The sequence below is a fragment of the Amia ocellicauda genome, chromosome 23 (genome assembly GCF_036373705.1).
Source record: "Amia ocellicauda isolate fAmiCal2 chromosome 23, fAmiCal2.hap1, whole genome shotgun sequence".
NCBI classification, from domain to species: domain Eukaryota; kingdom Metazoa; phylum Chordata; class Actinopteri; order Amiiformes; family Amiidae; genus Amia; species Amia ocellicauda.
In genome coordinates, this window is record NC_089872.1 from 7,945,679 (window position 1) to 8,067,574 (window position 121,896).

General features: G+C 38.7%; 4 protein-coding genes and 1 long non-coding RNA gene across 5 annotated transcripts; 3 read left to right on the forward strand and 2 right to left on the reverse strand.

Annotated features, from left to right (window-relative positions):
- The first annotated feature begins 5,776 nt into the window (after positions 1–5,776).
- olig3 (oligodendrocyte transcription factor 3) lies at positions 5,777–7,639 on the forward strand. The gene has a single exon (XM_066696702.1). It carries the CDS (start codon positions 5,948–5,950, stop codon positions 6,734–6,736), a length of 789 nt encoding a protein of 262 aa, XP_066552799.1. The 5' UTR covers positions 5,777–5,947; the 3' UTR covers positions 6,737–7,639.
- Positions 7,640–20,324: 12,685 nt separating this feature from the next.
- LOC136719286 (uncharacterized) lies at positions 20,325–29,813 on the reverse strand. The gene is made up of 3 exons (XR_010805395.1): positions 29,694–29,813; positions 27,987–28,163; positions 20,325–20,565 (listed from the first exon to the last, which is right to left on the reverse strand). It is a non-coding gene; the product is annotated as an uncharacterized LOC136719286 (long non-coding RNA).
- Positions 29,814–73,258: 43,445 nt separating this feature from the next.
- On the reverse strand, positions 73,259–78,801 carry LOC136719140 (uncharacterized). Its single transcript, XM_066696984.1, has 2 exons — positions 78,428–78,801; positions 73,259–78,303 (listed from the first exon to the last, which is right to left on the reverse strand). The coding sequence occupies exon 2, from the start codon at positions 77,930–77,932 to the stop codon at positions 77,297–77,299; it is 636 nt and encodes a 211-aa protein (XP_066553081.1). The 5' UTR covers positions 77,933–78,303; positions 78,428–78,801; the 3' UTR covers positions 73,259–77,296.
- A 14,276-nt stretch (positions 78,802–93,077) lies between these two features.
- ifngr1l (interferon gamma receptor 1-like) lies at positions 93,078–114,694 on the forward strand. Its single transcript, XM_066696543.1, has 7 exons — positions 93,078–93,344; positions 108,390–108,516; positions 108,911–109,101; positions 110,164–110,324; positions 110,941–111,115; positions 111,499–111,623; positions 111,783–114,694. Exons 1-7 carry the CDS (start codon positions 93,272–93,274, stop codon positions 112,209–112,211), a joined length of 1,281 nt encoding a protein of 426 aa, XP_066552640.1. The 5' UTR covers positions 93,078–93,271; the 3' UTR covers positions 112,212–114,694.
- A 49-nt stretch (positions 114,695–114,743) lies between these two features.
- Positions 114,744–121,409, forward strand: il22ra2 (interleukin 22 receptor, alpha 2). The gene is made up of 6 exons (XM_066696544.1): positions 114,744–117,698; positions 118,006–118,141; positions 118,855–119,033; positions 119,406–119,575; positions 120,002–120,158; positions 120,770–121,409. Exons 1-5 carry the CDS (start codon positions 117,569–117,571, stop codon positions 120,146–120,148), a joined length of 762 nt encoding a protein of 253 aa, XP_066552641.1. The 5' UTR covers positions 114,744–117,568; the 3' UTR covers positions 120,149–120,158; positions 120,770–121,409.
- Positions 121,410–121,896: the final 487 nt, after the last annotated feature.

The window sequence follows — 121,896 nt, forward strand, 5'->3', positions numbered from 1 at the left end:
GATAAAGGACTCTCCCCCTAGTGCGTGTTCCTATGAAACAACTGCATTGTGAGATGCCTGGGAACCTGGTCTGTATGAACAGGTATGACATATGAAAAGGAAAATCGAACAAAATGAATTGTATTTCTTGTAACACATGGGTTTGTCAAAACAATATCTCTCCTTCTTCAGCAAACAGTTATTTTTAGAATAGTTATATTACACTATTATTGGGTTAATTAATTAATTAACACTAAATTGAAATTAATTATTGAACTCAATGTATCCGATAAATTCGTAAAAGCTAGAGTTTCGGTGACAAGGCAATTATCGTGTGTGTGTGTGTGTGTGTGTGTGTGTGTGTGTGTGTGTGTGTGTGTGTGTGTGTGTGTTTAAAGTTTTAATTAGGGTTTCTATGGTCTGCTTATATTTAGTTTGCACTGCTGCAGGTTGCTCCGCGATTGAAACTGCATCGTGGATTTACTATTGGTATTGGTTGCTCGTTATTTTTTAAAGGACATTTCAAATGCACCATGCAATCTAGCATGACTACATGATGGAATCCCTTTACAAATACACGATTAATCTCAGAAGATACTATTTATAAGCTTTTACATTTTATTCGTTTAATAATTTATTCTTGCTCTTGCTCACAGTTGACAAAGTCTATGATCAGTAGATATGAACATCGCAAAATACTTTTTAAATGTTAGTACTGTTCAGTGCTTTTAATTGTTGGATTCACTGTAATAGTGTAAAAATGTAGTACAACACAATAAGTGGATACGTTTAATGCAGGTGACAAAACACGCAGACCATTCAGTGAAGAAGAGCAGAGATGTGCATAATTTACTACATGTGGGAAAATTAAGCTGAATATGAATATAAAGGTCCAGACTCGTGTGACCTATAGGCAACTGACATGCTGGTCCCTGTCCCAGATACTTCTAAGTTACGCTAAAGGATATTTGCTAATTAGATGTAACTTTTAATTTAAATGGTCTGTCTGGAAGGAGAGTTATACAACACACTTTAGTTTTCTAGTCAATAAAAATGAATGACTATATCAATGTATCCCGACATCCGCACAGCGTTAAAGTGGTTTCAAATTAAATTAAGAATAGGCTTTACGTCGGAAAGGAAAACTTAAAAAGGTATAGTTATTCGTATTTTTATGTTTTTTTTCTCCTTTACCCTGCATTATTATTATTATAAATAATTATATTATATGAATACTATATTTGTGGAAGATCTTACTAGGGAATTAATGAGCAAAACGCTCAATAAACTATATAACCTATATTTTTGTATTTTATAGTTGTTTTCTTGCATTTAATTAATAATGTTATATATGTATGTATATAATCGTCTGTCAAAAATTCTGAGAAACAAGAAAGTATAAACCCTTAATTGTAAATTATCAGGCCTATTATTATTATTATTATTATTATTATTATTATACTATTAATGCATTTTTTAAGTTTTGCAGTTAGCAATTTGAAAATGTTACAAAAGCTGAAAAGATAATATTTGAAAATCCCTGCAGAATGAATTTTGGAGATTTTGATGGAGGCGCACATAAAGCCACGCTCCTCTTGACATAAGTTCTGTGGGAAGACAGAAGATGATACTGCTTCACAATATATATAAAACATGAATGCAATGAAATAATGTACTTTACTGGGTGGCATTGGACATGATTTCCACACTTAAACCCAGTGCTGGGGTGGAGTGAGGGGCGGGAGGGTTGCTGAAACTTGTCCACTTTTCCTGCGAGTGGATCGGGAGTAACATCCCAATTAGACACATTTATATAAAAGCACACATATTTTGAAATAGGGCAAACTGAGATCTAGATGGTGCAATTTTACTGAAATCCTGATTTCAGACAAAAAGTGTGTGTCGTGCATCCACTTGTGCAGATTTTAAACATAAAACAAAGCATATTTGATAAATACGTGTTATTGTTTTTTTTTTTTACATAGTTGCATTTCTTCAAAAACGGGTTGATCATTTATATAATTTATTGTAGGCGTATGAACGTTTTATGACTGTTTTTAATACACATGCAATTTCAAGAGATATAGGGGACCAGGTTTTTATTATGTAATTATTATTATTATTATTATTTATTGTGTATTATTCTGTTACTTTTATCTTTATTATTTCTTGTTTCGTGTATTGTATGTGTTCAAGAATTGCGTTGTCATTCACATATTTAAGGTTTTCTCCTCCTAGGCCTGCTCTTGTACAATATAGTAGAATATAATTTGCTTTTAATACACTCTTAGAAAAACAATACGTTGAGAACAGTTCATAACAAACGGATAATAGATTTTGGCATATGCAAAACAGTCCCGTGTTGCAATTCTGTGTGCATTTATATATTTTATTATTTTTTCTCTTACACACGCACATGTTTTAGGGACAGATATTTATTCATTCTTAGGTTTATTTTATCGTTGGGTATGTGTTTATTTAATGTCTTACTATATAGACAAACATATAACATAAAATTAGAGTCGTGGAAAATTGTGAATGAAGACATATATGTTCATGAACGCAAGCATCAGTTTATATATATATATATACGTTATTTTTTCCCTTCTTCCAAATGTTATTTCTTTTTCAGTAGGTACTTCAGTGTTTCTATAACCACTTAGGCCTATGTCTCACTTCGGGAAAAGTCCACCAGTATTATTCATTCAAATCCCATCCCATAATTATAAAAACATTTCCATAAAAAGTTATTCACGTATTAACAATGCAAACCAGTGAATAACGTTTTAATCGTTGTATTATTATTAAATAATAATAATAATAATAATAATAATAATAATAATAATAATAATAGTATATGTATAGTACAGATGCTCTAAAGACATAGTATAAATGTTAGTATGTATTTTGACTTAAACAGTTGTTTAAAATAGTCTACTTCCAAAGATACCATCCAGATGGTTACTATAGGCCATATGAAAAGATACCACAAGAGGCCCAATAGAGAATTCGCGAGGATCTTTAAGCAGCCTCTATGACTGAACTGTATAAAATAAATGGGATTAAGTTGGTGGTGAATTTTTCTCATAATAAACTGAAGGTTATTATGATGTTGTTGTTTTTTTTAAATGCCAAGGCACTGACAACAGTAATTGAGTGTGATTATTTAACCGTGCACATCAGGGCAATATTGACCCCTTAATTATATTATTGCTGGCTTCTATTTATTAGCATATGTTTATCGGTTTTACTTGATAATAACTCTCCTTTGCGCAATGTTAGAGTAATTCAAATGTCTGTAACGGCCTCGTCCCAAGTTAGCGGGGATTGATTACCGTTATGCAGAAGATGTATAGATGTTTTCTTCTCCAGCATGTTGGCTAACCTTATAGGCTACTAAATCAGTCCCTGATCTTTAGGCCTATAAGTGGGCCCCAATTAGATATCCAGCTGGTCCAACTTGTATTGTATCTTATTGTATTGTTTATTTGTTTTTGTTTTTAACCCAAACTATACTGCTAATATTACGTACTGCCAAAATGTGGGGAAAACAATTAATCTTCTCATTAAATCGTATTGCATTACTTTAAATTAAGTAATAATTTTCGGATTTATTACATTTTCATTTATAATCTGCGTTTATAAGGATGTATTTGATTTGATTGTATTACCATTTTCCACTTAGCACTACATTTAATTTAACCAATTAGGTGGTTCTGTAATGGTTATACATTTGGTGTGCTCTTTGTGCGCTAAATTATATACATTGATACTTGCACACATGGCGATATCAGTGGATATATCTTTTTGACATATACCAATTCCTCTCACTTTAGATCTGTGTTAAGTGTTAGCTGCAAAACACTAATGCCATAAAAACGAACCTGGTGAAACCGAGGTGCACTGAAATCGGTGGGAAACTGAACTGTAGCAGAATTCAGAAGGAGACGTCCAAGGCGTTGGATATTGACCCCTAACAAGATGACCATCCAGAATAATCTGAAATGCAAAACCTGTCAGCTAATGTAAATACATTGCATGGATTTAACCAAAGTACTAATCGGCAGCAAATGCAGGTGTCTATTGGAGCGCCATCAATTCAATTAAATCAAAACACTTGCAAATAACAAACCTACCAACCCGGTTCAATTTAACAGTAGAATAAATCAGCATCTTACAAATAATGTATTGGTATTGAGTGATGTTTACTGGCACCGCTATTGCCCTGTATTGAACTGTAACATCTGACCAAGGATGGATTTTGCTGTTGGAGACATTATTGGCGTCCCACGCCAATTTTCACCAGCTCCATACAGCCCTTGTAAAGATAAAGGCGTCCACCAAATAAATTAATGTATAAATAAATAAATACATAATCTGCCGCATTTATGTCCGACGGTAGTATGTATTGTAGCATTATAAACAGTGAAGTATTCATGGACTTGCTTCAGTGCAGTCACTGCGCGTATTGCCTATCTAGTAAAGTAAAAAAACTGTAATGCAGTTATCGGCGATATAACTTCAAATGCTTATAGCAATATGTGTGTGTGAATACAACAATAAACAAATTAAACTACTGCTTTAGGTAAAGTTATTTTTTTAGTAACGAATAACTCCTTCAATACATCTTGATTAAAATCACGTGGCACAATTGCATAGGCCAATTGATCATAAACGAATAAACGATCATAAACTTGTTTGTAATGCAATTTGTAATTTCCTTGTGCATAAAATGTGTGCAATGTACTCATATCTATCCAGTAGTTAGGAAAATATGTTACTCAAATATGTACACAATTAAACAATATACCAACATAGAGTTTGACATGATGCAAATGCATTTTACATTCAATATAAATACATACACAGATCACGACTTATATTTTGATAATGATATAATCTAGTGACTTATTCCCACAGTCAGTATACACTGTATGTGCGATGGGATGCCCAAGACTATAGGCCCTCTAGTATAAGTACTGCGTAAAAGCGAAGGTGTCTATAATAATACGACAGTTTTACGCATTTCACATGTAAGTACAAATACGTTAATTGAAGTTGACAAATAATTCAAATAAACCAATTATTCCAAATAACAGACATTAATGTTACTGGTGGTACAACGCAACGTAAATTGTTAACAGTGATATGCAGTGACCCATTTGGTATATCATGTATAATGTTTGTTTTATTATAATACTTCATGTACCATTAAAATATATATTTGTATGAATTTGCCGCCGTTTTTCAACTCAAATACATTGTTACAGTAAAAAGACAATATACGACAGTATATTTTCCATTATAATAATGCAATTACATTAAAAACAACTGTTAAATGTTACCAGTAAACCGCCCCAAACGTACACCAAATCTTAGTCTATGTAAAATATGTCCAGAAATCCACGAGGTAGATGCAATAGTCCACGTTTTAATTGGCATTACTGGTGACCAAATACAGACAAATAAATAACACGATTTAAACGCTTTTCCAAGGTGAGTCGGTGGTTAGCATGGTTTTAAACTAAACCGCTCGGTTTCTAGAAGAGTATAGAAGTGTTTTCAAGTTGCCTTGGTTTCAGATGGTCCACGGCTGAAGTGTCCCCCCACGGTGGCATGACAATGAATATGAATAGGGCTTCCTTGGTAAATGGGACAGTCAAAGCGCACCGCCCTGTATGATGGGGACGTCATCCTAACAAGACCATTATGAATAGGAGGGCTCCTTTTGTTTCCCTACTCTCAAGCAGCTCTATAAATACCCAGATCCTTGTGTTACCTCGGCACAGAGCAAGAGGTGCACCCTCAAGATAAAAGTAAAGACAGCAACGAGAGCATTGACTTAAGTTGGGGAAACTAAAGAAGGAAACTCCAACGACAGCATCAGGTGATCAAGTCATAGTGACTTAAAAAAAATAGAGGCAGAGACAGTGAGGAAAGCGACCTCCTACCCAGCAGAAGTGATAAAATGAATTCTGACTCCAGCTCTGTCTCCAGCAGAGCTTCCTCACCAGACATGGATGGGATGTACCTTCGAGATCATCACCTACAAGACGGGCTGCTCAACTCGGTGTCCTCCACCCAGAACGAGCTGCTGCAGAAGATGGCGAACGAGCACCTGGGCAGAAATGGCGACAAGTCTTCGGGATCGAGCAAGTATAAACTCAAGAAGCAGGCCTCGGAGCAAGAGATGCAGCAGCTCAGGCTTAAGATCAACGGGCGGGAACGGAAGCGGATGCACGACTTGAACCTGGCCATGGACGGGCTGCGAGAGGTGATGCCCTACGCGCACGGCCCCTCGGTGAGGAAGCTCTCCAAAATCGCCACCTTGCTGCTGGCCAGAAACTACATCTTGATGCTGACCAGCTCGCTGGACGAGATGAAGAGGCTGGTGGGCGAGATTTACGGTGGACACCACTCTGCCTTCCACTGTGGGTCAGTCGGTCACGGCGGCTCCCACACGGGACACGGCGGGAACCCTGCCCACCAGGTGCACCCGCTCCTGGGAAGCGCGCTGTCCTCCACCACGTCCACCTCCCTGTCCTCCGCTCTGCCCGGACTGACCTCCATCAGAACCCCCCATTCCTTGCTGAAGACTCCCGCTACACCTCCACTCCAGCTGGGCAGCGGTTTCCAGCACTGGGCAGGTTTACCTTGTCCGTGCACCATATGCCAGGTACCTCCTCCACACCTTTCTGCCATCACGTCCAGTGGTTTGTCAAGACTTTCAACCGAAAACAAGGAAGTACTGAAATAAACCTCTCACATATATACAAAAAGACTATAATAGACAAAAAATGTAATTATATATGATGTTCCTCAAGAGGATTTGAAACAGGACTGGAATAAGTCCTGTCTGCATGCATGATTTTGAAAACCACCACTGTTTTTTTGTTTTTTGTTTTATTTTTCGTACCAAACCTACACGCGTTTCCTTGTAACAAGGATTTGGTCAAAAACTTATTTTTTCCAAGGTAACTGTTTTGCTGATTATTAAGTGTCTCAGCTTCTAACCTTTTAAAATGTATTGTCGTTTATTAAAATGCATCATAGGATGTAAATACCTTCACTATATTTAAAAAAAACAGGCCTTCACGGGCTTTGTACACTGTCTGGTTATTGAAGATAAGAAAGTAAAAGAAAATCTATTCTTATTAAATTCCAAAATTGTTGTCTGAAAAGTTGATAGCATAAACACAACTTGAACTGTAAGAAAAAAAGAAAAAGTTTGCATGCAGGTTTAACACTACATCTTTTTGTATCAGGCATCCTCTGCCAGAATTACGAATGCAATGTGTTCCTTGTAACAAGGATTTTGAAATAGCATTCATGAAGAAGAAATGTTTTATTTCCGTGGTTGTAAATAGTTCGAGATAAAAACAAAGATAGGGAAAATATATGATTTCTTCAGTGTTATTGTCTAATGCTGAGAATAGTTTTATTTTAGTTCTGTGATGTAATTGTGTCCATTTTATATTAATTTGACTTTCAGCATGGCTTCTGTGCTTCGAAGCGTTACAAAGCATGTTTGTTTTGCTGGAAATATTTTGTTATGCCCAGAGACAACCTTGTGTCTTTATTTTTGTACATTCTTGATGATTATTGATATATTTATTATTGCCCAGTGTTTCTGGATGAGATTTCAATAAAAACGTTTATAATAAAACTAAACAAAAAACAACTAAAAGTGTTATTTGCTGTTTTGTCCTTTTGATTCTAGGCAATATTCTATGCATTTCTCAGAGATCACATCACTGCTCTCAGCGGTTAAAATCATTTAAATGACTTGGAAAACAAATCGTCTGTTTACATTTTTACAATGTAACATATTAAAAACCTTGTTTTCAGAGATGCATGAAATCAATCGCTAGGAAGCTACCCTTTTACCTGATATCTAATAAGGAAAATTACAACAGAGTCACAACAACAATTTTGCATATGAGTCTTGTTTTATCCAAATAAACGAAAAGATATGGCAAGACAAACGTGCTTTAGGAAGATACTGTGATTCGGCGCAGAAGCAGTTAATGCAATATGCAGTGTAACAGAAAGATACCACTCATTGATGCGACTTGTTCATTCCACGTTTTAACACGTTTGTCAACGCTCAAGTCCATCATGATGTAAAGCCCCTTTTACATACTAAAACAAAACAAACTAACCACTTAATACACACCGACTATGAAAATGTACATTGCGTGATGCGATTAATTGCTATTACTGCCTGATATAAAATCGCCTTGGGTTTCAGAAAGCTCCAGCAACCAATTAGTTGTTATAACTAGAGATCTATCTATCTGTGCATCTGTGCACCTGTTTGTTTGACAAAATCTGTGCATGTAATTTAATATATTAATTACAACTCCCCTCTTTCTTTTTAAAACTACATTATCGATTTTTATATACAAAATAAATAAATAAATGATATAAACGTACGTGATTCGGAATATATGAAAAATACATTACTCAATGTATTCAAATACAAATATTCAAATGCTCTTCCTTTAATTAAGTAAATTAAACTTTGTCAGAAATGGTTCAAGGTATGCAAAGAGCATCAATGCTAAACACCCATAAACAGTGTTTCACTTTCAAGAAATATAGCCTACTATTTTGTGAGTAGTAACATTTTGAGAACAAAAAGTAACGGGAAAATTGTACACATACAAGCAACCACTTGAAAGGAAGTAAAATCTAAGAAATGCATTAAACTGAACCCTTATATCCTTGTAAATAACAACTATTGTATTAAACAGTGATTTACTTTCTGAACGTTTTCGTTGATGTAAGAATTCACAGAGACAATCGCTCAGCTCACAAGTCAGAGAGCGGAGCTCAGTAAGTTTGAAGAGTTGTTCCTTCTTTACCACACTTTATTTTACACATGAACACGATAAAAGATGGATCGATCTATACAAATTAAGTTTAAAAAGAGACAGAGTTATATCCATCAAATCAGTCTATTTGAAATCGTAACAAAAAATCTTTGACAGACATTTATTCTGTAAACATGAATACATTTTGACATATTTCATAAAATACCTTGATATCCCTGACTCTACAATATAAGTAAGCTACCGTTCCAAGGATAACATTCAGATAGTCCACTACAATAAAGTTATGTTATATTATAGCTATTATATTATATATAGCTATTATACACCTGTTATACTCAGTGTCAGGGTCAGCCCAATGTTACCCTACATTTTATGGAAAATTTAAATTACATTTATGAGATTTATAATAGTAATATACCACGTCTCATAGTATCACGCAAAGCACAATAACTACAACAATTACAACTACTACTAATAATAATGTTAATAACCATATTTGACAAATTATAATTAATAATATTATTCGAAATGCTTTCGTTCTACAACGGTTAGTGTTTGTGATATTTTAACCTGGGAAAACATAATGCCTATACACATAAAGTGACAATAAAGTGACCGCAGTGCTCTTCATTTCTCCAGCGGATCAGATGAGGGAGCAGAATGTATGTTTGTGAAGATTACAAGTTAATTGTTCATGGTGGAACAGGGAGAGAGGAGCACATCAGAGAGAAAGTGAGGATTACAGGGCCCTAAATGCAAAAGATTATGCATTCCGTCCTCATTCTTAAAACATGTAAATGAGCCAGTGGATTAAAAGCCTTTTGTAACTTTCTCGTTGTGAAGCTCAAGTTCTTTTCCTCAAAGTAACTGTTTCAGGTTGGACGAATGAAAGGGGGGAGTTAGTATAACACTTTGTGTTTTAGGATACAAACAGTTACAGAGAGACTGCACACGGACAGAAAGGATGTGCCAGATGGGCTGAAAGGGGAAACACACCATCAAGGGGGGGGGGGGGGGGGGGGCGGGTTGGTATGGGGGCACTTCAGTTTTAGTTGGCTAGAGAGAATGCAGAACAGATACAGTAGACTAATAATTACTTGATCAAGTACAGAGAACGAGACGTACTATTTAAAACTTTATACAATAAAGAATAAGTGCGTAAAAAGGGTTTCACGACATTTTGTGTTAGATAACATGTTTTTTTGACAACATGACGTTGTTCTTGTTGGTTTCAATACATAAGATCTTTCTATATAGACAGATATACGTTATAGACAGACAGAGAGATGGATAGATGGAAAGATTGGCTCAATACACCACATATTGTGAGGACATGTTTAAACTGAGTATCAATAACAGCTTCAGATATTGCGCAAAAGACTGCCCTCCTCGGAGTTGGAGCATACACCCAAAGGTCCGGATTGGTGAAAAACATAGAAATAATTAAGCAATCCGGCAATTTATAAAAGTTCACAACTTACTACCCGTTTTATTTCATGTTGCTTTGCTAACATTAGACTGGATATTTATTTGGCATGTTGGAAGATCGACTTGACATGGAAAGTTGGGTTTGTAACGAAATTCATTACTTTCTTATCTATGTGGTATTGGATTTACTGACTAAAGTCGCCATGCATTTCTCGACTGAATTCCTTTAACAACTTGTTTGTATTCAGTAGGATGTTAAGTATGCTCTAGCAAGTGGCAAGACAAAGTTAATCAGATAAGCATCAATAGCGTTGAATTTGCCAAATTAACTAAACTAAGCAAGTAACTAATTAAATAACATAAAAGTATTAAAGTATAATATAGTATGTTACTCAACTCTGTGGCTTGATAATCAATAAAGCATTCATATTAACGACAAAGACACGGTCGTTGTGAAGGATAAAGCATCAACAGTGAAACAAAATCATTCTATTAATTTACTCTCACGTCCATCTCTTCTACTGCTTTCTTTGGCATTGTTAATGTACTCACCCGTTTCTACGTGAAAAATATAAACATATATATTGAATTATGAATTTATACATTAGATTTAAAATAATAATTAAATATGATCATTATTGTATAATAGCCCGACATGAAAAAAAACAAAACGCCAATGATAGTGAAATATGTAGTGTTTGTATATTTTATGCGAAATTATTTGTCCCTGAAATCTCCACATTCATGTGTAAATATACAATCACTGATTAAGTTGTTTTCTTCAAATTACAATGAAAACGAATGTGTGAGCAATAGGTTATACTATTAATATTAAGCTTGATCCTAAATAGTAGTGCATTGCTATAATTTGTATTATCCATGCTGTCAACACTACAAACTACTTAGGCCTACTAATATTACAAAAGTTGTTTTAGAATGGAAACTTGATTGAGTTTCATATTTGCTTGAAGAACCTTATTTAACATCTGTTTTCAAAATTGGTTTCATAATCGCTTTGTTTCAATTGCTTTTTTGTTTGTTTGTTTGTTTGTTTTGACTTTATGTTGCGTTCCCATTATAATCTCGTCGAAATGGTTTTGTTCAACTAAATATAAGATAAACTTAATTGCACAGCCAAGCCTATTTCGGTGCCTGTTCACAGTAAATGACAAGTGTTTTTCTCACCACGGCGTTTCTTTTGTTTCCTTTAATTATAGTTTGTAGTTAATAAAACCACTCTCTGTAGGAGATTCATTAGAAATGCTGATTGCTATTACACCTCTGTGAACAAAATATTTGTTTTTTTAGAAGATGTTTGCTTTTGTTAATTTAATATGAAATTCCTGATTGTTAAAATGTTTTTTCTTGGAACATAATTACCGAAACAAATAAAGGGTTTGATCCTCAGATATGACAGAAACAGTAACGAGAGGGTTTGCGCTTTCCACGATTACTGTACACTCAGTAATTATTACCAGAACAGAAATATGATATAGATAGACATATTGTCTTCTTCAGTTTAATGCACCAAAATGTGGGTTAACATTCACAAGACGTAACAGTTCAAATTAAGCTATATTAAACAAACAAATAATCATCTCACTGGAATTAAGCAAAATGGTTATTAATTGCAACAAACCATACACATAGCTTTAAAATCTGGAATTGTAACATACTCAATTATCCTCTAACGATACTACATAATACAATTGTCTTAAGTAGAACTTTGAATATGTTATTGATCGTGGAGGCTTTTAATTAAGTTAATTGTATATTAGGTAGCCAGCCTGTTGCCTGAAGCTGGGAATTTTCGATTACTTACTAACTTAGGCCCTTACTTATTTCAAAGTTTATAAAAATAAATAATCAAGTACAACAGTAACACCATAAACCATTATTTTGGGTAACAAATATTTTAAATAAGAAACGTTTCTTCTAAACTGGTGTTAGTAATGAAGTAATTGTCTTATTGAGAATATTATTTAATTTACTCAATTAGATAGGTCATTTTTATGATTGACTATACTCTCTATAGATTAACAGCAATTTAAGAGAAAGTATTTAGCACACATAACATTACTACTACTAACACTACAATACAATACAATAACAACAGAACAATGATATTCATAATAATAATACAAATAATACCATGAATAATAACAAAGACATTATTAATATTGTTGGTGTACTGAAGGAAGTTAAAATGATACAGAAACTTTACATAGTGGGATTTGTCTCAACTGTATGCATGACATCCATAATCTTCTACAACATTTTCTGTTGTCCATATGTATTTAATTTAAAAAAAAATGGTAGCACCCCCTAAGTTCACAAGCTATTGCTTGGAAATAGGCCTTGCAGAAGAAGTGGGCATAAGTATTTTTAACATTTCAGAGTTGCAGCTCAAATCGTGCCTGCCTCCAGGGGTTTTCCTGAAAGATCAAGCACATGGCTCACACAATCAGTGCATGTATAGAATTCACCATGTAGCACATGCTTCATTTCTTTCGAGTTCAGGAATTCGTCACATAGGCATACAATAAACATATATCTAGTGCCTTCCATTAGTTTAATGCTCCCCACTTTAAACTAATATTCCATACACATAGGGAACATTCTGACCTCAGAACTTTACCGAATGTCATTTTCCCTGAGACCATTACCCTTACATTCATTATTTTCTAAAACAAACCCAATGTTTAAACTTAAAGGTAATGCAATATTCATCAACTTGTGACTTACTATTGCATACCAATGTTTTGTTGAAAGTGGTGCAGCTTGACCAGACCTTCTCCCTCTGGATCAGAAAACCCAAAGCCCTGCCCCAGTATGGTGCCAAGGAACTTCATGTGACTTACAACCAAGCAACTAAATGCTGTTGGCCATAAAAGCTCTCTCAATGCATTATTTATTAAACACTTAAATAAGCATACATTCCCATTCACTACCCAGCCTTATCTGCAGTGAAGCCAAACTGTTGGTGTTTGCAGTTTCACTGTTGGATGAAGCGATTCCTACCTGTGAAATGTTTTGGGATCCTTTCGAATGAAAAGCACCTACAAAGGTGCAAGGTTCTATTGTTATTTTTTCTTCTACAAGGGCTGAGGCTATCTATTGTGTACATGAGTCACACGTGTTTACATGCTTCCAAAGATTAAATGCTACTCAATTTATCCGCTTGGCCCAACTAAACACATTGTTCTTTTCTGTTGACAGGCTCCTCAACCCAAGATAACAGGCTTATTTTAAATGTTATCTGCCTGGCCTCAACAGGCTGCTGCTCAGTAGGGGATGCAGTGATGGGATGAGGTCAATCAATCCTTTCCAAGTGTCCCTCCACCACCCATGGCAACACGAACGAAGAACGGCAATGTGTGGCAGCCCCAGTGTCAAATACTCAGCAGACAGCTCAACTACGTGGATTGCAAAGAAGAATTATTATTGTTACCGATATTATTAATATAACATGAAATGTAGATTGGAGAACACTGCAGCCATCCAAAGGTTGGTTGGTAGAGCAAACATGTGACAACGGTGGCTTTTAGAAGTTCCAGAGGGCTGTTTCGTCAGCCTATGCGGTTGGTGGTCAGAGTGAATTGTGACATTATGATAGGAAGCCCTAGAAGTTGATGAGGAGAAATAAACCAATAAATTCTCCATCTCTGTCTGAGATCAGTTCCCCTCAGGTTCCCATTTTTACAGTGCTAACATACAGTGGGGGACCGTTTGGCTGGAGAACAGTGCTCTCGACGTCTCTCTCCGAATTTTTGAGGGGATTAAGAGACTTTAGGGGTCTTTTAAAGGCATGCCACTCTCCTCGTGTTCAACAGATGAGGCTAATTAGAAGTAATATAGCAGAGTGGTGCACAATTGCAGAACAAGGGCTCGTGAATATTTGTGTCATCGCTGTAAAAAAGAAGAAAAGACTTTGCCATGCACCCCCTATCTGGTTTCTAAGCTCTTTGACAAATGGCCAGACATTGTCAGAGGACACACCTGTTATTGGAAACACTTCAGATTTCCTTTTAAACGCAGCTTGTTAAGCTCCTAAGTCAGATCAAAAGGTCCACACAATAGACATGAACTTCAACAATAGTTTAGCCCTGAGCAAAAGCCTTGTGTCACAGCCAGGCTTGTGCCGGCCAGCACTGGGAGCTGCAATTGAAAATAAATTTTAGTTGAATAAGTACCTCCGCTGGATCAGAGTAGCTGCTGCCCAGAGGAACAAAGGCAGTTGCAGGGATAAGTTATTGACTCTTCTGACAGCCTGAATGCAGTTCATTATGCCTGCCAGCTCCTGCTCAATGTGTCAGGGTTTTTTTTTAGTTTTTTTGCCGTCGCTGAATTAGGCGGCAGGTGCACAAGCCATTTTGCCATCCCCCTCGGGAATGCCAAGGGCCAGTCGTCAGCTGATTTCATAGACAAATGTTTGCATCATACAGCCAAAACAGAAAGCATATTTCCATCATAAGAGCGTTTTGCTACAGCCATTAATTGTTGAAGCTAATTTGCATGTTAATTGTCCTGTTAAAGTGACGGCGTCCTTCTTTTTTTTTCCTCCCAGTACCCGTTCACAAAAGCAGGGATGTGTTCATTTTTTTCAGCTTTTCAAAGTGTTTCGTGCTTTGATTTATTTCATGTTATTTCATAAAATTTTTGTCCACTTGCTTGTACATACTATCATCAAAACCACTCAGGAATTTGTTCATTGTTTACACGTGTATGCAGAAAGTGATTGTAGTGTTTTAAGAATAAAATGAATGAATGTGTGTGAATGAATACATGTTACATATATACATAAATACACACATACATACATATACACAGCAGTTTCATTCTTTCAGGAAAACAAGTTATTGCATACAAACATTTAATAAGAACTATTTTAATTACACCTCATTTATCTCCCTTCACGCTGTCAGTCCAAAAAGGGGTAGGCCTTGCCTGTTGAGAATGTATGGCAGCAGTCTTCAAATCTGGTCCTCAAAGACTACTGGATTTTCCATCTCTTAATTAGTTAACTTATAATTTAACTTAACTAAACCTTTCAACAGGTGTAAAACAGGCAATGACTCAAAGAGACCTGTACAACTTGTGCCCTCCAGAGGTACACATATAAGACAACACTAAACAACACTGTCCTCTAAAAGGTAAATACAACAGCAAACAACTAGGTCAGTCAGTATGTGCTGTTTGAGGGCCTATTTGCTTCTCCTTAGCAAAGTGATTAATCTACTACTAGCCCAACTATTGCTACTGCATTGATTATCAGCTACCACAAAACAAATCTCCTCTGCCCAGTCTCCAGTGAATATATATACTACATACACTAGTTTAAGTATACATCTCACAATATAATGGTGATCAAGCCCACAAATGCTAAATAAAAGGAAGAGAGACCTCAGGCCCTGGATGGCTACCAAGAATAATATTTCTACCAATATAAAGAAGAATTGAAGCCAAGACAATCAGCGAGTGAATTATTTGGCCCTGAATGCAGGGTCAATCCAGTACCATGAAGGTTCCTAGTGCAGGTCCAGGTGATGGCATTTGCAGCCCATGACCAGAAGTGTGCAGTTGTCTGGGGAACCCACAGCGCACCAGGGACCCCTGCCACCAGTCTGTGTGGAGGAGAGATCTCAGTCCTTGCTTTGTGTCCTTCTGCTTTACTCATGGAGTAGACGTGGATGAAGGCAGCAGGGTTTAAATCTTGTGTTTGTAAAGACCAGGCACTTAAGCATGGAGTTTTGATTAATGAAGTACCGTAGGAAAATTCTGATCACCATGATCTCCTCAACTACAGCTGCCCCCTCTTGATATTAACAGAACCCATCATGTGAAAAATTGGTCCGTGTGTCCTGCATAAAATGGACAAATGGCAGAGGCTTGTGTGGGGGTAGCAAGTCCTCAGCAATGCTGATCTTGACCAAAAGTTTCTAAACAGAGCAATAGAGATATCTGTTTACCTTTTCAGAGATGGTTGCTGGTGTACGTCCCCTCATTCACAGACTTTAATATCTCTTGTATGGGCAGGAATGACAATATCTTTGTTCAAATTTCCTCCAAGTTCAATAATAATATAGATAATTATAATAATATTCTAATGTATATACCATAGCTTCAGTCCTTTCTGAACTATTCATTTGAAATAAACATTAGAGAATAAAAGTAAAAGACTTTTCTCTGACAGTCCATTTCGTTATGTGTGAGGATCGTTATTCCTAAGGTTGTCATTGGTTTTGGTTGTCCATTTTTCTAAGGGGCTGTATAATGTGACTGGTTGCATCTGTGCTGGGGGTCACGAGGTCACATACTATGAAGTATTTAGTACTTTCACGAAGTTCAAGTGTTGATAGCCTCTGAAATGACAGGGACATGATTGCATTTATACATCATTTAAAACTGCTCTCCGTAATGCAGTTTTTGGAAAATGACTCAATCACAGGGGGATCCTGACATGTAAGTAAAGGTATTTTATATTATATAGGTATGTTTATATGGACCCTTTAACAAAATAAACAAATAACCAATATTAAATTAGTAGATTTAACAACCTGGTAGAGTATCTGTCAAGTTTCGTCTGAATGTGAAGAAAAAAGAAATCAAGCTATCATTTATGGGAGCATTAATTTCCTTCCACAATGTCTGACAGATGGTGTTCAGTAGTTGGCCATAAATGGCTGTCACTGAGTGTTTGTCTGTCTGCCAGTAGCTTGTGGTTAAGAGACTCCCTTGGAGGATGTTACTGTCCTGACTCTGCTGAAAATGAACTGTCCTTGCTCGTCAACCACAATTTGAGCCTTCTCTCAATCTCAAACTTTTGGCAACGGATGAGCTGGGGGAGTTTGGTTGGAGAAAAAAAGCCTATAAAAGCCCAGGTGCTGTGTATCTGTTATGAAATATAGTGCTCCTCGTGCGCTCCTGCTTTAAAACACAAAAGAGGATCATGTTAGATATTAATGTGCCTGATATATCACTCCGCTCATTATTTTCTGGTCTGTTTTAGAGAACCATCACCGAGCTTCGGTTTTTCGATGGCAGCGGACAGAAGGCAAGTCTGGAGGACAAGAAAAGGGGAGGGGGGCAGTTTGTGCAGTCTGTACACCAACCCTGCCCCTGCCTGCTGTTGATAAGAGGGCACTGTAGCCCAGTAGGGATCACTGTGCAACAAAGCTGCTTGCAGGGGAGACATAGAGAGTGCCAGGAAGGCAGCTGTGAGAAGCCCAGAACCAGGAGTAAGTCAGATTTACCCTGGATACACTATATGGATCCAAGCAATATTCCCGTCAGCAGACATAGCTTAGTTTTTATCTGTGGATGACTAATTTCAATACAAATCCCATTGCCTCCAAGCAACTTGTTTGTTTTACATTAAGAATACATTATTTCATGTACTGTAAGGCTTTATTCGCTGAGTGAAGTCTTTTTAGTACTAGTTATCTGTACTGAAAGATAAGGTTGGGTCACATCCATTTCTCATTCCAGGGCTTTAAAAGAAAACTGTTGGACCACCCACATACATTGTGTTCTGGCCATTCTGCAAGTCCCCTGTCTTTAACAAACAAAACCATCTCAACATTACTGGTCTCCCCCCTACACATACATTAGAATATGTTCCCATAGTGAATACCTCTGACTCTTGGTAAGGAAATTATGAGTTTGAAGTTCATCATTGCTTTACCATGTTTTATGTCTAAGCATGCTGCTGTGTCTAGTCAGAAATGGTTCAATGCATCATAGATATATTCCTCAAATGTAGCATATTTAAAGTATATTCAGGGAGTTGTGATATAGATTGATAGATAGTAAACTGTTGTCCGTTGACTACCTGTCCTGACAATTAGACATATGTGATTCACTGACAAGACATTTGTTTTGCAATTTGGCTACTTCCAGCTTACTCTGGACTTTTACCACCTTTTCCTGGTGAAAAACTTCTTCTCCCTGACAGCTCATCAGAGAAGAAAATGAGAGATGATATCAGAGATTAGAGAACCGTATGGGCTTTCTCCCAGTGGGGAATGTGTGAAATGAATCAGATTAAACAAAATTGATACAGTGAATAGTTAATCAAACAGACAAAGGTAGTCTGAACAGCTAATTAGGGGCAAATAGAGCATCCCTCTTGTAGCTCATTTAACTGACAAATTGTGCCGACAGTTATAATGGGGAATCTGTTTAGCAGGGAGATGGCTGATCCTCTGACAGCTTGGCAAAATGTGGTTTCCATAACGCCACATGATGCTTATGGAAATGAGATTGGTGCAGATGGGGCTGGATGGGCCATCATGTGACAAGGATGTCTTGCACACTGCCGGACAGTTCATACCCAAGGAAGATGGGAGGAAAGTGGGGACATTTCCACTTGGTGGGGGCTGATTATGTTGTTATGGACATTATCCAAACAAGCAAAGCCTTCTTTGAGGTTTTACAAGGGCTGAAGTGTTACCCTTAGTCTTGAACCCCAGATTGCAAACTCTTCTGGCAGGACTGCAATTGGCAAAGCACATCAAAGGAGCAATGAGCCAAAGTGGATCAGTCACAGTTGGTAGTTTTGATCAGTTTCAACCCAAAGCGAGAACTGACAGAGAACACAGCATAAAAACAAACAAGCCAAGAGGTGTCAGAAACTATAGTGATATACTATCTGTTTCAATTATTGCTGTCTGACATTTTTAGGCACTGATTACTACGTTTTCCCTGGTATGAACAGGGATTTTACGTTGCAGGAAAATGGCTCATAAAAGCAAAAAACGTCTGGATCAGTCCAATATTTTTTCAGCATTTCATCACAATGTATTATTGCAATCTAAATTGGTTCTTGGTTAAAACTGTGTTCGGCAAGAAGAACCCATTACGAGTACATTTTGCAGTGATACTGAAAGTAGGGAACGCCTTTTCCCACAGATATTTTAAAGCATGGATTATACACCGATCAGCCATAACATTATGACCACCTGCCTAATATTGTGTAGGTCACTCTTTTGCCCCCAAAACAGCCCTGACCCGTCGTGGCATGGACTCCACTAGACCTCTGAAGATGTGCTGTGGTATCTGGCACCAAGTCGTTAGCAGCAGATCCTTTAAGTCCTGTAAGTTGCGAGGTGGGGCCTCCATGGATCGGACTTGTATGTCCAGCACATCCCACAGATGCTCGATTGGATTGAGATCTGGGGAATTTGGAGATTCATCAGATCAGGCCACCTTCTTCCATTGCTCCGTGGTCCAGTTCTGATGCTCATGTGCCCATTGTAGGCGCTTTCAGCAGTGGACAGGGGTCAGCATGGGTACCCTGACTGGTCTGCGGCTACACAGCCCCATACGCAACAAACTGCGATGCACTGACAACTTTCTATCAGAACCAGCATTAGCTTTTTCAGCAATTTAGCTCGTCTGTTGGATCGGACCACACTGGCCAGCCTTCACTCCCCATGTGCATCAATGAGCCTTGGCCGCCCATGACTCTGTTGCCGGTTCACTGCTTTTCCTTCCTTGGACCACTGCAGACCGGGAACACCCAACAAGAGCTACAGTTTTGGAGATGCTCTGACCCAGTCGTCTAGCCATCAAAATTTGGCCCTTGTCAAAGTCGCTCAGATTCTTACACTTGCACATTTTTCCTGCTTCTAACACATCAACTTTGAGGACAAAATGTTCACTTGCTGCCTAATATATCCCACCCACTGACAGGTGCCATGATAACGAGATTATCAGTGTTATTCACTTCACCTGTCAGTGGTCATAATGTTATGGCTGATCAGTGTATCATCAGGCCACACTGTTGGGGCTGATCTTCAACATGAAACTGTGACACAACTGCTTTGTGTGGGGAATATATACTATAATATATAAGGTAATTCACATGCGATCAACCCACAGATTTCAGTCAACAGCACACACACACACACACACACACAAAAACACAAAAGTAAGATCTTGTGTTTACTGTCTGGAGATAAATAAACAAAAAACAACAACAACTGTTGTGTACTCTAAAAACATTCACCCACTCCCCTTTACAATAAATCTCTGAGGTTAACCAAATAGTGGCGTGGCAGGGGCAAAGTATGCACCATCAACGGACCAAAACCCTTTCTCATAACCATGGAACAGTACAACCATCTACCTGTGCGTATGTGTGGGTTTCTTTACACACATTCCTCGTGAATCCTTCGACTCAGACAAGATTGCAGCATTACTTACACACTGTGTGGGTAAAATGGCCAGTACTGGAGAGCAGTCCAATCTGTCCAAAACTGAAGCAGCAAGTGCAGAGAAGAACCCAGCCCAGTATGTGCCATCCATGGTGTACTGATCCCTAAGGGGGAGAGAAAACATTCCAGAAAAAACGATCTCATATAAGACTGAAATATCACTGCATTTTGTTTTTAAATAAACAGATTATTATAGAGGATTACCAATGGATAAAGACAAAATCAGATTGAAAGAGCACACAAATCCAGGGAAAAACACACATGGGGCCAACATTATGCAATGCCGGGCTGGATTTACTAATTTAGGGCCTTTGTGTAGCCTGAGGATACATTTAATTGGGCCCAATATGGGCACCCAGTTGGGAATTCAGGATAGGGAACGTACACATGGGCCCCACTAAGAAAATCTGTCTGTGTAACGATTGAGTGACATGTCCTTATCTTCTATAAATAAGCATTACTAAACATATAGGAACATAGCATTAAACAGCTGGACAGCATCTGGGATTAAGTGAGCTTTCACCACAGCAGTTTGTACACCAAATCCCCAAGAGTCTCTGCAGCAAGGAAAAGATAGGCAAGCTGAAGAGCTGACCGCAGAACATCCCTGATTGAATTCAGAGCAGCAGAGTTGGTCCGTCAGTGAATGGTAACAGATAGAGCTAATTACAGTGAGGAATTAGCAATGGTTTCAAAACAGAAGTGACAGCACTGGTGGCCTGATGGAAGTAGTGTAGTAAGCATTTACATGCTGCTGTGGGCCAGAGCCATCATATGGACTAATCACAACTGATCTGGGGATATAATGGGTGCCAGATGTTAGCGCTTTGTACCAAGTGGCTCTGCTGGGAGACTGTATAATCTAAGAAGAAACACGAGAGGGGGAAGGGGAGACAAACACAAGGAGTAGAATAAATAGTGCTGAACCACAAATGAGTGCTTGTGTTATTTACAGGTGATTATTTATAGTGATTATTGTTTTTGTGGTTCTATCGGTGGGCTGAAACCAAATGGTGTGATTTTCTTTTTGTTTAGCATGGAACACATTTTTAAATTTTATTTTGTGTCTCTAAATGTATTGGAGAAGTGACCCAATGAAGCCCACCAAAATCTAAGTTTTACATGTTTTTCTTATAAATATATGAATTTATTCCCAATAAAGTGGGTATTAATTCAAATTATTAATAGATCAATAGATTAATCTCTCATCTAAACACTTTTTGTCATAAATTGACTAAAGTCATAATTTGACTAAATTAAATTAATTTATTTAATTGCAAAACTGAAAATCTGGAGTGGGCTTATAAGGTACATATGTACCCTTTAAGCCCACGTGTCCCAAATAAGAGTTTTAACAGTAAATACTTAAAACAGTATTGATTAAGCACTTAATATTTTATAGATTATTTAATTCAGACCTCAAACAACCAACCTAACCAATTCAAATTGTATTTTTTGAATACAGTCTGCTCTGCTGGTGTGCTGGTTGATGGGGTTGGGGCCGGGGCTGTTGGGGCTGGGGCTGTTGGGGCTGTGGAAGTCTGCACAGATGCTTCAGAAAAAGGAGTATGATTTGTGGACACTTATCTGTCCACCCGGCTCTGGCTCACAGGGAATATCCCGGTGTTCTCAAAGCCACTGATGATGTTCTCTGGCTTGATAGCAGTGGAAAGCACATTAAGTTTCGCTGGGATTTCCTCCTCTCAAATTTTGTCCCTGCTAACACAGGAATGGCAGTGCAGTTCTTTCCTCCATTACCTTTTGACTAGGGATGCACAGATCAATCGGCCACCAATTGGTATCAGGCCGATATGGCAAGAAATTACTATATCAGCTATCGGCCGATTGTTTTAAAATGGCTAATATTTCTGACAGATATTTCTGGCTGATGGTGCGGTTTTTCTCTGGCCATGGTCGCAAGTGCCAGGGAAATATCTGAGGCATGTCTGTCAAAAATGTAAACTCTTAGCAGTCCCATGTCAGATCTTTGAAAAAAACAGCTTCTCAAAATACTCTTGAAAAGTATTCTTCTCTGTCCATCCGTGATCCACAACGAAATTCACAGCAACCTTCCATCATGTTATTGCAGTCCCTATATATTTTTCTCTGCCTAACTATTTTGTCCCCATAATGAAAATAAGGCAAGTAGTTAAGTTCATGAATGAAAAGGATGTATTCTGAGTAATTAATTAATTTAAGGCTTTTTTAGTATAAGGTACAATGGGTTTTGGGCTTAGTGGGTAAACATGTAATATCTTTATAATAAATAAAATACATTATTCTACAACTTAGACCATGTTTATTCTTGTTGGTAGAACAAATTAAATAATTATTCTGCTTTAAAGTCATGTGCTAATAGGCTTTTCAAGGGCGCTGTTCCTTTTAAGCCCATATGACAAAAACAATCAAATTTTAAGATTATAATAATTGATAGAACATTAAATATTGTTTTATCTGAAGAAGCTTCTAAAATGTTTTGATTTACTATGGTCATCCACAGTTTTTTTTATATGAATCTCATATTCTTACCAATATTCACCAAGTTTGGTCACCAAATTCCAGAAAAATTGCTTTTGGGGTGACATCTAAAAATGCTGCTGCACAGTGGCAGCACAAAGTCATACAGAACTCAAGAACAAAAAAGGGGTTTGGCCCCAAATAAAATTTAACATGACAGTAACAACCTTTTGCATTTGCTCTGAAACAGATCATCCATCTAATATTTCCTGCCTTTTTTGTATTTGAAAATAAAACAACAAGGGGCTTATATGGTAAGTGGCTTAATCACTTCCACTATATCTTCTTAAACATATAGATTGCATTAACTCACATTTGACAAACTGTGCACCATCTTTGGAAAATCCTTCCTCCTTTCTTCCAATGAGATTCACCACATCAGTGACAATTTAGTACCCATGCTCTGACATGGGTTCAGTTTGAGTGACATTTGTAATGAGACAAAACACCTTTCCTTAGAAGCTTTCAAGTTAAATAAACCAAAACAGATGGAGATATGTACATTTGTTTTTAAATCACTACATTTTTTGGAATCACATCATTTGGATCACAAATCAAGTTTCTGTTTCTCCTAAGTGAATCCATAAGGGACATTTCCCCTCCCGAGGAGCAGTGGGGATCCCACAACAGAATCTGCCTGTGGACATGTAGACATTGTCTCGTTGTTTTGTCCCTTGGCAGTGAGGCTGCTGCAGAAACTGTGAAATCACCTTCCACATCCAGTCTGGTGCAGGAAGTGTAGCAGATGCTGGGGTATCTGCTTCAGATACCTTAATGGGATCCAACAGCTGGCCTCCATGACAGAGTTAACCAGCCCTGGGATCTAATACAGGGATGCGACACTTGGGAAACAGCAACCGCCGGCATAGTTTGAATAGTTTCTAAGCCACTTGTTCTCTCAGATGTGCACCACACATTTTAATCTTCCAACCAAGTCAACTGACGTTTATCCACGCTTCTAAACCTCAAGCTCAATTATGGCACCCGATAGGTCATCTTACTGTTTGTCTTCCTTGTGTTTTCTGTTGTGTTAATTCCATTGTGGAGTACATTTGCTTTTTTTTAAATTGTATTTTACACACACAAATGGGACCTAAATCAAAAAGGTGCTGGGTAGCTGGTGAATTGCTAATGCACAGATATTAGTGGGAGGCCGATATCATTAGGACAATAATAAGATACTAGTAAAACCTTAATGCCAACAGACAGGAAATAATCAATCACTGCCTGCGAGGCTAACTGATTGGCGTGGCAATTCTTCACTAATCCCCTCACACACTTGCATTTCAACTTGCAAGGAGGCTCCTTCTGGAGTCGGGGCTTCAGTCTGGTTGGCTCTTGAAAAGCAGAATGGGGGAAAAAGAAAAGAAAAACAAGGAAGTGTGTCCAGGGGTCTGCTGTCACTTTCTGACAGTGAAGACCCTTAACATCCTGAGTGGGCCTCATCACTCACGGCTCAAACAGGATTATCAATTGTAAAGGGCTCCCCTCCATCTGTCTTTACCCGTGAGTTGAGGGGCAGAAGAGAAAATTATTTTCCTGTTAGCAACTCATTAAAGCCTCTTCAATAACACACATGGCCTCCCCTGGATTCAGCTCTCCATCATGTTTAGCATTTAAATACCTGTCCAGGGCTTCGAGGTTTGGGCAGCCCATTCCTGGAAGGCCTTGTGTCATGCAGTTGTTTGAAAACAAAAACTTAAAGTGGCACACTTTGCTGCCAACACTGTAAGACACATCTGTCTGATACGATTTGTTCTTTGTCATTTCCTGGGTTACCACCAAAACAGTGGCTACACACACTCTAACTGCAGGACCCAAAACCAACAGGCTATCACACATGTATTTACATTAACATATATTATACATTTGCCATTGGTTTAAATTCCATTGAATTATGTCGAGGGATCTGATGAGGCCTTAAAATCTGCAGCTACATACTAATAAAAGGATTTCAAGTACCATTAATGATGTTATTTTAGACAGTTGGATATACTATGAGATTTGCTTCTTTTAAAGTCGGTGTGCTAAAATATTTCATTTTACTGGACTGATTTATTATGGATATTGATTGTGAGGTTATCGCTCAGTGACATACTGAAGGTACAGAAATATTACACGACCAACAGAGCTAATTCGACACAGGCCAGATCAGGTTTTGTTATGTGTGTCACATGTTGGCGAGGATAAGAAGTATGTGCAAGCCTTCCATTGAGCTGGTTCGTTTTCTGTCAGGGGAAGGTATGAGTAGCTACTATACTATTATGGTAAGCTGACCTTACTTACAGATCCCATAGATGGTATAGAATTGCGAATCACCTCGCCCCCCACACATTCACCAAACAACAACAAACTAAGCAAATAAATAAGGAGGTTCAATTACACACCTTGTACAGCCTTATAAAATTAAGCAAAAATTGAAATGTGATGTTACCTAACTGCACTTTTGTAAAGAAAGTTGATCTTGAGGGACTGTGTTTGACTGGAAGAATTCAGTGAAGTGATTTGCTCCTGCTATGAGTTAATATTATTTCTCTGTACTTAATTTGTTTTCAGAATGGAGTTTTCTGCAAAACAATAATACATTCCAAAACAATGGACAGACACTAATGTTTAATTTTGGAAGAAAATGGGTGATGAGTGCACGGTGTGAAAGGGGCGAGCTCAGGCCACCGATCACTATTTCAAAAGCCTTATGACTGGATGGGAGGTAGCTATTTAAATCATATTTTGAAACCGAAACAATGTGTTTGGGATTTTTGTTTACTATCATGGATTATTGTATTAAAATTAAATGAAAACTTTTACCACACCTGCCAAAATACAAATCACAATTGCAGTATTTCATAGCGGGGTTTCCACGAAATAGAGACATGCAGCTTCTGGCAAGCAAATGTCCGCCATCAAGTTTGTAATTTACAATTGGCAGGTGGAATGAAGTTTTGATTTATTCTGGGCCTGGATCCAGTTACAGTGTGAAAACAAAACAAAATGTCACTTTTTGTTTTTTTTACAAAGCGATGTGCCATACAAATGTACTTACCAGGCTTTTAAAAACTACAGTAGCCCTTGGCTATGTAGGGAAACGTGCGTGTAATGGTGTTTTTGTTGTTTTGAATCCTTCAGCATGTCTGAGGAATGCCCTTATTTATTCTCAATCAAGCGTGACACAGGTTTATCCTCATTTGCACAAGCTATTTTAATGGATGTATGTGTGTGCGTGAGGGAAAAAGTGCAAGTATAAACCTCTTTATTTATCAAATGTTAGTCAGTAAGGTTTAAGTAGAAATAAAAAATCATGTGGGACTGTCTTTGTAACTGAGAAAGTTATAGGAGGGAAATTCTCTCGCATCACGTATGGTAAACAGACACAAAAAGTAGAAAGTAGACACAAACAGCAGCAGCAATGTGGCAGAGAAACTGAACAGCCTGGAGCACGAACAGAGGAACAGCGGCTCAATCCGCTTGCTGCACTTTAGCCACTACATCACACACTGTGACATCAATCCAGGTGCCACATGTGTCCATCAGCAATACTTATCCTAACCAGAGACCAGACGTTGTAGCTGTACCACCCAGCTTCTATGGATAGTAACTTGGCAGCTTCTTAAGCAAGTCCCTTATAGTATGCATCCCCTGATAGAAGGCTTGTCTACAAATGGCCAAAAAAGAACAAGTTTGTTTTTATTGTTGCATTCATTTAATTTCTTTTTGTTTGCCTATTAACTTGCATGGGGTCTAAAAGCACTTCAGTTACACTTTCTCAGTGTGATTGCTTTTTCTTTTTTCTTTTTCTGGAACTCTGGGTTTTGAAATGCATAAAGTGAAGCTTCCACGTTAGTAAATATACTTTCATTCTTTGACAAAGCAAGCTCTGCAAGCAGAGAGATAGATAGCTTGAGCACTACAAAACAGTGACGCACCAATTGATTGTACCTTTGTTGATCTGGTAGCTGTAATCTGGCATGGCTACACGAAATTGCAGCAGGTGTATACCAGAATCTGGTCAGGGAAATACTAGGATGAATTCCAGACTCTAGATGGCCCGGCGACTCATTTATGTATTTTTCTGCCAGGAATTTGTCACATGTCTTAACTGGAAATGGCACTTAGATCCAATGACCAGGTAGCAGACTTCAGTGGTTCATGAAAAAGGGGGGCTTCCCTTACTATATTATATCAGGGATCAGGAGTGGTTTAATACTGCTGGACACACACCAGCAAAACACTCAAGAAAATGCCCACTGAACAGTTCCTCTACATAAACATACAGCCTTTTTCTTCTTTCTGTCTGTTTCCATAGTAGGCATTGTATTTATTTCTCCTTAAACTGTGACTGGTCTAAGTCTGTCAACACTGGGTTTAATTTAATTTCACCTCAACAGGTGAAGTTTTTAGCTGTGGTGAGTGCATAGACTGGAAACATAGATAAAATCTGTGTGTCTTTCAGTTTTTTAATACCTATGGATACAATTCCCTGCCATGATCTGTAAACATTTTGACTCACAAGCTTGCTTTGTTGTTTGCCCATAATCAGACAAATTCCTATAACCCAGGAAGTCAGTTTGTCCCAGAAAGTACAGTATGTGCAGGTGACATGATCAATCAATGCCAGTGAAAGTAATTGGCTGGTGTGGTTATTCCCCGACTAATCCCTTCACCTCCCCTTACACACTTGCATTTCAACTTGCAATGGGTCTCCTCCTGGCCGCTTGGTGTGGGGGCCTCAAACTAGAAGATTTCCTCAAAGAAAAGAGGAAAAAGTGTCAAGAGGATGCCTGTCACTTTCTGACAGTGAAGACCCCAGACATCCTGAGTGGGCCTCATCACTCACAGCTCATACGGGATTATCAATTGTAAAAAGGGCTCCCCTCCATCTGTCTTTACCCTTGTGAGGCGAGGGGCAGAAAAGAAAATTATTTTCCCATTAGCAACTCATTAAAAGGTCATAAATGTGTAACACGGTCTCCACTGGATCCACATTTCATTGTTTTTCACATTTAAATACCTGTGCAGGGCTTTGTCCCAGTGGCCAGCCCAGGTTTGTGGAGGCTAGTGTTATGCACATGCCCAAGTGGCCAGGGTGGGGTTGTTCAGAGGTCATCCATCAATGCGCGTCAAGACTGCTGTCTCCCAGAGAGTCCCCCACCAACAGGCTTCCCTCAGAGCTGTCGCTGACCACAAGCTGTCAGGAGGGACAAAACCAGAGGGAGGGCCAGTCAAACATCTCTTCTCTTTGAAGGATCTGAGTGTGTTCATCTCCCTACAGGTTAAACTCTTTTATTTTTTGTTAATTAATCCCATTGGTGATTTTTCATATAATGTCATGGCTATGTTCAGTGTGTATAGCAATGTGTGAGTTGACAGAATAATAACTTTTCTTTTTAATTGAATTATCTTTTTTTGTTTCATGTTAATTGTACATTAAACTGTTTCCTACATCTTGCATCATTACCATACCTCTCTGTCCTACGCCATGATTTCACTGGGCTTCACATTACATTACTGTGCTTTTACCACAGTATATTTCTCAGTGTTTTTTAAAAAATGTTAACACACAAATCTGAATCAGATTTTAGCAGACATTTGCTTCTATTCAAACATGTTGTTATGTCACGGTTACTCATTTTGTCGAAGTCTTGAGGAATACATCAAATAAAAGTATACCACGAGATGCGTGCTATACAATTAATAAAATAAAAAACACATACAATCAAAATCATTATTTCAATATTTGAAAGAAACTACTACACAACTTGGCTTCCAGGGCTTTGTTTCAGTTTTTGTTAGTGCGATTTATTTTTGCATGCACAGAAAATAAAACCACTCAGAAGCAGAAAGTGATGTGCTCAGAATAGGGAAGCTTGTGCTAGTTGTCTGGTCTGCCACACGCATGAAATCCGCCCATCTGTGCCCTGCCTTGCCCAGGGAGATGATGAGTTTTACACACTTGTGCACCGACCACGGAGCCATCCCTGCAGCTGGCTGATTCCAGATCGCCAATTCATTTTTCAACATCACTCGGAGAAAACGGTGGCAGTTTAAACAAACGCTTTAATATGGGAAAGCAGGCAACTGGGGGAGGATGCGGCTCATGCGTGCAGGAAAAGCTGTATTTGCTATTGATATTTTTAAACATTTGGTCACGGTGAAATGAAACGTGTGGATGTATGCCTGCACAAATTACACACTCACATTACACGAGGAAATTGCCCCCAAATATATAATGGATTCAGATTTTTAAAATGCACTATAACTAGATTTTCTAAACATGAATTGCATTATTTTGATTTAAACAGGTACTATATATATACACACATACATTAAGCCTCCCAAAAGCCATTCATATAAAGTGCAAATTAAAATGCCCTCGAAGTTTAAAAATTCGACCCTTTAATTTTGGTTTCTTTCCACTAGGTCTTACCAGAGAAACAGTTTAAAACCGAGTCTATTTAAACGTATATTTTGTTGCCGTTTTGTTTCTTTCTTTCTTTCCCAGGCTGCTCTAGTCTTGAACCGCGACCCAATCACTATTTACGGTAAAGATACAACTACGACTATAATAATAATAATAATAATAATAATAATAATAATAATAATAATAATACATTTAAAAATAACATACAGCATCAGTTTGTAATTATGATTAGAAGAAAACGCTCCCCAGGCCTGCGTCATTCCCCGGGGAGGCGGCGGGGAGCGCCCGGGTCCTTACGCCGTGTTTGGAGCCGCAATGGACGGAGACCCCGGCGCAGTCAAGCGCTTTCTACCTCTGCCAAGCACGGTGACAGCTGCCTGCAACCTGCCTCTTCTCTTAGGTGAGCCTCCACTTCCCTTGCTGCTGTGTAAGCCTGAAATAAACCAATTTCCATGAACATAACATACATTATTATTATTATTATTATTATTATTATTATTATTATTATTATATTACCCGTTTACTGTGAGTTTACACTTCACTACACTGATTAGAAAGTTCCAGAAGACGTCAGCCAGGTAGCGATAAACACAGTTGCTGTGGTAGTATATTTCCTATAATAATACATAATACAACGTCTCATTTACATCATAATCACACAATAGTTATGATAATATAGCCAAAATAAATAATAGGTCTTGTGAAATGTAAGGATAATTCAAAATTTGCACCAGTTGTGGAATACCCATAATCCTCCTCTCCAGGCAACATGTCTTGAGTTTCCTTTAGTCCTCAGGCCAGTATTTTCTAAAGGGAGGATCTTAATTCCTTAGCTTTTAAACATAAACTATGTATTGTGGTGAGTGCTGATGTTAGAAGCAGTATTAGTAGTGATAACAATAGTAATAGTAATAGTAGTAGTAGTAGTAGTAATAAATCATGTGGTTTCATATCTGAAATGAATGGATTATAGGTGTCAGATCTGACTCTTATAAGTAATGGTAAACCAGGGGTTGGTGTAACAATGATAACAAACCAGGGGGAAAAAATGAGGACACCTACTTTTTTCCAGGCCCATGGTGTCCTATAAAGCCATTGTGTGTCACTCATTACTGTCATAAGACAATCATCAAAGACCTCCAACCCATCATAATTTTCCTAGCGGGAGCAGCTCAAGGCGCCAGGGATGGGCTGCCACAGAAAACCCCGCTCGGCCCAGCTGACGGGTGTGAAATCGACATGATTAATAATTACAATTATTTGCAAATGTGCCAGCTGCTCGCGAGCGGTGGGTGCTTTTTGATTTATGGGCGCCTAAACGGTCCTATCTGTTTTCTGTTTTTTTTGTTTTTGTTTAGTGTTGGGAGTGCGAGGAAGAATACGCTCAAGGACACTGGCTTACCTATTCCCAAGTGTCCGCCGCGTAAGTGTGCGCCGCAGCGACACTTCCTTAATGGGCAACGGCCACCGCAGAGGCGAGGCCGGCCTATTGTCTGTGGAGCTCTGTTGGCAGTTTGAACCGGGCTTGCTGTTGGCGTCCAGTGGCTTTTTCCAAGCCGGCACGGCGCTTGAAGGGCCTGTCCCATCTTTTCCTGTCGGCCGTTACACACAGTTGCTAGGCTGCAAGACGGAGAGAAAGACAAACTGAGGAACATCAAAGAAACCACAGATTCCAGAGAGAAAGGCACATAGGGACGCTACCTGCAATGCCACACCTAAGCTTTTAAGCATGTGTTCACATATTATAAATAATAATAACGAGTTCTGATTCAGAGGAACATTGTGGACCTGGAATCTTGGCGGTTATTTGAAGTTTGTAGTGGGATATCTGGAGTATTTACCTTGCCAGTGCTTGGAGCCTGTTTTTGGAGGCACTGCAAAGAGGAATGGGCTTTTACGACTGAAAATTAGGTTGGGAATTTAGACCAAGGACGTTAAGATATAGATGAGCTATGTAGAACAGATGTGGGAGCAGCTTTGGAGGGGGTGCAAAACTGCAGTGCTTTGAAAGGCACACGTTAGACTCTTTCCATCATTTGTTGTTTGTTTATTTATAAACGACTGATTCATTGTGCTGAAATTGGTGCCTGTAGTTGTCCTAGACTTCTCATAGGCTTTGTAGTTGTAGGGTTGGTCAGCGCTGAACTTTGAGGAGGGATTTGAGATCAGCACCACATGGGAAACCGAAAGCACTTTCTAGTAGGTCAGCAAGGGGCGGAGGGCGACAGGGGGTTGATGCTCTCCCCAGTGATCTACCTATGTCTTTAAATCCTCCACACTGTTAACAGCCCAGGTACGGTTCCTGTACAAACTCACAATCTCTTCCCTATATTGGGCTGTCTGCTTTGCCAGATGAAGACAGATTAAACAATTAGCAAACTGAAATTAGGTGAGAGACTTCCTCAGTAAAAATAAAGATAAATTGCATACGTTGTAAAAGCGCATGTATTAGCGGTGAAGTGATCAATAGCTAAAGTACGCGTTTGGTAATGAACTCAGTCAATGAACCTTTTTGTCCTGTCGGTATTATTGTTTATCTTCATCGGAGGTCATGAAAGTTGCAGAGCACGGTTCCCATGCAGCCACTAGAGGGCGCATTAACCGTTCAATCACATCAGTCAGACAGGAGACGCTACAACAGATTTATTACTGCCACATACAGTATGGCAACGGTCATGCGCAGTTTGGCTTTAGGTGATTTAAGTTCTGGAACTATTTTACTAACATTGGTTCGATTTTTTTTTTGTAGCTTGATTTTGTATTTAAATTGAAGGGCGTCTTCTAAGAAATAAATAATAATAATAGATTGGATAGTTCCTATTCATACAGTCTGATGAATGCAGTGTTATATTGTTCTGAAGAAGAGATTGAGATAGTTCCCCATTTCATGGTGTCAACAAGGCAAGAGAAGTGTACAATTGACACATTTCGATCATGTACAACTTTTTTTGTGGGTTTATAAAGGGTTGTGTTTGACTAAAGAGTGATCTGTGAAACATGAGCTGTCTTCTGTGTTATCACCTTGGGTTGATCCTGGCTAGGCTGAGGTCTTACAGCCGGTCCAGCAGAGAAACCTCCCAGATCTGAGTAACATCTGTCAGGTAGTCTAGGTGTCTGAGAATCCAAGAGTTCTCTCCACTGACAGATCGATCAGTCTATGGGGCAGGTTGTGGATGCAATATCTACTCAATTTTTTTTTTTTTTAAAGGTTAAAGACATATTATATGTATAATAGTTTCTTCAGTTTTATTATCGTCCTTTCTTTAAAAGTAATATTAGAACATGCAATTTGGTGTCTGTTTGTGAGCATTGTTTGGAGTACTAATAATTTACATTCAGGCCATTTCCACTCAAAGCACAGCTATGCACTTTAGTTTCCTCAACATTTGTTCGGTTTGCCTGATTGGCCTTGAAGCCCCAGAAAATAAGATAAAATCATAGCCAGCTGAGAAAGCCCCAGTGATGTGTCTATCACTGCTGAGACGAAACAGTTGATTAATGGAGCCATTAATCACCATCAAAACTGTATTAGTTGTGATGATCGCCAACGTGAGAGGAGCTGACAGCAAGTGGCCATAAACCTGTCCAAAATGTAATTTGATTACTGTCCTACCAGCATCTGTGCCATTTCTAGGGGTTTGGGTTTGATGAAATTAAACAGACAAGTCATCCATGCGTATAATAGACATTTAAATAGCATTCAGAAACCAGAGTCCAAGACCAGTTCACAACTTAAGTACTGGTAGATGTAACATTAATGTACCTTTTTCCTGAAGCAATATATATTCAGGTGGTGTTTTTATATTATCTGTATATTCAGGTGTCCCTTTTAGGTATGCTAACCAGTGTCTAAACTGAGTAGTACAGAGGCCTGCGATTTTAAAAACAGCAGCTGACAACTGCACCAAAACACTAATCCTGAATTGAACCTGGCCCCAACACATCAGTATCTGGTAGCTGGGTTTACGATTAATAAAAAAAAGTCAGATAACAAAAGAACTCTACAGGAGTGATGGATCAGTTTTCACAGTACACAAACATTCGACTTATTCAGAAACCACCAGACTGCATAAAGGGACATTTCTGGTTTAACACGCATAAGATTTTATGTCATGGTTAATCTCATCCTAGATTATTCATGAAAACATCACTGAGTGTGGGGTGCGATTAATATGTGCTGCAGATGTTACTCTTGTTTTTAGTTGTGGTAAAAGCCGTGGCAGTTTCTGGCCCTGGGTGGCAGCAAGACGTTTCTGCACAGCGACTTGAGTAACGCAGTGCATATATTAAAAAACAGAATAATACTAATACAGAAAATGCAGGGTTTAGACTCGGTCTGCATCGGCCTGTTTCTCCGAGATGAATGACTGCGCTCACTGGGTCCAGACCCCACTGTGCGCGGTGTGACAGGTGATTGCTATGCGAGCCGCCGTCCAAGCTGTGCTTAAGACCTTGGCGTTGCGGCAGGGAGATGCCCGAGGCGGAAGGAAGCTGCCATTCAAAGCCGGGAGCCTGCAGGCAGCCCTATTTTACCTGACATCACATTGCAGATGGGCCAGTCCCCAGGTAGAGCTGGCTAAACACTTGCCATTAATCATTGCTTAAACCTGGCGCAGAGGGAGGACCTCAGGTTAGCCGTCATTTGGAAGTAAATTGGGTGAAAAATAGCTCTGGCAATAAGGAGGCCATGTCGTATTCCCCTGTGAGGGGCGCGCTAAGTGTGCAAACAGCCTCATCCAAGTAGCTAAGTAATCTGTCAGTTAGTTAAAGACATCATAATTCATTCCCACCTAATAACAGCCTGTGTGATTACAGTAGTGTCAGCTACTAGCTGCCTTTGAGAAGTTTATTTTATTTTTGCAATTTGGACTACTTTCAAAAGAGGTGAAAGGTCACCTATTAGAAGTCACATTGCTTCTTTAGGTGGTCTTAGCAGTACAATGTGGTGTGGTTTAACTATAAATAAGATTATAATACAAGTTAAACATAGGCCAAATCAAAGCACATGTCCCTGAAACGCCTGGAATAGAGTGATTTTGTAACTAATTACATTAATATACCATACATACAGGTGATCTGACTACAGGGAAAAGGACCATCAGTTACAGAGGGTAAAATGCAGGAGTTGTATTTATATGTTGATGTAGGTCATCTCATAGACTAGAGTCTATGGGGAGAAGCCAGGGGACAGAATTTTGTATTTTATAGGAGCAACGAAGTCTTTCAGGAAGTGTCAAATTGTGTGTGTGTTTTTTTTAGATTTGGGTTTCATGTTAGATGGTTTTATAAGAATACAGAAAAGCGCTTTGTACAAAATTAACATGTCTCTGTTGTTTGTATAAATGGTATACATTTGAATTATTTTAAAACAATTGCTTTCTTTAAGTTACATAGGTATTCCCACTTCTGTACCAAGTTTCAAAGTTTTTTGATCACCAATTAATCCTTGTGCATAATGGGAAAGATCCCAGGTGATGGAACTGAGGTCTGATAAAGGCTGTCTGCAGTTCCTTATATATCTTCGGTATCTGATGTTCAGTGATAAATAAATAATAATAAATAAATCCCAGAAGAACAGTACCATGCCTTTAGGTGGCCAAGGATGAACAAAGAACTGTTCACGGTGAAATTAAAGCTGCAAGGCCCGAGCCCTCAATGCAGAGTCGAGGTTGACAGTGGCAGGTAACAGACAGTGTGATTTGTAATGTTTAAGCCACACAGTTCTTGTCAGATTTCCCAAGGCTATTCCCTCATCGCGGCCAAGGTGTGGAGACAGGAAGGCCGGTCTAGGACGGCATCAAGATTCAGTACGTTGACACCTTCCTATTCACTTCCAGGGAATGCAAACAGTCTGGCCTCCATAAGGAAGGATTAGCCAAACTTATACAGAAGCTGTCTGGAAGATGATTTATGACTTTTGGGACCTAGCAGTTTGGTGACATGGCGGAGAATATTCCTTTTTTTTTTTTGGACCATAACGACGTATTAGTTCTTGTCATCAAGTGCAATTGCAAGACATTGGCCCTCCGGGGGGAATGTGCATCTTTTCCACTGCCCTGGCTGAATTAAGGTGACATTCGTGAACATATGGGAGATTGCAGAATTACCAGATGTGTAAAGAGGCTTGTTGTCCATGGCAGCGCTCCTCACTGTTGGGATCAAGGTTGTTTTCCCCCGCAGACCCCTGGAGCGGAGATCCTGTGAAGTGGGAGTGATCAAATTAGCATTTATATCATTTTTTTGTAATGAAAGAAAAAGTGGTGTGCTTACGGAAAGGGTGCACAACAATTGAGAGATGCACAAACAGAATCCTGTTGAAAGACAGATGATTACTAGTTCATCCTTTTATTAAAATCAAACAATCCAGATGACATGGAAGAGTAATAGAGCCAAGAGACTTGCTCTCATTAGTAATTTCTACTTTATTTAACAGTAAAGGTATTATATATGGTCTATAGCTGGTTCATATTACTGGGTGCCATTCAGGTAACCAAAATCAGTAAACCAAAATTGTTAGTTTTACAGTAAAGGGAAATGCAAGCCAAGAAAATTTGTACGATTTGCAGAATACTTTTGGTGCAGGTGATGATTAATCTTTGCAGGTACCTTCATATTTGTGCTGCAAGGAAGTTTGGTAATATTTTGTAGTTAGGAATATGTCAATTTGAATAGCAGAATCTGTTGATTATTTATTAACCCTTTCAGTCCTTTATGCTGTGAAAATATTCATGAAGACATACCATTGGCTGTACACGAGAGAGTAAGTGCTTATCAATTAAGCAATTAAGCTGCTCTGAAAGCTTCACAGAGCCTAGTCAGCCAATGGGGCTGCCTGGATTTGAGCTGGTGAACTAAAGGGTATAAGGAACCCATTCTGTACTTTCATCTGTCGAGTGATTCGGGAGCCCCCCTGTAATCTGTGAACATCCACTTTCAGAACAGAAGCAAACATTCAACTTTGCCATGGAAGAGAACCACACAGATATGATAGTGTGTCCCCCTACGGTCATCTTGAACTTGGCCTAGAATGGTCAGGGCACATAATGTCACACATGACAGGAGGGAAAAGGTACGGGGGAGCTTTGGAAGTTTATTTTTATTACCTGTTTCCCCCATCCCCCGATTACACATTACTAGGCCATAGTGCTGTCCCTAAGCCCGTGCTCTGACGTGAGTCGGCCCGCACTCTTACTTAGATCTGAAGGTGGCCATTGTTAGCTTTAATAAAAGCCCTGAAGAGCAAGGGAGTGCCCATTGTTGCATTTCCTGTATGTTGGCTCTTTATTTTTTGGTTTTTCATCCTGATGTCCCCATAGTCAAGGGCACAACATGGGCTCTCATCTGTCAGAGGGGCACTGCTATACCTGCCTTCCTTTGAAGAAGTCTGTAAAAAACACCCCGCTGAGACGGTTGCCTCTCATCTGTCTCTTCTGGCATCTGTTGACCCAAGTGGGCCCGAAAGATCAAGCTTCTTTTTCTAACCAGGATGTCAAGCAGTGGATTCTCCCTCCTGAACTGAAATAATTATTAATCCGCTTCGATTGTCCAGCACCTTTTTTTTGTTTTGTTGGTCAGTAGGGGTCAAACTGACCTTTGCCATCCATGCAAAAGGTCATCTGAGGGGGACAGAGAGGGAAAGAAATCATAGCGAGAAGGATTGCTGAGGAATGTGTGCTGTTCACTTTATACTAAGAGCATGAATACCTGTGAATCAGCATTCAGAAATGGCCAAACATTTCTTAAATCTAAGGAAGTCTTTACCTCCCCAATAAAGACCCTCTTAGTTGATTGCAAGAACATAATAGAACAGAGAAAGTACAAAATGTGCTTTTGAAAAATTAGACTTCCTATAATATTACCTAAAGCCAAATATGCAATTGTTTTCTTTTTGTCTTTTGCTTGATTTGTATTAGAGCTTGTTTTATTTTGTATTATTCACTTTCTATCTGGGCAGTTTTAAACTAGCTTGATTTGTCATTTTATTAAAGATTAAACTTTTTCTTACAACTATATGTCACATGTCAAAACGCAGTACCTGTGTTTGGGCCAGGACTCTATGCGATTCTTGAGTTGGGTTTATGCTATTCATGAATTGTTCTAGATTCCTTGGAGGAAAAAAAATAAGGCTGACTAATTTTATTTAATTAAAATGGAAAAAATAGGCAATGGGCCCCAGTAATTATATTTATATATGTAATAAATCTGATGCATTCATAGCAATATTTATCAACAAATAGATATGTTTGCTAAATAAAAAACAAACTGAAACAATCATGGTAAATATTTCCATAATTAAAACTTACTTACTAATACATCTAATATTTTTCAAATCGGTTTATAGTACCTTATATGTGTAAGGTCACCTGCTTTATATATATTTATATACATATATTCATATACATTTATCATATGTGTATAATTTCTTTGTTTCTTTAGAGAAACACTAGCAATTCAGAAACACAACATTTTTAAAACATTTAAAACCACAGACAGGCTAAAATGGCTTCCCATTGAGCCTACTTTTTAACAGTCAAGCTTTGTACCCATAATCTTCCATAAAAATGGTCTGCCTTAAATACTGCAGAATTTATGCCATTCCTTTTTTGTAGTCTAAGTGTCTTTGTCTGGAACCTGCGATGCATATTCTAAAGATGCTGCAGTTTTGCCGTTCATAAATCTCGGGCCCTGCTTTACATCCCTCACTCGCGCTGCCCTGTGTCATCTTCTGGAGAGCCGCAGCTCCGGTTGTGAATGGTCAGTCTGAAACGTAGGCACTGGCAGGTGGTCCAGCACATAAGGGTTAAATATGGTTCAATCCAAAGTGCTCTTACTACCCCTCGTTGTAAAAAATAAGTTATGTCGCTTTATGTCTTTTTTCCTAGTCAGAAATGACAAATGTTTTGCGTAATGTATTGCTGTCCCACGACTGAACTTCAGGCATTAGCATTAAATTGGAAACTACTTCAGTCACTTTATAGTGCACACTTTTTTTACGGACTTTTAACGATTGACCATTAAAAGAGGAACGAATAATAAAAAAAAAAAGTCTCCTTCATTGTGATTTTAGTCATAAAAGGGTTATATTGCATTGGTTTAGTATGACATATTGACGGATTTCAGGCTTTTTTTTATCTTGTATTTCATATTGGCAGAAATGCTTTATTTAAATGGTCAAGCCAAATCAAGATTTGGATCTGACTGCAGCTGAGTACAGCTTGTGCTCCAGGTTATGTCCTATGTTTAAGTATATAACTTAATTAGAGCCACCAAAGTTATTGCACTCAACAATTGAATAAATAACATATTTAATAATAAAAATAATTATTGTTTTATCTTGAATCGCAAATTTCATCACTTTGTATTAATTGGTTAGGTTTACAATTATGCATTGACTCAATAATATTCATATACTGCAGAACACACTCTTTATTTAAAATAGTCCCCTACTTTTTTCAGTTTTAGTAATCAAAGGTACATATACCTACTAACATATACAATTAGCTAAAAACACAAGCAAATTAAGGCAATGTAATTATATTTAATTTAACCTTATATTTACCTTATATCGCTGCAAAAGAGGTACAACCAGCTTCATCAGTAAGATAAATATTTGAGAATCATCTCCACATTTTTCTCTCTCTTGGTGCTCGGTTACCTGACAGAAACAGTACTGCCTCCCACTCATGTCAATCATATAAACTGACACCAAGTTACGTCCACAACTTCCTCACCTTCAAGAGTGGGACACACCCCAAAACTCAAAGGTGAAATATCAGAATAATGCATTCATATAATCAGGGCGTGCGTGTTTGGACTGTCCTTTTGTATCCTAGTTCTATTTCTTTTACGTTAGATTTTTTGTGCTTAAAAAGTTGTAGATTTTAAGGTTGCTGTAAACTAAGTACAATACACAACTATTTAAGTAGATAGAAAAGGTCTAGATGAACTAACGATTTGGCAGAGTACATGCAAAAGCCTTTTAGAAGGATCTTCCTGTGAAACAAACTTTTTATTTGCTTTCAGAAGTGGAAAGTCTGTAGTATTTATAGTGAAAGCAAAATCAGTTCCTATATTCAGCATTAAAGTATGCTTGCATCATTAATCACAAGAATGGCACAGTTTGTGTATAATTATTAGAAGTCGTCTGTTTTTTCAGTCGGTAGAAGTTTTTTGTTGTTGTTGTTGTTTTTGATATTTTACTGAACCAATTTGTACTGTAAACACTGGCATGTGAAGTCTCTTTAACTGCCCTTATCTACTAGAAGGCAAATTGACTTTTAAAAATGGAAATGTATAAGGTCCTGGCTAAGTAACTTTAACTGCAGAATTTGAAAAAATTATGCCTTTTGAGAAATACATGAACATTTGACGCACGAGGAGCAGGATTTGTGGAGGCGAACTTATTGCAGGGGGTGTGCGAGAGTTTGAAACTTAGTCCTGAGGTACAGTAAAGTCTTTGAACCTTATCGTCCTGTCTCCTTTTCAGGGAAGACCCCCATTATTCTATTATGCCTTGTTCACTTCAAAGACTCGAAACAGATTGATTCTCATGTGAACACAGCCGAAGAGGGGGGACCCGTGTTTCGTACTCGCTTTGAACCTCCAGCGGCCTGTTTACTGGTGTTTGTTTTGCGCGATGTGTGGATGAACCATGGAAATCGGAAAACAAACTCCCTTTCAAAGCGCCATGTCAAAGGTGAGTGGCAGGCTATAGTGTTTGCCCAGGGAACTTAACTCACCCCTCGCATCTCCGGGCCTTTCTCAGCGGCCCGGCCGTCTCCATGGCCACGTACCTGGCTGTTGTGGCCTGCGGTGTATCTTGTCAGTGTGGGAAGAGCCAGAGCACACTTTATCAGCCTGATCGATGAGAAAGATGCTGCATTTGGCCGCTAAACAATGAGGTGGGGAAAGCAGGGAGAGAAAATATATTTTTCCAGGTTATATGGACTCTCTAAAAGTATTTTGTGCCCCGACAAAGTGATGTAAAATCATTTCAGTACTGCGAGGGTATGGACACAGCACCACTTTGGTATGAGGTATACTGTAACTGTGTCCACAATATTATCATGTCAGTAACATAGTTCACAAAAAGTGTTTAATAGATAAGCGAGAAATGAAATTACCCATTCAGTGCTCAGACTGAAGTAATCACCTGTCTCCAATTTTGATATTGTTTTTCTCTCTTTTGATTCTTGTATCCCATTGGGTAATTTGTCAGTTCTGTGTTGATTGTTTTTACTCCATAATATAGATTAAGTGAATGTTTATTTCTGCTATCTTTAAATAAACTTAAACAATATTCTATTCAAATGTCACCAAACAAACATCCACTTTTAAAACATATTTTAATCTTGTAAGATTTAAAACTATATTGCCTTTACATTGGCCTTAATTTCAGATAGTTTTGGCATATTTGGCATTGTTGAGAAAATGGAATACACTTTACCCCCCTCCCCTGTAGTTTTGTTAATGCCCTTACAGAAAAGATGTAAAACCGCCTTTCAGAGAACAAACATAATTTTAGATTAATCTTAGTCAATCTTAGTTAATTTTAGTAATACATTACTATTTATTATGCTCATAATGAATTTAATTTTACAAAATAATTGATGCTTTTGCTTCATGGCCAAGAGAAGGGTTTAGAGTTTAGAGCTGAAAGTCAAATCTGTCATTTCCTGTTTTTAATAATATGCAGAAAACAGTAGCTCAGGGGGGAGGCCTAACCTCTGTCATAATAGTTTTTATGCAAATGCACCGTCTTTTCTCACACTGCTTCTTTCCCATTTTGTGCAAAGCTTTGAAGTGGGAGAGCAGGGGACAATTTGCAGAAACTTTTACTTTAATTGCACCCTTGATATTTGTTTTCGAATTAAATCACTAACTGAACTTATTTTACCATAAAAATGGCAAGTAGTTCTAGTTCTCGAATGGCATAGCTACTGTTCTGTTTCTTCTCTCTGCTCAACTTCCCTTTCGTCTCACTCTCTTATTTTTCCGGCTGTCCACTCCCCAGCTATAGTCCTGTACTGTATCAGACCATGTCCCAAAGTTTATTGCAGATTTTCTACATAGCTATTGCACAATGAGAACCATTATATTAGATTACAACAATAGTGTGACAACGTAAAATCTGTTTTGATTGCTCAGGTCTGTATAGAACCCCAGTTGGGACTATTCATTGTATTGGTCAGTCATTTACCTTGTTCTGCTGCAAGGAACTCCACGTTTGCTCAACACTGAACTTTTTTTGTGTAGCTTTATAATTATGTTATGGATCTTTGTTCAGTCAATAATGGTCATTTGAAATGAGCTTGCCGTTCTGGGATTCTGTAACTGGAATTTAAATGACTATAATTTTGTGACAATTTCTATGAGAATGCGTTGTATAATTTGTAGATTCTGTTTGTGATCACACAATGATCACCTAGCAATTTGTTACAAAAATAATATAAAAACATTGAATTCACACAGCCATGACAATTGAAGAGTTGTTGTCAAAAAAGTGTGAAACAAAATTATAAAAAGAAGAGAAAGATCTGAATGTGTTGAATTTGTGATACTTTGTGTTTGTGCAGATATGTTATCTGTGAATTTCTCAGGTCAAAATGTGTCAACACCAAGACATAAATACTGCAACATACTGGAAGTCGGTTATTAGGTTTTCACAAATACATTTTGTTACAATTAAAATCTTCTGTAAAGAGTTGCTGGAAGTGTATTGTTATCTGAATATAATAAAATGTATAGTAAAATATATTGAAATTTGTAATTTGTTCTGACTGCTGTAGTATTGCTATTGTTTCTGAGAACGTTCCTGTATTAAGAATAATCCCTATTAAAACCATATTAACTATATTGATAGATAAGTATTTCAGATTTATTGATTAGGGGAGATTTAACTTACTTGATTGCAAATAAAACATGCCGCAAGTCAAATAAAAAACCCTTCTTTCCATGTAATAACATATATCGGGGTGTAGAGAGTTTTTACTACTTATTTTTTTAATGGCAAAATGTGACAAGATATATTTACATGTAAAAGTACATAAAGGGAGCATTCACTGACCACATATATGACATTAAAAGAGTTTATTTTAATATAGGCTACATTTCTTAATGAATTCAAAAGCATGACATTTATCATGGTGTCTAACAGAACATACTGAAGAAATAAACAAGCGGATGTTTTAAGCCCAGCGAGAGAAACGGCGCGTCGGCCTTCTGGAAGAAAAAGACTTCTCCGCAATTTGTTGTCAGGCACTTGATTCTGTATGAAAGGAATGTTGTTGCGTTTGTGTTCCCCTCTTAAGAAACCGAGATTTCTGACAAGACCGAGCATGAGCTCAATGAAAGGCAGAGAGCGTGTTTTTTTTCTTCGGCCTTTCTTTTTTATTTCCACACAAACATGCTCAGACATAGCATTTGCTTTCCACTAATTAAGCCATTTTAAAGAAAACTGGTCTAACAGTGACATCTTGGTGGGGAATCTGGGAATCAATAGGCCAATACAGAAGGAGGGACATTTATGGGGTGACTTAAGCCATTGTTTTCCCTGGATGGATCTTTTCTACTTGGCCGATTTTGCCGCGGTGACCCCACACAATGAGAAGAATGCCGGGCTCTCACCTCATAGCACGCCACAAAGGGGACAATCACAGAATAAAATTTCATGGTGCAGTGCTCTGGCTTCAGTCTTTCTCCGGTGCCAAGATGCCTCACATATTTTATAACTTCTTGGCATTACGATTCACTCTGTGTACAGCAATGCTGCAGGACAAGACGGCCACATACCTCAGAGGAAGTTTCGCTTTTTCAGCAGGCTCCTCCAGATGTTGTTGTGGCTGTTGAGTCACAGCTGGTGAACAATAACTGTCCGTGTTTATGCCGTGTTTGTGGTGACACCATGTCTCCAACAGACTTTACAAGTGGTGGTGTTCCTTTGATAATGTTCAGTATTTTGTGAAGTATAGTAGATGCACTATAAGCAAGCATGACTCTCTTTTAATTCACTATCACCGATTCTCTGCTGATATTCAGATTGGTCACTGAGTCTCTGCTGCTTTTTACAGCTGTGGTCTGTGACTATGAAATTAGTTGGCCGGCAGTGCGTGTGACAAGGGCTTTCTGTAACTGCTCTCGAAGATAAAGACCTCTAACATCTCTCCACATTTATACTTGTTAGCTGATGTAGCAGCAGAAGTGGCTCAGATGTTCTTCACATCCACCAGCCCTAAAAAACATGGGCTGGGAATGCCATTTTCTAGTGAATGGACTAGTCTAGACATTGAATTTGCAGTATTTTTACAGTTTACAGTATGCATACCTACAATATATTACTATGCCAACCTCCAAGCCAATGGGATTAGTGGAGAACAGTGATCAGTACCCTAGTTAGGCTCAGATGAGGTTTGTTTTAGTCTACAAAATAAATCCTTCACTGTAACTGTAATAACTCAGCCAACATCTGGACATCTCAGCGATCTTGCTCTTATGCATTTTCTCTTTGCTTTCTCTTGCTTATGTATGTTTAGCACTTTTATTTTTGCAAATGTGAAAACTGTAAGTCACCCTGTGTAAAAGCAACCGCTAAGAAATCATTAATAATATTATTATTATTATTATTATTATTATTATTATTAATAACAACAACTAGTAAGCCACACATGAAAGCTGAGCTGCCCACACAGATCTTGGGTCTTGCTGCATCATCAGAGCTGCACTGTCACTGTCCAATCACTGCCAGGCTGCTCCACTGCTGTTGTGCAGCAGCTCCAGTAGAGCTCTATACACTGATTACTACAGACAACAGTGAGGCACTGACCCTGGCATTCAGTTTGTGTGCGGAGATGCACATGGTTTTGAAGGGCCAGTCTGTTCGGAAGGGAGAGTTTCAGCTTCCTGTATTCTGCACGTTGTTTCAGTCTTTTGCAAAGGATGTGGAAAGAGGCAGGCAGTGTGGAAAGGTACCATTCAAGCTTAACTTGATGCTTATATTTGTTGGTTTGTAAATTCAGGCCCTGTGGAGTATACATGAAATACTGCAATTTATGAAACGACTGGATTTTGTAACTTCATTTCTATTTTTTATAATTATTTCAGAAGTGTCACTGTCTCCCCATTATAACACTGTATGCTCTATTACCCCTTAATAGAATATTACACTGAATGTTGTGATCCCCCTTCATTAATATACCTCAGTTCAATTAAAATGTCTATGGTAGATTGTATTTGCTCCCTCTTAGTGTGTTATATTTAATGAAATGTGTATATTTGTTATTACGTTTGCATTTGATGAGGGTATCTGCTCATAAACAGACAAACAAACAATACGTAAATAGCAGACTGTTATAAAATACTTAAATATAATATATATCCCAGATATTAAATAAATAAATATCTATCCCAGATATTAGCCATGAGTTTCATTGTATTTTCATAGTCTCTGGAGAAGAATGTCTGTCATGCTTTTCCATAGGAAGAAGCTGTCAGGGACAAATTTCCATAGTGTAAGAAAATTATAACCCTAACAAAGAATGTCATTCAATGCTTCTAGTTTTGGTTTATTTGTGACTACAAAAGTGATTTACTTATTTCTGTATAAATTAATACTATGTATGTTTGTGTTTGATTAATTCCAGATGATTCGAGATGATGTGATCAATAATCATGCAATTGTATTTAGAAGCTGGTAGGAGTTGGCCCAACATTAGATAGAAAATTGCGATATGCATGTTTTTTTAAATCTCATTGTAATTTTGAATGTTTTTGCCTTGAGATAAAGCACTGAAAACACACACATTAAAAACAAATAGATTTTAAAAGGCTTTAACAGAGAAACCTATAATACATAAATAAGAAGCTAAATGTCACTCCATATTATCTTTAATTCTTGAGTGTGTGCACGTATGTATACAGGGGCAAAATACACAGCCGAATAGAGTCTTTAAATTAAATTAAATAATTGTTTATTCCCACTGCATCTCTGTCTATGTTTTTTTTTTTTTTCATCTTTCAGAAAATAAACTGTGTTAATGATGCTTTGGTGGGCAGCTCTGTGAATTTGTCTCTTGCGGACTCTAAAGAGCGCCAGAAATGGACCCCTTGGTGTCTTTGGTTCACTTCATAAAGGTCCAGTTTTTGTTTAATTCTTATAGATTCAGACTTTCCTTCGGTGGACTTTTGAACCTCTCGCAGTGTCAGATTGCGTTACTGATGTTGCAATTCAGATTCGCTATGATCTGCAGTTGCTTTAACTTTTTTTTTTAATTCAAAGTTTTTTCTTTTTCTTTTTTTTTTTTTTAAATAATAACCAGTTGATGCCACCTGCTACTTTTTCAAGGCTTTTGCCAGTTTTTTTTCTCTTCTTGTTCTGTAGGAGCCATGTGTTGTCATAATGTAGCACCATTAAACAAAGTGTTTAGCGCAGTTTCAGCAGAGCCAAAACATGAACAACAAAGCATACCAATTATAGAGTCATTTATGTGTTTGTTAAGGCTTCAAATGGGCCCAGCTTTCTCTGGCTGGCCATATTGAGGAGGTCACAGCGAACATCTGAGATGCCGTTTTTATTACAGTGTGTGTAATGCCTCTCTCCTTTTAATACATAAGAGAGAGAAAAAAAGAGTTCCTTATAATAATTTGGCTCTAAATGTCTACACACATTGCTCTCGCGTCTGTAACAGCATGTGTTTCTAGGATTGTTCTGGAAGGGAAAATGCCGAAACAGCAGGGAGCAGAAGATAAACAGGCAATTCGTGACTCATTAAAACAGGCAATGGTGGCCAACATTGTGGAGAGTGTGAGGACCCCCGTTCCAACTGGGCTATAAACTTTTTCTCCACCAGCTGGACCGAGCATCTGTCAGGCTTCGGAAGGAGAGATAATCTGGTACAAATGATTTCGGAGTGTCGCATTTAAAAACCTGACGACTTACATAACAGCGCTGATTGGGAACCCAGGGAACTGTTTTGAGCAATGACACGGCTTATTGTTGGAAAGTTATTGCCGTGGTGCTAAAATGCAGCATCCTTCTTGGACATTGTCCGCAGATTATCGAGGCTTTTAATGGGAGATTCGAAGCCCAGCTTTCAAAGGGCAATGTGCCCGCGTGAGTGGCGGGCGAGGGGGGCGAAAATATAATTTCATTTTACCGATCACCAGTTCTTTTCTACCTTTCTCTGGTGAGCTGGTTTTTCAGTTTAACATTTCTATTCCCATGCTTCATGCGGGCCCTGAGCACCCATACAATTCCCCAAATACACATCGTAAGTCCAGTGCACAATCAATAATGGCATCTTCTAACGTGGAGTACTTTCTAAAGAACTCTTATGCATTGCTATGGAGGCCCTTGTGAGCTCTTTACGCTGCTAATGCCAATGGCCCTGTTGTAAGGGTGTGTATAGCAAAGATCATCAAGTGGTGACGTGTCTGATGAGTGTGTTCAATTTATGTTCTGGTGGGAAGGCTTGCGTTGGTCACATCTTCCAGTTAATATGAACATGTTCCTCCTTCCCTGGAGCTGGTTAATTGTGGACTAAGGCACATTTAATGAAAAGGAAAGTTGCATACTGTACAGATTGGTTGGAAAGCAACAAAAACATTGATTTAAAAGAACCTCGCCTGGATATAAATGCCATACATGCTCCGTTTTTGTAATTGATTGTTTGTCTGTGCTTTTCTTGGTAGGATCTAGATGAAAATTATGTTTGTTGAGCCCCAAAGCTAGCAAACTGAGACAGGAGAGCGATCTGTCCAGGTTCGTTGCTTTGTCTGTTTGGTCGATCCCTTTCTTTCCTTCCAATGGTAAGAACACAGACGTGCCACCTGGTAAACAACCACCACTGATGCTAAATGAACTGCATCAATGAAGGGTTTCCAATGGAGGGTTCACAGACTAATAAACCCTCCTGTAAAATAAAATCTGGTGCACAATGCAAGCCTTCATCGGAACTGAAATCTAGACCCGGTGATAAGTGTCTAAACACTGTCAACCCTTAGATATTATAGTAAATTTTGAATTAAAAGAATGTAATCTGTAGTTAAGGGAAAGCAAGGCATGATGGGGCTTGGATCCTGAAGTTACCATTTCTGTTTTGAGTGGGTGGTCTCCCAACTGAGTGCTGAAGAACACTGTCAGAAACTGGGCAGTAGAGGTCTGACTGACTGTACTGTAACTGCTGTGCGGATATATACAGGAAAATTCAGTGCCATGTGCTAATTGTCATGGACTCTTGGGAATGTGTAGGGTCCAAACTGAAAAAAGAAAATAAAAGCATTCATATTTATTGTAGGAGGAATTATGCTTCTGTTTTACACTTCACATTAAAAAGGATTAAGATAACATCAACAATATTATGTCAAACAAACAACTGATGATTGCCATACAATTATATCTCTTATAACTAGGGCTTCTGGTTTTTTGAATTTACGTGATTTAACACAATGCTATTGTGGGAATTTGGATTAATTCGAAATTTCCACAATTCTTAGAAATCTTTTGGTGAATACATGTGTACACACTTGTCTGATTCAAATGCAGAGGAGATGTAACCTTTCAGTTACACCGGCAAGCAAATGTAAACTCCATTTTAGGCTCAGTGTATGGCAAGCAGTTGTAACATGTAATCGTCAAATTAGTTATATCAACAATTAAATTGCTGATATCAGAAATTCAAATTAATTGTATGATATGTTCAATGCAATTGTTGATAATCACATTTTTTTGCACATATTTTATATCAGCAATACAATTGTTGATATCTACAAATTGTATTTTTTATATTAACAATTCAATTTTTTATATCACTAATTGTATGATTGATATCAGCAATTGCATTCTGATATCAAAAGCAGAATTGTTGATACCACTAATTTGATGATTAAATGTTAAAACAGCTTGATATATTGCTGTTAAGAATGTGGTTTCTAGATATATTTACTTTTTTCTATTCAGTGTTACATTCATCTAACTAGGGTTTCTGATTTGCATGTTTTAGCCAATTAAACCAGATTCTCCCACCCCCGAACAACAGGGTATACTTGCAGGATGGAGGCACCGCATCTCCTACACCAAGCCTGATACAACGCAGCTCTTACACACTAACTCCACCTCTACAGTGACGCAATACGCTAGTGCCCTGAATCCACCTTTTAGTTTTTACTGAATCTACTTTCCTCTGTATTGTTAATATCGTTTTGTGTTTTTTACGAATAACGAAGGAGTGCATCGCCATTGCACTATAAATAAACCATTTAATTACAAATACAGTACATCAGGAAAGTATTCACAGCGCTTCACTTTTTCAACATTTTGTTATGTTACAGCCTTATTCCAAAATGGATTACATTCATTATTTTCCTCAAAATTCTACAAACAATACCCCATAATGACAACGTGAAAGAAGTTTGTTTGAAATATTTGCAAATGTATTAAAAATAAAAAACAAAAAAAGCACATGTACATAAGTATTCACAGCCTTTGCTCAATACTTTGTTGAAGCACCTTTGGCACCAATTACAGCCTCAAGTCTTTTTGAGTATGATGCTACAAGCTTGGCACACCTATTTTTGGGAAGTTTCTCCCATTCTTCTATGCAGGACCTCTCAAGCTCCATCAGGTTGGTGGGGAGCGTCGGTGCACAGCCATTTTCAGATCTCTCCAGAGATGTTCAATCGGGTTCAAGTCTGGGCCACTCAAGGACATTCACAGAGTTGTCCTGTAGCCACTCCTTTGTTATCTTGGCTGTGTGCTTAGGGTCGTTGTCCTGTTGGAAGATGAACCTTCGCCCCAGTCGGAGGTCCAGAGCGCTCTGGAGCAGGTTTTCATCAAGGATGTCTCTGTACATTGCTGCATTAATCTTTCCCTCGATCCTGACTAGTCTTCCAGTTCCTGCCGCTGAAAAACATCCCCACAGCATGATGCTGCCACCAACATGCTTCACTGTAGGGATGGTATTGGCCAGTTGATGAGCGGTGTCTGGTTTCCTCCAGACATGAGTTCAATCTTTGTTTCATCAGACCAGAGAATTTTGTTTCTCATGGTCTGAGAGTCCTTCAGGTGACTTTTGGCAAACTCCAGGCGGGCTGTCATGTGCCTTTTACTGAGGAGTGGCTTCCGTCTGGCCACTCTACCATACAGGCCTGATTGGTGGAGGGCTGCAGAGATGGTTGTTCTTCTGGAAGGTTCTCCTCTCTCCACAGAGACACGCTGGAACTCTGTCAGAGTGACCATCGGGTTCTTGGTCACCTCCCTGACTCAGGCCCTTCTCCCCCGATCGCTCAGTTTGGCCAGGCGGCCAGCTCTAGGAAGAGTCCTGGTGGTTCCAAACATCTTCCATTTACGGATGATGGAGGGCACTGTGCTCATTGGGACCTTCAATGCTGCAGAAATGTTTCTGTACCTTCCCCAGATCTGTGCCTCGATACAATCCTCTCTCGGAGGTCTACAGACAATTCCTTGGCCTTCATGGCTTGGTTTGTGCTCTGACATGCACTGTTAACTGTGGGACCTTATATAGACAGGTGTGTGCCTTTCCAAATCATGTCCAATCAACTGAATTTACCACAGGTGAACTCCAATCAAGTTGTAGAAACATCTCAAGGATGATCAGTAGAAACAGGATGCACCTGAGCTCAATTTTGAGTGTCATGGCAAAGGCTGTGAATACTTATGTACATGTGCTATTTTTGTTTTTTATTTTTAATAAATTTGCTAAAGATTTCAAACAAACTTCTTTCACGTTGTCATTATGGGGTACATTCATAAAAGACCGTATTAGACAATTCACTTACATGTTTCATATATAAGAAGAACTGTAATCATTAATTATTTGCAGCATGGGATATGTGTATATGTGTATATATGTGTATAATATATATATGTACAGTGGGGGAAAAATGTATTTGATCCCCTGCTGATTTTGTAAGTTTGCCCACTGACAAAGAAATGATCAGTCTATAATTTTAATGGTAGGTGTATTTTAACAGTGAGAGTCAGAATAACACCAAAAAAATCCAGAAAAACGCATTTCAAAAAAGTTATAAATTGACTTGCATGTTAATGAGGGAAATAAGTATTTGACCCCTTCGACTTAGTACTTGGTGGCAAAACCCTTGTTGGCAATCACAGAGGTCAGATGTTTCCTGTAGTTGGCCACCAGGTTTGCACACATCTCAGGAGGGATTTTGTCCCACTCCTCTTTGCAGATCCTCTCCAAGTCATTAAGGTTTCGAGGCTGAGCTTTGGCAACTCGAACCTTCAGCTCCCTCCACAGATTTTCTATGGGATTAAGGTCTGGAGACTGGATAGGCCACTCCAGGACCTTAATGTGCTTCTTCTTGAGCCACTCCTTTGTTGCCTTGGCTGTGTGTTTTGGGTCATTGTCATGCTGGAATACCATCCACGACCCATTTTTAATGCCCTGGCTTAGGGAAGGAGGTTCTCACCCAAGATTTGACAGTACATGGCCCCGTCCATCGTCCCTTTGATGTGGTGCAGTTGTCCTGTCCCCTTAGCAGAAAAACACCCCCAAAGCATAATGTTTCCACCTCCATGTTTGACGGTGGGGATGGTGTTCTTGGGGTCATAGGCAGCATTCCTCCTCCTCCAAACATGGCGAGTTGAGTTGATGCCAAAGAGCTTGATTTTGGTTTCATCTGACTACAACACTTTCACCCGATTCTCCTCTGAATCATTCAGATGTTCATTGGCAAACTTCAGACGGGCCTGTACATGTGCTTTCTTGAGTAGGGGGACCTTGCGGGCGCTGCAGGATTTCAGTCCTTCACGGCGTAGTGTGTTACCAATTGTTTTCTTGGTGACTATGGTCCCAGCTGCCTTGAGATCATTAACAAGATCCTCCTGTGTAGTTCTGGGCTGATTCCTCACCGGTCTCATGATCATTGAAACTCCACGAGGTGAGATCTTGCATGGAGCCCCAGACCGAGGGAGACTGACAGTTATTTTGTGTTTCTTCCATTTGTGAATAATCGCACCAACTGTTGTCACCTTCTCACCAAGCTGCTTGGCGATGGTCTTGTAGCCCATTCCAGCCTTGTGTAGGTCTACAATCTTGTCCCTGACATCCTTGGACAGCTCTTTGGTCTTGGCCATGGTGGAGAGTTTGGAATCTGATTGATTGATTGCTTCTGTGGACAGGTGTCTTTTATACAGGTAACGAGCTGAGATTAGGAGCTCTCCCTTTAAGAGAGTGATCCTAATCTCAGCTCGTTACCTGTATAAAAGACACCTGGGAGCCAGAAATCTTGCTGATTGATAGGGGATCAAATACTTATTTCCCTCATTAACATGTAAATCAATTCAACTTTTTTGAAATTAAAAAAAATAAAATTATAGACTGATCATTTCGTTGTCAGTGGGCAAACGTACAAAATCAGCAGGGGATCAAATACTTTTTTCCCTCACTGTATCACTGTATGTGTAGCGTTATGTTGGGTGTATTTTGATAAGAGCATTTGGGCTCTGAGCTGAAGCACTGATCTAAAGAACTTTTGGGGGGGGAGAGGTCTTATCAGATTTCCTTAGCTCATCAGCTTGGAACTGGTTTGCATCAAAGTGACAGTTTTGGGGAGGATGGCACCGAGAAGAGGCCAAATAGTTTGGAATTCTGCTATGAGATGTCTGGAGAAAGGGGCCTGTAGGTGATAAAAACTCTTTGAAGTGGACGAGAGCCGAAATCCCGACATAGAGCTACGAACCCGGGCCAACCGGCATTTCCAAAAGATGGCATGGATTGACATCAGTCATAAATCAAGCCCCCCTCCAATAGGACACTGGGGGCTGAAACCGAAATCCAATCTCAAGAACTCAGGAACCAATCACCTATTGATCTGACAGACTATAAGGAACAGCGGACAGTCTTTCTCTCTCTCTCTCTCTCTCTCACCTAAACCAGAAACTCGCTGCCACAGCTCAACCTGTAGCTCTGTTGCCAGAACCAGAACCAGAAACCAACTAAGTCTTTGCCGGCAACAGAAGAGTTAAACTGGGAGAAGGAGATTGAGCCGTACGAAGAATTCTTTTAAGGGACTTTATTAAATAAAGAACTTTACAGACTGCGCATGCCCGCCTGTGCCCACCTGATCAGTGGAGTTTTACAGCTGGACAATTGACTAAGTCGACTGTATACGAAAGTGTTCAGTCATTTAGATAGCTATTTGAGTCTTAAGAAACTTGACCCTTGGAACAAACAGGGCCCTGCTTTCCTCAATGACTTTGTCTTCAAGTAACTATGGTGGAACCCTGCTTACAAAGAAGATTTTGTGCACAACCTTGGAGCCTTCAAACCAGTGGAAAATCTGTTTGGAAAAGACTCTACATTCGCGAAACCCCAACTTCCAGGTGCATCGACTGAGTGGAAGTTTTTGGACAAAGCCAAACCGGACTGCCTTTGTTCCCAACCACACGGACCTCGTGCCGTGTGCTGTTATCTGAGCCCGAAGCCAGAGAGGCCTCTCTGCGACGAAGTTCAGATAAGTTTAACAGTTTGGAGTTCATGATTCATGACATTTGAGAAATCAATTAGAAATGTTAATCTGTGATTCATAACTCTAGAATGTGTAATATCATTTAGTTTTCTTAAATATAAATGTGTGTTGCATTAAACTGTTTTGTTGATAATTTTAGAAATAAAATCTGTCAACGCCGAGAAATATCTTCTCATTCCTGTTTAACTGTTTAGTCTGAAATTGACACAAGTTAATAGACATTAGATTATTGGTGGCCCTGCCTATCCTTAATCACTGAATAATAATCAGTTAAGGGAAATTGTGGTAACAAGTAATGATAGGATCTTTCTCGGCACCTAAACGTAAATGAGACTGATATATATATAACGAGAAGTTACCTGACATAAATACTAACCTGCGTAGTTATTTAATGTCTGACTAACAATACTAATGAGAGACTCACCTTCGTCTTACTAACCGGTATTGTAGTCAATGTGTTTATAACCTTTTTTGTTTAACGATTTGTGTATTATCATATGCGATCCCATGGTCTTTGATTTGGTCACGGAAGTGATTTGTCTTTGATTTGTTGATCTAGAATTGAATTTTAATTAGTTTTTCCCTTTTGTATAATTAGTGTAGTGCTACATTTAGTCTTTGTTTTTGAATAAATTTGACAATTTATATCTTTGGAATTGGTGTCTGCGTCCAATTATTACAGAAATTGAGTTCTACAAGATTCCAGGATTCGTGATAAGGTGATACTATAAATTCACTTCTTTAATTGAAATGTATAAGTGTACCTTACGCTACATATGTATGTATGTAAAAGACAAACGGAAAGCATTTATGTGGTATGCAGTTTCTATATCTGTAAGCATTGTCGGGAATGGTCTTCATGTAGACCAGGGTTTCCCAGTGTCTGGTGATGGAGGGCCAATTTCCAGAGGTTGCATGGGATGGGGAGGCCACAGTTGAAAATGAACCACTGATGAAAATTAAATATGTCCCAAATAATACCTTTTTATGAACTTTAATTGTTGTTTTATTATTTTCCCCCAACTTACATGTGCAATTTGTAACAGAACATTTTCAGAACTGTAAAAATATATTAAAGATTCAGAAAGGGGTGGTTGAAGGTTGGCTTTGGGGGGCCACACCAAACATCCTCAAGGGCTGCATTTGCCCCCCGGGCAACTTTGGGAACCCCTGATGTAGACGTATTTAACAAAATATTGCTTGATACTTTCTGATTAATATATTTCCTGCCACTTCTTTGCAAACTGTTTTGTTATATGTCTGTGCCCATTGCTACAATACTGTTAGAACGGAGCCCTGTAAAAATGTACCATAGTACTTGTACCACTGGAGTTTGGAACAAGGTACGATGGTAACAGTTTTTAAGTACAATTGCATTTTATGATATATGTATCCTATGTCATCAACATACAGTTCCCTGATATATTACTATAATGCTGTACAACCATAAGAATACAGTGGTGTAGTTAAACTATACCACGCTACTACATGGTGTAGTGTCACAATTTGATATGATACTGCAGTGCTTTATTACAGCAATACTATTACTATATATACAATATAGGAAACTGGAGTGACTTTATTCAGGTAGTTTAATCATTCATACATCTTATGTGCATCCCACCTCTTAAAGCTCATATGCCCAATGATTTATCAAAGTTGAATAATTATCCCTTTGATTAAATCATGTTATCCTTCTTTTTTCCTGTGTATATACCACAGGGAACGTCCCTTCTGCAAGTTCATGTAACCTGGCCCAACATGGATTTGTGTTGCACATATGCCAATGGAGTTGCTAAATATCCTTGTACCATGTATTTACATATCTTAAATGAAAAACAAACTGAAATTACAATTTTAATGTACATGCAAAATTAAAATCCAGTCCTTTTGTATAAACAATTGTGCAATCACAGTTTAATTATTTTTAATTTTCTATAACTGTTAATTTGTGGCATGTATATTCACCCCTGGACATGTTCACTCAGATATATGAGCATGTGCATCAGTGTTTAGGCCTCTGCACTCTTTAACAGTGGGTTGAGGGTTCAAACCCAGGTGGGGCACTGCTACTCTACTGGTACTCCACAGATTGCTCCAGTCAAATACCCAGCTGTATAAATGTCCAAATCCAGGATTTGTCCAGGATTATTCCTAACAAATTTGGAGTAAGCTCTGGAACATTAGCAGTTTTAAATTAATTCCCTGTTTTGGCAAAAATCACAGTGGCCATTTTGATATTCAAATTGATCAGATCAACTTATTCTTTTCAAACTCAATATCCGTTCTTAAGAAGTTTTTTTAAGAATAAATTAAAATGGCATCCTCCCACCATCTTGTTTCAGATAAGAGCACCATTTTTTACAGTATATGTAGAATCTTCTGAGGATGATACATGCCACATTTCAGGGGGATTAAGTTATAGGTTTTCAATCAGGTGATTTAAATCTCAAATTTCATGCCTCTTTTTGCGTCACTGTAGAGGTGGAGTTAGAGGTGGAGGTAGTGTGTAGGAGCTGCGGTGTATAAGGCATGGTGTAGGAGACACGGTGCCTCCGTCCTGCAATAATACCCTTCTATCCCAGAATGGTTATTTCAGCATGCTGGTTAAACCTGAAAACACCCAGAATCAGTGGAAAACTTGTGCAGCTCTCTGCTTGCTTCAAACGTCAGATTTGCTGTAACTGTAATCTGAATAACCCTTAGAACAATTATACTTATTACAGATGGTTTTTTATTATTATTATTATTATTATTATTATTATTATTATTATTATTATTATTATTATTATTATTGTATTGGGGCATTGTAACTAAGATTTCAATTTCTCTGTTTATTTGGAGATTGAATTTGGAGAATGTATCTGTAATTTATTATAGTGGTCTTTTTCTTTGTGCATGAAAACACGATTTCTAAACACATTTTTCTTCTTTTGTAATCAAATTAAAAAAATTCCACTGGATTTCACCTGACGTTGTCATTTAAAAATTCTACCCAATTTTTAGAAATCATTACCCCAAATTTGGAAAAAATGTTTACCCGAAAATCAAAACCCCTCCTTATAACCTGATCTCAACAGTTAAACATAATAGAGAATCATCTTAACATTATCTCAAAAAAATAATGGCAGGACACAAGGCCCTTAAAATAATACTATGACCAGTTTCAGAGTTTGTGTGTGGGTGGTGTTCTACGACAATATATTTTGCCAGTGTCTGTATTAAGCGGCTTATGAAAAGTATCCAAAACAATCTGAGGTATTGTCTTTTGGTATCAAATAATTAGCTTTGAGGCTACAGTCTTTAGAAAAGTAATACTAATTCTGTTGGGTCAGATAAAAAAAATAGCAGGTGAATATGATAATAAAAAGACATATCACAGATATCCATTTAGTGGTAAACTACATTTTCTCCCTCTATTTCTGCTAAACCTCAAACTTAATAAAGTCTCAGGCAAACACAGATCTGCTGCAGTGTTTTTTTTGCTCTCCCCAGAATTAATGGGGATGTTTACCACCTAGTTAAAGGATGAGCACAGATTAGGCATGAAATATATATAAGACAGTGTATTGCACCATTTAGTTGCATGCCAAAAAAGAAAGGGCTCATGTTCAAAGTCTTAACAGTGCAACAGAAGGGATGCCTTCCATTCTGCATCGTCAGGGTATAATTTCTAGTTTTCAAAACTTTACGAGTCCCCAAACTAATCTTTTCTGAATATAAAAACATTAGCATATGGTTTAAGACAGCACAGGGCTGAAAAGTCCAGCTCCCGGGTGCAGTATTGCGAGTGGGGTGACATTCACATTAATACGATCCCTCTGGGCCTGTACTCCCATTTACTTGGGATTGGAGAGCCATGAATTTTTGTACCACAAAAGTTGCTCAGGAGCCCCAGACAAATGGTGCAGAAAGCAAGCAGATATACTAAACCGTGTTCCCTGCTGCCAAAGGTTGAGCCCCGAATGGCTCTCAGAGTAAAATTAAAAATCTGCTGTTTCATGCCTATGAATTTCAATATTTATAGCGTTCGTTAAAATGGACCACTCTCAGGGAGAGTTGTGCCACAGTTCACCCTCTGAACAGATGGGACGCAATATGGCACATTTTTACTCCGACAGATGTGGAGGACCGCCATGCACAGCCATCAGAGGTTCAAGGTACTGCTGGAACACCTGGAGCTGACTGGCCACTCTGTGGAGCCCCATTTTCCATAGAGTGGAAAAAGCAATCCAAAACACGCTGCTGTTTCCAGCACTGCTTCATTTCCATGTGAGACAAAGGGCCGCTGCTCCCGGAGGCGTAAAGTCTCACCTCTGTAGGGCACGAGGTAGCCTGGACGCCCCGTCAGAACCAGACGCTGTCTTGATGTGTCCCAGTAAAAGTCCCATCATGTGTGACAGATGTGGATCTCCACCTCACAAGCCTTTAAAAGTGAAAGGGTGTCAATCAGACAAGCAGTCTAGCAGTTTGACATAGTCTGGCTCAACATGTGCCTGTCATGGACTGATGGACAAGTGAATTTTCCCACCTTGTAGGGGGTAATGCTGCGGCTGCTACTACCTGAAAAATGCATGCTGCTGGGGGATGGGGGTGCTGGAGTTGTGAAGGGTTGGATTTCACTTTGGCAGCTCCGCTTCTAACCCAAATATAGAAGAATGTGATATTACAGGAGAAACATTAATAGATCAAAAAGATAAGAAAATGGTAAAAGTACATGTATCTTTTTGTGCTACATTTGGCACAAATTCGTTTTAAATTGTATCTCTAATAATTTTCCATATTGTAAATGTCTCCCATTTTGGAATTATTTCTTACTACTACAAATCAGTCAGTTTACTTGTTATACACATTTAATATTTTTGTGAATTTACTTTTAAGTAAGTTAAAGCAATTTGAAATTTTAACTATAACTCATACACTGTGACTGTATATATATATATATATATATATATATATTTAGAATCAGTGTTACTGAATCTGATATGTTGTCTTCAACTACAAATAGCAAAACAGAAAACAGAAAATTAATAGTTCAGTAAATAAATTAATAGAGATTTAATTTACGCTGTGTGGGTGAAAACAAAACATAAAGTTTCACTTTTTGCAGGCCAAAACCCAAAGGTTTTTGTGAAAAAATACATATTTTTGTTTAAGTTGTACGCGATGTTTAAGAGATGTAATTTATGGGTGTTTGGTAAAACATGTATTGGATTGTTACTCAAACAACACTAGCTAATTTGCTGAAGACTTGAATAATTATAGTTGTAGATCGTTTACTATTTCAAAACCTCAGCATTGGAGGGAAGAAATATTTTTGCATTTTCTTTTGGCTATCTCACCAACATCAAACTTCTAGAGAGGCATCTGATTAAAAATACAAATACAAAGCGAAGCTCCCACCAAGAAACTAATGATAAATAGACTTTTTTTGCTGTTCTGCAATCTTAAAATGCTTCACATTAAGCAAACATAATTACAGCTGAGACACAATTGCCCAATTAAACAATCACACAACAATTTCATAGTACAGCGATCACTGGGTAATTATTTAACTTACTGATGCAATAAAATAGTTTAAAGGGGACTTTTTTTGTTTTTTTTTGTTGAGCTGAATCTGAATTGTATGCAAACTGGATGGGAACAGCGATGCTGCAGATGTGAGCGTGTTTTATTTCAGTTTTCTGCACCAGGGCCTGGAGATTGATATTAGAAGCTGTTTTTTATTATGCCACTTCTACTTTCATCCTTGCTATATCTTGATGAATATATATATAGTGCAAACGATTTAATATCTCATGCTCACAAATTAATATCATGTGGGAATGATTTTGTATTTCTATGCATGTGTGCGATGCTGACATATAAGGAAGAACTACAAAATCTAGACATTGCATGTTCCCGCGAGACAATTAAATCGTGCGTATGAGATTCTAAATCATTCCTATGAGATATTAAATTGTGCGTACGAGATACTAAATTGTTCCCATGAGATATTTACTGTTTCTCTCATGTCCCTTCCTGGGTTCCGTGCATACGAACAATTTACTTATTAATTACTTTGGGGGTTTATTTACTTCTAAGTTATATATTGCCAATGCCATCCTATGTCTTGTTATATATGTCTGTGGTATATATGTCTCTTTTAGAGTTCTGTGAACTGCGTGGTTCTCTTGAGAAGGTGTAAACTACTAAAGGGGTCTCTCTGAAATAGTCTGACTGAATCTGCAACTCATTCTATGAAAGCCTCCTCTCTCCAAATGAGGGAAGGAAAGAACCCACCCTTCCACTTCGTCCCTGATTTAATTTGTTTTTTGTGAACAGATTTACAGCACTCCCACTCCTTTACATAACAAAACAGTCATAAATAGAGCAGGCACTAGGTATTACAGCGTGCCGTGGCGATGAAAATATCCCTAACCTATTCTAAACTGTGGCGGTTATATGAAGCCATATTCAGACAATCTGCAGTGCCACACTAAACGAGAACAGCCGATTGAACGTGCAAAGTTTCACATTATCTTTCAAGATGTTAATAAGAATCCGTCTGGACAAGTATAAGTGTTTTCTTTTGAAGCGGAAACAAGGAAGATGGTTTTGCCACTCTCAAAATAATGTGTTAACATTTACTGTGGGGGGAAATGCTTTCAGAAGATGGCCCTTTCAGATTGTTGAAGTGTTAATCCCATTGACCATCGAGGATGAGGGATCGCAGTCATTTTCCCTCATATCTCTGTTTTAATTACACCGACTGCTAACACTTGGGCACCAGACACCGCCTGACACTGAGCAGATGCTGTTATGTTATTATACTGGCTGTTGTCACTCATGATGTTTTTGTAAGCACAGGAAATGTAACTGTACTGGACATGAAAGTACACTACATTTTAGGGCAAATCTGGGGTAAGGGAAGGAAAGGGTTAAGATTAGGATAAAACTGGAATGCTTAAACAACTTGTATACATTTTAGGATAAGATTTACTTATAATTATTTAACATGCAACTATTAGTATTAATACGATTAATTCTGGTTTATTATAATAATAATAATAATAATAATAATAATAAGATTATTAATAAACATGATTCTCTTCAGCTGATACTATAAGCACTATAATACAGAGTTTATGTGCTGATTCAGGTGATTTCTTTATATTTTCATATTCAGGTTGTGATTACTTTGAAAAATCTAATCTTTCTCTATCTGTGTGTGTGTATATATATATATATATATATATATATATATATATAATATAATTTCTCTCTATAGATCGCTAGATATTTGTATTTATTTTCTTTTGAATCTAGTCATGAAGAAGAGCACAGGGTCAAAGGAAAGGGGCATGCTGTTGGGCTTTGAGAGAGAATGATAAAATACTCCCAAATGGGACCGATATAGTTTTTTATTTTTCTTTCCTTATGAATAATTAGTGGTGTATGTCAATATTGCACTCCATAGTAACCATATGGTTTGCCTAAGCAGACAGCCAATTGTTCGGTGCTGTGAAATATTGTGTTACCCTGTGAGTTGTGGAGCCAGTGGAAGCAGGAACTGTTGTTAAGACTGACAGTTACATTGTGTGCATGAATGGCCAAAAAAACTTCTGAAGAAAACACGAGCGTGGGCCCAGACAGAGTGTCCTGACCTCTAGTAAAAAAAAAAAAAAAGGCTGATTTGACATGGTATAGGGTCTCCCTTCATCCCCCACTATTATCCATTACACCTATCAACAGAGAGCCTCATCACTTATGGGGCTTTCCCATATAAATTCCCAACATATTTTATTTGTGGACGTCGCTGGCTCACGTCTCTCTCCAACCCTCACTGTTATGGGACAGTCAAGAGCACTTACTCTCTGCTTCAGTTACTAAGGGCTCCTACCTGGATGTTACTATATCTTACTTTCAAGTGTAGCCTCTTTGTGACTTTTGGTTCTTGCTGCAGTGAAAACTTTGTTAAAATACTAATAAAAAGTGGATACGTTTTTTCTTGTTAGTAGAAAAGTAGTAGGTTAGTAGGCTTTAACATCAAGATTGCATTTATTTTTTATCTTGTAGTTAATAAACATAATTCAGTATTCAAGTAAATTTGATTAGCTTTTCCTTTAATTATAAATGTTAAAAAGACATATGTAAATTCATTTTATGTCTCTGCCAATGGAACAAACAATTCAGATTTAGTTATTTTTTAACCTCTGTTATTACAAACATAACTAAGTTTTTGATTGCATTTACTTACTTACCCTGCAAATATTCATCATGTGAAAACAAAGGAAAAAACCTTTCTGACATTAATAGACATTAGTTTCTTCAAGTAAAATAAATACCTCACCACATGAACCTCAAAATAAATAAATAAACAATTAAATTGCTGCTCTTGTTGTAATAAACCAAACCAAATCAGTATTGTATTTTGGAGGGAGGAAATAATTATTATCACTGAACCCAAGTGAGATTAGTTAATTCCAAACTTTTATGCACTTACCTCTCTGAGGAGGCATGCAAGCTGAAACCCTGTAAAGAAATTAAAAAATATTATAAGGATCAAATTGACTTTCAGATATGGAGAGACAAAAAAAAGAGATTAATTTCATCTCACAGCTGGCAGTGCCGTGTCAAATGGGACCGAAGGCAGGCGATCCCTGAAAAAGGTTGCAGTTAATTCATGATTATTTGGACTGACTCGAGTAAACCGTAATGTGGCCGATTTGCATATGCAGCGTGATCAAAGTCATACCTTGCCCGAACGCTGTATCCCAAACAGCACTTCCATCGTCGACTACATCTTTGAAGCCAATTAGCATTCTGTTAGCACATTCTGTTTTGTTCTCTATTAAATACCAGCTAAATTGATGCACGGCATGCCTTTATCTTAAAAATAAAGCTGAACAATTAAAGCCCATGTCTCTTTGCTCAGCTTTTGATCCCGCACAAAGCAGTCCCACTTGCTGCTTTTGGATGTAATGTTAAGCAAGTCAGTGGACCTCAAGCAAGGCGGTAACAAGCATGGGGGAGCCTCCTTGTTTTTGCTCAATCGGGGCATTCAGGCTCAGTGTTTAAACTATCAGTTTGATTTATTTGTCCACATTGACCCCGTATACACTGCTTAATTATCCCAGAATAATGTTTCAAGCGCCTCCTGACACCCGGTGAAAAGACAATTGGCTGGGCTCTGTGAACCAACTGTTGACCTGATGGCTGAAGTGAAGGCTGGGGGTCAGGGGGCACACCCCTTTCGACTGGCCCACGCCATTCTTCAATGACCTAGATGGAGCCACTCTTTCGAGGCTGTCGCTGAGCCGAGGTGATGCAGTCTAACCCTAACAAGTGGTTAAAATGTGACTTCTCCCGAAGAGCAACAGTGAGTGATGGCAGCAAACCAGCCAATCTCTTGTGGTAAATCATTTACCAAGCGGGTTTTCCCTGGGCCAAGGCAGTAAATGGTTTGATTTTTGTTTCTGGGGTGGTGAAGCGGTTTCCAATCAAATTACGTAGTCTCGCCTCGCAACTGAGTAATTAATATTGTTATATGTATTTTTTGTATTATCTTTGAACTTCTGCTATTTTGAAATTCCATGCAACTTCCTTGCTTCAGCTCTTTTAAATGTAAATTGCACCTATACCTTTGAGTTTATTATTATTATTTTTTTAAGAAAAGCAAAAAGTATTTTGCTATTTAGGATATCATAGTGCTGCTTGATGTGAAATAAGGCAGAACTAATTACAAGGAAGGTGGTCTTGGGAAAACAAACATTTAAAAACACTCAGCGTGGGATCTGTGAAGGCATTTAACAGTTGTTTTTACTTTGTGTATTCAATTGTACTTTATCTAGGCTTTGAAAATGAAGGGTGGGTTTGTCACCCTTACTTGAGTAAGTGAACATAAATTAAAAGATGATTAAAATACAAACTCTAGCTGTTCATTACAGCCATAAAATGCCATGCAACACAGTCATCCTGCCGTACGAAGGAATTTAACTTTTAATAGAAGTTCTTCTGTATTTTTATTCCCTGACCCTCAAAATACACCCTGAAATGAATAAAGATGAGTTATTGCAGCAGAAATGGGAAAACCACACTCTAACCTGGCATCAGTCACTAGTTTTAAATAAGGCTGTCTACTCAGGTACAAATATTTATATGTGACAAAGGTTTAATGGAGAGAATATTCTGATTAAGTACTTCCATCAAATACATCAAAAACAAAAGTTAAAAGGTTTTATACAACTATAACAGCTATATTACACAAATCGGGGTACGCACACAGACACAAACATACACAGTATTTAACCTTTTTTTATGTATCTATTCACTTATTTTGTAGAATTTCATTAATTTAATGTTACACTGAATGTATACTTTCTGAATACTTAAAAAAAATACAGAAAAAGGTTGATTATTTTAAATAGAGAAATAGACAGATAAAACGGTTGTAAAAGTGCAGCAAATTTTACATTCTATAATATATATATATATATATATATATATATATATATATATATATATATATCTACAGACACGTTTCAATTATAATTGTCTGCAAAAAATACAAGCAGGAATGAGGTGAAGTCAGATAAATGATGTTGATGCTGTTTCTCCATAAAAAACAATCACCTCCTGTTGCATTATGTCAAAAGTGAGATGAAAGTAAGGTAGCCTGCTTCTTCCCATGCACACAAAGCAAGTGATGAACGGCATACTTGGTATCAAACTGCGCCCCCCACTGGCGGCAGTTACCTGGGAGTCTGAAGCCTGCAGCTTGAGTAATGTCCTCGTTACAAAGGCCGTGACAGCAGAAGTGTGGAGAGACTGATGGGGCTTCCCGCCAGCTCTGGCATTGTGCTCTCTGCCTGGCTTTTATTCCAGGGGTGGAAATAATAAATGCAGAGAGTAAACACTTAACACAACTTAAAGTAACAGTTTTCTTTCTCATGGTGCCAGCGATTTCACATGTCAGGAGAAGCCAAAGGTCTCACACAGCCCTCTGATATTGGGCTGAACTTTTGGTCCACGTAAAAAAAAATGAGTATATAGAAGCTCTCAATTAACCTGAATATATATTTTTATTTGTTTTGTCTTGTTTTGGACCAATTAGAAAGTATGGGTGTTTTAGCTATTACATTTTTTTGCAGATTTTCTATCAGAAACTATGCAGTTAAAATTAGTGTGGGTGCTTTTGTTTCACAGAAATAATTTAATAAGATTGTACTGTCCCAGATCCATTTTAGAATGGGTCTTAGTTCTCCTATCTAATGTTCTTCCTTTAAATGTATTCAAATTTCTGTGCTGCCTATTAATGGGATTTGTTTCTATCTTTATCCAAAGTAAAAGTATAAACTGTAAACACGCATTCCCAGTCCTGGGTTTGTGATGTTTTCGTTACACACTACCTCACCAGACAATATAACTAACTGATGTATGAGAGGGATCAAAACAAAGTGCACCCATTTCAGTTTGTCTATGTGGTAACTTTCTCCAGGAGACCAGGCTGAGATCGCCTGAGCCGAGAACCGAACTGCAGAAGATACCTCAAGCAGCACAAAGCTCTATGAGGATGGTAGCCAATTAAACAGTGTCTATCTTTGCTCAATTAAGAAAATTATATGTCCCCCCAAAATATTATTGACTCCTTTCTCGATCTTTCCTATAAGGGCCCGAGTCCTCTCTCAGTACTTTTGCCTTCCCTGTCCAAGTCCTTGCCTTAGGTGAGGTTCTAGATCTAGACCACAATTATGGCAACGCCTTGTCATAACAAGTAGGTTACGCAATTCCTTTGATACAATTGACATTCTATATTATCGTATCCCCTTTGAAAATTGGTTTTCATTAAAGATGGGATTCGCCGAGCTTTCCGACAGCTGTTGTATTCTAATCACAGTAATTTGTGAACAGACAACTGAGCTGAATGACATCAGGTGCCAAAGCTCATGGGATCAATCTGCTTTTCTGTACTGAATTAATTTAAAGTGAACAGCTTTATCTCAAAATGTTAATAAGGCATTTCTTATTGGCTAAAATAATGCCTCCGTTATCGTACTCCGAACGCAGTGATTGATGTACTCCGAGGGGCATTAAATGAAGACATATGTACGAAGTGATTATTTTATAAAAGGGGAAACTTTTTCTAGTATTTTGTGTTTTTGATGGAAGGAAGAAGCCCATCATCCATACACAACGATGGAAGGATGAGTGAATGGATTTGATTTGAATGCGTGTCAGTTTTGTAAGGAAAGTATTACAAAAACAAATTAGGTTATGACTCAGTAAGTCAACAGCTCCAGTTCAGAAGTGGTCCATCTGCAAATTCCCTTGGTATGCCCATAGTCTTGGTGTTGTCACTCTTACGGTTTTCAGTGTGTGGGTGCGTGAGTGGGTAGGGGGGTGTTATGAGTCCGCCGTACATGTATGACTGTGACTTCAGCAGTTGGAGATTCAGATTTATTTCAATCCTAACAAAACAAAAACAAATATTTCTGAGCTGCCGTTTGGGTGCAGCACGTACCATATGGGGCCGCGACGGAAGTGGGCCTGCTGCCTGCCCGCGGCGTCCCCACCGCAGGCGTTTAACTCGCGTGAAGCTCTGGTTTGAAAAACAGCACGGCGCTGGATGGAAATGTCCGACGCGGCAAGGGGGAAAGAGACGAATCCGGGGCCTTGCTCAGGGCCGCGAGCAGAAGGGGCTACCTCCCCCACCCAAAACCTCCCCCCTCCTTGCATCCCCCTGAGAAGAAGCGCCACTCTCTCGGCAGGGTGAATAAGCCCCCGGTTCACAGCTCCTTTGTCAAGCGGCCTCCAGCCCCTGTCCTTGGGAACTGACTGGCGGCAGTTTGCAAGTGTATGTGTTTGGCTGGGAGCCTGCAGCTCCCATTGTCCGGCCCAGGCAGGGGATCTGATAGGGAATCCGGAGCGTGTCATCCCAGAGCGCCGAGGTTTCCAAGCTGCGACATGACGGCCAACGTCTCAGACAATATCCAACACGAACATTCAAGGCTCGGCCTATTCTTCTGCGAGACACTGGAGCTGATTCCACATGCTGTTTTCCAGACCTTATTGCTGTGGCAACAAGGAGCACAGAATATGGATTTCAAAAGGCCCGGACCGAGGGAGCAGCCCAGAGCACTCTGTAAAACTTTCTAAAGACTTCTTAAGCCCGAGGAGAACAACGACATACTGCTGAATCAGTGGGGTTTGGCCGTGGAAGGGGGTGGGGGGAGGCTTAGACCACTCCAACTGAAAGAACTATATCTATATATCTGTATATATACACACACGCGCGCACACACACACACACACACACACACACACGCACAGATTGTGTTTGACAATGTGAAAAGCAAGGTGGTGTTCCTGCTCTTCATTACAGTCCAGCACTCTGGGAATTACCGTGAATTTACAGAATGATTTTCAAGAAATGATCTAAACTGCATTTGAAATCTGCATTCCCTCATTTGCGCAAATCAGAAACTGTTCCTCTTCGTCCATTTAGAAGTAATTTCCTCCATACTCTGTTTTTTTGTTTCCGTTTTGTACTTCAGGATACTCAAAAAAACGTGGTGCACAGGGAGATTACTTTCCCTCTCTGCTGACACCAGGGCTGTGATAAATTACATCTTAACAACAAAACCAGATTCAAATCTCCCACGATCCATTACAGTTTTTCAACATGTTCTTTTTCTTTTTCTTGGAAACACACACACATTAATTTATTTCCCATTTTCTATTATTATTTCATGAAAGAAGAACAGATATCACCAACCACTACCACTTCATTCCCAGGAAAATGACTCTCGTTTGCTAATAATATTCCATGCAGATCTTCTATATGATCAAAGTACACGTCATGTCTGTGGGAGATGAGAAACAGAACGGAGTGTCTTTTTCTTCTCAAAACTGACACAAAACCACTTGTTGCTAACCTTTTGCTCCCATATAAAGATCAGTTTGCTTATGTAAGAAGGCAAATCTCCATTAGGACTCTTATGACTATTCCTTGCTTTGCATATTTAAGGATTTGAATTTGTCTTTTTCTCTCATGTAATGTCATTAATTGTCCCTTCCATTTTTATTGGGAAGTAAACATAAGTACTGTTCATTTGGGTTCATAATTACTCTCAAGAGTAAGTATTATTGAAAGCTTAAGTTTATGAGTTGTTGTGTGCAGATTTTGCATTATACCAGTAGTTATTTCCACAAAAGGAATGTTTTCCTTTACATTTTCTGCTTTTTCTCTTGGTTTTAATTTTTGTGTGTGGATCCTGAAGTAAGTACACTGGATCATAGCTCTATAAGACTATTTATTTATGTATTTAATTATGAATAGCAGAAGTATTTCCAGAGTGGCCTCAATGGCCCAACACAATCCAAGATTTGATTTACACCTGTCCCTGCAGATGACACAAAACATAGACACAGGCCAAATAAACATTGATACAGACTCTTTGGACATTATCAATAAAAAAAAGCTTGTCTGCATATGACGGTCAACGATTGGGAGTGAGCGCATGACAGTCAGCTGAATTTGTAGCAGGCACAGTCTGGCCAAATGACTCATTCACAGAGAGGTTCGCAAGCGCACAGTAGTGCGTGAGATCGAATGTGAACATGACATTGAACAGTGCGGAGTCTCCTCTTCAAAGACAGAGGTGTGCTGACAGGCAAAAATGACTATCGTGGGAAAAACCAAACAAAAAATGCTGTCAAAAAGCGTTTCAGATTTGTTTTCCAATATCAGTTTTCTAATGAGTGTGGAAATTGCAAAACTGTTCTCAATTTGATTCAGCATTGCTAATTTTCATGTTACAATTTTGTCAGCGGAGGGGGATGAAAGAATAATGGAAACATGGTCAAACAATCACACCTCCTACCAAGGACAAAGCCGTGCGTTTTGGACAGCTCCCAAAGAAGGAAACAAAGTCACCATATTTTCACGTTTACAAAATTAAAACCCCAGGGTGAGCAAAGAAGAACATTTGAAATTACAAGGATTAAGAAAATAAATAGATCCTTTAACATAAAATAAAATAAGTTGGAAGTGATGCTTTAGTTTAAAAATTCTGTCCTTTCTCTGCATTTCTGTGTATTTAATAAAAAAATTGATATAATTTTGTTGTATCAACTCTCATTTGCCTTTTCTTTGTTAGTGATATTTCTATGTTTTTACCACATCTTTCAAAATATACCTGAAATTATCCCTTTCAATAATTTTTCAGTAATTTATGTTATGATAATAACATAAAAATATCCCATAGAAAGATTTTCACCCAACACTTAAAATAGTTAAAAAATAACCCCAAAATGTATTAAAAAAGGAAGACACCATCTGACAAAAACTATTTTCAGTATTAGGAATTGCTTTAAAAAGAGACCAATATGATGTGTTTCTGACATAAGGGATTAATGTAATACAATAAGGAAAATCCTCATACATGAGGATGCATATTGAAAATGAGCAAATAAATTAAAGCCACTGAAAATACTATTAATAATCATTCCAGAATCAGTCAGCAGACAATCAGGGTGTGGGGAAAGTTGCTTCAACAACTTGCTTTCCAAAGCTGAGTCACTCCAGGTGATTTCCAAGCTGTAAGTCAATAGGCCCAGGACAAATAAAACTCTCACTTCTTTCCAATAATGACTATTCAGATGGAAATATTGATGACATGACTCACACAAGTTTAACTACCGATATAGATCCAAAAGGATGTTTAAAGTTCAACTTAAGAGATTCTGTTTAAGTCCTTTACTTGTAGATCTCAGAGGAAGATGAAACAGCCATTGATTAGTTTTGAACAATTTGCATCATAGTTTGAAATATTATATGTGGACCTATGTTCCTTTCAATTCTTATTCTTCGGGGGACAAATATTCCCATGTTCTTTCTTTTTTCAAACAAAATGGAGAGCAGCAAGTTTAGAAGAGGAAGCCCCTGAAATCAACTTGGGGTTTCCAAGATAGTTTATATTTATAGTTTCTGAGCAAATGTAAATTGTATCTGAATGTGTGTGAGTGTGTGTGCTTTTTTTCTGGGCACCACACATGAATAAGTCCTGAGAAAATGAGCAAGAGACTGAGCCAGAGACGAAGTCAGGCAGGAAAAAGGCGACCGAGGATGAATTGCCAGGCCCCCGCCTATTTCCCAGCCCCTTGTTGCCACGGCAAATGTCACCGAGTGACCATGGGATCAGTTCACAGCGCAGTGGGGGGACTCAATGTACCGTTATGTGTGACATGATACTCAACAATTCCCATCCGTAGCAACTACATAAGAATGCTGCTCAGCCTACCGTTCAACAAAAATGTATGAAATCGCATTAATAAAAACAAGATTTCGAAGGCTTTGTTGCAAGGAGGCCCTTTAACACAAACGTACCTTGATCAAAGGCTCTTTTACGTGGTATAAATTTTGCAAGGGTGATGTTTTTGTAGTTAAAAGACAGTGGATCTTTAAAGGAGCAGATTAATTGTGTCTTGTTGTATTTTTTGCAAGCAGCGGGCCCTCGGATTCACAGATTATCAGCTAATTTAAGCAGAGAAGAAGGGGAAAAAGTAAACAGGCCAACAAGTTTATACGCAAATTCGCAAGAACAAACGCTTGTCTTTTAAAAAACAAATCGCTAAAACTTCATAGAGAATAAAAAGCTTCATACAGTAGTAGGTGTATAGCCAGGAGAGCATTATGTAAATAAATTCAATAATTTGTTTGATTGCTTGAGGTATTTTTTTCTTTTCTGCATACTAGTTTGATGTGATTAAGTATACAAAGAGTCAGTGTGAAATGAGTCAAAGAATTCCATTGCTGAAGAGACATAAAATATGTAATATCAGTTCCTCTTTTGGTGTCTCTGAAATGGTTTCCTTCTTATGATGTTCACACCTTCTAAGGAAGGCAGTATATGTTATGTTTTATTATGGTACTTGTATAGTACAGACTATAACCCTATAAACACATCCTGGAAGTCTTTGATCAATTACTGTGAACTCTACTGCCAGGCCCGCTGTGTGTACGTTGGGCCTCATCTCTCCAATTTTCATTTGTGTTGATGTATTATTTCCTTCAATTCCACTGAACTTAGAAAATTGGATCTTCCTTCTAGTACATGATTCATGCACACCCCACTGCAGAGTGAAATGATACAAGATATTACGAAATTATTGGGATAACAGACAAATTCCCAAAAGATCACTATGCTAGGCCGCACCCTTGACCTTGAGGACTGCTGTAATGCTTTGATGGATGTCCAGAGCAAAACTCTGCCACTATGTAGTCAGAGAGTCTGTTGTCTCCTCCCTATTTGCAGAGAACAACTTTGGGGGGAAAATAAGAAATAAAAACCTTGGTTGAAGCAGTTTAATCCTATAAATTAGAGCATTCATGGAATGGTGAGTCAGCAAACAACAACAATAGACACAAACTACTCGGTGGGAGCAATGGTGAAGCATCCCTGCAACCAATTACATAAGGATTGTCATTTAAGCCAATGGAGAGCAGACACACGAAGAAACGCATTGAGAACAGCTGGCGTTTTCCTGTTGTTTGGCTACTGCTGGAAACAGAGTATTTGAGAACAATAACATTAGCACGTTCACTTATGAAAGCACACCTATAATGATCATACAAAGCTGACAAAAGGAAGTCGCTCATTAGTGGAGGTGTTATCGTTAACCCCATCCCGTACCCATCTCTCTCCATACCTTCTGGCCTGGCACCGAGTCACTGTTATTGTACCTCGTTTCCTAAGCAGGTCACTTAATTGCTAATTTACTAATCACATAGACTCTGGGCCGTTACATGTGTTTCTTCATTCTAGGTATTTCCTTCTGTTCAGTCGATTTTGGCTGCTTCTGCGCTAATTAAAGGAAAGCGTAACACATTTGCAAAGTGTAGCATCTGGTTCAGTAGACTGGCAACCGAGCGGCCAACAGAACTCGGTCCAGAAATTGTAAAGGCCTATCCGTTTGCTTTCTAGCGCTGTGAATCTGAGACAAAAAAGACAAAGGCTGGCTGCCCTCATTTGTGGATAGACTTTAATTTTGAAACCATGGTGTGATCCTAGCAAGAAAAGCTGTTTTGCATACCTGTGTACATTGTCCGTGGGGAGAGCAGGGGGGTGGGCTGGGGGAGTTGGAAAAGTTGACGTGAAACCTTTGACTGTTTTGTTAGTTTGTGTTCCAGGCATACAGATAAAGTAGATCTTAAGACTGAGGAAAAACTTGCTTTAAAAGCAACCGTCCTGTTAATTAAATGCGCTTTTTCTCCAGCATTATTTTCACTTGGCCATTTTCATGATACATCTGGCGCTTTTTCTTTTTTTCGTATTCATTACATTTTTTTTCATTTTGTGCGGGTGTACTTGGGAAGTAGCTTGTCTAGATTTGTACAAAATCCACTACCTTAGATCATCACCACCACGATGCACAGATTAACGTTTTTCTGTTCCTCTTTGCTGTAGTTTTTATAATCTGGCCTCATTCTTCCATTTGCTATTGCTGCTTTTCCTGTGCTATTAAAAACATTGTAAAGTGCTATCTTACAGGAGAGTAAATGACTAAATTACAAGTACTGTCTGAAAAGATGTGTTTTGAGTAAGGGCCGGAAGGAGGTCAAGGACTCTATGTACTTATTAGGAAATATAGCACCACATTTATTGCAATTATGGATCGAAGGTTTGTTTGATCATTGTCATTTTTGCTAATCTGATAATATACGAATTATCGAACAGAGAGGTGCAGAACTAGTTTGAACAGGTCAAAGGTCGTCCATCTTGGTGCCCAGGAAAAGAGAACCAAGATCCTTTCATCTAAGTTTTATGGTGTGTGGATCTGAACCTGCAACCTCCAGGTCTTTACTGACTGACTCACTTGGGAAGCCAAATAAATATATAATTTGAGTGGCATGTAAACAAAACTGCTTGGTAATTAAGAAAACCCATCCATTTACCCTACTAGTATGGTGCCTGTTACAGTTTAATTCGGACAAACCTATTATCATTACCAGTATTATTATTTGTATTAAAAATAATATTTTCAGTCAGGTGAGAAATGAAAACCATATTCCTTTAATTGTAGAGGTGGTTTAGCTTTCAGATCTACCTTCCCAAGCTTTTTTCTCAAAAATGTATATTTTCAGAAGATATGTGTGTCTATATGGCTATTCTTGTAATTTGGACTCTGTGACGTCCCCTCAATAAAACCTATGAGCTGAGATTCAAGTTTACACTCCAGCCCCAGCCCATGCAGGTAAAATGCTATTGCAATGGGCAACCAAACAAGAACATAAGTGACTAAGTAGGAGACATAGAATTTTTTTTTTTTTTGGTACAAATTAATAGGATTCAAACACGCATAATATTTATCCAGCAGTGCCTTTCACTATAGTTAAACTTCAGTAGTAGTCATAGTTTAAGTATTGCACTTCCCATTTAATTTTAGGTTATACAGGATGCTTATATAAGTTCAGCTGTCTATTGAAACAATAATATATCGAAACCGCTGCATCACTGAGCAAACGTATAAATGGGCCCATGGGGAACCTGCTATCTGACATCATATTGCCCTGTTGAACACTAAGCAGTTTCATGCATCTGTGTCCAGAGTCCATCCATACATCAAGACCACAAACACTAGTCATATCAAGCTGCCTTTTGGTGTGTCATTGTCCTGGGGAACCATGTTCCTGGTTGGCCAGTCATTTCACTAGGCAAACTAATTTAGACAAGCAAATGGACCATAATACATAAGAATGTATCCTTCGTTATTCATTTTTTGGGTCTTAGTGGAAAAGGTATGTATAAGTGTATGACATTTTATTGTCTTTAAACTTGTTATTTGAAATATATTTTGCTCTTCTGGCTTTGAGTCTCCTGGCTTTATGTGAACAGTATATCTACGACTGTAACAATATCAAAATATGATACTGAACACTTTAGAAAATAATGTATAAATCAGATACACTCAAACTGGCAACCTAAAAGCATGCAGCTATCGATTGTTATTTTATTTATATATAATTAATATAACATACTGTATGTGTGTGTGTATATATATTTTATAGAATATATGTTTTGCAATTTCTGAATTGAGCTGAATTAAAGATCACACCTGCGGGGTCTTTCTCCTCTCATGGGGTCAGATCGACTACTGTAGAAAGACCTTCAAGTGCGCATGTATTTGGAGAGTCAAATAAAAAATAAAAGCTCACGAACATGTATATTGCTGTAAGAATACTACTACTAATAATACTAATAATAATAAAAGAAGGCCATACTGCATTAAACTTAAACATACATTACCTATAATCATTTTATTTTAAACTTTTATGAAATTTTGACAATTTTGTACAAGTACATGTCTGGGATTTATAAGACACACCAAGCTTGTATTTTGGGGATTAATTTACAATCATTCCCTTCCTTAGTCAACTGTGTTACCACTTTGAAAACATATTTTTTTAAATACGATTTTCAAAATATCAGGTATAAAAACTTCTGACTATATTATTGTTGTTGTTATCAGACATATTTCCCCCTAGGTGACTAGCTAGTTATTTGCATAAACGAAGGCTATAGCACTTTTTTGTTTTACTCAAAAGAATAACGCATGGATGTTTTTTGTCAAAAAGGCTTTTACTGACACCTTGTGGTTAATGCCTTGTGTTGCTACAGAAACTCACAATCAGATAATTGATAGATTCTTCTTATTTTGAGGTTAATGGCAGAAAATGTGGAGGGTGAAGGTTGAAAAAATACCCGCATGCTGGAATACATGTTCCCCAGTGTTTATTATGCAAGGTTTCGACCTGTATGGTTTTTGTTATGCCTGACAAAGACAATACATGTTGAAATAATACATAACGGTTGAAAAAACGGTTGAAGAAATACCCACACACTGGAATAAATACTCCCCAAGTTATTATTATGCAAAGTTTCGACCTGTATGGTTTTTGTTATGCCTGGCAAAGACCATACAGGTCGAACCTTTGCATAATAAACACTTGGGGAGTATTCAACCGTTACATGTCTCACATTATACTCAGCACCTGGACCAAGCTTATTTGGATGTGCGTAAACTACCTTCTTTCAGAGAAAATGAGGAGGAACATGGACTGGGCGTGGGCATGGGCATTTTAAATCTTGAGACATTCTTTACTAACAGGTTAAGAAAATCTTGAACCAACCGAATCTGCAACGTTATAGTCAGTATCGTATCACACAAATCATAATGATTCCATGAATTCATTTGACATTGTTCAGAGGGTACACATTTTCTCCTTTCTTGTAATATCTGCATGAAATATATACCTCTTATGACTTCATACAACCAAAACAGACTGAATCTCAGCAGGGTCTTACCACCGTAAACATCAAAGAAAACACAAATGATTAAGAGTATTAACCAACAAGATCCTCAGGGCAGTGTTGTGCTAATGATCAACCAAAAACTGGCCCACAGTCACGAACAACTCAGCCCTTCCCCGTGACATGTTCTGAAAGTAGCCCTAAAGATGTTGTCAGCCTGCCATAATTGGAGAGGCGACGCCCCTAGGTTTGACTTATTTTCGAAATGGAATAAAAAACGAAATTGGAAATGAAGCCTACCCGTCCCCACAAAGTTCAGACAAGCCCACGTATCTGAAAGTGCAACTTTCAAAATGTAAATAACCCACTGGAGATATCGTGTGCACCATTTGCAAACCCTTGAATAATTCAGTGCCAAGCGGGGAGCGAGGGCACAAACTGGCATATGCGCAGATCCCTGGGGGAATAACAAAACTTCTGGCAAGCATGTTGTAAAGCAGGCTTAAAGACCATGCGGTGGCAGTGGGCCAGCATTAAAGGAGAAGTTGATCCCCCATCTGCGATTTTTCCCTGTCATTGCCTTGCTTACCTGTTGCATTTACTGCGGTGTAGGTTAGAGCAGATTATTGTGTTTCCTTCTGCCTCCACGTTTCTCTGCCATGGCAATGAGCTTTTTTGGCTAAAGTTTACCCCAAATCGGTTCAGTTAGAGACTTTGTAAGTTTGACATGTGACTGTTGTCCATAGTGACACAATCTCTTTTTTGGAGTATTGACACTGTATAGATTATGTCTCAGATCTTAATCAAGTTACTTTCGAGTTCTGTTCTAATTGAGTTAGCTAGATCTTGGGTAGAAGACATCCTTCCGTGGTCCTCTTCCCTCTGAAGTTGGGCCTTTAAATTGACAGCAGTACATCATACATACATACATACATCTTCATGGCAAGGATGGGCAAGTGGAGTGGGCTGACCGTCCAGTTTGGGATTACAGTGTTATCAGTACCCTCAACCCCCCAAGACAAAATACCAGAGAAAAGGGCAAAGCAGGTGTATAAGACCGATATCTCACTCCAGATAATTGAGATCAGTGCGAGATAGACTTACATTCTTTATGCAAATAACATTTTTGCGATGTACCACCATTCCATCTGTTTCTCTTCCAGAAACGAACAAACAGAATTATATATTCTTTTTACCGTTTGCCAGGACATAAAACCCATCAAAACAAAAGAATCATGTCGCTAATGAAGGTTAGTAATTTAACTAACATTCCTCGTCTGTCGGAAATCGCTTGGGCAGTAGATAAAATGCCCTATTTCATATGGGCAGCTCAATTAAGATATGATAGATATGATAGACACTTTTTTTACAGTTTTGTTTAAATAAAAACACTTTTAGAGTCTTAGGGCCGGATTAAATCAAAACTTTGACCCACCCGCTAATTGCAAACTACAAACCTATACACCATAGTGGTTACATTTCTGATTAGAAGAAAGTGGCATCGAACTAAAAATGAAGCCATGTGCTTCCTTCGGCTGTCCTTGACAGTGATACATTGATTACAAAATGCAACATCAGTTTTTCACCTTGGGATTCCTGAGAGAATTCAATTTTGTAGCAATGCATTTGCTCAGAAGAGACTAATTCTATTTTCTTACCCGGGTCAAGTCAGGTGAGTATGTTGTCATGCACTTTGCATTTATTGTAGCAGAACACCCTGCCTGCATTGTGGTTCAGTGCCAGCTGCATTATCCAAAAGCAGCCACCTACTAGATGAACACAATAAGTCATATTTCCATATCTTTATGAATTCAAGATACATACAGTGATCATAAGATTAAAACCCACTGAGGTAGAGATGATGAGGGTGGGAAGAACCGACTGATTTACAGTGATCTTGTCTGTTTTGGAAGCAGAATTCACTTGCTTTAGCCAGAATCTGGATTGCATCTCAGAGGACATGGATACTGGATGTAATGGGTTTCTTTTGAAAAATTTCCCATGAGGCTCCTAAGCTGCACTAAAATGTGTCCAGCCCCGAGTAACACTTCTCACTGAACTGCCCACCCTAAAGTTAGACCTTCAAGATAATCATTAACCACAGCCTTTTGGAATGCAATCATACTTGAATTTGCTGCCCTCAAATATGCAAAATTAAATAAGTATTATTAAACAAAAAGCATCTTCTAGTCTAAAGCAATACAGGATATTGCATTAAAAACAGGTTGACAGATATGAACATAGGCATGAATACAGATAAAAGATAAATCCTGATGCTTTAACATGAAACTATATCGACCTCCGGTGGAAGATTGGAAATCAATATTCAGTTACAGTCCAAGCTTAACTGACTTAACAGTGAATTCAAAGTAAAATATTTACCTGGAGAATGGGGACTATCAGGTCTGCCCTGAGTTGGACCTCAAGGTTGTGGAAGTGGTATACCGGTTTATTGATGCCTGGAAATGTCTAGGAAATTCTATCTTTAGTACAGGCAAATAAACAAAGACTGGTGTGAGAAGGGAGAGACAAATACATGTGAGTGCAATCTACAAGTCAATAGAATGATGTTGAAATGCAGATTCCCGAGGGAAAACAGACACAAAACAAAGCCCAGAAATGAAGTAATGTGCTTTCTTAGCACTGATTTCGTTAATCAATCCTGTGCTGGTCCTGCCAAACAAAATATGCAGTGGCTTATTGATGGTGGATTTTGTTAGCATAAGAATGTAACATTTCCTATTTTTATTCCATTCACAAACATTTTATTAATCAATGTGTGAATTCTGAAAAAGAAAGAAAAAGGTCTTTCATAGGACACATTTTGGGAGCAGAACAACAATAGGCAAATTATCATCTACAGAAGGACAGTAGATTCGTTCTTTAAATGAAAAGGAAATAATTCAATAATAATAACTTTTCAGGAGAACTGATTCTGCTTCCAATGCATTTACCATTCATTGAAACGGATTCCAGGCCAAGGCTTGCCGACTGAAACCCCAGCTATGTTATGAGGAACAGGTGTCCTAAACCCTCCACAAGCAGACCTCTGTGCAAACCCCAAAAGTGGAGGAACAGCTGCATTGTATCCAGTCAAAGCTATCATTGTTTTGAGTAGAGAAAGGTTACAATTGAAGCTTCCTGCAGTCCCACTTGGGCTATGTTGAGATAAGGGAAAGGAAAAACGCCTTTCCAGACACTGGGAGTCCAAACCGTGTAGGCCTTCAAGCTCGATTTTCTTGTGAGTACGGAAGGATGGATGATAGTGATGTTGGCTTCATCACAATAGGGTGCTGCCTTTTCCCTCCCCAGTACGATGTCTTCCGTGTTCCCTGCAATCGTAACGGTCAGCTTCACAAGGCCCTGGATGGCGAAGTAATCAACTGGAAAAGCCTTGTCCACCACGGAATCACACTTTACCAGTGTCAACTGGTGCACCTTAGAGTTATTGAGCAGGAGAGCGACGTTGAGTGGGGAGGTGTACCAGACACTGATGTCAGTGCCGTGGACCAGGTTGGGGCCATCGGGGCAGTGGAGGGCAGAGAACGGGTGATCGCTGCAGTCGCATTTGCTGGAGTTCAGCAAGCCACACACTGGCTGGTCCCGGAGGCACGTGCAGGTGTAGAGGCTGAAATCGGTCACGTAGGCCAGCTTGAACTCGCTCCGCAGGAATCCCGGCGCAACCATCCAGACCAGACACGACAAGACCGCCTTTCTGATCGTAACAGGAAGGCGCATGGCGGCACTGTGTTCCAGAACTCTGGTGCGAAGCTAAGAAAAGAAATGCGCTGGATGTCTCCTCATCTGGACAAGCAGCAAAAGGAAAATCTCTTTCTTTAGTTAGACAACAGGACTGCGTTTCCTCTTGCTTTAAATAACAGTCACAACAGTTGAATAGTGTGGGAGAGGGAGCTACTGCTTTTAAAATGCAGTCAAATGGAAAACAGAGAAACAACCATTAAGGAAAAACTTTTCAGCCTTTGACAAGTTTTCTCCTGTTTGTACTTGCCTTGAGTCCAGTCCCAGCAGAAAGAACAGTTTGTTTGTACCAGCTGGGAAGGAGGATCTTGGCACTTCAGCTTGGTTTATTCAGAACCTTCTGCTCTAGTCTGTAAACAAAAAAACAAAATTATATTTGTTACCAAAAGATCCATACACTGTCTTGCAGCTAACCCCCTCCGTTCCCCATTAGATGCTCTTGTTTTGATCTCTCACTCCATAGTTGTGTCTTACTTTTATTCATTCCACACCGTAAGGGTGATCCTTCTGTTCCGTCTGCTGTGCCATCACTTTCCCACAGTTTAATCCACACGAGCTTCGGAAAAAGGGCTGCTGGAAGTGAAGTTTCCTTCCTCTGCTGATGTGTTTTTTCAGCAGCTTTGCAGTCCGCTATGGGCAGACAGTGGGGAGGTGACGCGCCTCTCTGCAATCTTTTTTCCTTTTTTTTTTTTTTTCCATCTCCAAACAGATTCGTGCATAGAAGGGACCAGCTGTTCCAAATTTAGTGTGATGTGAGCTGCTTTTCGGTGTTTTTAGGGACATGTGCAGTGGCTTTTTGGAAACCTCCTTCTGACAGCCTGCTTTCTCACCGACCACAGCTGGGCAGACATTGGCTCCCCCCCCACCCCCTGCCTTCCCCGTTTTGTGTGCTGGCGAACACTGCAGAGCAATGAGCTCAGGCCCTGAAGGGTGTGCCCAGTGGAAAACTGAGCTGGATACAAGTTGACTGTTTGCCATTCAAGCTGGCAAAATAGCACAATGTGGGCAATGGATTTCAATTGGATTTTTAATCAGGTCTTCTTATCCTTAAGCCCACTGCTGTTATGTGCAATGAAGATTATTTGGATTGTATTTCTCTTTTTTGTGTAATCAAATATTTATTTAAAAGGAGGAACAAACAAAGTAACAAGACAAAAGAAACAGATCAAAAACATCCCCTAGGATCCAAGAATGTATTTCACCCAGTGTCAAGTAAGTCTATATAATGGTGACAGAATTGGCATAGGGGAGATGAAGAGAACATACACGTGTTCTCTGAAATGTGCACTGACCGCCCATCTGCTTCTATAACACATGGGACAAGCATCGTGTTAACAACAGACCTGGAACACTGCAGGCTGCTGCAAATCTCACTGAACAAAATCACAGATTCCCAGGTACCCAGCAACCCACAGGCTGCGCTCATGTGCACAACGCCATGGAGAGTTAATTGACTTTGAACATCACCCAACCCAACCCTGGGCATCTTTGGACCATTGTGCACCATTCCGTGGGGAATCTTGGCCACAGTCGAATATGACAGTCTAGATTCAATCGGTGATATCTGGGCTGGAAGACCCAACCTGCGCTAGGAGCAAAGGCTTTTATCAGTTCAACCATTCACAGGAAATTTATATTGTAAGTAGTGACATCAACATTTGTTCCAAGTTTGTTTTGTTACAATCTATCTGTGCAGATATAAGAGTCAAGGTTCCATCATCAGTCAAATGAAAAGCACAATGTGTTTATTTCTCAACTGGCTTGAACTTTATTACAAATGTAACCCAAATGCGTCATGGCTGGGCATGTCTCATATTGTTCTGGCCCAGGAGCTTTTTTTTACATGAATGACAAAATTCTTTATTCAAAGAAGTAATTATATATGTGTGTGTGTATTTAAAAGCATAAGTCTAAACTCGAGTCAGAAAACCCCTTCTATGAAATTAAATACGTCTTTGCACACGTGGAATTCATCCACTAATTGTACAAAATGATTAACACCTGCTTTCTTACATTTATAGCAGGTTATAGCCCCTGTAATAGAGAGCTCTTATAAAAACCCTCTCTCTATGTGCACCAAAGGCACAAATATCAGTAGCTCAAACAGGTGAACTCTGTGCATAACCTCTAAAGATAAATATTTGTCAAGTTCATTGCCATTGCTTTTTCTGACGTGCTGTCTGGTTTTTGTGAGCTGGGGTCGGCAGAAACATTCACCCTGCATCTCAGACATGTTATGAATTAAATCATTGAGAGGCTGCCAAACTCTGTCGTAGACACTGGCCTCAGCAGCTTGCTATGCGGACCAGGCCAAGCAAAGCACCAGAAGGCTCTAATGTACAGCTGCTACCAATGTGCAGAAAATGGTCGCTCTGACTAATGGATGTCAGTACCGATGAGCTAAAGCAGAAACAATGGAACATTGACCAGATATAAAACAAGAACATTTTAGATTGAGAATAATCGTACACGAGGAAGAAAAATAATTTGGTTTTTTTTTATATGATTTGTGTAACTCTGCACTGATGTTTCAAAAACATCTGGACTTCAGTGATACTGCAGGAAAAATGTTGGACAATCCAAAATATAATTATAATTATGAGACATCCTGTCTCATAAAAACTTATATAATATGATGTAATGTATTTTAATGTAATATAATTATTTATTCACAAAAAGTTAATTCAAGATACACATCTAGACAGAGGATCTTTGGTAAATAGTTCTGAAAACAATTGAAGTTCACACTGTTTCCAAAAGGCTGCTAGTCAGATTTCAGTAACACTCCCATACATTTTATTTTTAAATAATACACACATAATATATACTATATAAAACAATATGTAATTCATTATCAGCAACTGTAGCTTTGTACAGTGCCTTGTGAAAGTATTCACCCCCCTTGGCATTTTTCCTATTTTGTTACCTTACAACATGGAATTAAAATAGATTTTTTTGGGGTTTGTATCATTTGATTTTTACAACATGCCTACCACTTTGAAGATGCAAAATATTTTTTATTGTGAAACAAACAAGAATAAGACAAAACAAAACTGAAAACTTGAGCGTGCATAACTATTCACCCCTCCAAAGTCAATACTTACAACAATTACAGCTAAAGTCTCTTGGGGTACGTCTCTATAAGCTTGGCACATCTAGCCACTGGGATTTTTGCACATTCTTCAAGGCAGAACTGCTCCAGCTCCTTCAAGTTGGATGGGTTCCGCTGGTGTACAGCAATCTTTAAGTCATACCACAGATTCTCAATTGGATTGAGGTCTGGGCTTTGACTAGGCCATTCCGAGACATTTAAATGTTTCCCCTTAAACCACTTGAGTGTTGCTTTAACAGTATGCTTAGGGTCATTGTCCTGCTGGAAGGTGAACCTCTGTCCCAATCTCAAATCTCTGAAAGTCTGAAGGTTTCCCTCAAGAATTTCCCTGTATTTAGCGCCATCCAATCATTCCTTCAATTCTGACCAGTTTCCCAGTCCCTGCCGATGAAAAACATCCCCACAGCATGATGCTGGGTGGTGTTCTCAGGGTGATGAGAGGTGTTGGGTTTGCGCCAGACATAGTGTTTTCCTTGATGGCCATAAAGCTCAATTTTAGTCTCATCCGACCAGAGTACCTTCTTCCACATGTTTGGGGAGTGCCTTTTGGTGAACAGCAAATGTGTTTGCTTATTTGTTTCTTTAAACAATGGCTTTTTTCTGGCCACTCTTCCGTAAAGCCCAGCTCTGTGGAGTGTACGGCTTAAAGTGGTCCTATGGACAAATACTCCAATCTCCGCTGTGGAGCTTTGCAGCTCCTTCAGGCTTATCTTTGGTCTCTTTGTTGCTTCTCTGATTAATGCCCTCCTTGCCTGATCTGTGAGTTTTGGTGGGCGGCCCTCTCTTGGCACGTTTGTTGTGGTGCCATATTCTTTCCATTTTTTAATTATGGATTTAATGGTGCTCCATGGGATGTTCAAAGTTTCTGATATTTTTTTATAACCCAACCCATATCTGTGCTTCTCTGCAACTTTGTCCCTGACCTGTTTGGAGAGCTGCTTGATCTTCATGGTGCTTTTTGATCTTCATGGTGCTGCTTGATCTTCATGGTGCCACTTGCTTGATCTTCATGGTGCCACTTGCTTGATCTTCATGGTGCCACTTGCTCAGTGGTGTTGCAGACTCTGGGGCCTTTCAGAACAGGTGTATATATACTGAGATCATGTGACAGATCATGTGACACTTAGATTGCACACAGGTGTACTTTATTTAACTAATTATGAGACCACTTTTCAATTTTTTATTTTTTAGAATTTTTTAAAACAAGTATATTTTTTCATTTCACTTAACCAATTTGGACCATTTTGTGTATGTCCATTACATGAAATCCAAATAATTTAAGTTACAGGTTGTAATGCAACAAAATAGGAAAAATGCCAATGGGGGTGAATATTTTCTCAAGGCACTGTATGTGTTTTAATTATAAAGGCGACACCTACTTTTCCATTTTAGAGAATTATAAAACTTAATTGTGTGGAATTGACGTTGCAATCAATGTTTTGGTTTAATCCCAATGGATATTTGTAGTTCTTTTCTTAGTTCATTATTAATATGCTTGTTATTATTATTGTATTGAAAATAGATGTGTTTTTTTTAATTAAACTGTAATGTATTAAGCTCAGCTAGTTTCAATTCAGAGTGCATTTAATCAGTATCTCAAAATAAGAAGTTTTTAAAGATATTTTACTATTTGAGAATTATCGTCTATAACCCAGCAAAAACATCATGGCTCACTGAATTTAAGTTTTCTCATGCTCATCAAGTTAATCACATTTAATCACCCGCTACAGGTAGAAATATTAATTTTACTGGAAACATAACTTCACTTGTAATACATATTAAATTAAATTAAAGTTGAATGATGTTTCCAGTAAATTTAAATACAGTATATTGGATCAGGAATGTATTATATTTATTCAAGATGTATGCTATTTTTCTATAAGCGTAATATATATATTTTAGTTTTTTTGAGGTGGCTATGCCAGATCTTCAAATAAGTAAAAGGAGAGTCATTTGAGGCTCACCACAAAGGGTGACTCCCTTCGGGTTGGCAGAGCCAGCGTTCAAAGCCTGGTAGAGCTTCTGTCTTCTGAAAATATATAAGTTGTGTTATGTTTCAGTAGCAGTGTAAGGTTGATATACCAAATCACAGGTCAGTGCTTAGTGACTCACTGGTGTAAAAGATAGCACATCATCAATTAAAATCCTGGTGCAGCATCTGTTTCTGCAAATCTGATCATAGTTTCTGCTGTTTTAGTGCCAGAGTAGGCAGTGTGAGGTTCATATACAAGATATTCAAGCAAGTAACCAAAGAATGTAGTCCTTTGTGGCTCACTGCATTTTCTGGGCTGAAACGTAGCAGGACTTTGTTTTTTTTTTAACCATAAATCTGTTGTTAGCACTGTGTTTTGGTGCCAGAGGGGACACTTTGAGGTGATTGTACCAGATCTTCAAAAGCTATAAGATCACCAGCAAGCTCCTGACCCTGGATTTGAGCCTAGGTCCTGCTAGCCTCTAGACCAGTGGTTCCCAAACCGGTCCTGGGAGACCCCCTACCCTGCTGGTTTTTGTTCCAACCGAGCTCTCAATTACTTTATTGAACCCTTAATTGAACTAATAATTTCATAAATCAGAGACTTTTAATTATTTTAAACAGTAGGGGTTTTAAGTTAAGTATAGAATTATATTAAAAAACATATTGAAGAAACAACTATTTTCTTACACAATTTAAAAAGTAAAATCTAAGCAGATTGTTACTTCAATTAAGGTTCAATTAATTAATTGAGAGCTTGGTTGGAACAAAAACCAGCAGGGTAGGGGGTCCCCCAAGACCGGTTTGGGAACCACTGCTCTAGACCAACACTCCATATGCAGTCAGCCACAAAGGATTTCCCTTTTAAATGATCAAATATCTGGTGTATCAATCTCACACTGCTCCACTGACCCTAAAAAAAAGTAATAGTGCATGAGCAAGAGATTTTCAGAAGACAGGTGCTGCACCAGGACTTGAACCCAGGTCCTGGTCCATGCCTTGCAATGAGCCACACTTACATTGGCTCTCAATAGTATATTCACCCCCCTTGGACTTTTCCACATTTCAATGGATTTAATCAGGAGGTTTTGCCACTGATCAACACAGAAAATGTCCATAATGTCAAAGTGAAAAATATAATCTGCAAATTGTTCTAAATTAATTACAAATACAAAACATAACTGAATGCATAAGTAATCACCCCCTTTGCTATGACACCCCTGATTGAGCTGTGGTGAAACTGATTGTCTTTAGAAGTCACATAATGAGTTGAATGGAGTCCACCGTTGTGCAATTGAGGTGTGTCACATGATTTCAGGTTAAATACACCTGTCTCTGGGAGGTCCCACAGTTGGTTAGTACAATTCCTAAAAAAAAAACTACATCATGAAAATAAAGGAACATTCAAAGCAAATCCGGAATAAGGTTCTTCAAAAGCACCAATCGGCAGTAGGATATAAGAACATTTCCAAGGCATTGAATATCCCCCGGAGCACAGTGAAGTCCATTATTAAGAATGGAGAGAATATGGCACAACGGTGAATCTGCCTAGCAGGGCCGGCGCTACCTATAGGCAGAGTAGGCAATTGCCTAGGGCCTCGGGCTTGGAGCGGGGCCTCTATAACCGTATCATCCCTATACGCGAGTCCAGGGTCGCAAACTCTGGGGCGCGCCCCCCCACACACACCCTTTATGGGAGGCGCGGGGAAAGAGCTTAACAGGTTAAAAGTCAAGACGAGACACAAGAAATCCCCGAGGGCATCTAACAACTGTTGATTGCCGCCCCGCTAAAATCGCACTTTATAAACTGATCTCTTTTTCTACACTTACACACATTAAAGACAAACTGTACTGTCGCGATTCAAAGGAGTGGAAATTGGGTCTCGGTTATTGGATTCTTCCATACCCAGTCCTGGCCAATCAGAATAGAGGATTGTCAGGCAGCAGCGTCTGTGAAGCCGCTGATTGGTAGTTTCAGACCAAAATACACAGCAGTTTATATGAGGTGACAATTACGGTAAAATAAATACATAATAATAACTAGCAGCTCCAAAATGTCATCCAGTGGAAACGAGCTCGCCACGACTCTGCTGCAATATTTTGGAAACGCATTAACAAAAAACACATTAAATGCGAAATAATAATAATAATAATAATAATAATAATAATAATAATAATAATAATGTAATGTGACAATTTTTGCAATTGCAAGAAGTTCTGAAATTTATTTTAAAATACTCATCTAACACAACAACTTTATTACATAAATTCGGATTCAAGTTCCAGTGAAAACAAAATATATAGCAATAGCTGGCTGTGTGCGTTTTAATATTAGTTTGTTTGTTGCACCTCTTTCCTTTTCTGTCATTGCTAGATTCGCAGAAGGGTATTTGGCTTTTAGGTGGGTTAACTGTTAACATAGCAGCTGTAGATTTGTGGTATATTAATTGCACTGCACATATTATATACTTCACAGTGTTTTAATTTACTTCGTCAAAGTATTTCCACGCAGAAGTTCTCTGACAGGAAGCGTTCTTGTAACGCAGCAGATCTGCAGAATTGCACCGATCCCATTGGCGGAGTCGCGCAGATCTGTTATTGTCAGCCAATCACAGACAAGAAATAACAAATCCCACCCTCCCGTCAATCTTCATTACAGCTACATAGAGAGCCAATCAACCGTACAGGCTTTAAAATAAAATCAATATTATTATTATTATTATTATTATTATTATTATTATTATTATTTCAACTATCAAATGTTAGATTCACTTGTCGATAGTGGCCATCTTTAACAAATAGTTGAATTTTTGAATATTCTGTCTCATCCTATATATTAAATAACTAGGGGGCGCGAGCTGTGAACCAAATGTTTTTGGGGGGCATTACCCAGAAAGTTTGGGAACCACTGCGCTAGTCCACCAATCAAGACGGGGGCCTCCAACATAAATTTTGCCTAGGGCCTCCAAATGTCTAGAACCGGCCCTGCTGCCTAGATCAGGCCGTCCTCAAAAACTGAGTATCCGGGTGAGAAGGGCACTAGTCAGCAAGACCACCAAGAGGCCTGTGGCAACTCCAATGGAATTACAGTCTTCCATGGCTGAGCTGGGAGACACTGTGCAGACTGCGACAATAGCCTGTGTTCTTCACAAAAGTGGGCTTTATGGGAGAGAAAATAACTCTAGCATCAAATCTGGGCTAGAGTTGGCCAGAAGGCATGTGAGAGACTCTGAGGCCAAGTGGAGGAAGATCCTATGGTTTGATGAGACCAGAATAGAGCTTTTTGGCCTCAATGTTAAGCGCTATTTTTGGCACAAATCTGACACTGCACATCATCCTGAGAACACCATCCCTACCGTGAAGCATGGTGGTGGCAGCATCATGCTATGGGGATGCTTCTCTGCATCAGGGCCTGGAAAGCTTGTGAAGATAGAGGGCAAAATGGATGCAGCAAAGTACAGAGATATCCTGGAGGAAAACCTGCTGAAGTCTGCAAGAGACCTGGGACTTTGGAGAAGATTCCTCTTCCAGCAGGACAATGAACCCAAACATACAGCCATAGCCACACTGGAGTGGCATAAAAACAAAAAGGTCAATGTCCTGGAGTGGCCCAGTCAAAGCCCGGACCTCAATCCAATTGAGAATATGTGGAAAGAGTTGAAAATTGTTGTTCACCAAAGGTCCCCATCCAACTTGATGGAGCATGAGCAATTTTACAAAGAAGAATTGGCACAAATTTCTGTGTCCAGATGTGCAAAGCTGGTAGAGACTTACACAGACTCATGGCTGTATTTGCTGCCAAAGGTGCCTCTACCAAATATTGACTGAAAGTGGTGATTACTTATGCATTCAATTATTTTCTGTTTTGTATTTGTAATTAATTTAAAACAATTTGCAGATTATATTTTTCACTTTGACATGGACATTTTCAGTGTTGATCAGCGGCACAAACTCCTGATTAAATCCATTCTGATTTCATGTTGTATCACAATGAAAGGTGGAAAAGTCCAAGGGGGTGAATTCTTTTGAGAGCCACTGTACATAATCAAACCTCTGGTATATCAGCCTCATCTGAAGTTAAAAACATGTTTGTATTACTTCAATTAAGGGTTCAATTAAGTAATTAGGACATCGGTTGGAACAAAAACCAGAAGGGTAGCGTTCCCCCAGGACCAGGGCTGAGAACCAGTGCTCTAATTGGCTTCACACAACTAATTAAGCACTTTTTAGCCTCCCTCTGAATTCACCTTTACAGATTATATCGGTGATAATATACTACATTAACATTAGGCTAGACAATAGGATACGCAGCAAAACGAAACTGAACGACATAAATTCATCCCACCACGTAAACGTTCATACTTGGCAGAAACAAAATAAGGTTATTAGCTGCAAGAACTTTCTTTTTCAGTTACATTATGTTAGCATTCTTGAAAAACGCAACCAAGTGAAAAATGTATAAATATAAAACTTACCAATAGTTTTTCAGTGCATTGTGCAGCAAGGGGTGCATCATGCTTTTGCTATTTTAGGTCTCAGACGCTATACTGTGCGGCCCGGATAAGGAAAGGGGGGAAAAAAGAAAAGAAAAAAATCTGATTCATCGTTTAAATTGTGTGGTTGGTAGCTTTTAGTTTGCAGATCAGTTTTAAGATTATGCGAACATGTATCATGTTTATCTATAATGTACATGACAAAGTTTTTGACAAAGAAAATGTATTATTGTAATTAAATAATTAAAAGTATAATTGTTTAATACATTAGAGACCGCCGAGTCTTCAAGCGTCAAAGGTCAAGCGATGACCAATACCAATAACAAGCGGAGATCAGTACTATTAATTAATCCGTTTTTCTCTATTTTGTTTTTAACTTTATTTTCTACATCCTGTATTTCCCTGCATGTATTTTTTACTACTCTCCACTAATGTGTAGAAAATATATATACACATTTGTTTCCACTAGGCGGCACTGTTGGCAGAGCCACGCAAACATTAGTGCCCGAAGCAATAGTGCGGGTTTGTATAGTTTACTTATATACAGAAGTCTTGATAGCTGTCTAAAAACTTTACAATTAGACAAATAGTCCAATCTGGCACCTGTGTAAAGTTTTGTGTCATGCCATTGGGTACAATTATTTAAATTGTTATTATTATTATTTTTGTCAAACCTATGCAGAAACATTTCAGTAAAATGTATCTTAGATCCCTCACTACTACAGCTACAATGTGCAATTTAGTGACAGCCCCTTAGTCAGCGCATGCGCGTCAGCGATTGTGTGCCTGTGTTTGTTGCACGTTGTCAGCAGCTGCAGTACATCACACACTGAACAACACTTTATTACAACGGGTTCTTTAGTATTGTTGCAATAAGTGAAGGACAACAGTAGTATTCTCTAACATTCAGTAATGTCAATATATCAAAAATATGTGTCCAACATACTTCAAAATTATTCATACCCTAAAAATTCCAAACCAATAAGCTTTGGACTGTAATGTTTTTGCGATATCTAACACTGATCGTCTAAACTGATCATATATTTGCATGTATTTTTCACAATAAATAAATACAATTACTGTATACTTTTTTTTTAAACCAATTTTTTGTTACATAGAATTGGGTATCATATCTGGAGGGGGCTGTACATTTACAGTTAGTACAGTGTGATATGCAACTGTGTGGAGATGCAGAAATACATGTAAATGTGACTAAACTGTATTGTTTGTTTTAGACCCTTTCCTCTTCAAAACTAAAAATAGTATGTTGAGCAAGGATGCAGAGCAGCATTTAAAAGTTTTTAAAAACAGCCCCTGTGACTGAAGTCTCCACCGAAGCCAGCTGTAGTATCAGTAGTAGCAGCCCCAGTGAGGTTAAGAAAGGTAAGATCGGAGCAATACTATTGAATATGTATGTAGAACAGTACATTAAGGTACATGTACATTTAAAATAACTTGGGATACCCTACAGGTGTAGATTAAAAGCATGAAATACCATCCATTTGTAACAATCGTAATTTGTTTTCTGACTGTGTCTCCCCAAAACATTTAGCTGCATGATGCCGTTGCACAGGATTATGCTGGTACAATATTTGCCTGTTCTTAATTGTGGCATAACAGCAGGAACAGGTTATATGAGATTACTCCTGCAATATCATGGCATGCCAGTTAAAGCTAAAGTTAAAATGGCACTGGGCCAGATATTGCAAGAAGAATAGCCAAAGGTGGACAAAATAATAGACATGAAAGATGGGAAGATCAAATCATAAACTGTGCAGGCGTGGCATGGAAAAGAGAAGCTGTAGATGGAAGCAAGTGGAAACATCTTGGGGAGGCCTTTGTGGATCAGTATGGGCTGATGGTGATTTGTGATATGTGTGTGTGTGTGTGTGTGTATCTATACTTTATATAAATACCAGACCCAGTGGTACAACTTGTAGCCAGCTGAGGGCGCTTCAACGACAATAAAATGAAACGGTATGTCCCACCTGCAAGTGGAAACGGAGCATATATGTTCTACATGTACAGCTACACTGTGGACCTCTGGTGGACGAATGTAGAAAATCCGTGACGGGGAATTCATGTGAATGTGGCTATAGTACATTTGTTTCAGCACAGCAGAGCTTCCTGTGGCCCGCTTCTTGCTGTACTAAGTTGAGCGAGAGGTGACTGCTCCTGTGTTGAGTGGGGGGCAGATCTGGCCTCATGTTGCGTGTTTGAGCTGAGATCAAAAATAATATCATCCCCCCATTGAGATTTCCAAAACTTAATATCCTCATCACCAGAATGTGTCTCCTGTAGACATGTCAGCGTTAGCCTGCTTCAGATACAGAAAAGCAGCTTTCACTATAACAATATCACACATCCCCCTAGTATTAAAAAAGAGAAGATTACAGTAATTAAAAGACATAACTACAGCAACAAAAAAGAAAACAAAAGAAACAACAACAAGAAACAGCCACAAATACAAACCTGAGTGGAACTGAACCTATGACTTCCAATGGTAAATGAGAGGGAAAACAAAACTATTTTTACTCATACATTAAGCAAAGTGTCCCTTGCATATCCAATGAGCAAGCAAAGCTCATTCACGGTCAGAAGGGCCCCCTAAAAGATGCACAAAAGTAAGCCCCTGATGCTGCTCTCTGCTTTTAATCCCTGATTCCAAGAGGACAATCTTGTTCAAAGTGAACTAACATTTAGAAGTACAGTTATTGATAGCTACAACAAGTGAATCAATATTGAAGACCCCTTTGAACAAACTGGAATCGTTGCAGAATCTGACCATTTTTGCGTAACAGGTAACGCAGTGCTCAGACTGCTCAGACTCTGAGGACCGAGGCATGTGTGTGTTTTAGACTATAGAGTCTATCTCTGCAGTGGCAAGACAAATACTCTCTTCAAAGGAGTTTACATTTTGCTTGGGGAATGTGAAGCCCTGTACATTATTGCTTGTGAAAGGGAGATCTTTTAATAGACTTTCTACTGATAAAATCAGGATGATGGATTTCAGCAATTAAAACAATATACAAGTATATTAGCCAAAAGACCAATCAATGGAATCCTATGCGTTAGCGGCTGTGTAGAGATAATTTAATTTCAGGTAACTTTTACTATTGTTAATGGTTGCTTCAGTCTTAGAAATACACAGATCCATATTTTTATTTTATTTTATTTATTTACCAATCCTCTGGTGAGCTCTGTAATTTACAGAAAGTGCACCACTGAGAGTGATCACCAACTTGGCAACAGCTCCAAAATACACATTTTAACATGCATTTTTAGCATGCCTACAAAATGAAGAAATAAATACGAAATAAATATTATCAATAGTGAAATGTTTGACATTGTCGTGTAATTAATAGTATGATCATGAGTAGGCTATTGTTTTTCACTTAAATAGCTCAGATTTTTTTTGTCTGCCTAACTTATTCATTATAAACCAATTTTAGACTGATATTATAACATTATTTGATAACGAAATAAAATGTTCATTTAGTTATTTACGATTTTTTCCTCACTTCCGCATTTGAAACAGAGTGGAGATCAAAGTACAGTTAAGTCCCAAAAATATTTGGACAGTGACACAATTGTCATCATTTTGGCTCTGTATGCCACCACAATGGATTTGAAAGGAAACAATCAAGATGTGCTTTAAGTGTAGACTTTCATCTTTAATTTGAGGGTAGGTACATCCAAATTGGGTGAACGGTGTAGGAATTACACCCAATTGTATATGCGGTCCCCCCAATTTTAGGGGCTCAAAAGTAATTAGAAAACTAACATAATCATGAATTAAACTGTGAGTTTCAATACTTGGTTGCAAATCCTTTGCAGTCAATGACTGCCTGAAGTCTGGAACCCATAGACATCACCAGATGCTGGGTTTTTTCCCTGGTGATGCTCTGCCAGGCCTGCACTGCAGCTGTCTTTAGTTCCTGCTTGTTCTTGGGGCGTTTTGCCTTCAGTTTTGCAGTACATTTATAAATCCCTCATTCATATAATGAAATATGACCATTAAAGATTGGATATATGGGTTGTTATCCATTCTCTGTGATATAATCTATGCAAGTAAAATAGATATAATTTATTTGTAATGCCACCCATAGTTAAACTATAAAAGCAAATGGAATATTCTGAGGCTGCTGATCTTTCTTTTAATGGTTTCTCACTCACTGGGTTTATTTGCACTTCTTTGTCTTGGTAGATCATTAACTTTGCCTTAAGGAAACACTTGAAAGTTTATTACAGGGAATCTGACGCAAGGAGCCCAACCTTTAGAAATCATAATAATAATAAAAGGTATTGTTGCAGCAGTTCATGTTCACCATGGCTTCTTAAGGACATACACTACATTAAAACACCTCAATTTTTCCAGTGTTTATTGAAATTTACACAGTTTAATGTCTCAATGTATTCTTTCTACAATGGAAATCAAATATTGTTCAGAAAGTTCTTCCCAACACTGTTGCAGAAGTTCCCACAAATGTGTTGCACTTGTATGTTGCTTTTTTTTTTTCACCCTTCTGTCCAGTTCATCCCATGTTTTGGGTCATTATCTTGCTGTAGGATGAACCCCTGACCAACTAGGCATATACCAGAGGGTACTGCATGGCGCTGCAAAATGCTGTGGTAGCCGTTTTGGTTCAGGGTGCCACTCACTCGCCGACTCTGGATCTGGCAAAAGAGCCCCAGACCATCACCTCCTCCATGTTTGACAGTTGGTGTCACACACCGAGGAACCATACTGAGTGTGAGAATTAATTTGAGACCCAGTGGCACATAATGTAAATCTTTGTGGTTTTAAAAGGAGAAGAGCATGCGTTTTAAGATTTTACTGAGGCTCTGACTGTAGCCACAGCGAAAGGAAGACTGTAACAATGTAACAAGTGAAAATAACACACACACACTGTCACAAACACACACGTTGGCTAAAGCTGATGCTTAATTAAAGAAAAATGTACATGATTTTTCGACCTAGTTAAAGTCCCGTGAGCTGTACAAAAATGACACAAGATTTTACTTAAATGCATCCTTAAGACAGATCTGCTGAGATGTAGAAATGTTGAATGCTGTATGTTAGTATTTGTTAAGCAAATTAAATGTAATGTATACAGTTTGTATTTTATATGACCATAATAATAATAATAATAATATTATTATTAATAATAATAATAATAATAATAATAATAATAATAATAATAATAATTAAAAATGTACAAAAACCTAAAAATCACTGTACTTAGTTAAAAACAAATAGAGATAAATGTATTTGATTATAAAAATAATTATATAAAAAAATCATACTGAATAGAAGAAGAAGAAACAAAAACAAAAACAGACCAAATAAAAACTTCCCACTCAACCGCAATTCAACTTTGAACTACGGTCGCGTTGGTGTGGCGAAGATTTCCGCAGTTCTTCGCGGGTCTGCGCGGCTCCACCAATGGGATCGATAGGATTCTGCAGATCTGCGCAGAACTCTGCGCTTGAAGGCCGTGACCTGTAATCTGTGCGCTGTCTGCGTCTACGTGATTAACAGTGTGTGTGTGTGTGTTGTGAAGCAGAGGCGGCGACTCATCGCACTGTAAGGAAGTGGCTGTCGGGGTCCTACACGCAGGAATCGTCTCCTGTCATAGACTGGTTTTAACTAGAGCTGAATATTCACTTGTTTTCTTGTTTTATTTCGTTCGATCTTATGATAAATATAGTGTCAAACTAAAACGCCATTGAACGAAAATATGCGTCTGCGCGTCTGCCTGGTTGTCTTTCTGCTTCACGTCTGCGCTGGGGCTCAAAATGTCTCCACGCTGGGTAAGTACCGTGCTTTTGATCTTGGCACAGGCAGCCAACACACACACACAACACTAGAAATCCACAGACGTGCTTGATTTGTGTGTGTGTCGTTTTTATAAAGGTGATCGCAGTTCCATAAACATCCCAAAAAGTCACCGTATGTGACAATTATAATTGGATCGTTAGTTCAGCACCTATTGACAACGATTAATATTAGTATTTTTGTGTTGTATTTATCCTTTGTTTAACCAGAGGTGTCACATTGAGATTTACACCTCCTTTACAGGTGAGCTCTGGCCAAAAAGGCAGTATACACCGATGTAACAAAACATAAGAGAGACACAATTTATACGTAGAGTGGTTTAATTTGTGTCTTTCATTGCCCAGTGTTGCCATTGTGCATTCCGCTAAACCCCTACTATAATACGCTTTTGCAATACTTTGGGAACATAGTCTTAGTGTTTATGATTTATCTTTACTGAAATGATCATCTGTAAGGACATTATGAAAACATATCATGTTCCAATTTAAAATACATTGTTCCACTTAAAGCACTTACATTGTTACTGTGTATGAACGTCGGTCGTAAATGTGAAGTTTAAAATTAAATAACCACAAGGATGTGGGATCAAGTAGCCTATCCACACAGCAAGACATGCGTGCTCAGATTTGGGGTTTTGTTATGCATTCAATCAAAACAGTATTAAAAACATATTTGTACGTTATTGTTTTTAAATAATGACTTCCATTACAAGAAACAGACCAAATCATTTGTTTAATATGTTTTGGATCAACAATTGTTACCCTTTCAAACGAAGTAAAATTCAAAAGCAATACAATACATTATAGGCTTAATTAGCATTAATCTCTATATTAAAACGTTAATTGGAAGTGTGGAAATTATGTCCTCTATGGGTTTACATAGAATCATAAGAAACAATAGGAAAAATCACAAATCAATAAGTGTGTAGGGTTCATTTTAGCACATTTATTGTGTATTTTGTGAAGATTGTTATGCTTTTTTGGTCACAGTACCATACCATACCATTTACCATATGGATATGCAATAATGGATTTCCACCTGGCACCATCATTATAGTGTTATAGTGACAAAATGTCTTCCTCTCCAGACAAACTAATCTGACAAGTTTATTAGTTAAAAAAGGAGCTGTAGTTTTAAGAATTGAAGCAGCATCTGTTTTCTTTAGATAATTCACAATGGTATTAAACAGTAAGGTCCACAGAGCAGGAGAAATTGAATAGTGTGGTTTGTGGCAGGGTTGGGTTTTTATTATAGCATTTGATAAGGAAAGTTTACTATTTAAATACTTTAATTGGAAATAAATGGATCTGCTATCTGCTAAGGAAGCACTTATACTTTGCTTTCATAACAAATGGTATAGGATTAACTTTGATCTGTTACTCTAATACCAGGTGTGAGTATGGATTATTTGAAAAGTGTGCGGGAGTAGAACTGAGCAATATTTGTCATTGGTTATCTGTATGGCGAAGATCAAAATGGCATGGCATCTTGTGTCTATTGAAAAGCATCATGAAGTTTTGAAGGAAGCATTTGTGCCTTCATTATTTACATCTAGCAGAGTTGTATTGGAAATGTTTTTCCATGTTGTGGTCTTCGCTAGCGTACTGTAGCACTGTTTATGCAGGTATGGGGTTGATTGCTGTCATCAAGGCATAAAATGTGGCTGATTAAATAATGGTAATGGATTATAATGTAGGGAAACTTCATAATAATAGGCCTCAGGTCTGAACACATGTGTAAGTTGGTGTTCTCAAACATTAGTTACTTCCTTTTCTAACACCACACTGGCTGACGTTGTGAAAATCTGTTGCAAAGCCTGCCAGTGCCAAACATCTAATTGGCACATCTGTGACATTTCTCTAAACTCAGATTCCATGAAAAAGCTCAGCATGCCCTGAATTGTTGTGTCACATTGTTTGGTTTTCATATTCTGAGAAATACAGAAGGAATCGAGTCCCCTAAATATGATTCTGTGAAACATCACAGCAGTGCTTCACCATAAACAAGCAGAAAAATATTGCTAGTGCAGTTTAGTTCAACATGTCCTCCTTGCATTCTTGATGTACAGCTCACATTTATTGAACATCAAAGCAGTTTGCTATAGATATTTTTCCCCAGTCAGCATAACCTAACTCACATCAGAGAGCACAATCACACTGACCAATCAAAATGTATCTGTGAGATAATTCATGTGTTGCTGCATCTGTGATCAGTGTTGGAGGTAAAATGACATCCCAGTTTCAGCTGGTTGACTGGAGCAAGTGTTACAAAATCTCTTTCATCACTGCAAACACTGAATGCATTGTGTTGTAGATTTTGTGTAGTGGTCTGCTTTCTTAAAGTTGGGAAATATATTTAATTTATAGTACTATAAACATTGAAAGGATGTTTATGGAGGAAAGTCACCAGTGCTTTATTGTCAAAATTTGAGATCATTGAGAACTGATTGCATTCAGAAATCTTCCTCTTTCGACAAAGGTTATTATATTTTTATAGTAGTAATTTGTTAGTGAACTTCATAGCTTAAATTATAACATTAATTTTCTTGAGAACTTGGTACATACAGACATTGTTCCCCAGAAGCTCACACATAACAAAATGTAATTAGACCTAGACCTAAATGCTTTTTATTGTAATCACTTTAAGCAAACAGAATATGATTTTTGGGGCTGAGGATTTGCCACGGCCCTTTTCAAATTTAACATTTATATTGCTCGGCTAAACTCCACCTGAGAGACCTGATTTTGGGGACTTAAAAATGAAAATGCATTATACTTCTCTGACTTGTTTCTACCATACCATAAAGAAGCCATTCTTAACATCTGGCTTAATCTATATGTGTGCTGACAAGGGAATGTGGAATTTCTGCCACTTGTATCTTCAAACTATTGCTTAAGAGGTTTTCAGGAAACTCTAGAGAGAAAAGGGGGAGGGAGTGAGGGGAAGTTATTCCAGTTGCCACATACATGACTATATTAATTCCTATGAAGAGACTGAGCGCAATTATCTGGTGATTGGACTTGAATTAATCATGGGTTGAGTTCTTCTGAAATTATTAAGGATTCCTTGGTGCCCTATTGATGACCTAAATGGCCTCCTAATGTAAAGTACATTAGAGTAACCACATTCAAATCCGATGTTGTAGGAATTGTATCCTTGTCTTATCTTTTCTATCAAGAGTCTATGGAATACTATCTCATGTTTCAACACTTTTATTGAACACAGTTTTAACCAATGACTGTCTACTTGTTCTTCTTTGCTGTTACAAAGGTTCAATAGCATGATTACATCACAGTAGAGCAGATAACTTTTGCAACGTTCTGTAAAGGGCTATAAAATGGTAATCACAGTGAAAAGGCAGTAGAAGAAAACAATGATTGTATGCTGGATGAGTATGATTCATCATCATCAATAAAGACATGTCATGTTTCACAACCAAAAGATGCCAGTAGCCAGAGCTTTTAGAGGACATTCAGTGATCTGTTTTCTTACAAGGTTGACACAACGGCCCTGCCATTTTAAAATCGGCTGACTTGGCAGATAGCCCGTAGTATTCAACACAAAACGCAACACAAACCCAGAACCCAGGGTAGCTTGACCTATGGCCTCATAACAGACATTTAGTGTGTGTTCTGGGTTCTAGCGTGTTACAGGGTTCTATATAAAGATCATTTGGGAGATAATTGAAATTTAACTATTTTAAAGCCACATGCTTGTGGTTTTGTCACATTTCCAGACAGCATGCATCAGTAAGCAAGGCACTGTGCGAGCAACTAAGACTGGGAATAAGTCTGAGTGAAAGGTGTCTAATTCTGACCAATTTGTGGCATCATTTTGGAACTACATATGCATGCTTCAGTTTAAAGATAAAAATCACTTGTCGGATACAAAACTGAGTAAGACAAACATCCTGCAGCCCGACTTGGATTGTAAATTTTCTGTGACCAAATTCAAAGGAATTAGCTGTTGTTAAAGAGGATGGGGTTTGGACCCGGGAACAGCATGTAGAGAGCATTCCTAGTTTGTGCCGTAGAGGTGTTGAAAGTGAAAATTGCCAAAAGCTACCTACCTGTCTCTGTAAAGTGGAGCGGTGTGCTTCTGATTGCAGTTTCTAAATTGAGAACAAGTGTAGGCGGGGACAGTTCTTGGTGTCACACTTGGTGAAAAGGTTTCTGATTAATCACAGTACAGTACTTTTCATTTCTGGTATCTTTGTGTGTGTGTGTGTGTGTGTGTGTGTGTTTTTCTTTCTCTTTCATTCGTGTATTTGGGTCAGAGACTGCTGAGAAACAGGCTTCAGTATCTTGCACAAAAAATGCATTTAAGATGGCAGATTGTAACAGGACTTACAGTTTTCAGAGAGTGCAAGATGGAAATCCCATGGTTCCAACTCAAGACTGTGTAGTAAGTAACAATGAAATGATTGCATTTCCTTTCATAAGTATATATATACTTAATAACAATTTGCTGGGCTCATACAAGGACAAATGCATAATTGCTGGACCATGAACCTCCTGTATTGGATCCCAACAGAAGAAAAAGACCAAGTCGAAGTTGGGGCTGAATGCACGTGAGCCAGTTGAGCAGTGCGTTCATGGGTGTGCCAACCAGTTGGAATGCTGTCTGCCTTTTTGTTTATGGATTGTTTAACCACCTGAGCTATGTTTATTGTGGTTCTCCGTGTTGCTCAGGGACAGGGCAGGACTTTGAAAAGAATGTATTCTCCGTAACAAGGAAATGAATTAAAAATATACGTCACATAGCAAACATACACCTTTGCATTAATGTGGAGGATATAACTATTGCAGTAACATGCTTCATACTACCTTGAGAAAAGAGAAGTGGTGCAAATGACTAAACTAAACTGAGAATCAAAAAATTGTAACAATAAAAATAATAATAAAAACAAGCATCGTCAAATTGGAACAGAATAGCTTTCACACACAAATTCAGACAGTATAATGTTTGTGATATGAGTAAACAATGTAGTAGTTTTGATGATTTGTTTTTGTTTTATAACTTCCCAGACTTTATGGGGCTTGCAAAACTACATTGGTCAGGTAAACTCCCTGTAGACCATATACAAAGCAGGGGTGCCTTGCCAGAGTTTTGTTGCATGCGGGCACTTGACTGCTGCTGGTAGGGGAAATTCAGTACTTTTTTGTTGCTATTGTGTTGGCATCTTTCCCTTGGATCCCTGATAAAGTGTTACCTGGCCCTTTCCCATGGCATAAACATCATCACGTAAGGGCAGTGAAACCTACAGTTATGTACCTTGGCATCCTAGAGTACTACAATTACTGTATATTGCAGCGACTTGGAGATATGAACAACAAGGAAGAAGCCGGGAACTCTGTGAGGATCAGGGAAACCCACTGACTACCTGATGTCGGCCTTTCCAGAACGGAACTGTGGAAATAACGATGCCTCTGTGTTGAGCCATAGACATTTGAAAAAAAGTCACGAGACAGACGCCACTTCTGCTTTTGCGGAAGGTTGACATTCTTTATGCTCGTTAGAGCTACCAGAGAGATCTGGCCCTAGACCAACTCAAAAACTGTGACCTAACTGCAAATCGCGACAGAATGTCCTCTCGACCACAGAAACATTTATTGTCAGAATCTGCTTTGTACTAGTTGCTGATGGACTTGAAACATCATGAGTCCCTCAAGGTTTTGATTAGGTCACTTAGATTAGACTGTCCTTCACAATAGACTAGACTAAACCATTTCTTTAGGGAACACAATATAATGATAGTTTAATTTTGTGTTGGTTTGTGTGTTCAATTAATGTCTCCAAGGATACTTAACTGATAAATGTATTACAATTAGCCACGTAAATTGATTGTTTTGTGGTTTCCTTGGCTACTTCCTGCTGTGTTTTAGGTGTTGCTTACAAATTTTACTCTCATTTTCCTTCCTCACTACCGTTCACTATCTTGATTGGTTAAACGCAGCTCATAACAATCTTGTAAACTGAGCAGTTTTTCTTGTGGACTAGAAAGCAATTGTATTTTTTGACCCCACTGGTACACATAATATCCTTGATTTTTATCCAGGTCCTTAACACATTTTCATTTGACATTACCCCTACATTTGAGGTGACTCATTTGTCTGGAGGGATGTTCATTTACCGGCAGAGTTACACATTTTTTTAGTTTTTACAGCCCTCCTAGCTCTTCAAGTAGAAACATCTCACCTTCTAATATTTGCATTTGCTTGCAGGTAATTTGCATATACCATCTCCTGATCTTTGGGATTGAGATTGAATCAGACTGGTTATGTTTTCAGCACCCTGGGAAAAACTTAAGATCTGCTTTGACTTCTAGATTTGAACATGGGTAAAGAGTTACTGACTCCACATTTAACTAAATCATTTACCTTTCATAGAGAATGAACAGAGCAACCAGGGAATACAAAGATGCATGTTGTAATGGAGCATTTTCTCAGTTTCCTGGCTCATTGCTAGGCATCCACTGTGTGAATGCAGAGGGTTAAACAAAAATATATCCCCACCCCGGTCTCCGGTACAAACTTGATTGTCAAACCCTTTACCAACTGGCACTTTTCAATAACATCCTTCATTTCAATACTTTGGACTACATTATGATGCATCTACACAGATTTCTGTATTAATTAGGAAATCAACATAGAAGCCATGATTAAGTAAAATGGGAAATAATTCATTTGATGCGTTTCAAGAAAAGCTCATAGCAACCTAAAAATTGATACACCTTCTTTAAAGAAAAGGATTTAATTGAGCCCACATAAGCAAACAATATGATGTGCCATACACCAATATATAACTTATTATGCATATCCCGAAATGTATCTTTGGACCACACTCAAAAGACCGCAATAGGCAGACATTTAGCATCACAAAAGCGCACGCAATCTTCACTGCAAATGGCTTGCCAGTAGCACAGGACAAATGTGAAACGTTGAGACTCATTCAAAGTGTGTCTTTATTGCGCGACTGGATTAGTCTCTGATAACGCCAGACCAGATAAATGGCAACCGTAGGAGAAGATTTTAATTGTTGCCCATGGAGAAAAGACCATCACAGAGTTAGTCAAATGGGATTGTTGTACTCAACCTATAAAGCTGATCAGTGAAGACTGTGAACAAAGGCACATGAGGTACTCCACACACCAGCAGATTGTGACTTATCTCCACGCGGAGGTGTGAAGTCAAAATCTGTAGGTCTCAAGATAATACACATGCGTCAGCAGCCTTGTACATTGCTTTGTTAATGAAGTTACATGCTAATACATGGAAATTGTAGTAATATATGACCGTAAAAGATGAATGATTCAGTTTTATTTAGGAAAGGTCATATGACAAATGTATAACCTGGAATATTTCATTATCTGGCCGCTACCAATTCTCACTGGTGCCAGATAAAGCTTTTAATGTGATGTACAATACACATTTATGACTCTGCTTTAAGTAAAAAATGACAGGAAGACGATTAGTTTTTTTTTTTTTTTTAATTAATCTGATTCACTCTTTCTTTCTCCAAACCCTTGTACAAAGGTTCAAGCTCTTTTAGCTGAGCATGCAGGGACTTTCTCTTAGTAACTGATCTTTCTAGGCCATTTAAATCCCCAGATGAATATTTATCTACATATCGGAAGAAAAAAATCCCAACATAACATCATTTGACATTATCATGCCCTGATAATGTCCAGACCTGCTGGGTGTGTGGGTGTGAGCCATTGTTCAGGCAGTGTCTGGGAAAGTTAAAAACACAATGAGTTGAAAGCTTAGTACCACCAAGCCAAAACTATCTAAACATATTCTGGGAATGTTTACTCCTCAACGTAAAAAAAATAACAACAACCTAAAGACAAATAGTCAAGAGCAGGAATTGGCTATTGTCTTTCAGAATTGCATAAAAACTGTTTGAAAATAAAGGAATATGTGATTTAAAAAGGTTTTAATGTAAAAAAAATAAACACCCCACAATCCTTCAACCTGTCATACATTTGCAGCTCATTTTGACAGATGCTTGTGGACCAAGTATAATCCGCCCCAGATTACTTTTATGAAGAAGAAAACAAAGGCAGATCACAGAAGTTCCCAAACGTGAGAATGGGTGTTACCTTAAGACTGGGAAAATGAGTGAAACTCCCATTTATATTATTGTGCACTATACTGATAACAGTTGGAGAACACCCTGCTGAGTAACTTTCAAAACTGGTCTGGTACGGGCCCTTTTGTCAGGGGGCCAAACATAACTGAGCACTAAAATTTGTTCAGAGTTACGGCATCCACATTTCTGAATAACAGCACTACATGATATGCTGTAATTTAGAATGGGACTATAGACTAACCCCGGTATTATATTCTCTACAGTGTAGACGCAACCATATTTAGGTCAGTTAGAAGGCAACTAATATGGTTAAAGTGTAGACTGGGCCTAAGAAACCAAAATAGAAAAGCCTCAATACGGTGCAGGGATTCCCACAGAAATTTGCATAGGCATGGCAGTGTGTTTCAGATTTGTTTACAGGGGAGTAGTGGCGGCCTGTGGGTTTATGAACTGGTGGGGCACGAAAAGACCTATGAACATGTGTAACATAATGTATATTTGCACCCCAGTCAATACATTTCCCGGAAAAACATGTAACAAATGTAAAGGGTAGTGGTCTCTGAGTGACATTCTGCACTGTTCTGGATGTGCCTTTATAAAAACGGTCATGTGTGCTTGGTCTTAAGTCCTTGTAGCCAGAGTTTGTCCACACGGTCTCTCCCCCAAATAAAAGGACAAGGAAAACCAAAAAGTGATTTTCCAATAACGCTTGCGGTAAGACAAGTCTTCTGTTTGAACCATTCTATAAAGCCCTATGAATGTATTTTCCCTTTTGTGTGATAGCAAGGTCTGTCGCTTGACGGTGACCTAAACATTTGCTTTCAATATTTTCTTCAAATTACAAACAAGGAAAAGCAATTTTTTTACAAGAAATCCACTCCGTTAATCATGATCACGTTTGTACAGTACTCAAAATAGCAGCGACTCGGGTAGCTTTCTGGTAGCGCAGATTTGTGCTGTTCCACCAATGGGATTGGTAGAATTCTGCAGATCTGCGCAGAACTGATTAAATCTGCGCTACAGCAACGCGACCTCACTGACAAGCGGGAAATGACACGCTCATGCGCAGTAAGGCTAGGGGACGAAGCTCAAGTGCCCTTTCTGCACTCATTAAAAACTCGTAAAGTGCATGCGCGACCGGCCATCTCTGCTGTGTTTCTGTACAGTACACTGCTAGGGGCCGGCCCCACCAGCTGAACTCACATTGCTCATCAGTGTACACTACTGTATGACCTTGATGGCTTGCCATACACGTCATGTTACTGGTCTGTTTACTTCCTGTTATTAGTGTCACAGTGAACTGTGCAATATTATCCACGAAACCTACAATTATATTTGGTTTATAAAGTTTGCAATGTAAAAGCACATTATTTTATATATTTATTTTTACTTTTTTCCCATTGGCCCCTAATGACAGGCCGCCACTGCAGGGGAGGTCTTGTTTTGGATCGCTGAGGTGGGGGGATATTGCCATACAGAACTAGAGCATTTCACGCATTTGTTTGGCCAGACAGCACCAATTTTTAGCTGCAGGAAAACCTGCTGTGATTCTTTATTACACATCACTGGTAGAGCTCCTTTTGCAGTGTTGCAGGTCTGGACACTATAGTCTCGGTGCGCAGCGGACCGACAATGCAATGTGATCAGTCCTATGGCCGATTTGTATGTGTGGGGAAATTAGTTTGTCTTGCTTAATCAAATCAGTCTTTCGCAACGCAGGCTTCAGTAGCTCTTGGTATCATTTCCTGTCAGTGGTTATTTACAAGTTCCTCACTTGAGAAAAGTGTCTGATGTCCATTTTTTGTTTTTATTTAATTTTCACTTTTGCTCTTGTCTTTATCAGTTGAGCAGAAAGGGTACATTGTCTGAAGAAGGGACTGCCACTGCCAAACTGGTTTACATGCAAAAGTGTGGAATGTGGGTTTCACTCCTTAACTGTCAGCAAAAAAAAGGGTTTGGAAAGCAGTTTCAATGCTGAATGTGGAAAAAACTGCCTATTGGCAGGTGGTAACTGTCTAGAAACACTTAAGAGAGCAACAGATCACTGAATGGGTTTAGGGTTGGATTCAATGACTGCAATCCCTAGAGGAATTCACTGAGCTCAGCCCTAGAATCAACCAATACATGGTGGAACCTTTCTAAAATAACATAAATTCTAATGCATACAATACTGTACAGGGGACATAAATTAAAGGATATTCCTCCCTGTCATTTTCATCACTGTTTTTTTTTATGATGAGCATGGAACATACCCTAAGAAGAATAGGCTTAGAGAATAAAAATAAAATGTCCAATCTAATTGCAAGGAAAGGAATGACATCTTTTCCAACATTGGAGGGCATGGTTCTATTTAGATCTGTTCAAAACATGATGACGTCAACGTGTTCGGATCACTACTGACATTGTGGCAGCTGTGAAGGGTAGCACTCCCTCCAGCACTTGAACAGAGGAAGAATGAGGAAACTTCCTGCGGTAGAATGACAGAAATAGATGAGACATAAGGAAGTATATTAATCCCCCAGTACACTTCCCAGAATAAGCTTGCAGAAAATGCTTGACCAGAACTGATTTTGTGTATAGAGTTAGTGAGGCCTTCCTTCCAGCACAGAGGAGCAGAAACTGGATATGGTTAAGAATAAATATCACCAAAATCCCTGTTGAGCCCTCTTGAGGTGTCATGGGCTAATGGACAAAACACCAAGGATGGACGGTGCCCACTTGAAGGCCCCAGAGATGTTCCCTACTCAGCTCAATCCAGACAGCTGTTATGTACATCAGATGGAAGTAGATGCAAGAGGTTAGAGACACAGATGGGTTAGGTGACTATTTTATTCTGAGCTCAGCTCTTAACTGTTAACAAAGAAAATATGAAAACAAGCAGGAGGATAGCTGCTTGTGCTGGGAGGGGTGGGTGGGTCAGGAAGGCAAAACAATTGACCACAAGGCAGGAAATGAGCTGTGTGACGTAGGTGTGGAGGCTGTATTCCCCCAAACTGTAATTCCTTGGTTTCACATGGATTTAATCTACTGGGAATCAAATCAATGATGCAAAAAAGCACCTTTTTATGAGTGTTAGTGATGAATCTTGACTTTTACCCCCACTGAACTGCTATTCATCTGTCTCTTGAATATCAGAAAAACCATAAGAGGCTGTGGAACATTTTGACCTAGATTTTAAAGCTGATAAATGATGCAAGTCATGGTAGTGCTTACACAGAGTCAAAGGATGTGAGCTGCACAATTACAGGCCATCTTCGAATCCAGTTTCTTCTAGAATAGGCTATGTGTGAAACCAGTAAAATGTGGAATCTTTCAGTGTGGTCTGACTTTGTATGTTTTTTTTCGAAACCCAAGGGTATTTAGTATGTCAGGATCAAGAACAACATTTTTTCATTGTTTTCCCATAGTACCTCACTTCAATACAGCTATGTTGGTTTTGAAATTGAGAGTTGTGTGCTTACCTTGCCTTAGACATATTGCTGTTTTTAGAGGAAATAGCAGCTGACACTCCAGGTCCTTTGAATAGAAGGTTTTGCACTTGCAGGTGCACTAAGGAAATAAGGGTCTCTAAGGCCTGGGGTGCTTGTTTTTTTGGGAATGGAGAGGCAGTTACTCAGGGCAGAACCAATGCAGACTAATCTCGCCCCCTTCTGAAATGCAAAGCTCAACTTGGATGAAAGAATGTAGTTAGAGTTAAGTGGTCTGCCTTCACGTGGGCCGATGGATTTTTATTTTTATTTTTTTATTTACGCTTCAATCTGTATCGCAGCCAGGTGCCTGAACAGCTCTCCCCCTTCACATTGCACCACTTCCTTCCTTCTGTGGAAAGATGAATCACTCATTTTGAAATGCCAGGCACAAGCAAACTGAGACTTTCGATGTATTTCGATATGTGTGAGTGGGACTTCCTGTGTTGATGAAAGTGTGAGCAGTGAGGTCAAGTCCTACATTGCACCTTAGACTGACAGCATCTCAGCTGTTAGTGAGCGCGAAAACTGCGGTATCGATCTTCATTCTCCTGCAGTGAGTGGTGTCACAGCTGAGGTTACGGGTTCAGGTCTTTAACGCCTTCTTTATTACAGAGTGACAGATTTTAATTTGATTTTTCTTTCCAATTTCTTACAACGCTCGATGTGAGGAAACCTGACAAGTTTGTTTTGGGAGATTGAATGAAAACTAAATGGTTCAGATTCCTTTCAAGAACATCCAGCCCAACCTCCCCACGCATACTTTTTCTTTCCTCTTAATAATGACTCAGTATCAGGCTTTATATTCCTGCCAAGTATACTTTCAAAGAAATAAAATATCCAGAATTTGCATGAATAAAATATTAAATACATAAAAACTGGTTTCAACAATTAAAGCCCCAAGGCTGAAGGTGGAGCGCAGATGTGCACCTGCTGTCTGTTACTGACTAGAAAGGCTTCACTATAGCCTGCTTGTACCTTTGCACAATCTTACGACCTGAATTGGAGTCAATCAACAGGCAAATCTCCAGCGTGCTTTGTATACACTTCAGGCCAGCTTTTCCAGTGAGACCAGCCTGGTTTCATTTCAGATCAAGGTTTGTTTTTAAAAGATCTGTATTGTGGATGTATGATTTAGACATGAGATGAATGTTTTTGTTTAGGTTTATTTCCCCCCTGCGAATATGCTTAGTGAGCCTAACTTCATTTGCTGCTATGGCTGCTGTGTATCTGTGATGCTTTCCGTAGGACCTACATCCAGTTAGTTTGAAAATAAATCAATTAAATCTTTAAGCCACAAATGCATCAGTGAATATGTATTATATTGTTTGTGTGTGCTAGCAGAACCAGGAGGATATCATTCAAGAGTCTGTTGGGGTGCAGGAGGGACCAGCTAATGTTAGACCGACAGATTTCCAAGAGCTGTATTCCCTCTACTTCCAGTGATGTTTCAGAGAAAACTGGAATTAAATGTTTACCATTTACCATCCTATACATCTGAAAACGGAAACCAAGTATAATAGGAATGCAGACCAGTGTTAATTTTGGCAGCTATTTTAGATTTAGTTTTAGTCTTACTCTTTTGAATAAAATGCTTATCAGTTTTAGTCACATTAGTCGACGAAACCTCCTGTCATTTTAGTCTAGTTTTAGTCCATGTATTTATTTTTACTTCATTATCACCATTATGCATTATGTCTGATGCCAGATGTTTGTATCAGCTAGTGGTTGGATACAAAACATAAACGTATTGATTGACTTAATTTGATATGTATTTGAAATCAAGTCAAAAACAGCTATTGTAAACGTCATGGTCACCAATTTCTGTAATTCAAGTCTCTCTTGAAATAGTTACAAGAACATCATGGAAGCATATAGTGGACTTTATTCAAATGCAGATGTAATCCCACAATTGCATTCTCATTTTCCTTTTATCCAGGCGTTATTTAGGTACAAATGCAAATATAATCATGCCATTTGTATTTTTATATTCCAGTACGCACAAAATATTGCATGTTTACAGTGATATTAAAAGCATAAGCATATTGGTAAGCCCTACTGTAGCCAAGCGTGAATTGTCTTAGATGTTAACCAATTAGAGCCTAACTTTACTAATTACAAGACTGCACTTACCGTACAAAAGAACAGGCGTTTGACTTGACTTGACTTATCAAATCCAGGTTGAGCCCAACACAATACCACATCAAGCGCATTCAATGTTTAGCGAAACACACTCTTTTGTGTTCAATCGGGTCGCATTCTGTTGCGCAGATTTCCGCGGTTCTGCGCAGATCTGCAGAATCCCACCGATCCCATTGGTGGAACAGCGCAGATCTGCGATGAGCTGCGCTATATGAACGAAATCAAGGCAAGCGTGATTATGATTAGACCATGAAACAGCTCCCTGACCGGCCGCCTCGCAAAATACTGTAATTATGTCCATTAATCTTACGTTTAATTTTAGTGAACTAAAATTAGAAGGCATTTTTTTTTAGTTCTAGTTTTCTTCCCAGTATTTTGTCTCGAATGGCACAAGGGTGTAGGTTCATGTTTTGCAGGGTGCGTCTGTGTGCGTCTTTAACGCTTCAGTGGGACCTGCATGAACAATGTAGTAATCTTGGTGGGAATGCAGACTCGCCCGATTGAGACCATTTCAAACACTGAACGTCATTGTCAAGAGATCGTGCCCATTGAATGTGAAATTTGTTTGAGACCATCATGTAAACAAAGAGTTTTTGATACAATTACATCCGTCATTTCGGTATTCAGTTAAAGTGCCGTACGACCCGCACCTCTGTGTCGCTGTGAAGGGCGCGTCTGCGCAGTGAGTGAACACACAAACTGGTGCGCGCACCATGGATTCATGATCACAGTGGGTCTGTCCTGTGAAGTCTTGACTGAATGTGAATCTAACCACCATTGACATTACCTGCAAAATGTTCAAGATTTAGACATGAACACATTTTATTTCTGACTCTGGATATGCCACTTCAAATAGGAATAGAAAGTCGATTTTTTTTAAGTTTGGGGTAAAATTGATGAATTTGTGAATCAGTGCAATTTCCCCCGCTCAAAGTAAATACCCAGTTGCTGTGTTGTGCAGGTGTGCTCTGGGTAACAATGGAGCTATTGTAAGAAATGCATGTGCTGCTTTTGAAACAGTATGCTTGGTCTGACCCCTAGTGGACTACTCTAACTTATTTTGTTTCAGTGTAAAATGACATGACCTAAAATGCATGACTGAGAAATATTTTACAATGGGGCATTAGATTAGCACCGTTGGTAAATATGTATAATACATTTATAAGCCACCTTTCCATCTATAGCAAGTATTCTAATTAATGTTTTTTTTTAATGAACTTTCTAATTAGCAATAAATGCCCTACAAGAAGACAGCATAGTAATTGGCTGTAACCTTTGCTCACATGTATTTACTATGTTTATGCATTTATTTCCCAGATTCTCCAGGACTTCCTCCCCCTACAAATGTGTCCGTGAGCTGCCACAATTTAGAAACTGTTCTGCACTGGGACTACAGCCCTGCCACGCCAGATCCAGTGTTCACCGTGGAACTCTTAAGATATAAGTGAGTTATTTTTCCCTGTGTTCCATTTATTGTGGATTTGTTTTTAGTTTATTATACATTGATTTACACACATCTGCCTAAACAATAACAACAACAATAAGCTTTATCAAATCTCATAACACTCATAATGGAGTTCAAGTCCCATTTTCAGAATTCACTATTAAATGGAAGTTTGTTTGTTTTAAGGAAAATATGCCACCATGGAAAAGGCTTTACTTAAGAGGTTTATGCATATATGGAAGATTTATAGGATGCATTTCATATTTGTAATACAAAATGCATATTTAGTATTATTATTATACCTACTTTTTCATATTAGTGTTGCAATGGTTTTCTCACAGCTGATAACTGATATAACTAATAACCAATTTTATTTTCAATCTCTGTTTTACAGCGAAGGAGACTGGAAACCAGTCTCTGGATGCAACAGGATATCCAAATGGCAATGTAATGTCTCCTCTTATATCACTGAAGTTGAAAACACCTACAGTCTGAGAGTTAAAGCAGCTGAGGGATCAGCTGAATCGAAGTTTGAAATGATTCCAGAATTTTTCACCTACAGTATAAGATATGAGGGAAAGCTCTGTAAGTCACATTGTATTTATCGGCTCTTTATTCAGACCCTGATTAGCACAACAAGCAGGTTTGCTTGCATCTGTCCCATAGTGAAACACATTGGCCATTCTGTGGCTATACAATGTTATCCTTGGCAAGTAGTATATGCTGTTTAACGTGATGAAAGCAAAGTAATAGACATGTCAGGCATAAAGATGAACAGAAGGTCCTGGTTTCCGTCGAGAGCAGATACTTCCCCATGACGATTCCAGTCCTTCAGCTTTGAGAATGCTTTTCAGAAGCTATTTGTGACGAGGTTTGGCTAGCCTCATGAATAAATATAGGGATGCACCGATAAGAAAATTATGGGCCGATACCGATATTCATAACACAGTTGGCTGATACTAATATTTTCTTATCTATTTACCTATTTGTACCCTGGCATAAAATAAATCAATATTTCTCTTTTGATGAGGATTTTCAATTAACATAAATTAAAATTACAAAGAGATGGAAAAACTTTTAGTATTCATTTCTCTATCATTTGTATTTGAATAAGACGCATCTCTCTTTGTGTGTAATTGTAGCTACAATCCCTGGATATAAATTGTGTTAAGCTGCGACTGAATAAATCACAATAATTGATAACAAACATATACTCACAGCTGACAAATAAAGCCGATTAGGCAGTGTGTAACGGGGCTCAATATCCAAAGCAGCATGGCATTTAGTTACAGCATCACAGTTTGTGTACGTCATTCCTATTTATTTTTTAAACTGGATGCTTTTTTAGATGCAATAAACAAAACACAATCAGTCAGAAATCTTGGTCATTTTAAAGCAATCGTCCGACATCGATAGCTGGCCGATCTATCAGTGCATCCCTAATAAATATCCAACTAGAAGAAAAAAAAACAGCAGAACTTTTCAAAAACACATACAAGGAAGAAGGAAGTCCTTAAAAACGAATGTCTTATATTCTACAGAATGATGCAACTTTGATGTTGTTTTCTGAAGACAGACAAACTTATTTTTCTTGTTATGAAGTGACATGCCTTACTTGGACCTGAAGTTTAACTTTTGATCTTGCAGGCACATGGGATTTCCCAGCTGTCAATGTTACAGCACATGGGAAAGACATCCATCTGCAGTTTCCTCATCCCCGTGAAATATATAAAGGAAGAAACCTAACTTTGAAAAAATATAAAGGACTGGAATACAAAGTGCAGTATTGGAACGAGAGTCACCATAAGGTAAGGCAAACAGAAGGATGCACTGCTGGTAGCCACCACAGATATCTAGTGTGTGCACAAATGGCCCCTGCAGCTCAAGGCTGAGACATTGATGTTAGTCCTGTTTGATCTTATTTTATTTTTGATGCATAAAACCCATTATGCTGTTGGTTTGGCAGTTTGCCTTTAAAGTACAATTTGATTTGAATGATTTGTTGCACATGTATATTTGAGTGTATGTATTTTGGTTCATTTTAATCACGTTAGGATTTTAAAAGTTTTAAGTGATTTTAGAACTGTCTTTAATTTTTTTTCATAAGTACTAAAATTTTGTATGTTTTTAATTTTGAAATGTAAAATACTCACTCATTAAAAAACAGTAAAACCCATCATGCAATTGGAATGCGGAGGCTGAGTTACATCCACAGCCAGTGATCGGATTATTGTGCAAGTACAGATAGACAAAGCAATTTTTCTTTGGTTCATGGGCTCTAAAAAGTTTGATCAAAGGTAGCACAATCATAGGGAAACCTATTAAATGGCAAATTAAACAGAATACATGTAGCTGAATGCCTTCACCATTTCCTTGGACTTTAAACATCGAAAATTTAATTTTCAATTATTTATTTTCTTGCAGATGGGGTTTGAGTGTGCTTTTGATAAGGCCCACCCAATATGTGAAAGGAAATTTTCAGTTAGTGAAGAGCGAGACAGACACTGCTTTTCTCTAAGTGGCACCATGGGATACAACATTGTTCTGGATGAGACTCAGGCCATATGTGTGGATGGAAAGCCCAAAAAACCTGTACTTGGTAATTCTCTGTTCATTACGCTTTAGTTCCCTCCAGGTGTTGTGGAAGAGTCCTGAACTGCTACATTTTTAAACAAGTTTTCAATTCTCAAGCTTCTTCATTATTCCTGTTTGAGATATTAAAGAATGACAGAAGGATCTGCAATCTGTGCTGAAACTAGACGAGTCCTAAAACAAGCCTATTTCACATAACTGTCAAATCTTAAGTGGTTTAGTGATCTGTAACAAAATGGAGAAAAGTAAAATACAATTCATAAAAAGCAAGTTGCAGGTCTGGCAAAAGGCTGCCCCCTAGTGTCAGCTTCTAAATTCTATATTTATTCTAGAATAATTTATTACAGATGCTCTTACTAACCCACATTTTTTTTCTTGCATGCATTGCAGATGCAACTAAAATTACAATCATAGTGGTCAGCCTTACTGCTGCTGTTTTAATTTTTTTGTTTGTGACTGGATGGATCATTTTCCGGCGTCTGACGATGCAACCCACCTCTGTGCCCAAGTCTCTGGTAAGTCTGGTGCTCAAGTCCGCACACATCTTCTTCACTGTGTATGGCGGGTGGCTGGAGTGGTGCGTCCGCATTCCCGCAATCCCCAACAGAGAGCTCCACTGAGGATGATCAGAGTATGATAGGCCCCTGTTGAAATTTATTTTTCTTTACTAACAGGTATCAATGCTGACAGGAAATAGGGCAGGAGGCAGCACCATAAGGAATGAGCATGAGGATATTTCGGAGGTGCGTACCATTGGAACCTCCGAGAGTGCCCAGAAGCTGCTCTATGAAGATGCAAAGACCCCCAGCCCCAGCAGCCCCTCATCAGATTGTGTCCGCTGTAAGATCGGCCAGGAGAACTTTGAGGAATCCAGCGGCAGCTTGATGGTGGACTTGCCAGAAAACCCCAACGTCATCTCTGCCGTGACTGTGGATGCCAAGACCACTCTACCGTCAGACGTGTCCGGCAGCGGCGGTCCAGGCAGAGAGGACAGCGGCAATTGTTCTTTCTTCCCCTCCTCTGGATACGATAGACCCCAGGTGCTTCAGGTGGAACTGAGCCCTGGAGACACGGTGGAGGGGTATCGCGTGGCCCAGCTGTGAGAGTGCAGAGACCAGCTGTAGTTGTCAGTGACTAGGTTTCTTAAGGCAAGTCCTTAGTGACTAACATACACGCATGTCAACAATGTAGTCTGCACTGTCGTATTGTAATGAGTGTCCATGCCTACTTTGAAAGCTGATAAAGCAGAACACTTTAAAGGTTTGGGCAAACGGGCATCTTTTGACTGCCACAAGAGGGGTCATAGCTTTTGCCAGCTTGTTGTCTTATGTTGCCAGCCTTGTCAACATGCCAGCAGCCACATGGCAACACCCCAACAAGATGGTGTCAATTTTATTTGTCTTTTGGCACTACTTTGTCTGATGGCAAGCAAAGACAAAATACCCTTATGAGCAAGCTGGCTCATTTTTGTGCTGTGAATTTCTGAATGTAAGAAAAGGTATGGATTAGGGGTGACTGTTCAGCCTGATCTGTGGGTTCCTACTAGCTAACATTTCAAAGCTCGCAGCAATGTTTTTTATGAAGCATCTCAAGGAATCAGCTTCCCCAGTACCCCTCGGGATGGGAACTTCTAGACAATCGATCAATTAACCTGAACAATGTTCCGTTATAATTGAGTTGCAGATGTTCAAAGGCCTGAAGTCAGTGGAGTTCCCTAAAAAATACTTCAACCCACAAACCCACAACCCCACTGTGCAACTTACCTTTCAAATCAGAAATTCATAATGTTACATATGTCCCATATCTGCTGCAGTTATCTAGGTCTTGATTGGGTCTTGACAGTTTGGACACCCTTAGAGGTGAACACAGTGACAATGCAATGTAATGCAATGCAAAGCTTGGGCTCTGTTTGGAGAAAGAGCTGTGAAACTGCACCTTACCTATTTGCCAAATATATATTTATACAGTAATCCCTCACCAACCGCGGGGTTACGTTTTTGATAACCCCTGTGGTCGGCAAAACCGCGTTTGGTAAATACATGAGAAATTGGGGGTTTGGATCTTCACAGTTATACTTATCAAAACCTGAAGCTGCAATTTCCTGCACTAAACACAAATGAAAAACAGTAACATAAAAACAACACAGAGACTAGAACATACTGGGTAATGCAACATGTGAAAAAAGTAATACAATTATAACATAAAAGGCATAGTTTTATTTACTTATCGCACATTTAGGGGCCATGATTGCAACACTGCAAAATCACAATTGTGCTACGCTGACACGGCGGGAGACAATGCCAGGAGGGTTTGGTGCTGACGAGCTAGGAGTGCAGAAAAATACAAACGATGGTGTGGAAGCAAATGCGTAATATGTGTCTATGAAAATCTGCTTATACACTAGGGATGAGACCGATCAGTCGAACATTTGACTTTTCATTAACGATGCCAACATTTAGGTCCCTAAATCAGAAACAGACATTAACAGGGCATTCGAAACCAGGAGAGGGAACTTATTGGTTAATTTGTTAATTTCCAACATAATCAAGTGAACAGATGCAGAAGGTTGTAAAAGGAACAATCCAGCATTCGAGGGGGAGGAAGAAAAATGTATCTGTTGATTTTAGTTTAAAGCCTGTTCTGTTGAGTGCCTCTCTGTGTAGAGCTAATGAAGACTGAATGGAGGGTGGGATTTGTTGTCTGTGATTGGCTAGAATGTGCCTTGACTAACGATGGCTTCTTCACAGAAAAGAACTGCATGGAAATACTTTGACAAAGTAAATGAAAACACTTAAGTATAAAATATGCGCAGTGCAATTTAACTACCATCATCAGCTGTATATTAACCCACCTAAAAATAACTGAATACAATAAAAAAAATAAAAAAAAAGTGCTGTGGTCAGTTAGATGTCAACCTTAATAGATAATTTTAAATTGTAATTAACGGAAAACGTTGTGACAATATCGGGGAAAAAATAACGCAAAAACGAGAGCAACACGAGATCTGTGAGAGTTTACAGGTAATGATTATTTCTGTATGTCTTAGGAAGGTATTTATTACATAGCTTAATGTTTATTAATGTTTGTATTGTGTTAGCTAAGTATTTTAAAATAAAGTTCAGGAATGATTGCCACTTTGCACTATTTCGTTTTTAATGTACGTCTCATTTTGAATGTGGGGGCGACTACTCGAATAGTCATCGACAACAGCTGAGGAATTATCGAAAGTCATAATGTAATTAACAGATCTAATACTGCGGTTGGCAAATTGGTGTTCAAAAGGAAAAACGTATACATGAATTCCACGGTTGGCAAATATGTGTTTGGCAAGTGATTACTGTGCGTAATATATATATATTTTTAAACATCATTACTGTTGCTGAGAAGTCTGAAGAAAGTACTAATGTGGAGAGTTTCCATTTACAGAGCCTGCTTTTCTGTTATGCATGTTTCCTGTGTACAGTGACGTACCATTCTAACTATACAACAACTACAGACTAATTCACTGATAGTCACTTCTCAAATACATTTTCCGTCAAAGACTTGTGTACAAAAATAAATAAGTTGTCTGAGCTCAGTAAATCAATTTTGCGTGATGCTTTTTTTATTTATTTGCAAGCATTAAGCCAATTGTCACTGCAATAAATCATTCTGGATCTACAAGCATTTGACATTGTGTTACGATAGCACACTTTTGACCAGAAATGAATCTATTATAAACTGTGCAAGTGCGGTTGGGATTTAGGGAAAACAAGCATTCATATAAAAGCGTCACCGCTGTGGGTTTTGAATATGTGAATCAAGTCCTTACACTATCACCTGTGTACATGAACGAGAATCAATAGACCAGACTTCCTGTTCGTGTTGCATAACCTTAAATTCATATTTCTTCCAGTATGACCTCGCTTACAGTCAGTTACCTGAATAGGATGGCTTTCGGTTTCTATGCCAGTAAAGCATTTTTGCAGATACAGGTATACAAGTCATCTTGCCAGGGTTGTTTATTTGGACCAGTGCTTTAGGTCACTGTCTCTCATCCCCACAAAAGGAAGGGAAGTGTCTTAAAACAAAAGGTGCCCTCAATGAGTGTGATGAATATAATTTCCTAAAAAAAAGAGAAGCACAATTCAACAAACACCACATCCGCATTTCTGGGTACATCCAAAAAAAGCTTGCCTACTTCTCCAAAAGCTAGAAACTCAGGAAGTCAAACTACATGATAACTTATTCAGCTACAATAACCATTTGTTTTGTGGTTGTTTAAGTCATGGAAAATGTGAATTAAAATTAAGTCACGTCTTTTCCAGGAAACAAAAACAGTGCAGACAATGATTTAAAAAAGTATTCAACAGTTTAGTGAAACCGAAACGCATATTGGTGTATTGCTTCCTCGTGTCAATGGAGGCTTCAAAAATAAGAAAGTGGCTTTACAACTGTAGGCCCGTACCCTGCTGTGACCAGTTTGCATGCCCAAGATTTCAGGATTGTTTTTCCAACAGGGGCGACAGGGATCAGGTTCTAAAATAAAGTGTTCAAAACTGTGCAAAACATATGAATGATTGAAAAGCACAGCATTGCACTTCAGTAGGGATGGGAGGTCTCTTTAAATCATCACTTGCTTTGAAACTGGAAGAAAAAAGATGGTGGGAAATTACAAATTGTACAAATTATAAATTGGTGCATTTTGGTAATTGTTATCTTGAGCTATAAAAACTCAATTTGCAAGCTTTCTGAATACATACATAAAACTACTATTACTAATAATGAGTTTAACGTAGTTTAGGCTACAAAATGGCATGAGTCACACGGTGTCTCATCCCATGCACAGATCATTTGTTTTATAATAAACATGAAGTGAAATTTCAAAGGAAGACAAAGAAGGAGGAAGAGCTGGAAAGGTCAAGAGGCCTATACAGTTGCCATTACATTGTGTGGAACACGTGCAGTTTCTCCACGTGCCAAACCATTCACAATGCAGAGCACACATCGTTCCATTTCCAGGCTCCCACATCACTCCATTTGTAACTCACATTGCCTGTCCTCCCCTTTTTTATTTGACATCTGCATGCTTTATACGTGCATGCATTTGTCATACAGGAATACAGAGAGCCGAGCGTCTGTTGTGCAGGAGGTGTAAGGTTGTGGTCAGAAGGAAGCTGCGGTTACGTTTGTTCCCTGAGAAAGCACACAAACTGGAAAGACACAGGTTGGGGCTGACCACCAAACAGCTGAGCTAAATTGTCCTTCTCGGACGATTCCCGCTCACATTCAAGCCATGGTCCACAGCCACACCGGCCCGCTGTGCGGAGAATGGCTATTTTCTATTTCTCCCTCAAGTCTGGAAAGTCCTTAATCATTGAGCAGTTGACCAAACACAACAATTGTCTAAACATCTCTGTGCACCGAAAAAAATAGATGCATAACTACCTGACCTCATTTTATAAGATGGTATAAAACTCGATCCCCGAAGGTCCGTGTGTATGCTGGTTTTCGTAATTACTTAATTTGTTTAATTAGCTACCTACATTTAAACACCTATCCAGGCCCTGGGATATTTTATAAGCACCTGTACCTGGAATCAAATGCACTTTTAGACCATCAACTGTAAAATACCTTGCATAATATATTTTAAAATATGTCAAATTGAATAATTAGATAAATTAAGTCACTGAGGACAAAAACCAGCATAGGCAGGACCTCCAGGAATTGAGTTTGAGAGCCCTGGTAAGTTGAGCTGGTTAAGGACATATTTGACTGTGTATCGCTGGGGGATGCATCATTAAGTTTGTGCATGTCAAATGTCATTGTGACTTCTGGACAATTTGGGCTTCCAATCACCTACTGAAAGGCAGTGCAATGTATTTGGAATAGTTCAATAGCATGACAAATACACGCTTGAGTAAAGAAGCCATATTTGGACACACATTTGTATAGAAATACACATTTTGTGGCATGGGTTAATGTTCCTAATCAACACAAATAACCAGTCTTACCTGCAGATATTACTGGTGGCACATATTTGCTATCTTCTCCTCACAGAATAAGCTCAGAGACATCTCCGTCTTCTGACTTCTACAGTGGATGGACCATCGGGAGAGACCCTCATCTTCCTTCTGTCTCTTTAGGTCCCTATATCAGAAACAGACATTACCAGGGCATTTGAAACCAGGGGAGGGGACTTATTGGTTAATTTGTTAATTTCCAACCTAATCAAGTGAACAGATGCAGAAGGTTGTAAAAGGAACAATTATGCTTTTGCTACTTTAAAAATATCAGATAAAGTGCCTCTCCTGGTGATGTTTGTTAATCAGTGACAGGAGATCATGAAGATGCAGAAACACACAACTGGTCACTCCCCCTGGTACCTTTTTATCATTTTGAATGGGTGAATTAGTATGGGGAGGGTGACTTTGTTCTGCAAAATCAAATCCGTGCGATATAAAAGGATGTCATGTAAATAATGTCAATTCCTGTTTTTCTCCCTACCTGTGCACTGGTGCGCACAATGGAAGGGTTAGCCTTTTACCACCAATGCGCTTTATCTGCATTCCTCCTGTGCCTCCTACAAACCCATCCTGCACAGAGTCTGGGTAAGTGTGTCCTTTTGCAGAGTTTATAGTAATAGCAATATCCTAAGAACTGCTTAGAGAGATGTGATTAAAACTGTAATCAAAAAGTATCCACACCCTTAAAGTGTTATGTGATGACATTTGAACAGAGAAAGTTCATGAAACCTGGTCCTGCGTACCTATCTGAAGTCTGAGTCAGTCTAGTGAAGTTTCCAGTTGACTGAACGCAGTTAAAACACAAATCCTTCTTCAGTTGTATTTGAATGCACATGTTGAAGAGGAGGATATGATAAATTCCCATACCTGTATTTATTTCCCTGGGTTACAGCGAGTCCAGTTCTACAGGAGGAAATCACACCAAAAGACCTGATGTTTCGCTCCATTGACTATAAAAACGTCCTGCACTGGAAACCTGGGAAGGGGATTTACAATGGGAAAGCAGTTTATTTTGTACAGCACAAAATGTAAGTATGGACCTTCTAATTCAACTGTGGATAAAGATTGGAATTAATGCAATTTCGGATATTTTGTGGTAAAGCAAAAATGGTTTTGAAAGGTGAAAAACAGTCTTGTCTGCAAGTCTTAAAGTTATTACATTGACAGTTTAAAATCATTAATTACTTCACCTTTTTTCATTTTAACCTTTTCTAGAAGTACAAACTCCCGTTTCCAAAATGTTTTCATACTATTTAATTGTACTCTATGTATAACAGCTGGCTATTTGCTAAAATACCAAAAATCCTTTTTTACATCAATTTGTAAGGATGGGTAATTAAAAGCGTTTTCTGATATTTTATATGAATTTTGCATTTCACACATCTCAGCATCACACGCAGACCAAATGACTGATGTCTGATGAAACTGAGCCCATATGGTTGGTTGCATTTAGCAGTGTTTAGTACCAGTGTAAGCATATTAAATAATTGTTGTAATTTAAGAAAGGAGGTACAATTGAATCACTGCAGAGCAGATTTATATACACCGTGTTAACTCTAATAAAAATGATTTGCTGTCTAATATTGATGGAAATGCTTGAGGCCAAAACAAGTTCGATATTTTGCAGTTTCACCTGTGACGCGGTGAGATTTACTGTCTCCGAATGACCGCATTATATCGGAGTAGAGGTGTAGTTTCTTGAGCTGCGACATCTCATCAGTCATGTTTCCTGCAACCCTAGCTATGGAGAGAAGCAGTGGACCAACGCAACTCACTGTCTGGGCATCACCAAGATGTCCTGTGACCTCAGTCAGGAGACCTCCGATCGGCGAGAATTTTACTACGCCCGAGTCCAAGCAGCCCTGTCTGGGGTGCACTCCCCCTGGGTGCTCAGCCAGAGATTTGTTCCACAGTGGGAGAGTAAGCATCAATGGCCTTTTCCCAACATCTCAAAGTATCTGTAGGAACTTAAGTTAGTAGTAGTATGAGAGGTTCAAATAAAAAGCTTTCCTTAGATGAACACTATCAAAATTATATTGACAGTAAATATAATCATCAACCAGCTGTAATCCTCATTTGAATATCTACTGATCTATATTTTGAGATAATTTTTTTGTGCATTAGGTGCATTTTTATAGTGTAAGGAAGCAAATTTTGGGTTATAAAGATTGGTTTTACTAGGGTCTAGATGTTACAGATGAACACCTGCATGGCCTTTACATTTCTCGACTGATTGTCTTAGTCGTGATGTATTGATCGACTTGTAACATCTTGTGCGATCGGTTCGTCCAGCGTTCTTCAGCCCTCCGAAGGTGAAGCTGGCGGCCAAGGAGCGGAGCATTCTGGTCCATCTCAGGCCACCTCACTCCCCCTACAGACGGAGGAAGGGCGGGTGGATATCGATGAAGAAGCTTCACAAGTTTAATTACAGGATATATGTCTCTCACGGCAACATTACCATGGTGAGTGACACAGTGAAATGTTTTTATCAAGGCCTTCAACATGCTGAACACGATCGCTTAGCTGAAGAATCAGTTAGAGAAAAGTAATGTTAGCCGATGTCAGACGGCATAATTTGCAACTGATACTGAATGAAAATGGGGAACACAGCTTTATAGACGCCAGAGTTTTAACCAACAAAGGCTCAGTTTAAACTGCTCAGTCGGAGCAGCCTTCATTTTTCCTAAGATTGCAGAATTGAACCTTTTGGCATTAACACACCTGTGAGGAAACGTCTCGAAAGATCCTTCATAGCTTAAAATAGAGGATAGAGGTGTATTAATCTTGCAGGGCTTGTGTGACCTGACCTCTGGTACTTGTGAAGCCTGGATTTGTTCAACTGTCTCCACGTTTCTAATGGTCAGAATGGTTTTTCCCTGGATGCACAGGAGAAACATGTCTTTCAGGGCTCTGTAAGCAAAGTATTGATCGTTAATCTGAGACCCAGGATGACCTACTGTGTCCAGGCCGAAGCCACCATTGAGCTGTACAGCCGAACCAGCAAGAGGAGCCGGAAAATATGTATCTCACTGTGAGGGTAAACCGGTGAGTACAAAATGCTTCAGACTTCATATAACACAACAGGCAGTTAGATTGATACCTAGAAGGGGCTTGACTAGACCAATGTTGTGAACGCCATCAAGGCTAGTTTCCTCCCCACCTTGGGATAAAAAACGCTTGAATGATGTGCTCACCTGTTGTCTGGCTAGCTGCTTAGACGCGATGACTATTATTCGTTCTGCCAGTCGTCTCGAATCCCACGTAGCCCAGAAGATAAGAGCGAAAGGCTTGCATTGCATTACAGAATTAGACCTGCTGAGGCAAAGGGGGTAAAAAAAGAAATCTGGGTCAAGAGACTTCATAGACAAAATCCTCCTCCTGCCCACGTCCCCTTAATTAACGCAGAAACTGAAATTAATTCACTGTGGAAATGGTCGGAGTCCACCAAAGACAAACCAGACTGCGAACAGGAAGCAGGCCCTGACTAAATCACCGTGATGAATGGGACACCTGCTTTCCTAAAATTGGCCCTCACATAATGGAACTCTTCCTTTTTTGTCCCCCTACGAGGACCCTTCAATTGTATTACAGTGACTTCCACTATAAGACTGCAGCAAGCATTTCATGACATGCTTCTATATTCCCTTTTTCTGCAGCTGGATGCAGGACGTTTTTGTTGTGTTTGACAGTCTGTCACGACCAGAAGAATCCACGTCGACCATGTGTCGCCGGACCACCTGATGAACTAACTGCCGATCCGTTCGGGTCTTACCTCAACTGCTGCACTGCCTGTGTGATAATTTACCGTTTGGGGGGATTTCTTTGAACCACTGCCACTGGATGCACATTTCCGATTCATTGTTTTACTCTTTTACCTGTTGTATTTACTAAAACCAACCCAGGATGCAATTTACTTAACAGAAAATGCTTTTCACTGAACTTTGGCTGCTGATAAGAATTCATATTTATCTCAATTTCATGTCTATTTCGCATAAAATCATGAATGGAGAAACCAGGCAGATAACACACTGATATACCATTAACCTGCTCACATTATTTTCAATAACAGGAACAGCTCTCACATGAAATCATTTAGTTCCCAAATGTAATTGACGCTGTTATTTATAGATGTTACTGTTGCAGTGAAACTGATTTGACGCATCCTCTGTAAACGCTGTGTGTAACGTCACATTTTCTTTTCTACTTTTGTCGGGATATCTGAAATGATGCGAAGGCTGGGAACTGAAAATAAGTAATTTGGTGTTGTCATCAATTAAATAAAGTATTACATCTTTCTTTTCGGTTTTTCTTCTTCTTTTAAACCCTAGGAAGTAGTATTTCCGAACTGATTGTTAAGAGTCACTGATACTGCTTACACTTTGGCCATACATTCAAAAGTAACATTTATACATCAGATTAATCAGGAAAAACTACGATTTCTTGGAACATTTTTATTGTAGTTTTACTTCAAACAAAGGTAACTCAAAAAAACTACTTTTACTTTTCTCTCCTTACACAGTTTTGCCAAAAATAAAATAAAATCTGTTACAGAAATAGTTTCAAACGTCATTCGGTTTGCACCAGACTGCAGAATCTGCAATTTGCAAAACAATTTTAAACGGAGGCATCGTTCATTTCTAACACTTGATTTCATTTATATATAAAAAAATAAAATCACCCGTGATACCTAACAGATTTCAAGAATACTTCCATTTCGCTCATCTTGGATTGGACCTGTGCTTCCATTTAGTCAACCAGTAACAAGCACCACAAATGAAAGAAC

What these genes read in the sequence shown, in the direction of transcription:
- olig3 (XM_066696702.1), top strand. Translation starts at nt 5,948, where the DNA reads ATGAATTCTGACTCCAGCTCTGTCTCCAGCAGAGCTTCCTCACCAGAC.
- il22ra2 (XM_066696544.1), top strand. Translation starts at nt 117,569, where the DNA reads ATGTCAATTCCTGTTTTTCTCCCTACCTGTGCACTGGTGCGCACAATG. An exon ending in CCATCCTGCACAGAGTCTGG is followed by an intron (nt 117,699 to 118,005) that starts GTAAGTGTGTCC and finishes CCTGGGTTACAG; the next exon opens with CGAGTCCAGTTCTACAGGAG. An exon ending in CTCACGGCAACATTACCATG is followed by an intron (nt 119,576 to 120,001) that starts GTGAGTGACACA and finishes CTGGATGCACAG; the next exon opens with GAGAAACATGTCTTTCAGGG.
- LOC136719140 (XM_066696984.1), bottom strand. Translation starts at nt 77,932, where the DNA reads ATGCGCCTTCCTGTTACGATCAGAAAGGCGGTCTTGTCGTGTCTGGTC.
- ifngr1l (XM_066696543.1), top strand. Translation starts at nt 93,272, where the DNA reads ATGCGTCTGCGCGTCTGCCTGGTTGTCTTTCTGCTTCACGTCTGCGCT. An exon ending in GTGGAACTCTTAAGATATAA is followed by an intron (nt 108,517 to 108,910) that starts GTGAGTTATTTT and finishes TCTGTTTTACAG; the next exon opens with CGAAGGAGACTGGAAACCAG. An exon ending in GCCCAAAAAACCTGTACTTG is followed by an intron (nt 111,116 to 111,498) that starts GTAATTCTCTGT and finishes CATGCATTGCAG; the next exon opens with ATGCAACTAAAATTACAATC.